This window comes from Ceratotherium simum, chromosome X, assembly GCF_057802395.1.
Source record: "Ceratotherium simum simum isolate JZ-2026a chromosome X, ASM5780239v1, whole genome shotgun sequence".
Taxonomy (NCBI): Eukaryota; Metazoa; Chordata; class Mammalia; order Perissodactyla; family Rhinocerotidae; genus Ceratotherium; species Ceratotherium simum.
Window position 1 is genome coordinate 91,755,063 of NC_141940.1, and position 144,179 is coordinate 91,899,241.

General features: G+C 39.3%; 1 long non-coding RNA gene across 12 annotated transcripts; it reads left to right on the forward strand.

The window, feature by feature from the left end:
• Window positions 1-14,238: 14,238 nt before the first annotated feature.
• LOC147911942 (uncharacterized) lies at window positions 14,239-111,001 on the forward strand. Of its 12 annotated transcripts, none has more exons than XR_015550745.1 (7): window positions 14,240-14,446; window positions 15,198-15,299; window positions 16,486-16,587; window positions 60,107-60,253; window positions 71,628-71,746; window positions 74,120-74,192; window positions 74,442-85,902. It is a non-coding gene; the product is annotated as an uncharacterized LOC147911942 (long non-coding RNA). The 12 variants fall into 12 exon arrangements; XR_015550734.1 differs by lacking the exons at window positions 74,120-74,192; window positions 74,442-85,902 and adding exons at window positions 88,613-88,779; window positions 110,943-111,001 and having other exon boundaries at window positions 14,242-14,446; XR_015550740.1 differs by lacking the exons at window positions 14,240-14,446; window positions 74,120-74,192; window positions 74,442-85,902 and adding exons at window positions 14,461-14,881; window positions 88,613-88,779; window positions 110,943-111,001.
• The last annotated feature ends 33,178 nt before the right edge of the window (window positions 111,002-144,179 follow it).

Here is a 144,179-nt window from a genome sequence, read left to right on the forward strand (position 1 = left end):
TAATCAGACCAGAATGTGGGGAAGCATGTACAGAGTGGATTCATGAGTTAAATTTTTGGCTTTCTTTTAGTCTTGAATTCAGAAGCCCTCTCCCCTCCCTTCACCCCGACCCAGGACTTACAGGGACAAAAGGAACTTAGGAAAAAATCTGTACATCTGTAATAGGGGAAGAAGGACTTTTCTACCCTCAGGAGCTACCCGTATAAAAAGCACACAGCACCTGTAGGTTTGACCTGATTACAGCAATGTGTCCTAACAGATTTCCTTTGAAAGAAGCTCAGAATTTTATTTTTTTTATTTTATTTACTTTTTTAAAATTTATTTATTTCTTTTTCCCCAAAGCCCCAGTAGATAGTTGTATGTCGTAGTTGCACGTCCTTCTAGTTGCTGTATGTGGGACGCGGCCTCAGCATGGCCAGAGAAGCGGTGCGTCGGTGCGTGCCCGGGATCCGAACCCGGGCTGCCAGCAGCGGAGCATGCGCACTTAACCGCTAAGCCACGGGGCCGGCCCGAAGCTCAGAATTTTAAGGGGAAATGGATATTAAAAGCCCGTCTAAATCATTGACAGTTGTACTGCAGTTATGTAAGAAAATGTCCTTCTTTTTGGAAATACGCTGTGAAGAATTGAAGTAAAGGGACATGATATCATCAACTTACTCTAAAATGGTTCAGAAAAAAAAATACACACACACAGAGATGATGATAAAGCAAATGGGGCAAAATGTAGACTATTAGTGAATCTGGGCAAAGGGTATAAAAGACATCCTTAAGTTTGAAATTATATCAAAATTTAAAAATTCCAAAAAAAATGTCTGTCTAAACCATATACCTTTCACAGTCACTGGTGTAAGTTACCTGTGAAAATCACCTTTTAGTGGTTTCTAACCTGAACTGGAACTGTACACATAAGGTTTCAAGTAATTTTTCTAATATAGGACCACCATCTATTGTGTCTTCACAAAGAGCCTGTTTACTCACTGAAGCTCCAAGCAAAGTTCATCTCCTTAATTAAGCAAAGTTAAACAAACATTTTATGGGAAATAATTTTGGAGTTGCCTGTCGATATGGCCAAATGTCCCCAGGACAAATGATTGCTTCTCTAAGCTAGAAAGGAATGAGAAGAATGGATGGAGAAGAGCATTCTTGTTTAAATAAGTGTTGTTAGAGGGTGAATCTTTAATTTTATAAATATTTGAAAGGTGATAAAGCAGAAGAGGGAGGTCTAAGAAGGGTCACAGTAAAGGCTGGAAGATGAGAACATATGGAAATAATAATAATGAAAAAAAACCATCCTTGTGAGCCAGCCCTGAGTCTTAGGTTCCAGATTGGAGAGTAAAAATTGTTTTTTCCCCTTTGGTGTAGCAAATGAAGGAAGTGGTACTCAATTCTTGTTACATAAAAATGGCGAAACACAGGGTGAAAAAAAGCATATGTTCAAACCTGGTGAGAAAATGAGCCCAAAGACTGGTACAACAGTGGGGCCAGCCCCGTGGCGTAGTGGTTAAGTGCACACGCTCCACTGCTGGTGGCCCGGGTTCGGATCCTGGGCGCACCGCTTGTCAGGCCACGCTGTGGTGGCGCCCCATATAAAGTGGAGGAAGATGGGCACGGATGTTAGCCCAGGGCCAGTCTTCCTCAGCAAAAAGAGGAGGATTGGCATGGATGTTAGCTCAGGGCTGATCTTCCTCACAAAAAAAAAAAAAAAGACTGATACAATGGCTTTAAAAAAAAAAAAGCAGAGGAAAATTGCCCATAATTGGCTTGAGTTGGAATCTTAAATTCAGTGCAGCTTAATTTCTTTGTTTGATGAAATGTGTTTATTCTTGCTGGTATTTTCTTCAAAAGATGTGATCATTTATCAAATTATAGTTCCACAGAGTGAAAAAGGACATAAGAATAGTCACATTTCTCACTGGAAACTGCATGGCTTTCTGTGACTTGGCCTCAAACAACATATGCCAACGTTTTCTCACTGTATTGGTGGAAGCAGTCCCAAAGGGAACCCAGATTCAAGGGTAGGGGACATAGGCCCTACCAATTGAAGGGAGATTAGTCAGAAAATTAGTGACCATTTTTTACAATTGCCCCACTGCATGATTGATACTTGTGCCTCAGTGCTTTCTTGGGCCTTCTGCAGTCTCCACCCATTCAGATTTCCACAAATCTGAACAATGCGTTCATTGTCATTTACCATGGATGTTCCTAAGTCAGCCATTGTACTAGTTTCAAACTTAGTGGCTTCAAACAATACAAACTTATTCTCTTACAATTCTGGAGGTCAGAAGTCCAAAATGGGTCTTATAGAGCTAAAATTAAGGCATCCATCCACAGAGCTGCTTTCTTTCTGGAGTCTCCAGGGGAAAACACATTTCCTTGTGATTTCCAGTTTCTAGTGGTCACCTGTATTCCTTGTTTTGTGACTCCTTCCTCCATCTTCAAAGTCAGCATCGTTTCATCTTCAAGTCTCTCTCTCTCTCTGACCTCTGCTTTTGTTATCATATCTCCTAACTCTGACCCTCTTGCCTCCCTCTTATAAGAACCCTTGTGATTACATTAAGGCCACCTGGATAATCCAGGATAATCTCCCCATCTCAAGATCCTTAATTTATTTGCATCTAAAAAGTCCCCTTTGCCATGTAAAGTAATACATTCACTGGTTCTGGGGATTAGAACGTGAACATCTTTGGAGGGCAGTAGTTATTCTGCCTACCACAGCCATGTTGCAGGAAGCTGTGGTTACCTTTGTAACGTGGATATTATGATTTGCTGGCCAAACAGAAATATTAAAAATACCAGATGCAATATCTGTTTCTTTTAGGTTCTGAAATTGTTATTAAAAGTTGGATGTTATTATCCATGCCATGACTATCAGCTTAATCTTGCCTTTAGGGTAGCTTGGAACAACTTTTAATTGTCAGGCTTTTGTGAAAGATTCCTGATCTGATTTTCTAATTCTTCAGAGCAAAATTCTATGACAATTATCCTTCCCAGACTTTAGCCCAGTGCCTGCCACAGAGTAAATTTTCAAATAATGTGTGCTGAATGTATTGAATCTCTGTACTGCTGCTGAAAATACTGGGTATGAATTCTCTCTTTATCAGGTGGTGTCTGTAAGCTACAAATAATAATCCATAAAACATTTTCTTGACACTGTGTTTGCTTTCTGAACACAATCATTTGGTTAGCTAAATTGTTGGATGGTGTTTGTTATGCTGGCAAGTGTTAAAATAAAAGAGTTTTCTAGACAACTGGCAGCAATCTGACACTGACCTCCTTCTGCTGAAGTAAGACTTTCTACACTTCTGTATCACAAATGATAAAATTCACCATATATAAAAGGACTTTTCCCAATAGTGTGTTTATTAAAGGAAAAGAGATGTAAATATCTCAGCTAAGTACAGTAGAGTTCTGATGTTTACTTTCAATTTCTTCTCACTAAAACCCTTGGCCAGGTCTGGCTAAAGTAAATGCCCCTATTATGATTTTGTCTGTATCTTCTTCCCACTGATTGAATATGGTGGGCAATTCCTGTCTCAACCCATCCTGAGCCATGTTGCACTGCTCACTTGTTCATGTTAGGAGTGATAGGTGAATTGCAGGGAATTTTCATTTTCTATCTGCCAGTACTGAGTGAATAAAGAATTCGTATCACAATGTCTACATCATTGATGGTTCTATAGCTATTTCTACTTGCTAATGGAGAGACACATGCGAAAAGGGAAACTTAAGGAGGACGACTCTACATTTATTTTCCCTTTGGAAAAATTATACCCATTCCATGCCTGCACAGAAGGGTTTCATACACCAACCTCATATTTAGCAGAAACAAACAAATAACTTTTAGCCTGCGTTCTTTCTGATAAATGACCCTCTCAAAGTTAGGAATCTTCATAATTTATGCATATACCCCATGTCAAAGTCACCATCTTATGTTGGTCTATGAGTGGCTATAAAAGCTACTTTTCCTTGAACACTGGATTTCCAACTGGTCGGGCAACTGGCAATGGCCAGTGGCATTCCACAGAGCTGAAGCAACAGTGGGAAGTTTCTTATCGGAAACTTCAGGAGATGCAAAAATGGGAGTCTTTAACAGAGAGCCAAGAACCTGCTAGAAAGCTAAAGTCTAAGAAACCAGAAAGATCCAAAGGGTGTCCTGAACGTCAGAGCTAGAGGCACGTATAAGTACAGAGCCACGAACCTAACAAACAGAGAGATAGGAAGAAATAGAAATAGATAGCAAGTAGTAAATGGAGAGTATTCTGGAGGAAAGACTTAGAACAGGAGCTACCGGCCATAGTTTGCTTTTACATGCTGTTAAGTGCCATGCTTGGCATGGACTTTGGGGAGTTGTTCAGTGTTCAGGTTACTCCCCATTTGCCCTTCCATATTCATTCTCCAGCTTTCTCTGCCCTGATTGGAATCCCTTTTTAGATTGCACTACCCAGGTTCCCTTACTGTCTGACTTCTGGTTGGGTTTGGACAATGGAAGGCACCAGCAAGAGATCTGAGAGCAGGGGGAGAGACAGATCAGAGTATTTCTTTGTCCTGACTCCCACCCTGCCAAGTTGCAGATTGGTAGTTCTACTGGAGTCCTTGGCTCTTGCCTAGTGGCTCTTTCCAACAGCTACAGGTGTCACTGGGTTCCTACAATATCTCTCTCCCACATTCCCCCTCAGACCCAAGGATAACAGTAGTTTCCCACCCTTACTAGCTCCAAGGTGCTTCACCATCCATTGCTGGTTCTCATTTCCCTGCCTTCACCTTTGTAAATACTACCTTTACTAAACTTTCTTCAGAATTCCATTTGGGTGTGCCTTCTGTTTCCTGTTGCTGAAACTATTCAACTGATAGTCAGTGAAATGGATATTTACTAGAGTTGGTAAAAATTCTAAACATTTCTGAATGGTGTTGCTATCTGTTATACAAGCATGTATTCTGTGCTGTAAGTCACCCTTTTGTGTGACTTGTGATTCAGGGAAAAAATGCTTTGTTCCTGCCTTTTAGTGGCTTATGGTCTGCTAAGAAGACAAGACTGAGCACACAAAATATTATAACACCATGAAGGAATTGTTATCGTGCTGGTAAATATAATGGAAGAATGAAAGAATTACCCAAGTTCACTTGGGGTTTTCAGGAAAATTCTCTGTTGGCAACATGAAGAAGAAATCACTGCTGGATTGATGATCTATTATCTTCCCTTGACTTTGTAAAGACAGAGATCTCCTTTTCTCCTTGGCAGACATCTAAGCAAAGACCCACCTTGCCTGTGAGTGTTTGTTATATCTTTATCATATAAGCCCTTCCTGAATCAAGGCTATTTTGGGTCAGGTTCCCCAGAGCAGAGACTGAGATGAGGATTCAGGTAGAAGGTACTTATGAAGGAAGTGCTCTTAGGAGAAACCAGTAAGGGAGTGTGGTAAGCAAGAGAAGGAAGGGGGAAGAGGCCAAGGGTGTGAGTTCAGGTGATGTCCTGGCCTCATCCTAATCCTACAGGGTGCTCAGAAGTGTACATTACACCTCAGAGTTTGTTTCCCTTGTAACAAGGGAAGGAGGAGCTTTCATATTTCTGTACCAGTTAGTTATTGCTTATGGGCTGCCCAGAGTAGGGGGGGTGGGGTAGGGAGGAACATAAGCCTCCCAGGCTCCCAGCAGGTCCAGCAAATGGATCCAGTAGCCCAAGGGTAGGTCTCTGAAGAGAGTTGCAGGTGTGAGCAGTTAGGAGCAAAGCATGCAGAAGGTAGGAGATGGATACATAAAACCCACAAAGCAGAGTCTAGCATATCTGACCAGAGCACCAGTAGCATCAGAGGCACATCTGCAACTGGTTAACACACAGTTAAGCAAAATCCTAGGGAAAACAAACAAGCACAACTTTCTTCATATGCACATTTTTAGGTTCTGGAGGCTTTGGAAGAGATTACAGGTGACATCCTATATCTAAGGTGACCAATACTATCCCAAGATGTGGGATTTTCAGTGCTAAAACCAAGACAGTCCTGTGTAACCTGGGACAGTTGGTCACCCTACCTGTATCTAAAATGCCACCCAATGAATAACTCTCAGGTTGTCTCACAGAAAATCTAACCCAAGCAGAGTCAGTTGTGAGTGTAGGAAGGTTGCAAACCTCCCCTGATGTAGCACTTGGTGGTTTCCAGAGCTGCACTGAGAGCAGGAGTCTGGAAATCCGGAAATAAATTGAGTTTCAACAAGGGGTATGGAGACTGCAGAAGAGGATGTGGGAGGGCTTCAACTTTGGATTGCCTTTCAGGTACAGCAATGGCCTTTCTAACTCAGGGCAGCAGGGAGTGCCCTTCTCAAGATGTACTTCTGAGGAAGACCTTACAGGATAGGAGAGGGTGCAAATATTCTCCAGAGAGGCTCACAGTAGTGGGACTAGCTCGGGATCAGGGACTCTCCACGGACCTTTTCTGGGAGGTTTTTCCCAAATAAAATTCCCAGAATAGTGATTTCGTGTTCCTTATTCTCCAGGGAGGAGGTGAGGGAAAAGATGTTTGACGAGAGTTTGATTTTTTTAAAGTGTCACTGTGATTTCTATTGATGTGATGATAAATTTCCATTTAGCAATATTCTTGTTTAGCTTTGTTTCAAGTCTAATGTGAATGATGATGAGTAATAACACTTCAAATTATATCAATTTTCTATATGAGAAAATATGCCATTTTTATGACATTTTTGTTTTTTAAAAAGGGAATCAAAAGGTGATTCATAACTACAGCTTTTAACTTATGTATGGGCTGAAAATTTTTCTAAAGAATGTTGTCATGATGATTTCACCCTGGATAAGCTGAAAATGTTTCAGTGAGGGTTTTGAGTTATTGAATTAGAGATAAGTTTGCATGCAGGTGTCAATTCTAATTGTAAGAATCTTTTGGATTTAGTGATTCCCAGAGCTAGAATGAGGGTTCTTAATCCTAACTGCATATGAGAAATATTTAGGGAGCTTTAAAATAATTCCCATAACCGGACACCACTCAAGACCAATGAAATCTGAATTTCTGGGAGTGAAGTCCGGGCAGGCGGGCTTCGTGGGCCCATGATATGTGCAGTTCCACGGGACCCTGCACTTACAAGGGCTCTGCTTTGCATTTAATAGTCTGCCATCTTGAAATTCTTAGTAATTTTTGAAGAAGGGACCCTGCAAATTGAGCAGGCCCTGGGTCGGGGCATTAGTATTTTTTTTAAAGCTTTCCAGGTGATTTCAATGTAAGAAGCACTGAATAAAGTGCACTAATAAAGAAGCCTTGGATCAGCTTGCCAGTAAACAGTGAACTCTGCTGATGAAAGAACCAGGAGCCAAAGCCTCTCAAAAAGACTGGCAGTTGCCTTGCCCCAGGGCTGCTGTGCTTGGCCTTTCCAGAGGGTCCTGACCCCGCCCACTTGCCTTGTCTCAATGGAGACTTGCAAGAGGCCAAGCAGTGTGAGCCTTGAGGGAAGCATTTATCACCACATCCAGCCCTAGGGCCCAAGGTTAGACAAACAGAGATGGGCCCTGCCTTTTCTTGGTCCACTGCTCTTCAAATAAACAGGCTAAGAGGTTGGTTTACTTTGGGCCCTCTGTGTAGGTTAGGTAGGGAGAGCAACCCATTAGATTTTCCTTTGAGCCAGGTACCCAGTGAGGCTTTGAAACTGTGAGACACTTCTCAAGTCATCTACTGGTAGAAGTCTCTGACCCCTAGACACCAAAAGGAGTGACCTGATACTTGCAGGACAGAGACCGGAGAGAAAAGTAGGCAGAAAACCCAAAGTCCTAAGTGCTTTTCCTTATTGTCCTCACGCTCCAGAGGGGACCTTGGCTGAATCTTGCGTTCTCTGAGTCAGACTCCCTTCCTCACCTCTGTTGTTGGAACACTGGGGCTACTGCAAAGAAACAAAGGGAAGACCAAATTATGCAAAAGAAAGGTCTTGGATGGACAAGTCTCACAATTCAAAAATGATCAGGTAGATCTATGTTAATTTATTCAGAAAGAAAAATTGAGCTGATGAAGAGAAAGAGAACACAAAGCGCTCATCATGAATGTTCTTGTTTACACTGTACACCATCTTTCATTATTAGCCAAGTCTTTGCTTTAAGAAGTCAAAAAATAAACTGGTTTTCCTATCAATAAATAGGTGAATTCTTTAAACATTCTTCAGTTCTATTCAGTGAAATATATAAAGTTATAACGTTTGCATCAATCACTCTTTCAACAAATATTTATCGAGCACCTACAAGATGCCAGACATTGTCGGAGGTGCTGGGCCACAGCAGTAAACACGATGGACAAAACTCCCTGCCCTCAAGGAAGTTATCTTCTAGTGCAGAGAAGTGGACAATCAAAATAAGTGAGTAAGATATAAGTCATGTTTGATGGGAACAGACGCTACAGAGAAATCTAAAGCAGAAAATGGAGTTGCTGGAGGTTGGGGGTTAGTGGGGGTTGGGGGTTCAGGGACTATCTAAATGATCACTTTGGCCTTGGGCACTGGGGAGGTTTTGTCCTCACTCCTGGCTGGGATTGGCTGCCACTACCCTCGGAGGCCAGAGAAGGTTTGGTGCCCTGGGACCCAACTGCTGGGTGGCATTTCTACAGATGGAGTCAGCCACCCTATTTATACCATCAAGTAGCTTTAGGAGTTGATAGAGGTCATGTGCACTATAAAGAAGAGCGACCCTTCACTGAGGAAATCCTAACAAAAATATCACGAGTAGACCACTAACATTTTGGATTGTTAATTTTTCTTCATTGACCCAATTAAAAAAAATCTAGTATAAAATTTGTTTTCATTCTATTGTAACACTTTGATTCAATTTGTGGGCTGTAGTTGAACTACTCCTGCACATTTTCATGAGCGAATAAATCCAGTGAGGCTTCAAGCAGCTCCTGACTGTTTCAAACACTTTCAAAAGTCTTTATAGAGTCTAGGCATCGCGATCCAACAATAGACACACAGAGTATTATTCCAGCTTTCCTTTCTTCAGAGAATTGACACTTCCCTTTTTATTTCTCCTGGCACTTCTGGCTAAAGAACCACTCTATTCATCTTCAAGTGGTGCAGACTTCTTTCAAAAGTATTTGGTTCTCTTTTTATGGATAATATACGAAGAGGGAGGATTTCTGATATTGATTGTGGATTTATATTGGGGTCCATACCAGGCATACATTTCAAAATGAGTTCCTCACTAGCAGCGGCAGCTTCAGCATTTCTATTAAGGAAGGACATAGGGACTGCATCTAATTGGAATTTGGATGTGGGGGCAGGGATAGGGAGTCATGCTGGGACTTGCTTGAAGTTGCATTTGCACACCAAATACATTATTTTTATTCAGCTTAGATATTTTAGGGGGATGGCTGGAGAGGGGCTGAGAGCTGGTGGAGGTTGTTAGAGAGGGTGAAAGCCCCCGCCCCACCTCCCCACCACCCTTTAGGGCCACAAATGCTTATTGGCCTGAGAGGAGTAAATAAAATAAAGCTCCCAGCTGACCTTTCATGCACTCCTATGTTACAGTCCCATGTCACAATCAGAGTCAGGTCTAGGACTTCTCCTACATAGAGCTCTGAGAGTAAGTTTGTCTTGTGCTCTCCTTTTCCTCTTTGCCTCTCCTCTACCCACCCTACCTAATCCTTCGTCTAGTTCCTGCTAATCTCTGCTTCTCAGTTCAATTTGGCAAATATTTATGGAGGATACTCTACGAGCTCAGCATTCCACTAGGCAATGGGGGAATATTAATGATGAACTGATAAGCATTCAAGTTGGGAACTGACATGAGTTCAGGCTGGGAAGTCTTCCAGACTCATTTACATTTTAATTTGGGACTACTGAAGACCAAAAGCTTTAAGACAAAGGGAGGAAGCTATTATAACCCAACAACTGGAGGTGGAATTGAATCAGTGGGGCATGTGGGGTGTTGGGAGGTGCAATGTGTGCAGAGGACCCCATCTTGAACCTTTTAAAGTCATACCACTTAGGTATCACATAATCTCAAAGGAAAAGAAAAATCTCTAAGATTCTTTGAACATGTTAAGATTCTGTGACTATGATTCTCAGTTGTAGCTGAGTCCCATCTTGGAGGAGCCATTAGATTAGGTACATTCTCAAGATTCGTTTCAATACATGGATGATTCTACCCTGCTGTTGTCCTTCATGTACAGAGATGACTCTGCCTATCATTCTTAAACATTCTACACTTGAACATTTACTCTGTGCTGAGTACAGAAGATGATGGGCTGGCATCACCAGGAGTTGATGATTCTGTGGTAAATTGATTTCTTAGGGCTGCAGTAACAAAGTACCACAAACTGGATGGCTGAAAACAATAGAGATTTATTGTTTCACAGTTCCGGAGGCTAGAAGTCCAAAATCAAGGTGTTGGCAGGGCCTCTAGGGGAAGATCCTTTCCCGCCTCTTCCAGCTTCTGGTAGTCCCAGGCATTCCTTGGCTCACGGCAGCATAACTCCAATCTCTGCCTTCATCTTCACATGGCTAGGACTTCCCTCTGTGTCTGTGTCTCTTCCTCTCTTCCAGCAAAAACACCAGTCAAATTGGATTAAGGGCCCACCCTATTCCAGTATGACTTCATCTTAATTTATATCTTCATGTTAGGACTTCAACACATCGTTTGGGGGAACACAATTCTACCCACGATATCTGGTGACCAATAATGTTTATCTACGTCTAGGAATAGGCTTTGACTCGCAGCCATGAAACAGACCAAAACAACATGGTCCACGGGGGAGGAATCCATGATCTGACTAACCTGATGTGCTTATCAGTTGTGCTAACTAGTCATACATGTATTCACCCTATCACATTGGCTTCTTTCTTTCTCTCTCTCTCTCTTTCTTCCTTTCTTTTATCATGGAATGATATGATTAAATATTTGGTGCTGGGAAATTTATGGAAAGATCTGGATCAGAAAAAGGTACTTTCCTGTGAGTAAGGTAAATATTTAAATATTGAAGTATTCATCAATTTTTCACATCCCCAAAAACCATAAGAGAGAGATTACCAAGGGTTTTGTAACTGAAGGATCTATTACAGGTATTCACGTTTATATTTAGCTTTGAATTATACATATACACACCCACATACACACACATATTTTTAAGTAACTTAGCTTAGTGCATCAACATTTCAATCTGAGCATTATATGGGTGGTATTATCTCTATCGTCATTGTCTCGTGAGATTACTGGTGACATATTTCCCTAGCACAAAGAGACCAGTTAAAGTAATTGGCATTCTGCAAATTTGAATCAATGATGTTGCTCGCTACTCCCAAGCAACCAAAGTGAAGAAACTTAGTTCATGCTTTTCTTAGAGCCAGAAGAGAAAACCCTGGCGAAAGAGCTGTCCCATCATCTCCTCTTCCCCCGTAAACCATCTCCAGGTCTGCAATTCTCAGTTATCATAGGAAAGAAAGGAGAGAAGACGATGCATTATGTTCAGGCTCACTGTGAGTTATAACATAGCCCAAAGAGTAAATGAAACAAAAATTATTAAAATAGTTATCAAGAGAAAATTTCTTAAGAGGGGAAAGTTACTGTGTTATAAAACTCTTTGTGCTGGGGTGAGGAAGAGAAGGGGAGATGCCTTTAGGATTAAGCTGTTACAACAGACTCACGTTTTGTTTTAACCTCACTGTTTTGAATTGGGACTGGTCATTGGAACTCCCTTTTCAAGGGTCTACATGGGGTGTTCAGATCTGTCCTTATCAATGTTACGGACATTTGAAAAACACTTTTGAAAACAAATGGAGGGGGACACAGGAGTCCCTGGAGACAGCAGGAGTGTCCAGTTGCACTTTCTTATTTAAGATCAGTGAAAAATTCTCAGTAGCACAGGAACTAAAAGGGACAGGTGAAATGTAACAGTGTTTGGTCAGTGGAGCAAGGGATTTGTAGTGGTGAAAGAAAATACAGATGAAGTTATTTGGATTGTGCTTTTTATATATCTCTTAGCTTAGTTTGGGTTTAGAAAGGATCTCAATTGTAATTTTGTTGGCTTAGTTTTGACCTGAACAAAATGGATTTGCTAGTTTTGTTTGTTTTTTTTATTCAAATGGGACACACCCTCCTGGTTTTGAGAAATCTGATTGGTATCTCTTAGTTAGAACCATGCCTGACAAACAACTCTTTCCAATTTGGGATGTTTAATCATACTGAAGTCTTACCAAAGACCTCAAGTGAGATTTAACTTGAAGGATAAAGATGATTGTCAAGTGAGTTATGGATTAGTCTGACTCTTTGGTGGAAGTTCAACGAAAATAGTTTAGGCAAAGGTAGATTCAATAAGGCAGACAAAAAAATAAAATACGCTTCTGGGGAATAAGCAAGGCAAAGCAAACACACTGGAACTCATTAAAAAAGCAGCCAACGAGCAATTCATAACCAATATCTGATATATAATTTAAGACCCAAAGGTCACTTAATACCAACTCTATTGCAACACACATGCACCGAAAGAATCTGGTTGGCAATTGTTCTTGAGCTTGCCTTAGCTGTTTTTATTTCATGCAAGTGTTTCTCTGGAGGCATAAAAAGATGTAAGAGTAAAATCGGATTTATCGGAGGCATTTACTTGGATTAATTAGGTAATAAAAGCATTTTCAAATTGCTAATTTACTAAGCAATGTCACCGGAATGCTGAATTACTTTACTTTTATGATGATGATCAAAAGAGATAAATGCAGGCCCAGCCACAAAACCAAAGCAGAGAGAAGAGAGGCAGCAGTCATTCTTTGCATAATTACTGGAATTTGTCATCCTTGCCTTGAAAAGGGGATCATCAGTTTTTCTAAAGACTGTTTTCTTTGCTTCAGAGCCTCTTCTTCAGAATGCTGTTTGTCATTCACATTGTCCTCATTTATCCAGCAACAAATACACTATGAATATGCTTTTCATTAGTCAATTTAATGAATTTAATTTTGGTTCAAAATGTTAATTAAAAAGTGTACATTTCATTCTTATAAGGATGGAACTTAAAAAGCTCTTGGTTCTTGAGTGTTAGGTTAAATTACTAAAAGCCGAGTTGAAAAACAGGGTTAATCAGTGTGAAATTTAGTATCATGAGCCTGGGGTTGATTTTGATAATCAGTTATAATTAATTTTCCTATCTTTTTAAGAAAACAAAGGCTCAAAAATCATGTCATTTATAGCTTTATTTATATTGAGGGAGAAAATTTTGAAGAAAACAAATGTATGAGGAAACAGAAAGGAAGTTTGCCTCAAAGAGAAAAAAACACTAAAGGAAAAGCTGCTAGACCAGATATTCCATCACTAGAAAATGAATCAGAATTTTATTATTTCTTGGCTTTTAAAAAAATCTGTCCTTTGCCAAATCTAAGAATGTCGCCAAGCTGGAAGAAAAAGGATCCATTTTTCTACATAACCACATTTAATAATTTCCATGAAATTGACATTTTAGAACTATGGCAAAAAGCCAAATTAAAATTTATGGATTCCTAGTCCCTAAATTCCCAGCCTGTTTTCTTAAGAAATACCTAAAATACATTTTAAAACGAACCCAATTAATATAATTACAGAGGGTTTAAATAACACATACACACTGGATCTGTTTCCGTAAAACACGGCTGTTCTGTTATTTATATTTTGCTTTTTTTAAAATTAGAAATGTGGCCATATATACAAAGTAACTTTTTAAAAAGAGTTAATCTGTTGTCTTCTGCATCATTAAATTTAAAAAATGCCCCTACAACCAACTAGCTTGGAAATCTTATATTCATGCCTCTGAATATTGCTGTGGTTGTAACAAGGAAAGCAGCACATACAGGTATTTAATGTAACAGAAACAAGGCACAGGCAGCAACTTGTATCCCCTGGCAGTTGACTTGCTAATTTCTTCGCCTCCTCTCTTTTGCTCACTCCACCCCGCCTCACCAACCCCCTTCCACTCAAGACACGAGGCACCCTCTGGGCCATGGAAGGTGCCTTGCGGGGAGTAAAGAGACGCCGGAAGAGCTAGGGCAGAGCGCGCGGTGCCCACACCCTTGGCCGCGGGGTAAGTGCAGGCGGCCACCGCTGGCCGGGGGAGAGGGGAGCGGGTTAGGAGCGCGGGGTCGAAGCGGAACCCCTCCACCCGCCTCCGCCCAGGACTGGGGATCTGCCGCAAGAGGCGGGGGCCCAAAGCCCCCGGCTAGGCCCGGGCAAGGATGGGCGGGCGGGAGGCGGAGCGCAGCGCGGCGCTGCGCGGGGCGGCGGGAAAGGGGCGGGGAGGACAGCTCAGGCTCAAGCGGGCAGAGAGACGGTGGCAGAACCTGCGGGCTAGGTGGGAGGCTCACCCGCAGGGAGGAAGGGAAGCGAGGACCGCTGCTGCCGGGGAGCGAGGAGACGCTTGGAGTCCAGGGGTCGGGCCGCCGCTACCTCCTCCTGCAGCGGAGATAGCGCAGCCAGCGGGCGCACTGGCCGCAACGGCAACCCTGCGCGCAGGTGGGCACCCCCGAGCGCGGCGCTCTGCCGTCTCCCGGGCCGCCGCGGGCCGGATGCCCTCCTTTCCAGGACACTGAGCTCGGGGACGAGGGCTGGGCAGGTCCGGGGGCAGGAGGAAGGTGCACGGCCCCTTGGTGTGCACGCTGGTGCGCGCGCGCTGTGCTAGGTCGGGAAGAGGTGCGGAAAAGCTGCCTCCGTCGGGATTTACTCCCTCGGGTCTCACTGTCCCCACCCCCACTCCCTTCTGACCAGCTGAGCACTCAAGCGGCTTGGGAGAACTGCGACCCCCTCCCCCCGCCCGCAATCTCGGTGGTGTGTGCAGTTCGCCCCCCCTTCACAATCCACACCCAGCAACCATCAGGACGCCCCCTTCTCTGGGCCCGCGGGACTGTAGGAACCTTGGGAGAAGAGAGAGTGGTGGCAGGACCAGCCGGGGTGTGTTCGGGGAAGGCAGGAGTTGCTGGAGTATTGTCTGCCGGGGACGGTGCCTGAGCCCGCGCGCTCCCTCGCGCTTTCAGGGCCAGAGTTGGGGGGGGAGGGATGGGTTTGCTGAACTTATCTCCGAAGGCTGACGGTGCACATGCACTTGGCGTCTTGTGCAGGTTTGGACGAGGGCTTAATGGAGGCACGTGGGAGCAGGATTGGTCGCTGGCGGGCCCCCAAAGAGCCTCTTGGCTCTTGGGATGGCCCAGCGCGTGTTCTGGGTTGGGAAGGAAGGGAGAGTGTGAGTGTGTGTGAATGTCCGTCCTAGGGAGGAGAAGGAGGAGAGTGGCTCGAGGAGACTTGATTTTCTTGGATTTGCTGCCAGTCCTTAAACCAAATCAGGCATTCGGGGCGTTAAAGTAAATTACCGGTAAGTGGGTACGGATCTCTGGTGGGGATAAAAAGGCCCCTGGGTTTGCTGGGGTTGCGGGCTCGGCGGGCATGCTCACTGGGTCGCTTCTGGCGCTATCTCGCCTAGGTGGTGGGGGTGGGAGTTTGCATGTGTCTGGCTTAAGGTGGTGGAGCTGGGGCTCTTGTCCCGGGTAGACTGTGGCACTCGGAGGAGGTAAAAGGCTGTGCGGCATGGTTATTCTCAATCAACTCTAGAATCTCAGTCTGCTTCTTTATGTCTCTGTCTCTCTGTTCTCTCCGTCTCTCTCTCTCACACACACACACACACACACACACTCTCACACACTCTGGCTTGGTCTGCCTGTCTCTCTTACACACGCCCACACACCACGCACACACACACCCTGGTTTGGTCTGTTATTCTAAATTAACTCCAGAATCTCAGTGTCTGTCTGTCTGTCTCTCTTTCTCTCTCTCAACACACACACATCCCTCTCATTTCATGGCTGCTTTGACTCACTGATAGTTGCTCATGGATTTTTATTCATTGCTTGTTCTGCTCCTGGATTTTTATTCACCTGACTTTTTTTTTTTTAAGAAAAAAAAAAGGTCTACCTGTATTAAATCTGTGGGGAGTCAGAAAGACCTTTCGGCACTCTTGATTTATATTCAAATCAGGAACAGGGCATTATGATGAAAATATCCCACCTAACTGCTGTTTAGATAGGACAAAGCTCTAGTTCATGTTAGAATTAATATTGTTATTTTAAATAGACATTTTGCAACCATGGGACATAGTAACCTTTGCCTGGATCTCTCCCTCTCTCTTTTCTTTGTGGTAATTTACAGAATTTTTAATTACCTGATTAACAAAGTGGTCAAGTTGTCTCCTAATTTTAAACGACAGGTCTTGAAACGGTTGTAGGTTGGCATGTGGATGGGTTCTGTGACTCCATTTCTTTCTTTAATGAGCTGATCAGAGTGGTGTTGATCTGAGACTTATGTATGTTTCGATTTCTAAGTAATTTATCAAACCACTGGGGGAGAGGGACTCCTTAGAAATTTTCCACGGAGAGGAGAAAGAACACTTCTATCTCTTGGAGCAAATATTTTGCCACTTTTCTCCCAATTGTCCCTGTTAGATGCCTAGAAAAGATGCGTGGTTGATGAATAATATGTGGTTTATTTCTCTTTTATGTCTACAGGTGGCAGTGTAGAAGCCAAAACGGGAGCTTCTAGAAGTGGTTTCTGAAAAATAAGAGTGAATATACACGAGTAAGCAAGCACAGGAATCTGAAAAACCGCAGGTATGTAGAACAATTAATCTACCTATCCGGCTTTATAATTATTGCATTCCAGTATCTTGACATTTATATAGACTTTTATGAAGTGAAATGTATTTTGAGGCATTCTCAAAGGAGAAAACAAGTGTATTCTATTTCAGGCAATGTACTTAAATAAAAATACTGTATGTCATCATATTGCATTACTTTTTACTGTTCTAAAAGAGAAGCATTGTTTATCCATTGTGACCATGTGGCTTTGCATTTAACCAGTTGTTGCTGGATACTTGCTCTTAAAAACACTTTTTCTGAAACTGTATAAAACTACCAATTGTTCTGAGTAATTTCGTTTGGGACACTGTTAACAAAGTCACCCTGTTGAGCCAATATAGCAGTATCTGCTTTTTGCAAAAACTACATCTCACTGTTGTCTTGACATCTCACTTACCAGAATACCCATGCATTGGGTGACTTCTTTTAAACCAGCCCTTCTGGTTTTTTGGGGGGTGAGGAAGATTGGCCTTGAGCTGACATCTGTGCCCATCTTCCTCTATTTTGTATATGGGACGCCACCACAGCATGGCTTGATGAGCGGTGTGTAGGTCTGCACCCAGGATTCGAACCTGCAAACCCAGGGCTGCTGAAGCAGAGCAAGTGTACTTAACCACTACGTTACCGGGCTGACCCCCCAGCCCTTCTGTTTTTAACCATCTCGTCATTTTTCTCCTCCTATCTTGCTGCTTCTCCAAGCCCAACATATAAGAGGTACCTTCATAATTCACCCACTTGACTGAACTAATAACACGTTTAATATGGGATCAAAGAAAATCAAGTTTGTAAAGTTTTTCACTGTGACACAATTCAAAAGATTTTGACTTTGATTATCATTAAAATATAGTTTTTCATATTAAGGCCCTTTTTCAACAACTGGGTAACATACTGTTATGAATGGTAGAAAAAGCCAGAGGGAGAAAAAAATTCATTTTTTGGATTTTTATTTTCTTTCCTTAGAATGGTAGGCCATGGCCAATGGTGCTCTCACAGGGAAGCTCAAGTCGTTATTATGTTGGCTGTATAAGGGTCAGGCAGCAAAATGGCTGTTAAAGAGAATGAAGCTTTCTCTTTCCTTGGAGGTGTATGTGTTCATCACAGTACTGGATTGTGGTGATATCTTGTGATTTTTGACATTCTGCCCTAACAGCTGAGGAGGGATTTGTTTAGCCCCTGCCAATGAGGGTGTAAAACAAAGTCAGATGCTGTTCTTGAAGCTTAAAAGATCAAATTGGACACTTACAAGTAGAAAGCAAATTGGGAGCTCTAACTCAGAAAATATAGACTAAGCTAAAGACTGAAAGATTCTTACTGTAAAGACCCCATGGATATAGAGTGTCAGGAAAGCTCTTGGGCATTTAGGACCACGTAAGTTTGCACTGCGTGGGACTTAGATTCATTATCTGACTCAAGAAACTGGGAAGTAACTAATCATCCCTCAATGTGTCTAGGAGGAATAGGGTCTAATCTTCTAAGTAAGAAAAGAAAAGAGCAAAGTTGAGATTATAATCCTTTTTTTGAATTATAGCATTCACATTATAGAGACATTACGTGCTTTAGAGATATTTTATTTTTGAGGTATAACATATATGCAATAAAGTGTGTAAAATACATTAATCTAAAGTGTACTGCTCAGTGAACTTTTACATGTGTGTATACCCATGTGACCACCACCCAGGTCAAGATATAGAACATGTCCAGCACCCCAGAAGATTTCCTCCTCTTTCCCCTTCTGGTCAGTTTCATCCCCCTTCCAGCCTGAAGGTAACCACATTATGATTTTTTTAAAACTCCATCCACTAGTTGTTTTTTGTTTTTTTTTTGAGAAAGATTAACCCTGGGGTAACATCTGTTGCCGATCCTCCTCTTTTTTGCTGAGGAGGATTGGCCCTGGGCTAACATCTGTGCCTGTCTTCCTCTACTTTGTATGGGACGCAACCACAGCATGGCTTCATAAGCAGTGCGTAGGTCTGGGCCCGGGATCTGAACCCGCAAACCCTGGGCTGCTGAAGTGGAGCACGTGAACTTAACCGCTACGCCACCAGGGCGGCCCCACCATCCGCTAGTTTTGTCCGCTGTTAAGCTCCATATAAATAGTATCATATAGAAGGGACTTTTGTGTATGTCTTCTTTGACATAATGTCTTTGAGATTTATCCATGTTGTTGTGTGTATTAGTAGTTTATTCTAGTCTATTATTGAGTAGTAATTCCATTGTATGGATATACCACAATTTGTTTATCCGTTCTCCTGTTGGATCTTTGGATTATTTCTGTTGTGTGGTTAATATGAATTAAGCACTGTGAGCATTCTTGCTTATGTTTTTTGGTGCACATGCCCACTCATTTCTCTTGAGCATTTACCTAGGAATGGAATTGTGGGGTCATAGAGTAGGCTTATATTTAGCTTTAGTAGATTTTGCCAAACAGTGTTCCAAAGTAGTTGTACCAATTTAAATTCCTTCAGTAGTGTGCAAGAGTTCCAGTTGCTCTACATTTTCACTAACACTTGGTTTTGTTGGTCTTTTTAATTTTAGCTATTTTGGTGGGGGCATAGTGATATCTCCTTGTGGGTTTTTAAAATTTATAAAAAATTTCAGTTGTGGTAAAATATACATAACATAAAATTTACCATTGTAACCATTTTTAAGTGTACAGTTAGTAGTGTTAAGTACATTTACATTGTTGTGTAACCATCACCACGATGCATCTCCACAATTCTTTTTTATCTTGCAAAACTGAAACTGTACCCATTAAACAATAAATCCCCATTCTCTCTTCCCCTAGCCCCTGGCAACCACCATTCTACTTTCTGTCTGTATGAATTTGACTACTTTAAGTACCTCATGCAAGTAGAATCACAGAATATTGGTTTTGTAACTGGCTCATTTCACTTAGCATAATGTCCTTAAGATTCATCCATGTTATAGCATGTGTCAGCATTTCCTTCCTTTTTAAGGCTGAATAATACTCCATTGTATGCATATACTACATTTTGTTTATCCATTTGTCAATTGGTGGACACTTGGGTTGCTGCCACCCTTTGGCTATTGTGAATAATGCTGCTATGAACATGGGTATACAAATATTTCTTCAAGACCCTGTTTTCAGTTTTTTTGGGTACATACCCAGAAGTGGAATTGCTAGACCATATGGTAATTCTGTTTTAATTTTTTGAGGAACCACCATACTGTTTTCCATAGTGGCTGCACCATTTTACATTCCCAGTAGTGTACAAGGGTTTTCAATTTCTCCACATCCTCACAAACACTTCTTACTTTCTGTTTTTTTTTTTTTTTTGGTGAGGAAGATTGGCCCTGAGCTAACATCTATTGCCAATCGTCCTCTTTTTGCTTGAGGAAGATCGTCCCTGAGCTAACACCTGTGCCAGTCTTCCTCTATTTTGATTTTATTTATTTATTTATCCCCCAAAGCCCCAGTAGATAGTTGTGTGTCATAGTTGCACATCCTTCTAGTTGCTGTATGTGGGACACGGCCTCAGCATGGCCGGAGAAGCGGTGCGTCGGTGCACGCCCGGGATCCGAACCCGGGCCACCAGCAGCGGAGCGTGCACACTTAACCACCAAGCCATGGGGCCGGCCCAGTCTTCCTCTATTTTGTTTGTGGGTCCCTGCCACATCATGGCTTGAGGAGCGGTGTGTAGGTCCACGCCCGGGATCCGAACCCGCAAACCCACGGCTGCTGAAGGAAAGCATGCAAACTTAACCACTACGCCACTGGCCTGGCTCTATTTTTTTTTTTTTTATTTTTTTATTTTTTTTATTTTTTTGGATAGTAGCTATCCTAGTGGATGTGAGGCGGTCCTTATGGTTTTAATTTGTGTGTTGTTAAATGCCGTTTCATATACTTACTGGCATTTGGATATCTTTTTATGAAATTCCTGTTAAAATCTTTTGCCCATTTTTGAATTGGATTGTTTTTTTTTTAATTTCTGTGTCAGAGTTCTTTTATGTTCTATGTATGAGTCCTTTGTCAAATATATGTACAGTCATGTGCTGCATAATGACATTTCAGTCAATGATCGACCACATATATGACGGTGGTCCCATAAGATTAGTACCACATAGCCTAGGTGTGTAGTAGGCTATACCCTCTAGGTTTGTGTAAGTACACTCTACAATGTTTGCACAGTGACGAAATCGCCTAACGACGCATGACTGTATTACAAATATTTTCTCCTAGTCTGTGGCTTGCCTTTTCACTGTCTTCATGGTATCTTTTGATGATTTTTAATGGAGTCTAGTTATCAATTTTTTTCTTATGGCTATTGCTTTTTGTGTTCTATTTATGAAATCTTTGGCTACTTTGGGATTGTGTTTTAAAACTTGCTTTTTAATTACTGAAAATATAAAAAGGCAGTCTGTTTGGAAGATGTAGTAAATTACCTATAAGCATATTTTCAAATAAGTGCCCTAAGAATGAAAGTTGATGATGTTCTTTGCTGTAGCAGGTGCCAGAGAAGGAGTTTGAAAAAGCATGTTTTTCAATAAGATACATGGACATAGATGCTGTTACTCAGTGGTTCCTGTTGCTGTCTCCCTCTGACACTGATTATGTCCTCAGGGCCCCTCTAGAGTGGGAGGAACCCTAGGGAAGAGCCTGGTGATGACTTGGCTAGAGGAAAGAATGTGGCAAAATGGGTGGGTATCCACTTTTCCTTAGTTTGTAACCCATAATTGCTGAATGATCCTTCCCCTCCCCTCTTCCATCCCCAAGGAGGGTTGCTGCTATTTGGTGCTACTTCTTTTCTTTGCCTTTGAAACATCAATGTCCTTCAGGATTCTGCCATTCATTAGCTTTTTCTCTTCTCCATCTACTTCTTTTCCCTGAATGCCCTGCGTTCGCATTCACTTTCATGTCTTGAGCTGTCCCTCTCCCGCGGCCCTGTGTCCTAAAGATTCCCTAGGTCTTTATTTTTGGCTTGTACCACCTGTCCCTCAACATAAGGTCCAGATCTGTATCCTTATCTGCCTCCTGGACATCTCCCACTGGATATCCCACAGGTGCCTTTATAAAATCACGTTTTCTTCCTCTCCAGTCTGCCCTTCTACTTTTCTGCCTTAATTAATATCTTTGCCATTAATCTAGGATCCCAAAGTAGAAATCTTGGCACTGTCTTCGATCCTCCCACACAACTTATATCACCCCCACAGCCCATATTTAGTTGGTTGTCAAGGCTGCTGGGTTTTTCTCCTGTCTCTGAAACATCTTTCACAGGCGTCTTCTCTTCCCTGTGTTTGCTACCTTGTGATTCAGGTCCCGTTTAGAATTGTCGTAATAGCCTCCCTGATTCTTACTCTTGCTGCTAATCCTCCACTTGTCATCAGCTTTCTTTTTCTAAAACACAGATTTAATCATGTCATTTCCTACTTAAAAATGATTTGTAGCTCTCTATGGCCTACAAGAGGCATTCAAATCCGTTAACATGATTTACAGTATGACACCTTCATTATTTGCCTTCAACCTGCTTTTCCTGCTCCATCATCTGCCATTTCCTCCCCACACTCCATCTGTCCTAAACTATTTTCCACTCTTAGAACATTCCTTGAGTTCTTTCCTGCATCTGTGCTTTTGCACATGCTGTTTCTTCTACTTCTGATGTCCATTCCTGTCCACTGGTGACATATTATTTTTTCTATAAAAAACCAGCTCAAACGTGATCTCTTCTTTGAACGAGTCTGCCTATCCTCTAAGTAGACCTTGTTATTCGTACTTCTTTTAATGTAGTTAGAGGAGATGATTCCATAATTGCAGGCACTATTGCATATTAATCTTTGTACCCCCAGTAACTACTGAGAGCACTACTTCAAATATAGAAGGCATTTAGTAGATATTTACTGAATGAATAATTCATGAAGAATCTATTCCTTGCTATATCAGTTTTTGCTGCTTAACAAACCACCACGATATCAGTTTGGTTAGTGGTTTAAAACAACCAGCGTTTAGTTAGCTCTTGAATCTGTGGGTTGGCGACTTGGGCAGGACTCAGCTGGGCGGTTCTTTGGATCTGGGCAGGTTTTCTGCTGGGTGGGTTGTGGGCTGGCTCTTCTAGGATGCCCTCAGCTCCTCTCCACATGGTTCTAATCTTTAACCGGGCTAGCCTGGGCTTGTTCACACTGTGGGTGGCAGAGTTCTAAGAGAGAGTGCGGAGGCATGCAAGGCCTCTTGAGGCCTAGGCTTGCAACTGGGACAAGGTTACTTCCTCTGAATTCTGTTAGCCAAAACAAGGCACAAAGCCAGCCCTGATTCAGGAGGTGGGGAAATAGATTACATGTCTTGAAGTGAGGAGCTGCAGTCATGTGGCAAGGAGCGCAGATAAAGGAGAATAATTGCAGCCATTTTTACAGGTAATCTACTGCACTTACCTAGGAGCAGGAATATAAGATTAGACCAGGCTTAGTGGAGAGGGTTGATTCCATTTAGGTCACCAGCAGGGAGGACCGTTTTGACCCTGACTAATTGTGTCTAATTACATCTAAGATGAGCCCAACCAAGATGGCCCCGTGGTTCCTAGCATCCTCCTTTGGCCCTCCCCTCAAGTCCTCTGTCCTTATCCCCTTATTTAAGACAGCCCCAGTTTCCTTTTGGCCTTGATGAAGTACCCTTGGTGCTGTGGGTTGGGAAAGTTGCTCTTAAGTACTGGAAAAAGGAGAAATAGCTCTCTTTCCTCTTCTTCATTCTGGAAGCAGCTTCTCATTATGGAGCACCTTTGAGTATTTGCATTGATTTGTCTCTAGCATCTGATTTAAAAGGCATTGTGGGGAAGGGCAAATGTCAGGACATGAAAAGAGATCTGATTGTTTGGGGCTGTTCACCTGTTTTCTTCCTCACCATGTGTGAAACTTGAAGGTGTCCTCCTGAGAAACCAGTAGTAGTTTATCCAGTCTTAATGTTTGTGCGCTTTTCCAGCTGTTACAAACTATTCAAAGTGGAAACATGAATTTAAATGTTTCTGATTTACTACTTATTAAAGAATCCTTTTTAAGGACTAGAGTACATTAGGAGGAAGTATAGTTACAATATACATGAAGGAGCGTTGTTGAAATATACATGAAGTGTATATTAATAAATATACTTAGTAAAACATACATGAAGTGACTCCAACTTTCCAGAGATAGTATAGTAACCATAGATAGGTTTGAGTTTTTCCAGAACTTTAGTTTTGTACACGTCTGTATGTTTTAATAGAGCTGTTAGAAGTAGTTAAAGAAAACAGATACAAATTTTACCTCATGCAAGTCCATTTCTACTAATCCCAGAGATACAGATGATCTGTGAAGTGACCAAAAAGCATAACAGAATAGGAGGCACTTAAAGGGCCTTAAGACCCCTTATGACCTCTCCCGTGTTTTCCTCCTGCCTGTGCCACTCCTAGATTGGCCACCGACACCGTTAGAGGTATGAAAAATCCACACCCCGAGTAATCCTCTGTCAAAATAACAGATGTGCTACTATTTTTGGGTGAAAATCGAACTTTCACTTATGTTAAAAAGTATCTTCTTGAAATTTATTCTTATGGCGTGCTTTTTCTTTTATTTGTCAGAAAACAAAAGATTTAGTTCATATCTCACTATACCCTATTTATAGATCAGTTTCTTATTGAATCTCTGTATTGCATTTGTTGTTTATTTAAAATGACAACAAATTCAGATGGCCATAGTTCCATATTTTTAGAAGACCATGACAATTTTGAGTTAGAAAATCAGTATTTTTATCAATTAATAATTTATTAAATCAAGGAATTTTAATGGGTTGAAATAGAATACTAATTGAGATAGCATTTACAGGTACTCATGCTTTGTTTTTCTAAAAGAACTAGTTTTATATCGTAGACAATAGTGTAAAATATTTTATATACTCTATTCCCAACTTGTTGCATAATGTGAATTCTCCTTCCTAAGTTATATTTACTGATGTATAAATACATAGTATATATGAACTACAGTTGTCCCTCCATATTATAGTCTATATGTACTAGAGTTGACCCTCTGTATCCGAGGATGAGAAACCCACGGATATGGAGGATTGACTGTATTCATTGTACTATGCCATTTTATAATAAGGGACTTGAGCATCCACGGAGTTTGGTATCCGAGGGGGTTCCTGGAACCAATCTGCCATAGACACCTAGGGACGACAACATACTCTGGAGAGAGAAAGAGAGAACCCATATATCCTCCAGCGTAAGGTTAAAATACTAGCAAAAGCTGTGTGAAAATCATGAGTAAGTGTAGAGCAGATGTTTATTGAAACAGCCACTTAGGACAGTGACCTGAGTTCTATCAAGGATTACTATTTAAGAAGTATTTACATTGAGGAAGGTTGTGATAGTGAAACGACTAATGAATTCAAGATGGTAGTTTTAGAAGGAGCCTCAGGTGCCACACTGGATAGTGTTAATGGGCACACTGTTGGCTTTTAAACGGGGATTTAAAAATATACACATTTAAGATGGACTAGATGGTAATCGGTCACTCTCCTATCTTTTGAATACTAATCCCCATGTTGGAGAATATTTAAAATGATTTGCCTGTTTTATAAATATTATGGTTTTGTTCCTGATTGATGATGATAGCAAAATTTTCTTATTGTCGTGCCATTGTCAGTATTTATGTTTTCTGCAAGGACACTTGGGCACAGAGTTTGGCATCTGGGCCTGCAGAGGCTGCTCTGCCAGTCCACTAGCCCAGCTGTGTGTGTAGGAGCATCTTGGACTGTGTTTTGACAGTGAAAACAAAAACAAAACATGGCAGGTATTCGATTAGGAAAATATAATGGAGGGAAACAATGGAGTCTTAATGAATTTCCTAAAGAGGAAGAAGTATGGCTATTTTAGCTAATCATGACACCTTAGATTTCTGCAGGAGAAAGAACAGATGACATTTTTCCTTAAAAGAGCTGTGGGAAGTAAAAAACTATGCGCACTGAGGGGATACCTTGTCCTCTGATGATCAAGAATCTATGCAGAAGATCAGCTATTGTCTTTTCTTTACCTCCAGAGATGGCAATGTGGGATCTTTTCCCTTAGTCACCATCGTGTGTGATGATACTATGTATGTTCTCACCCATGTTATGGAAAAAGACCTTGAGACTCACAGAAATAACTTGACTGCTGGGGCTTAAGTGACAGTCCCTGGCCACACCTTTCTCTACCTCTTTGACACATGTGTATCCGCTCTGCCTGTGAACATCAAGTGTAGTCATAGAGTGAGTGTGTGTGTGTGAGTGTGTGTGTGTAGGGGCTCTTCCCAGTGATGATGCTGGATTTCCATATCTACATGGACAGAGTGAACGAGTACCTACCTCGTGTGTTGTATTTTGAATCACTAGCAGTGATTTTCCATCACTATCAGTGAAAATATACATTCATAAAAATCAAAACATTTCACCAAGAGCTTTCACCTTAGATTGGATTTGACCTTGGACTGCCCTGGTGCTGGAATCAGAAGGCTGGACCAGAAGTCAGGAAGCTGCTGTTCTGGTTCCCAGGTGGCTTCTAAATAGCTGTGGGGGCTGGGCACATCATTCTTATTGTTCTGGGCTTTAGTTTTGTCATCTCTAAGACAAGGGTTGGACTATTTATCTCAAGCCTCATCTTATTCTGATACTGCATCAGTCTTAATACCATGGTTGTGGTTTTGTTTTTTGAGGAAGCTTGGCCCTGAGCTAACATCTGTTGCCAGTCTTCCTCCTTTTTTCCCCTTTTCTCCCCAAGGCCCCAGTAGATAGTTGCATGTCATAGTTGTACATCCTTCTGGTTGCTCTATGTGGGACACTGCCTCAGCATGGCTTGATGAGCAGTGTGTAGGTCTGCACACAGGATCTGAACCGGCGAACCCCGGGCCGCTGAAGCGGAGCATGCGAACTTAACTGCTACACCACTGGGCTGGCCCCACCATGGTTGTGTTTTTTTCCCCTGATTTTAGTAAACTCTACCATAAAACTATTATTTGGATTTAAATTTTTTTTTTTTTGGTGAGGAGGATTGGCCCTGAGCTAACTAACATCTGTTGCCCATCTTCCTCTTTTTGCTGAGGAAGATTGGCCCTGAGCTAACATCCGTGCCCATCCTCCTCTATTTTGTATGTGGGTCGCCACCGCAGTATGGCTTGATGAGCGGTGCATATGACCACGCCCAGGATCCAAACCTGTGAACCCTGGGCTGCGGAAGCGGAGTGTGTGAACTTAACTGCTATGCCACCAGGCCGCCCCCTCGTGTTTCTTGTGATCTGGTTTTTTTTTTCCTTTCCCTTTTTTTGGGGGGTTTTAATATGGGTGTTTTCCATTAACGTTTATCTTCAGGTTTACTAATCCTATCTTTTGCTATGTCTAGTCTTCTATTGAATCCATCTAATGAGTTAATTTTAGATATTGTATTTTTCTTAATTTCAGATATTTTTCTAGAATATCCATTTAATTTTTTATATACATTCTAGTTATTTTTTGAAATTCTCCATCTTTTCATTCATTTTCTCCTTTTTTCTTTAACCAATTAATCAGTTATTTTAAAAGTCTACTGAATCCAATAATGTGGATCATCTGTGAGTGCATCCATTCTTTTTTTTCTCTTGAATATTAGTTACCTTTTCTTGAAGTTTTTCTCATGTCTAATAATTTTTTATTTGATACCAGACATTGTGTATGAAAGAATCTTACTGCTTCTAGATTACACCTTCTTCCAGAGAGGATTTCCTTTGTTAGGTAAATGTAGTGAGGAGCTGGTCACCTTCACTCCATCGGGAATTGAATTAAGTCAAGGCCAGGTTGCAGTTTAGGAAGACTCAATCCAGCTAAGATTGTCCATGCTCCTCAGACATGGCTCTCCTGGGCTTTTGATTGAAACCCTGGAGGTTCTTTGTCTTCTTAACTCTGAAAAACTGTGGGAGACTAAATTTTGCCCTTTGGAGGGCAGGAGTTTAGCCTCTTGTCGCCTTAATTTCAAATTCTTGCAGCTGTCTTGAGAAACCTCGTTATGGTATTTGAGGCAGCACTCCTACTTTAGTAAAAACTTCGTCTCTAAAACACTGTAACTGGAGCCTTCATTCTGCCTTTTAGAAGCCTTCAGCCTATCTCAGTCTCCCTCTCACAGTTCCAGAACTGAACAAATGGGAGTATTTCCCAGCTGTCACATTAGCCTTTGCGAGTTCACCAAAAAGCTTTGCTGGTTGCTTTTCCTCACTAGAAATACTTTCTCATGGCAAGTCTCATCAGTATGAGCCCAAAGTTCCCAAGTGCCCTGGGAGAAGAAAATCAGAGATTATCTGCTCACCTCAGAAGGGCTCCCCTCCTTTGAACTTATTGCCCTTGAGTTCCTTATAGTCTAATAGAAGCCTCAGACTTTTTTTTTTTCTGTGTAAAACATGAGATGGGATCTGCGATTTCATAACACATTATCTTCACGTCCTCATCTATTCTCATGGAGTCTTCTGTTTAAACATTAAACATTTTTCAGCTTCATGATACAAGTAATTTTGGTAGTAAGCACCTGTTGACTCATTATAATATTTCCAAAGGAGGAAGATGGGAATACTTAGACAATATGGTCCTCTTCAAAATATTTTCATTGCATTTTTTCGGTTTTTCAATTTTAATTTGTCTAGAAAACACTTCGTAGGTAGAAGATGGTAATGAAGCCAGTTTCAAGTGGTTTAAAACTCTCTCAGATGAATTCCTTATTGGACACATTTACTTCTCTTTTGTACTAAAATGAGGCATGACTGTCATTACAAACCTTCCCATTTGTGAGGAGAATTTGCTCCAGAGAATTCTAATACCATTAATAGGCAGCATCCATATGGTTTGCACATGTAAAAAGGAGAGAATGAGCCCCTCAAATTATTTAAATTGGAACCATTTCATTGTTAAGGAGCAATTCTGTTGTTAACTTTTCTTAGAAGCTGTGTAAGACCTGCCCAGTACTGAGAGCCCAGAGCTGGCAGGAGCCCTGAGTTTTAGTGTTGGCTCTGCTTCCCACAAGCCATTTGTCGCAGGAGAGGCCTCTGTTTTCCCAATCCTGAGAATGAGGACATTGAAATAGTTGAATCCTGGGGCTGGCCCCGTGGCTTAGCGGTTAAGTGCGTGTGCTCCGCCACTGGCTGCCTGGGTTCGGATCCTGGGGGCGCACCGACGCACCACTTGTCTGGCCGTGCTGAGGCGGCGTCCCACATACAGCAACTAGAAGGATGTGCAACTATGACATACAACTATCTACTGAGGCCTTGGGGAGAAAAAGGGGGAAAAAATGGAGGAGGATTGGCAATAGATGTTAGCTCAAAGCCGGTCTTCCTCAGCAAAAACAGGAGGATTCGCATGGATGTTAGCTCAGGGCTGATCTTCCTCACCAAAAAAAACAAAAACAAAGAAATAGTTGAATCCTAATCCTTTCCGTCTCTGCCCTTTGTATTCCAATTATTCATCACTTGGAAATTAAGGTTGTACTTGCATTTCAATAAATGATATTGCCAGAATCAATTAAAATAATAAAACTATGCAAATTTCTTTTGACTCAGACATTTTGTGACACCACATGGGAAATCTTACTTAGACACGGTGTGTCAGTGTCTAAAAATCATTAAAAAATAGTGTACTTGAGTCCTGAGTACCTGGATTTGTCTCAGGTTTGTCATTCATCTGCTTTGGGGCCTTGGGCATGTCATCAACCTCTGTAAGCCTCAGTTTCCTCAACTGGAAAATGGATAGAATAGTATAGTAGCCTTACCTATTTCATGGGGCTGCTGTGAGGATCAACTAAAACGTTTCATGTGTGAAGGCTCCTTATGAACAGTAAAGAGTTTTAAAAACATCAATTATCATTAGGACTGTAATGACACAGCCCTTGTCAGCAGTAACCATCTGTTTGTTGTGGCTGTCACTATCAAAAGTGAGATATGAAAACAGCCCAGGGGTATTTAAATTATATACACCTTGACTTTTGTTCCCACTTCACTTTTTTGTGGGGGGGGTCGGTAAGCTGACACCATGTTCAAGGTATAAGCTCTCTCCTTGAAGCCATTGAAATGTAGAGCTGGAAGGGAGAGCTGGATTATTTTAGCAAATCTCCCTCTTTTCAAGATGCAGTTTAGGAAGTTTAACTGACTTATCTAAGGTAACAGAGCTGCTTCAAGGTAAAACCACAACTAAGACCAGTAACTGTTCTCTGTTTAAACTCTGATTTGTGAAGTTAATTCTACAGTTTTGGTCAAGGACCAAAATTAATAGAGATTTCTTTTGTTTTCAAACATTATGATTCTCCATTTCTCTTCTCCTTAACCTCCTAACATCTTTCACTTCTCTCCTACTTCACAGCCCCCACTCCTATTCTGGTGGTGGTACCTCTTCCCACTCTAGAGAAGAGAGTCCTCCACCTCTCACCCCAGGCTGCCCCCCCACACGTGCTCTTGATTCTGACCCCGTTTGCCACCTACGGGATTTATTCCAGCACTTATCCTATCTGTGTCCTCTGTTATCTTTCCCTTTCATCGGGTTCTTCTCCTCGGCCTATGAAGGTGCCTAAGCTTGTGGTAGAATTTTTTTTTACTTCACCCTACATACTGCTTCTTTTCCATACTTGGCTACTGGAAAGAGACATTGGTAAGCAGAGTCACTGCTTTCTCAACTTCCATTTATTTCTTTTCTTTTTCTTCAAAATTTTTTTTGTGGTAAAATATAACAAAATTTGCCATCTTAACCATTTTTGCGTATCCAGTTCACTAGTATTAAATATATTCACAGTGTTGTGTAGCCATCACCACCATCTATCTCAGAACTCTTTTCATCTTGCAAAACTGAAATTCTGTCCCCATTAAACAACTCCTCATTTCCCCCTCCCCTAAGCCCCTGGCAACCACCATTCTACTTTCCGTCTAGATGTTTTTTCATGCATTTCTTATACAGTATTGTATAAGCACAGTGATGGTGCTTGGTGGTAGCCCAGAAAAGTTACCTCCCTTCCTCTCTCCTTCCCCTGCCTCGCTCTTGTCCCCTGCTCCACGCCCCCCTCCCCCAATTGTTGCAGTTTCTTTTCTGGCCTCTCTTGGGAACAACTTGCTGCCCAGCTTCTGGGCACTTTTTCTTCCTTCTTTGGCCTCTATGATCCCTTCTTCACAGGATCTAGGCTGGTTTCCTCCTCCCTTTCTAATTTTTTAAATGATGCTCTTCTGTAGTGGAATTCGGCAGCAACCCATAGTCACCTACCCACTCGGCCTCAATCTGTGCTCACCAGCTGTTTCCTCACACCCTTGACACACCATGCAGAGCCTCCATGTCTTCAGCCCCTTCTCTTTTCTTCCATCATCGTTCAGCCCAAATGCCTTGCTCAGTGAAGCCTTCACCAGCATCCTCAGTTGCAGCTCCACAGAACTTGGGAAGTCCCTCTTGTAGCCCTGATTTCAATGTTACTGGGATTCCACTTTGTCCCCCCACCCTCCCAGTCACTGAGTGCTTCGGGGGCAGGGACTGTGGCTGATTCTTCTCTATCAGACTTGGCCCTCACACTAGGCCCTCAGTCAGTGCTGAATAAATGAAGGAGAGCAATTATTCATTTAAGTACGCTTCCTATAGATAAGTGCTTCTCTGATTTAAGAGACTGAAGGTTGATCAACCACATGGAGCATCAAAGTATAAGATCAGAAGAGAGAGGTTCACATTGTACTTTGTTGTGAGAATCTATTATATCAGCCGGTTTATTAAATATTAAGTTATTTTACACAAAGTACCAGAGTGTGCTAGGTAGAATAATGGCCCTCCGAAGATGTCTATGTTCTAATCCTTGAAACCTGTTAATATGTAAAATGGCAAAGGGGAATTAAGGTTGCAGATGGAATTAAGATTGCTACTCAGCTGACTTTAAAATCAAGAGATTATCCTGGATTATCTGGGTGAGCCAAATGTAATCACAAGGGTCCTTAAAAATGGTGTGTGCTGTAGGATCTCCTTATAGCTAAATTCATGGACTGCTGAGGATGTTAAATTGCCTTGAATATTATCTTTGGTTAATGCTTCATTGATAAATTCCTTTCTATAACGGATATAATTATATCAGTTTTCTGTGATATTAGCTATAGCGAAAGAAAGGTGCTTTCGTTGAATGCTTATGTGAGTCAGGTGCTTTATATATAGTACCATATTTAATGTGCTAAATAACCCAAGAAGTAGATATTAAATCCTCTTATGGATGAAGAAACAGGCGTAGAGTGGTTAATTTACACAAGGTCACGCTGCTGGTAACTGGTGACCCTGAGGTTTTATTGCACATAAAGAGAAAAATTCTGAGATGTGACATTTTCACTTTTGCAAGGCATGCTCATGGTTTATAGTGTCTAATGCTATACTTTAAAACATCTTGCCTTGAAATTGGAAAGTTGAGATTAATTTTTATTTTATTGAAGCAATATGACACTGTAACAGACGTAGAAAATAGAGAACAAAAATTAACCATAAATCCAACAAAATCTTGATTATATTTTGGTATATTTTCCTTCAGTCCTTTTTTTCCTGTGCATAGGTATATTGCAGTTTCCCACGGCTGTAATCATAGTCATATTATACTTTTTAAAATTTTACATTATGTATTTTTTCATATCATGTGTCTTTATAATTATTATCTTTGGACAATAGGTTGTTTCCAATTTTTTTTGTTGTTGAAAGTAACGCTGAAAGAACAGTTACTATCTGGGACATGCTGTCCTCTTGGTGGAGGGCAGGAACACCATCCAAACCACTCGACGCTGTTAAAACCTCTTCTTGGAGGTGGTCAGTGTCATATCTGCTCACATTTCCATTGGTCAAAGTGTGTCATAGGGCCAAACCCAAAGTCAGCTAAGTGGGGACACATACTTCTCTCCCATGACGATTGACAGGATGAGTAATCCTATTATATAGAAAGGGAGAAATAATTGGGAATAATAATGCCATTTACCACCTGGGTGGGGAATGAGATGATTAGAGGTAGAACATACAAATAGAAATAAGTAAAAGTAGCAGATATAGACAGGCTGGTCAGTTTTGAATCCAGATTCTGACCTTGAGGAGAGGCTGTTTCTTAGGTGCCTCCCCTGTGAAATGGAAGGATTAAAAGAAATGATGTATCAAAAGCATGCTGCACTTTGCCTGACATGTAATAGGCTGCCAGCAAATGTTACTTTCCTTTAAAGATGTAGTTTTGCCATGGTACTGAATGTGCTATTTTAGTGTCGCTGTTTCGATAGAACTCTACTTTCTTGGGTTTTAACTCAAATATACACAGTGCTGTAGATTTTCTAGTCATTAAAGAAAAGATAGTCCTAATTTGTGAATTATTCACCTTGAGTCCCTTTAAAAAGTGCATAATCCCCTGAGGTGCTAATTTAAAATTCCTGGCCCCATTTCTAAAGCAGTGGGACTCAACATTTCCCAGGTGATTATGTGTTCTTTGTTACTTAAAGAGTGGTGCAAGGGCCATCAGCATCCGGATCACCTGGGAGCTTGTTAGAAAGGCAGCATCTTGGGCCCCGCCTCAGACCTATTGAATCAGACTCTGCATTTCAATAACATCTCCAGGGGCTTCGCATGTACATTAAAATCTGAAAAGCAGGGCCGGCCCTGTGGCTTGGTGGTTAAGTGCGCGCGCTGCGATGCTGGCAGCCCGGGTTCGGATCCCGGGTGCGCATTGAGGCACCACTTCTCCGTCCATCCTGGGGCCGAGTCCCACATACAGCAACTAGAAGGGTGTGCAGCTATGACATACAACTATCTACTGGGGCTTTGGGGGCAAAAAATAAAATAAATAAAATTTAAAAAAAAAAAAAATCTGAAAAGCAGTAATATACATGGTCCTTAGAAATGATGTTTTTTAAAAAGAAGTTATCTTTTTGAATTATTCTTTGCCTTTCAATCTGACCATAATGAATAATACATCAATAATATTTAGGTAGAATTTTTAAAAAATCCTTTTTTTTTCTTTTTGGTGTATAAAGTATTTAAAATAGGCATAGTTAAAATAGTAATAATTTAGAATTGTTTTTTCTTTTCCAACTTCTAAGAAAAACAGTTATTATACTGTCAGGGAAGAGAGAGAATCCCCCTTTGCCCTTTCCCTTAAGGTTCTTTTTTTTTTTTCTTAAAGATTTTATTTATTTATTTATTTTCCCCCCAAAGCCCCAGTAGATAGTTGTATGTCATAGCTGCACATCCTTCTAGTTGCTGTATGTGGGACACAGCCTCTGCATGGCCGGAGAAGCGGTGCGTTGGTGCGCACCCGGGATCCGAACCCTGGCCGCCAGGAGTGGAGCATGTGCATCTAATCGCTAAGCCATGGGGCTGGCCCCTCCCTTAAGTTTCTTATGGCTGGCCAAATAATTAACAAGACAGGTTAGCAGGAGAAAATAATACCAAGTTTAATAACATGTATACATGGGAGAAACCAGGGACACTGTGTTTCTCAACACAATAGTAGAAATTCTCGTCTTAAATAAATACCATCTTCAGCTAAAAGACAAAGGAGGATGTTGGAGGTGGGGGGTGTCAGTTACAGGAGATTACCACTAAAGCACTGTAAACAAGAGTAAGGTTATTATGCAGATTTAAGGCCTCACCTTCCACATTGATAAGTTTCTAGAAATGAGGTCATACCCCCTCTTCCCAATACAGAGAGGGAGATACCTTTACAAATTTAGATTTCCCTTATAAATGTAAATGTTTGTCTGGCAACTCCTCGCAGGGCCATCCAGAGAATGGCCAGAGAGACAGAACTTCCGATAAGATGGGCTTGTTGGTGCCTTTTCTATTGTAACATCTATTTTACATTATATTACAGCCATCAGATAGAAGATCTGTTCCAGGAAGGAGTTACTATGTCAAATTCTTCAGGCAATTAGTGGGGGAGGTCAAATGTCCGTCAGAGAAAATAATCAAGGTAAAGAGATATATTTCAGGGTGGCCAAATCTTGATCTCCCACAATACCTAGAAGGTTTAATCTTGATTACAAGCTGTTGGTCCATGACATTTTGTTTGGCTTATTTGAATTTCAAAAGTCTTACTTAGATTTTACAAGGTCAAACTCAAACGGTATTGCAAGTAATCTAACATGTTGCAAGTAATCTAACATGTAACATTTAAAGTCTTTGGTACAAAATGATAATTCTTGAACTAAAGGATCTTTTCTGCTACTTGTCCCGGTTCTTTGATAGTAATCTTGTTCTTGAGTTTATTTATGTGTAGATTGTATGTCAGAGGACCTAACTCACTGAGGAGGAGGGTGTGGGCACTGAATGAAGTGCTATTTAAAAATCCTTTACAAACTCTCAGATGCCCAACCAGTGTAAGGTTTTTGCCCGATTTTAGGACAACTACAGCCCGTGGGGCCAAATCTGCGCGTGTGTTTGTAAATGAAGTTTTATTGGAACACAGCTATGCCCACTTATTTACTTAATTGCCTATGGCTGATTCCACCATATGATGGCAGAGTGACAGAGATCACTGTACGGCCTGCAAAGCTTAAACTATTTACTATCTGGCCTATACAGAAAATGTTTGTCAACCCCTGGTACCAATAATGAAGGATGGCTTTTTGTATGTGTGTGAAATTCTTGAGAAAGGTGTCCGAAGAATCTTGATTTTTTTTCTTTAAATAAGAAAAAGGAGTCAATCTAATGTTTAATAAATTTTTATTTTTCTTCCAAATTATATGTTTATTTTGGGGCCCTGAGCACAGGTTAAATTAACTTTGCCACTTTGCCACTTTTTAGACCTAGTTTTGAGTCTTTCAACCAATCCTTGTCTAAGTACTGACAATAATACTCTCATCAGGTACTGACTTTACTACACAACTGTAGTAGTTCATCAGTGAACTGCGTGTATTTTTATATATTTCGTGGATGTATGCTACTTCCCTCATGCAGCCCAATGAATATGTTTCCTCCAAACCCTCCAGCCTTAGGTTCTTCCTTCCCTGGAGTGCCGCCTTGTGGTGGGCAGTGGGCCCTTCACTGACAAACTCCTGCATAGCTTAGTCATCGAGGAAAGTGAATCAGCCACAGGGTTGCTCATTGCAAACCCTGTTCAGAGTAAGAAACCCCATCATATGCCTAAGAGATGATGAATCATTAGAGTGGGACAACCTGCTGGTGGATACAATTTGGAAAAAATTCCCCATTCTATTTCTCAAATCTTTTTCCTCCCACTGTAAATGAGCTTAGAATAAACATTAAAAAAAGAATAAAGAAATTACTCATTAGGGCTTTTGGGAGGATTTAATATCAATTTACTTTTTAGTTAATTCAGTATTCTTCACACTTTGTTCTATATGGTTGTGTGTATATGTATATTAAAATAATATACATATATACATTTACATATATGTCCACGTATTTTGTTTGTGTGTGAGTGCATCTGTATAACTAATTTTCACTTCTGGTAAGCCTCGTTACTGAAAGAGTTTGAGAGAAGAGGCTGTGGTTGTGACCTTTACAGGCCCTTTCTGTATCTGGACCCTTGCCTAACTGTGATGAATTTTCCTCAGGTAGGTGTTAATACATCACTCATTTATTAGTCAACAAACAGGAGAACCTTTATGCAAAGAATGACATCCATTGTCTTACTTTCCATTAAGTTATTTCTAGCTAAAATATGTTGACAAAGCACAGCAGTCCACCAATATTCCATTGATTCAAATAGCTACCATAATAACTGCTAAGATCTTATCTAGAAACTAGAACATTCTCAAAATTTGGGTAAAGATTATACCATTTATTTGCAACTCATATCAGAAGAGAAAAATACATATGTACTCAGTAATCAATTGTTTAGCTATACATGCTGGGCATTAATGTCTTTAACTCCAACATATAGTAGTAATGAGCAAACTTGTGAACCAGCTTATTCTGCCATAGCTTTCACTAGTCCACCTGGACGAAGATAAAGAGAGATGTGTAACTCAGAAGAATTGACAGATCTGGGATAGATTCAGCACAAATAGCACTTTATAGAGACATTTGAAACTATGGTATTCAGCTAAATGTTCCCTTAGTTTAAAGATATATTCATTGCTGCATGTTGCCAAGGATCCGAGTGCTGTGAGCAACTTGCAACAGAGATTTGTGTGGTTGCTATGTGCAAAAGCCCTAGAATAAGCAAGTGGGAAATAACATCAGGGTGGATAAATAGTACTATAGTAATGACTTATTTTCTATAGGAGAAATTTGGAAAATAAAGCAAAAATCCCTGGAACTTGAGTAGAAATATATGTCACACAAAATGGGCAATACAGAAAAACAAAAGTTATGCTTCTGATACCACTTTTTATTGACAATACTTTTATTTATGATATGGACTAATTTAAAATGTTACATTTTGAGTAACTTTCTAATGCACTATTTACTTTGGATAAATTACGAGAGAAGGTGCAAAGCCCTGAGAGAAAGTAATATTCCATTTTTTTTTCTTAGCATGACAATATCAAAATATGCTCCTCACATGAAATACAGTGATCTTGAGGAGCTAATGGTATGTCTTCTTTAATTCCATTATATCAAATAACTCTTGATCATGAAATTCTTTGAATACAGCCTGGATCTCTTGGGTTGCTCTCTACCTGACTTATCTTTCATTTTTAGTAGGATAGAAAAAGGGCTACATAATTACTAAAGCCATTTTTTGATTATGAAGTACTGACAATTATGTTTCTTTGCCGTCTTTTTTACCACTGTGGTGATCTCAACCCTAGCTGCCTGGAGAAGTTTTTACAAAATATAGATGCCTGTGCTCCACCTCAAATTTCTGATTCAATTCTGATTCAGTTCAAGGTGGGGCGTGGGCATTTGCGTGTGTGTGTGTGTGTGTGTGTGTGTGTGTGTTTAAACTACCCATGTGATTGTAATGTGTAGCCAGGGTTGAGAATTACTGTTCTAGACCCTTAACAAATCCTTAACAGTTAACCACATTGTACTGATGATCTGTAAAATAATATAAAGAATGTAAGTTTAGGTAGATGCAGCAGGTTATCACTAGAGTGTCTGGTGGTCTCAGAGCTCTCTGCAGCTCTGAGTTTCTGGGATTCTGATCCAGGTACCACAAGAGATGTCTCATTAATAGCTATATTACCCAACTTGTTTGAGACACTTAGCAAGGAAGCACCTTTATGAGAAAGTAGGCCCAATCTGGTGGGGTGAAATACCTGATTAGCATTCATTTGGTCCTGTTCAAAATGTCCATAAGACATTTAGTCCATCAGACATTTGGTCCACATCAAAAGGTCCTTGATACCTGGTCATATTTGGTCCTGTCTAAAATGTCTTTGGAGACATTGGGTCCACACCAAAAGGTCCTTGATACCTGGTCATATTTGGTCCTGTCTAAAATGTCTTTGGAGACATTGGGTCCACACCAAAAGGTCCTTGATACCTGGTCATATTTGGTCCTGTCTAAAATGTCTTTGGAGACATTGGGCCCACACCAAAAGGTCCGTGATATTTGGTCCTGTCCAGAACCATTTGGCATGGATCAAATATGCTCTTGGATGTTTTGGACAGGACCAAACGTCAAGAATCTTTTGGACAGGACCAAATGTCCTGCAAGGGTGATATCTGAGTTAAGAGGTGGCTTCACTCAGCAGAATGATGGCCCCACCATTCTGCAGTGAAGAATTTCCATAAAACAATCCTGTGAGATTGGTTTTATTCCATTTGAACAACTCAGGACACTGAGGCTTGAAGAAGATACCTAATTAGGTGGCAGAGCCAGGATTTGCAAGCAGATCTGTCTGTCTCTTACATACATTCTTTTTGCATCTTCTCACACTGTTTCTCACACATTGAGTAGATCTTCCACGGCCTTGGTTGCTTGTGCTATGAATGCGTAGGAATAGGATGGACTGAGAGGATGAGAGAGCTCGTGGGGTAGCTCATGCTGCCATGGTGAATACCTGTATGTTTGAACATATTTGGACTAATGTGAATGAATGATCACTATTGATGGGTGACGTATATGTCCTTAATGTTCTCAGCCTATGGAGACTATTATTTTTATGTAAAAGTTATGCTGTGGTCATCTAACATATATATGTAAAAGGGGTTCTTATAATTCTTTTCAGAAAAGAACTATTGGAGTACCCTACTAAAGTCATTTATTGACTGTGTTAAATGTAATTTATTGAGAGTTCTGTAAAACTTGTCATCTAATAATGATTTCAAGTGAGGTAGTTCCTGGTGGTCAATTTTTATTAACTGAATGGCTGGTAATGCCTTTGCTTAGAACTTTATATGTCAGTTCAAGACTGTAAACTTATTAATAAAAATGGGAAAGTACCCACCTTCCAGTTGCAGCAAAGATAGTTACAAAAGCAATTTGCATTTACTGACCTTCTATTATGTGACAAGACACTGTAGACATATTCTCTCTAATCCTCATAAGTCGAGTGGAATTTTTATTTTGCAGTAGAGAAAACTAGACTTAGCTAAAAAACTTTCCCTGAACTGCAGTGGTAGTTAAGTGGTGGAGCTAAGGTTGAAACCCAAGTTATCTGACTCCAAAACCCATGCTTTTAGCCGTCTTGCTCTGTTTTTAAAAGAATACTGACATTTCACTAAATTTCTTCAAAGTGATTGTTCCAAATTAGTTATCCTTATGTCTTAAAGATCAATTTACCATATGGATTCCACCCACACCTCCCCCCACCACGGTTTTGTAGCTGCTGCTTTGGGGAGTTTTCAAAAACTTTTATTCATCTATGCACGTGTATGAAATACAATATACGTACAGAAATGTGGTATTAACAGTGGGTGGCTGAAAGAAATATTGTAAACGAGCACCCATCTAACCACGACCAAGGCCAAGAAATGGAATGGTGCCAGGACCCTAGAAGTCCTCTCTTTCCTCTTCTAATTATTGTTCTTTTCTCCCAGAGGTATCCTGACTTTATGAAAATCACTTCCGTTTTTTGCTTTTTAATTTTACTACCTAAATATTTCTCCCTAAGTTATGTAGCTTTGCCTATTTTTGAGCTTTATGTGAATGAATTAATACAATATGTACTCCTACATCTGGCTTTGTTTGCTCAACATATTTAGTAATGTTATTTTCTGCATAGCGATCTTGCACATATTTTGTTAGATTTATTCCCATGTACTTGTTATATTTTGATGTTATCAAATGACATATTTTTCAAAATTTTATTTCTAACAATTGCTGATATATAAAAATAAATTTTATTTTATTTTTTATTTTTTTGGTGAGGAGATCAGCCCTGTGCTAACATCTGCCAATCCTCCTCTTTTTTTGCTGAGGAAGACTGGCCCTGGGCTAACATCCATGCCCATCTTCCTCTACTTTATATGGGACACCGCCACAGCATGGCTTGCCAAGCAGTGCGTCGGTGCGTGCCCGGGATCTGAACTGGTGAACCCCGGGCCGCTGCAGCAGCAGAGTGCGCGCACTTAACCGCTTGCGCCACTGGGCCGGCCCATAAATTTTATTTTTGAGCTTTGATGTTATATTCAGCAATCTTGCTAAAAACTCTTTAAAATTGTAATATTAGTGATTCCTTTGATTTTTCTATGAACATAATCTTCTTATCTGTAAATAATATTTTTTCTTCCTTTTTAATGTTTCTATCTTTTTCTTGCCTTATTGCCATGGCCAAGACCTCTAGTGCAGTGTTGAGTAGAAGAGATGATGGTGGGCATCTAGTCTCATTCTCTTTTCTAAAAGGGAGTGCTTTTGATGTTTCACCATTAAGTATTATGTTTATTATAGGTTTTTGATATGTATCTTTTTTTAGAATAGAAATTTCCCTTCTGTTGCTTAAGTTCTTTTCTGAAATCATCAATAGATGTTGCTTTTTTTTACATCTATTGAGATGAGAATATATTTCTTCTTTAATCTGTTAATATGGTCAGTTATATTGATTGATGTTTTAAAAAATTTTTTAAACTGTGTGGATTCCTGATTTAATAAATTCAGTTTGATCACAGTGTATTATCCTTTTAAAATAATGTAGATTTGATGTGCTAATATTTTCTTTAAGATTTTTACATCTATGCTTATGAATAAGATTGACCTATAGTTTTCAGTTTTTGTATAGTTCTAGTTGTGTTTTTGTATTTGGCTCAATCTAAACTCCAAGCTGTGGAAAGTACCCTTTGCTCCTGTTCTATGGCAGGGTTTGTATAATTTATCCTTAAATCTTTGTATTAAGTGTTATTGCTTTCTTAAATTTTTGGTGGAACCTCCTGGTCAAGCCATCTGGGCATGCAGTTTATTTTTTTACTATGGGAAGGATTTTAATTACTGATTCAGTTTTGTAAAGCACTGTTCAGGTTTTATATTTCTTGTGATGGTTTTGATAAGGTGTATTTTTTTTTTTTGCTGGGAAAGATTTGCCCTGAACTAACATCTGTTGCCAATCCTCCTCTCTCTCTTTTTCTTTCCTCTCCAAAGCCCCAGTATGTAGTTGTAGGTCCTTCTAGTTCTTTTATGTGAACCGCCACTACAGCATGGCTACTCACAGATGAGTGGTGTGGTTCTGCGCCTGGGAACTGAACCCCAGCCGTTGAAGTGGAGCGCACCGAACTTGAACCACTAGGCCATCAGGGCTGGCTTGATAAGTTGTATTTTTTGAGAATTTTTCCAAAAATTTAAGCTGTTTGGAATAAAGTTGATTGACATATGCTCTTTAATTATCTTTATTATCTGCAGTTATGTCTCTTCCTGTTTTATTCATCAGTCTTCATCAAAGGTTTGTCATGTTTATTAATCTTCTCAAATGGCCAACTTATGCATTTGTTGATCATCGCTATTTTATGCTTTTTTTCTATTTCATTTCTGATCTTATTAATATTTCTTTCCTTGTGCTTTCTTTGGGTTTATTTTGTCCTTAATGTCTTGAGGTACATACTTAGCTTTGTAATTTTTAACTGTTCTTATTTTCTAACATATATATTTCTTATTCTAAGTAGGCTTCATCCCACGAGTTTTTTTTTTTTTTAAAGATTTTATTTATTTATTTTTTCCCCCCAAAGCCCCAGTAGATAGCTGTATGTCATAGCTGCACATCCTTCTAGCTGCTGCATGTGGGACACGGCCCCAGCATGGCCGGAGAAGCGGTGCGTCGGTGTGCGCCTGGGATCCGAACCCGGGCCGCCAGCAGTGGAGCGCGCGCACTCAACCGCTAAGCCACGGGGCCAGCCCATCCCACAAGTTTAATATGTAGTAAATTTGTTATTCAGTTTGAAATATTTTCAAATTTGTATTGGTTTCTTCTTTGACCCATGAGTTACTTAAATATGTTAGTTAATTTTTAAATACATTGGGGCATATTTAGTTCTGCTGGACAAGCATATTTCTGTTTCCTTTAGTGTAGTTCTGCTAGTGATAATTTTTTTCAGTTTTTCTTATTGTGAAAGTGTCTTTCTCACCTTCAGTCTTGATGGATATGTTCACTGGTTATAGAATTCTAGGTTGGAACTATTCTATTGAGATAGTTTCTTTTGTATGTGTGGAAAGTCAGCTGTTAGTCTAATTGTTGCTTCTTTGAATGTAATTTGCCGTTTTTCTCTGGCTACTTTTAAAATTTTATCTGCATCTTTAGTTTTTTGCATTTTTACTATGATGTGCATACATATAGATTTATTTTCATTTATCCGTTGTGGGGTTATTAGGGTTTCTTGAATCTGAGAATGATATCTTTAGTCAATTTTGGAAAGTTCTCAGCCATTATCTTTCTATATTGTTTCTAGCCTTTTTTCTCATTCCTCTATCTCCAGTGAAATATATGTTAAATATTCTTAGTGTATCCTTCATATGTCCTTCTGTTTTAGTTATCTATTACTGCACACAAACCACTCCAAAAATTAGTGGCGTAAAATAGCAATCATTTCATTATTTCTCAAGATTCTGTGGACAGACTAGGGCTCAGTTGGATGATTCTTCTGCTAGTCTTGCTTGAGATCTGTCATGAGGCTGCAGTCAGAAAGTATCTGGGGCTTAAACATTGAAAGTGCTTCACTTATGTGTCTGTTGCCCTTGACAGGGACAGCTGGAAGGCTGGTCTCAACAGGAATGAGAGGACATGTTAGTCTCAGGATTATGTCTTCCATTGGCCTCTCATCATGGCCTCTCCAGCTGGTCTCTCCAGCAGGGCAGCTGGGCTTCTTACATGGTGATTCAGGGTTCCCAAAAGGGCTTCCAGAAAAGTGGAAGCTGCCAGGCTTTCTTAAGACATAAGCCCAGAACTGGCATAGTATCACTTTTGCTCTGTTCCTGTAGTTAAAGTTAACAAAAGTTTTAGTTAGAGCTAACCCAGATTTAATGTGGGAGAGGACTACACAAGTTCATGAATTCTGGGAAATGTGGTTCATTGTGGCCTGTCTTTGAGACTTGCTACCATACCTCTTATCCCTGCACTTTTGTCCATCCTTATGGCTCTCTGTCATTCATTCTGAAAGCCTTTTTTCCCCCGACTTATCTTTCAGTTCACTACTTCTTTCTTCATTCATTGAGTTTCTAATTTTTTAAAAACTGTATTTTCAGGTCTAGAATTGATATTTTCTTCTTTTTCAAATCTATGTCCTTAAAAAAAGTTTCCAGTTCACTACTGAAATTTTTAAGTCTGGCTTTTAGCTCCTTGAATATATTAGGCATAATTATTTTACAGTCCAATTTTGACAATTCTCATATTTGGAGTTCTGGGGATTTTTTTCTCTGTTGTGTCTCATTTCTTCTTTTTCTTGCTCATTTTTTTTTTTTTGTATAAATAGTTATCTTTGATTGTGCCTGGATATTTTGTTTGAAAAGCTAAGATGTCATGCCTGTAGAGAATGTTTTTGTTTTCTTCTGTCAGATGGCTGAAGGTACTAACTTTCTGAAATCATCTTAATGTAACTCATCTGAGCCATCCAGATGACTTGAAGCTTGGCTGCAAGTCCATATGAGGACTAGTTACTTTCTGTTCACTTTATTTTTTATACCAAAATGAGGTGACTTACTCTTGGTGGGTCCCAGATTCTGTTTTTTTCCCCAGAGCCATCAGAAATAACCTTAATCCTCTCGTGTTCCTAGAGTATCCCCAAACATCCCCCTGGCAAAAACAGCCCCATGTATATTCTCCCATCCACTTTCAGACTTGGTACTCAGTTGTTCCTCACCATCTTAACAGCTCTTTGATACCTTTTAAGATGTTTTTTTCTACTTTGCTCAGCTTCTTTAGTTATATTCAGTGGAGGTGTTTGCCCCAGTTATCTGGTCTATTGTTACTGAAAGTAAAAGATGCCATAATTTTTAGTATTGATTTACCTTTCAGTCTTTATTCCTTAGGTTTTATATGCATTCTTTATACATAAAGGTAATACATATTAATGCTGATCTTGGAGAACCAACAACTGGTCATACCCCTAGTTTAATCTCTGTTCTGGTCAGGATTCGCTTCCTGTGTCTTGCCTCTTCTTTAAACTATTTTACAATCGTAGACCATTAGAACATCCTAGGGACTATCTAAGCCATTGCTTTTCAATATGTGGCTCATGCTCCTCCTGTGAAAGAATAATCTGGGGGAATTTATTAAGAAAAATCTAGTCTACTTACTGTATTTTTCTTATGAAACAGGATGAGAATGGTTAAATATGTTGAATTTAAAGTTGTGACTTAATTTGTTGAGATACAGTTACATTAGGTATGTATAATGTATAAATGCCTATCTATATATCTGTCTGTGCTACGGTATTGTAACTTATTTGGAAATGGGGGCTCACACCTTGAGCAAATGATCTGAATTATGTGTGATAGCACTCTTGGTGACCTTTGCTTAGGCATGTTAACTGAGCTTTACTTTTTTTCTCTATTAGCTTTCAAATTCTTAGTAAGTTGTCCATTTGGATTTTTTTTTTAATAATTTTATTTATTTATTTTTCCCCCCAAAGCCCCAGTAGATAGTTGTATGTCATAACTGCACATCCTTCTAGCTGCCGTACGTGGGACGCAGCCTCAGCATGGCCAGAGAAGCGGTGCGTCGGTGCGCGCCCAGGATCCCAACCCAGGCCGCCAGCGGCGGAGCTCACGCACTTAACCGCTAAGCCACGGGCCGGCCCGTCCATTTGGATTTGAAAGAGGAAATGTGTTCCTTGCTATGAAACTAACCTTGTCATGTTGCTGGGAAATAAAAAAAATTGAAACAAAAGTGAAAACATACATCTCAGTAGTGAGGTGATGATTTGGCAGCTCTACTTGTGAAAAACCACTCTTAGGAATGCTATATCTCTTTCAAGCCTTTTTACCATTTGGCCACCTCCAGAGACCCAAACCACCTATTCTGACAGCATCCCTTTCTGGTATTTAGGCTGTGGATGGAATGTCTTGAGAATGGAGTTGGCTTCATACTAGAATTACCTGAAAACTCCACAAACCAGTGGGTAATAGTCTATTAGAGTTTATGGATTGCTTCTTCCTCACTCCAGTTGTTTTCCATTTTAACATTACTAGAAACATACTTAAGTTTGTTACTATTTTATTTTATTGTAACTGTTTTAATTTAATGTTCATTACACTTCCCTCCCCTTTGTTTTTACCATTATGGTGACCTGCAGTATTATTCTTTTAGTAGAGGTGGAGAGGTGGCTAAAAAAGCATCAAGTGACCAGAGTTCTCACCTCTTTCTAACCTTTGGGAACTTAGTTTATATTTAGGAGCCTTGAGTTCTTCGCTTATAAAATGAGGGATTGGACTAGGTGATTGTTATACTTGAGTCATCCATTAACAAAATTCTTATACCTGTTATACATCTGCTATGAACTGAATGTTTGTGTCTAGCTCCCCAAGTTCGTTTGTTAAAATCCTGACTCCCAATGTGATGATATTAGGAGGTGGGGCCTTTGGGAGGTGATTTGCCCTCATAAATGGGATTAGTGCCTTTATAAAAGAGACCCCAGAGAGCTCCCTTGCCCCCTTCCACCAAGTGAGGTTACAGTGAAAAGATGGTTGCCAGTGAGGAAACAGGCCCTCACCAGACACCGAATCTGTCAGCACCGTGATCTTGCACTTCCCAGCCTCCAGAACTGTGAGAAATAATTTTTTGTTGTTTATAAGCCATCCAGTTTATGGTATTCTGTTATAGCAGCCCAAACAGACTAAGACAACTTCCAAGTGGCGATATTGCCTACTCAGTTGGATAGCTGAGTATTTTTCAGCTTAGCCGTCCAGGCTGAAGCTAGACATTTGGGAGCCATCAGTGCATAGATGGCATTCAAAATCATGAGCTCAAATGAGGCCACCAAGGGAGGAAGTTGTAGAAGGGAAGAGGAGCCAGCTGAGCACTCAGCCCTGGGACACCCTACTGTTGATAGTAAAGGAGGATAGAAGGATCCAATAAAAGACTAAGCAGCTGTAGCCAGGAAGGTAGGAAGAAAACCAATAAAACCGAGTGTCTTGGGAATCAGGTATGAAAAGTGTTTCAAGTAGAAAAGAGTATTCAGTTGCATCAAATGCGGCTGATAGTTTGGGTAAGATAAGGACTGAAAATTTGCCATTGGCTGTAGCAATGGGGAGGTCATGGCAGACCTTGACAAGCATTGTTTTGGTGAATGAATGGTGGGGAGGTGAGACAGTTTACTGGAATGAATTTGAGAGAGTGTGGGGAGAAGGGAATTCGAGCTAGTATAGCAACTCTCTGAGAGTTGCTATAAATGGGAACAGAGAAATGGGGCTATAGCTGGAAGGGAACATGAGGTCAAGGTTCTCATTTTTGTTTTTAAGGTGGGAGAAAATGAGTAATTGTAATGATGTTTATATACTGATGCGAATGATCCAGTAAAGAGAGAAACATTTATGAGACAAGAGATAGTGGGGACAGTTGCAGAACTGATGTCTTTGAGGAGGCAAGAAAGATCTAGTACATGAGTGGGTTGGCCTTACCTAGGAGTTCAGTATATTTATAGGAGAGAGGGTAGAGTAGGTGGGCACATTGGAAGTCATTAGCACTAATGTCAAATATGTTCCACTCTCTCCCTTATGGCTTGGTGAGATCATGTAACTGGTTGTGGCTAGTGGATTATGTTAAGCAGCACACATCATTTCTGTGCTATAGCATTTAATTGTTAGCATGAAAATCTTCAAAAGTTATTTTCCCCTCTGCCACATTGACCAGTAATGTTCCAGAAACTGGCTGCTCATCAACCTGCATCCCTGAGTAAGGACAACATAGAGAAGAGCTCCTAGCTGATCATTATGGGCATCTAGTGTCGTTTGTTGTTTTAAGTTGTTCTTATCGCATAAGTTAGCCTATCCTGAGTGATATGGGCACAGATGTAGATAGGAGGACAGATGTGATGGTGGGGGCTTCTAGAAAGTCTGTTATGATTGTATCTGGTGTTTCAGTGAAATAGGAAGCTGGGAGTGAGGATTGGTGAGGCATCATTGAAGATATGAAGAGAGAGCAAAGGGGATGAAGTAGTCATTTGGGAGAATCTGAGAGTAACTGGACCAGCAAAATGTATCATGATTATCAGACTACACTCAGGGCCTACTTGCGGTTGGTGGCCATGATTAAAGTTAGTGTCAGTGTGCGTATGTTTTTCTGTCGTCGCTGTTGACTGAATGGGCACAGACATGGTGTAGACAAAGAATTGGATTTAAGGAGGGATTGGGTATTGCCAGGTGAGGATGACAAAGGGAGGGAGTGGTAAGGGAGTTGAAGAAACATACAAGAGAGTGATTATTTACCATATTCTTTTAGGCCTTTTAATTAGTCTCAGACATATTCTTAGGGTAGTTAACATTGAGGACTGAGAGACATAGTAAAAGTCAAATTCGTGCCACGTAGAGGTTGGTTTAACGTTTATAAAGCACTTTTGCACATGGAAGAATGTGAGAAAGGGTAGATGATACCATGGGGTTGGCCACAGGATAGTCCAGCTCTTCTTTTTTGGGGGGATAAACAGAAGGCCTCTTATATGCCCGTGTTTATCCCCTGTGCCTCATGAAGTCCCTGCCATGGTGGGGGGGCCTCTTCCTTTTCTTTTATTCCCTCCCTTCTTTCTTTTTTTTCCCCCTCTGTCTTTCTCTTTAAAATATCTGCACCTGTCATCTGTGATTTATGCTTGCATGTTATCCCTTCTCCTTCTTTTGTCTTGGCTTCTTTTCCCTTTGTTTCTTTGTGGGGTTTGGCTCTCTCATGGGCAGATGGGGTGGCTTCCCACAATTCAGAATTAGACCCAAGGGTTGGATCTGTAAGCCTGAATTACCTACCATTAGAAGTATGTCATCCCCCTAGGTAACCTATGAATTCTCTAAGTTATAAGTGAGGAAATTGAAGCCTGGGGTTACTTGTATTATTTACACAGTAATGGGCAATTGTTATTACCTTTGCACGCCCTACCCTGTTTTTTTTTTGATTTGCGACTTTTTTCCCCTTGTATAGAGAGTGTTGACTATTAATGGTAGGAATTGTCCCTAATTCTTCCAGTTGGTTTTGTGCGCAGTGTGTGCCTCCCCAGACCACTTAGATCTAAATAATGTCCCAAAGGACACTCAATCAAAGCTTCTGTTCTCTTTGCAGCTTCTAGGTGCAGAGGCTGATTCTAATTCTGGAATTGTTTATAAGGATGCCTTGTATTTGTGTCGGGTCACTAGAAAGCCAGAGGGGCCAGATAGTTCTAAGAGTGCTTAAATGTGTATCTTGTGTTTCTTTCTTTAGACAGGGACGGGAGAGGGCTGGTTTGAGGAGACCCTGCTGTCTGCTTTGGTGCTGAGCTTGAAGCTTGGGCTGAGGATCCCAGGTGCCTGTTCTCATTGCCATTTGATTCACCCTGCATGATTTGAGGGGGAGGAGGAAGCTCACTGGGGGGAGGGGGACGGTGCAGTACCAGAGAGAAGCAATTTACACATGTTGATTGTGCCACTGGTGCATCAGGGCTGGTGTCAGGAGCCTGGTGCTGCCCATGAGTGGGAAGGGACAGGTGTGGCCACTGGGAGAAGTCATCTCTGGCCTCCCGGAGTCCCCAGTGCTCTTGTTAGCACTTTCTTCTTGCTATCTCGAAGATCTTTGATACTTCCTGTTAAAACATGGACCTCTTAGAGAGGGTGAGAACTTCAGCCCCCCCTTTAACAAGTACCATGTAAAGCGTCATTTATTAGCAGCTCCTATGGCTAGACTTGGGGAAGATGGACGGTGAGGGATGATGGGAGAAGGTGAAGGGCAGGGCCAGGCCTTGCATACTTCTTAGTTTAAGTCCCTGTCTGCTCAACAACATGTGAATTTGGGGACTTTGGAGAGTCTCCTCTCTCCTTTGTTCCTCAGATCCCCTCCAGAATGTACCTGGGTATGTACCTCCTTCAACTTTTCTTAGACCAGTATCCCCACTGAGAGCTCACCTAGGATAAAGCCTCACAAGTTTGCTCCTCTCTGGTTTTTGATCTTCTTTACCTTTGGGACAGTGCTCCATGTTGGTCGTAGTGGCACCAGGTACAAATTAATTGAGATGGGGTAAAGTAAGCTAGTTTTGGAAACGAGCTTTTATTTTATTTTAATAGACTACAGTTTGTGGAGGAGCATGCAGATCACCTAGAAACTATGCAATATATTTCCTATCTTGTTTGTGATTTCATATACCTCTGGTAAAATTCAAAGGGAGACTGTTCTTCTGAATCATCGATCCCAAAAGTCAAGGAGTCGTGAGCTATTGGGAAATTGTCTGTTATATAATACCTGTTTTTTAATCTCTAAGGCCAAGATATAGACATGTTCGTTACATTTCTATTACAGAGGAAATAGTCTCGGACATTCCAATCCATTCCCTTATGTAATCATTCTTACAGTGTAAAGTTGAAATCACGAGCTTTAGAAAATGTGCAGTTTCCTTTTCTGAAAGGAAGGTTGGGTGAATAAAAGTTTGCCCTGCCCTTTTGCTCTGTCAACCTAAGAGTTGTTGGTCTTACAAATGTTGTCTCCTTAGAGTAACTTTTACATTTCAGAGGAACGCATGATGGATCAGTGTTTAGGGTAATGAGGAAGTAAAGAGAGGTTTGGTAGAGGGGGAGCCCGTGCAGGAACCATTCATGAAGTCGCAGTTGCTCATAATGCTTTTACACTCCCTCTACGTATGAATTATTCATTTCGCTGTCTTTGTTATAATAGCCACAGTGTTCCGTCTCTAAGACTGTCTTGTGATATATTCTTCATTTGGTAAAAGGCTACATATCAGCAGCCTCATTTGATTTAGAAGCCAATTCAGCATGCCCCGCATACCATTCAAGAAGAATGTTGGGATCTTTCCTGCTATGAAAATGTCATACATGCTTAAAATGGCAAAGTTTGTCACAAGCAGTGGTTTCAAGTGCTTTTTCATTATAGGTCTTGAATCTTCAAAGCAGCTTAATTTGAGGGTTTTCATTTTCAATAAGAAAAATCACTCAAATAATTGTTTTGTTTTTTGTTGTCAAAATGTTAAATTGGAGATCTAGACTATCCAAAACATAGAGGGAAGGCAGTGTATGTTTTTTTTTAATTGTGGTAAAAAACACATAACATAAAATTTACCATTTAAACCATTTTTAAATGTACAGTACAATAGTGTTAACTATATTCACATTGTTGTGCAACAGATCTGTAGAACTTTTTCATCTTGCAAAATTGAAAGTCTATACCCATTAAACAACATCCCTCCTTTTCCCCTCCCCCCAGTCCATAGCAACAACCATTCTACTTCCTGTTTCTAAAGAGTTTGACTACTTTAGATGCCTTGTATAAATGGAATCATGCAGTATTTGTCTTTTTGTGACTGGCTTATCTCACTTAGCATAATGCCTTCAAGGTTCATCCATTTTGTAGCATATGACAGGATTTCCTTCTTTTTTAAGGCTGAATAATATTCCATTGAATATATATACCACATTTTCTTTATCTATTCATCTGTGAAGGTAGTGTGTGTTTTTGTGAAGTGTTCTTTTTTTTTTTTTTAAAGATTTTATTTATTCAGTTTTTTCCCCCCAAAGACCCAGTAGATAGTTGTACGTCATAGGTTCACATCCTTCTAGTTGCTGTACGTGGGACTCGGCCTCGCGTTGGATGGAGAAGTGTTGCCTCGGGGCGCTCCCGGGATCCGAACCCGGGCCGCCAGCATCAGAGCGCGCGCACTTAACCGCTAAGCCACGGGGCCGGCCCTGTGAAGTGTTCTTATGAAAGCTTTTCTTGGGAGTTAAAGCAACCAAACCACAGAGAACACAGAAATAAAATCTGTCATTTATGCTAAGAAATAGAATTTTTATTTGTGGTATTTAATATCATACTTTCAAACTTGTAAAACTTGGAATTTCCTCAACTGAAATTCTAGTATAAGTGGTTTACATTCACACGAGACCCCTGCCCTTGGTCCTCACACACACTCTTCTTAGAATTACAGTCCCTCACGCTGTCCCCTTGGAGGACAGTGTACCAGGAGGCAGGACACTGGAGCCGCTGGAGCTGGGAGCCCTGTGGTCCCGCCTGCACAGACTAAGGCATGTGCTCAAGTGCTTGCTAGAGAGCGTGATAATCGGTGGCATTTTCTCCTCAAGTTGTCTGTGCTTCACTCAAATGTCTAGAAGGAAGAGATTAGTGAAAAGGGGCAGGGCATGAAGGGAGCTGTTGTAGCAGTGAAAGAATGGATGACCTATGAGATCACTAGCGTTAGTAATGGGTTTTCTCATTGGACTCTGGGTTTTTCTCACAGATCAGCCTCTGTGGATTCCAGCCCCAACTCAGAGTAGAAGCAGCTCTGGCTAAAGCAAAACCACACAAGCAACACACTCTGTGGTCTGGCTTTAGTCTAAATGTTGCCAGAGAACCAAAAGACAAAGGTTTGACTTGAAGGAACAACAAGTTTTTTGGGAGACTGACTCAAGTAGTGTTACTTTCACTTTTTTTAAATTTTGATTCTTCCTATGAGCAAAATGATGAGGCAGATGGGGAGGCCTGATTTGGATAGGGGCTGGGGTCCCTGTCCTCCCAGATGCTGCACTATTAGCAGTTTCCTGTCTTTGGCAGGTACGAGCTGTGACGATGAGCCGTTTCCCCTCCCTGTCCCTTTTATTATTCTTGGATAAGGGTGAGGAGCAGCAGAGGGTGGGAGCCCCTCTTGTTCTTTTCCCTGCAGGTTGCTGGACCTGCGCGTAGAGCGTGTGGTCTCCACTCTGTCATTGAAAATGTCCCCGTTCTGCCTGGGCTCAGGGGACTGCGGGGGTGCCTTGCCTTTTTTGACTTCTTTGATTTCCTCCTAGGAAAGCCAGGCAGGGTGCTGCTGGGTGGGGGAGAGGAGGAGAAAAGCAAGGGGAAATTCCCAGTGGCTTACCGAGAAACCTAAGATATCCGGGGAAATGCTTATGTGCTTGAATGTGGCCCCCTGGAGACCCCAGACCCTCAGGCACTTCAGTGACTGAGTCTGAGACTGGGGTGCACAGGGAGGGCTATGGACCAGGTGTGCAGCTCTGCAGCAGTGACAGCTGGTTCTGTCCTGCCTCCCGCAACAGAATGCTGGGGAGGAGGTGCACATTTAAGCCCTGCCAAGGAGCAGGGCCGTCAGCTGATTCTCAGGCATGAGTCAGGTGAGGGCCCTGACAAATCTGTCCCCCACAGTAAGGGATCTGCTTGAGGAGGCAGATGGAAGCCAAGGACTTTCTACTTTGTGGATGCCAATTTGGAGGCAAGAAAAAATATTTTAAAAGATTTTTAGTAAGTTGTTTTGTGTGTGTGTGTGTGTGTGTGTGTGTGTGTGTGTGTGTGTGTGTGTGTATGGCTTAAAAAGATAAGTTTACACTGTTGATTTTGTTCCCTAACATTTTTAATGAAAATCTCCAAGTCTACAGCCAAGTTGAAAGAATTTTATAGTGAACACACATATGCCTGTCACCTAGATTACTAGCATTTTAAGATACTTGCTTTATCAGCTATCTAGCCATCTAGTTGTTTGTCCAGCCACCCATTGACCCATCTTATTTTCTGGTGCATTAAATAAAAAAAAACAATCCCCCCTAAATGCTTATGCATTATAAGTTCAATATTTTTCTTTTTTCTTTTTTTTTTTTGTGAGGAAGATCAGCCCTGAGCTAACATCTGATACCAATCCTCCTCTTTTTGCTAAGGAAGATTGGCCCTGAGCTAACATCCGTGCCCATCTTCCTCTACTTTATTTAGGATGCCACCACAGCATAGCTTGACGAGCACTGTGTCAGTGCGCGCCCGGGATCCGAACCAGTGAACTCCGGGGCCGCCGCAGCAGAGCGTGCACACTTAACTGCTTGCCCCACCAGGCAGGCCCCTCAATTTTTTTTCTTTTGAGGTAAAATTTACATACAATGAAATGCACAAATCTTAAGTGTAGAGTGCTGTGTTTTCTATCATTTTGTCAGATTTTTACAAAATCACACTTTTTTCTTTTTTGCAAAACCTAATTTCTGGCTAGTCACAGAATTTCTATAAATTATTTAAGAAGTGCAGTTTTGAAAGTAGTTGAGAATGATAGCATATGATGAGCATATTGGAAAGATTGTGTTCACTGTAACATGAAGTTTGTTCCTTTAACACCTCTGGCCCTTCTCTTGGTTCTCTTCCCCTCCTCCCCTTCCCCACACACATAGAAGAGAGAAAAAAGTAAAGCAATTGATTGGTAAAGACTTTTTTAAGATCCAGAAGTGAAAGGCTACCTAAAAAGTGACTTCTAGCTTTTGCCATTTGTGTGTTGGCAACCACTTTCTTCCACTTTAACTTTTTTAAAGAAATCAAGGAGAAACATTCTATTTACAATATTTTATAATAAACAAAAACCCTCCCTCAATTCAGTACAGCCATTCTATCAAGTCCGATTAGACAATTCCATGGCAATTCATGAAGGTTGTGTGTCCATGTGGAATTAAAGATTCCTATGAAGTGGAAGATTACTTGAGTATTATAAAGGGCACATTTGTCATGTTCATTAGGAAAATGGGGAGATGCAGATGTTGATTTTTATTTATTATTGGTTCACTGGGGAATCCTTACTTGCATTATTTGTTTTAATTGTCTGTATACCACTGCTCTGTCAAGCCGCTTGAATGATGGAAAAGAAACCTCAAACTTGGGTAGGACAAGAATTTGCTCTGCGTCTATTGATGTCCTGCCTTTTATATAGGGGAGAAATGGAGGAGATTTGGTTTTGTAAATATTTAGTGTGTACATCCAAATGCCAGGTGCTATAGGTAAAACAGAGAACCTTAAGGATAGAATCTCTAGAAGGAGTGTACTGTTTGCTTGGGAAGAGAAGATGTAGGTATGTGATAGGTCAGGAAGGATCAGGATGGTAAGTGTAGTATAAGTCCGGGGAGCAGGCAGTGGCTGGCAGCTGCAGTGGTTGGGGAAGGAACATCTTTGAGGTGGTTGGGTGTAGATGGAGAGAGGAAGGGGAGAGGGTTTCAAGGTCCCTGTGGATTACTCACAGCAGAGATGCTTTTTCCTTCAATCCAGCTCGCGTTGATGGCAGATTTGGGAAAGTCTTGGAAGATAAGGTTGAAAAGATGAGTTGGGACAATTATGTCAGGCCTTAACTGACAGATAATTTTAAAAGGTCAGCACAGTTCATACTTTCCTGGATTATTTTCCAGTCCTCTCCTGTGATTAACAGAAATCATGCTAGACTAGGGCCTTTTTGTCAAAAAAAAAGAATGGTATCCATTTACCAATTTATTGTTTGAATAAAGAATTTGTGTGAGCTATTTCTAAATAAGTTTATGAGAAATGATGATCAAACAACATAAGTGGAATAAATTTTTAATCCAAAGGTTTAAACACAGATGTTGTCACCTTTTCACGAGAAGAATGTGACCATGAAGAGTTGTAGTCCTTTTATTAATGGGGATATGGTCACTGTTTAAACCACAAACAAACAGAAAAGGCCCAGCAGCGTTTCTTGTGTATGTTACTCATCTTAAATGTTGCAAAATACCAAAGGGAAAGGAAAAGTAGAAAAGGTGGTGGGGGGAGTTGGTGGTTTAAAAAATATAGTGACTAACTGACTTGTGCTGACTAATACCAGTGAACTCATAATGAGTAACAATAGTGAATTTAGAAGGGATATAAGTAGAAGGAGAGCTATTTAAAGGTTGCTATAATACAAAAGGCAGCTGAATTGGTCACAAGTAAGGATTCCCCCTGGGAAACTTGGAAGTCGTTCAGTTCACCCTCACAAAGTTCTGTTTCTCCTTTATCTAAAGGCTTCATCTTGGGAAAGTTAGGTCGAGTTCTTTCAAGTATGGCTTCTTTTCCACTTGCTTCCTGGGGGGAATTCTTGGCAGATGATCTTGCTTGTGGTTTTGCATTGAAGAAATGCCAATAGGTGTTCAGTGGTAAGCAAGAACAACCAATTGACTAAAAAAAGGTTGGTGGTGATGTCTGTGAACTGGAAACACAAACGGTTTATTTATTTTCTTAGTTTTCGTTTCTAATCATGGTGTAAAAGTATAAAAATTGACCAACCATCCTTTTCATAAACATAGATTCTGTCTTTTTTAAAATGAAAAATTATAGCATGTCTCTCTTATGTAGAATCACTGATTCCAGTTCATTCTGAGATACTATAAGTTCTTATTCTCTAAAATTCAGAGACTGAATGTTTTCCAATCTTATCTATGTTTAGAACTTTGGAAATAAGTTAGCACGACTCTATTTTGATTTTGACATATAAGCACCCCAAAATGGGTTTAATCCTTTTAAAAAAAAATTCACATTAGCGATGTTTTAAATATCTTTCCTAAAGTGAAACTTCAGAATGGAATGGAACTCAGTGTCTTGGGTTAATTAGAGCTTCTCAGCAGAGAGCAGTGGCAAGTCGAGGAGCATGGATGACAGGAATGTTTCACAAGGGGGTTATTGAATGGACCAGGAAATGCTGCAGATAAATAAGATTGGAGTGCAGAAGCCAAACCGTACCGGAACTAGTAGTCTCTTAGTTTTAACTTAAAAAGGAACCTAGGTTTTTAGCTTTGACATAAAAAAACAAAAAGGAATCTAGAAGTTAATGAATAGCTAACCCTTCATTTGAAGAGTAAAGATCAATGAGATCTTGAGCATCGGAGTCATGAAAACACAGTAGAAAGCATTTGTTCACTCCTTGCTCAAAGTTGCTCTCTGGATCTTATGCAGTTTTTCACGTGTTCAGGAGGATGGGAAGTTTTTAATGTTGGTCACCACTAAAGAGAATGAGTTGCCTCAGATTGTAGAGATGATGTGACACAAAGTAAGGGCTCAATAAATGTGGTGAATGACTGAATTCATAAACATTATCTTAAAATTCTGGAATGATAATGAAGCTTGAATCTTAGAAGGAGACATTTCAAGCAAATAAAGCAGATACTGTTTTATGTAGTGAGAGGCAAATCATAGAATCTATTATACAAAGAGATGGTACATATTGGAGCTATAAAATAGGCTCAAGAAAAATTATATCAGGTGATGGATGATAGATATGTGAAAAGATGTGTCTCTGGTCACCGAAGAAAATAGGGTGCCATCTAGTGGAATCATTTTACTAGTGGAATCAAATCATATGTATTGCATTAAATACTATTTTAGAAGATTTAAATTTTTAATAAAATATATAACAATGAATTTTCTTTCTCAAGGATTTTTAAAAATTTTTTATTTTAAGCTAATTTTACATTTGCAGAAGAGTTGCAAAAATACTACCAGAGAGTTCTCATATACTCATCACCTAGCTTCCTCAATCTTTCATTAACCGTGGTACACCTATCAAGACCAGGAAATTAACATTGGTACAAAACTACTACCTCAACTCCAGACTTTATTGGGATTTCACCAGTTTTTCCACTTATGTTCTTTTTCTGTTGCAGGATCTCATCCAGGATCCCACAGTGCTTTTAGTCATCATGCCTCCTTTAGTCTCCAATCTGAGACAGTTCCTCAGTTTGAAGAGTGTTTATTTAAAATATTTCTCTAGGGATTGTGGTTGTTGTAAAATACATTTGATAATGTAGGAGACTTAAAAAATTAAAAGGTAGCTATAAGAATTTTGATCTAGAAATATTTGTTCTGCTTATACATTTCATTTCCCCCTCAAATCTTTTAAAATGTTTTTTTATATTTGCAAAGTGCTTTGTAAGTTTTCCTTGTTTTGAAAAGTAGTGAGAGGCAGGAACTAATCTTTGACAATTTTCTCATTTTACTTAAAAGGAAATTGAACCATAGGGGAGTTTCATATTTTGCCTTAACTTGAACAGCAGTCTCATGCACTCTGGCAGGTAGAAAAAAGGACGAGAAATTACACAGCAATCGAAAAGTAAATCTCATTTGCCAACATTTTTTATTATGACAGTAACTGAAATTTTAAAATGAAAGACAAATCTTCTAAAATTATACTGTCTAATAAATCAAATGTTTTATTCTTTAAAAGTTGATATCTTAAATGCTTTCAAATGCTCTCAAAATATTTGTCACGTTTGAACATCATACATATTTATCTAGTTTTTTTAAATTAATAGTCTCTAAGAGTTCTAAACTAACTTTTTGCTACTTTGTATATTGAGACAAATACTTCTATTACAAGTTAGTTTTAAAAATACAAATGATTTTGGTCCTTAAACAGCATCAATTTTTTGCCCCCAATTAATATAATGGTTTGAAGAATCATGGTTAAATTTAGAAGATGCTATATATGAATGATGAGAATAACAAATTGGAGAGACAGAGTCGGAGGCTTATTTTATTGGTTTATGGCTTCATTACCCAGAATATTGCCTTGTGCACTGTGTAAGTATCCCCTAAATCTGATAACCACAGTGAACTCTGGTCTACCTGAAAGCAGTGGAAAGGCCTGGAATTTCCACAGAGGATATAACATTTTCCTTTAGTGTTGCTCCACACCCACCTTTCCCAAATCAACTCCAGTGTGGTGATGCTATATGAAATGAAACTGCTTTCCAAACAAAGAGGAACGACACAGCGACACAGCTCTCAGCCAACAGAGACACCCTATTCGGAAAACTCAATCATCAGGTTGATGTTGGCGTGAGGGAAGGATGGATGTGCTGTGGTTCCAAGATGCCAACAGTCTTTTGAGCTGTGATCTGCCCATGAAGTAGCCAAGCTACAGAGGCTGTGGGGCTTTGGGAAGTCAGCATGTCTCCTTTCCCAGAATGCTTCTCTTGACTGAGAGATACAAATGTGTTGCTTTTTCATGAATTGTGTGACTGGGCCTTCTACATTTTTTTTCTCAGTACATTTTAATTTCGGTCTTTACCTATGTGCGCAGGCAAAATTATTTGAGAGTTAAAACAAACGCGAAATAGAATTGTTTGCCTTTAAGGCAACCTAGGGAAGTAGAAAAATCAGTCTTTCAGGTTTCTCACCTGCTATTAGGAATCCTCCTCCACTCCGTCCTTTCATTTCCTGGACCCCAGGCAACCCAACTGGGCCACTGCAGGGGGAGAGGGAGGAAGACACTTGAAGTTTTCTCTCAGCTGGTGCCCTCTTTGCTGACAGAAATAAATTAGCATGTAGTATTTATTCATGTATTTGTGGCTGCTAGCTATTATTCCTTTCGTGTATAATGCAGGAAACTTAACGAAAGCCTTGGAAAACTAATAACTGAAGGTCGAGGACTTCTCATTTTAGGCTTGTGAGCATTTGAGCAAGTGAGCATTTTGCTGCTGCTCAATTGCTACCCACACTGGAGGTGGCCCTGCCAGTGTCTAATCACATGGGAAGCACACAAAGTAAGTCTTATACAAACTACTAATTATAAATATGGTCTCCTCTGGAACACAGGAAGCAAGCATTTTTCAGGCCTATGAATGAAAGGAGGCTTTTTAAATGAATCCATTTACACAATGTACTAGATCTTATTGCATCTTACGAATTGAACTTCTTAAGAGCTATGTGAACACATTCTGAGTGAAATGCGAGAAATAAAGAATTTACCTGTTAAGCTATTGACTTGTAGAAATTTTTATATCTATATGTTCGTTTGAGACTTGAACCTTAAGAAATAATTTTTACATTAAGAGATAATTTTTACAGTACTGTTTAGCAGGGTTGTGATTATTTTTCATGAACCTCTTTTATTTTGACAACTTGAGTTTATCATTAAGCATTTTTAATAACATTTTGGCTCCTTTTGCATATTTCTTTTATAGTAAGTGGAAAAAATTTGTTGATTCTTTTTCTTGCAGTTGTTTGTAATTAAAAATTTCTTTGTGCTTTTTAGGAGAACCCCTTCAAAATTGCAGAAGTTGGGCATTTTATGCATAGCATTAAGGCCCAAAGAAATGAGTAGGAGCGAGAAGAGGGGTTCATGCTCCCCTTAAGTACTGAGAGATGAAATTTCACTTTGCAGACACTTTGTACCTTAGTTTGTACAAATCCACTTATTCCTAATTAATTTTCTTTTATTGGCTCTCAACATTGGTGCTTCGTTAACCTCTGGCTACAGTAATAGTTCTCCAGTTTTTAAAAATGGACTTTGATCATTGCAAACCAAGAACACTTCAAGTGGTTATAGAACAAGGCTGTTGTGATGAATGGAACTGTTAAACTGTTCCCTAGGTTGGTCATTGTTATGTGCTTTTGAATCCTTACGTTCTGAGAGTGATCTCTCTGTTTATGTACTCTGTACAGCTCTTAGTGCTTAATAAATGTTGAATATTCTATAGCTACATTGGCTTCCCAGAGCATGTACTATTATCAGATTTAAGGCCTATGAAAGAGTCTGTGCAGTGTTTAGTGAACACTAAGGTTTTCTCTGTATTGGAATTTATGAAAAATTTATTTTTCTCCATGTACTCTAAATATCTTATGCTTTTAAAATAGGCTGGTCTTGGCTACACTTTGTTTTCATGACTTTTCCTCCATTATTATTTGAGAATGTCACAAAACGAGGCCTTTGCTGGTATGTTAACTTGATTATAATTTTATGTATCACAGAAATATATGTGATTCTCCTATCATCAATAGTAAATCAGAGCACTCTTTTAAGCCTTGAATTTTCTTTGTCTACATCTTGCACTCCTAGCTATCGGCTAAGCAAGGGTGTTGAGATTAGCGTGCAGCACTGGGCCCCAGGTAAGCTATTGATTCAATACTGTGCTCATCTTAAGTGATTATAACAACCGCATACTTAGCAAGAGAGTTCCCAGCCTATAAATAGATTTAATCTATCTTAAGATGGGCCTTGGCTAATATGAGAGAGGTTTATGGCATCTGGGAGATGGAGTTATGGAAATTAGATTAAAAGAAAAGTGGGAGGGAATGTGGTTTTTCCTGTTTTGGGGTGAACAAGGTATCTAGGAAATTTTCCTTTAAGCCTGCATTAACTCATTATGTTATTTTTTAATCTTGATCCCTCTTACTCGTCTCAGGAACCACATATTAAAAGATATGCATATTTGGTAATAAAATACCTGGCCTAGAAGGAAGTAACAATGATTGCTATTTTCAAAAGAGAAGCATAGTGTTTTAGAGTTAGCTAGATCCATTCCTCCCTGCTTTTTTAAAACAGATGGAGAAACTGAGTCCCAAAAGGTTGCAACATCCTTGAAGTTATACAAAGAACTAAAGTGGCATATGGCTTATCTAGGAGGTAAAGACGAGAATAGCTTCTACTTGATTGGTGCCCTCTTGAAGAGAAATACTTTTGGTCAGCTTGGTGAGTATTGACCTTCTGATTACATCACTTATGGGTTTTTAAAAAACGTTCAACTTACATTGAAAACTTACATATGTTGCTTTTAAAATGGAAGCTTTTAGCAGCATTTAGATCTATCCATATGTTATGGTTTAGGCCAAATTAACCAGCCAATTTCAGATCTGCTTTTTGGAAAGCTTAGGTATACGTTCACTCAAAGTTTCTGTCAAATCACAGCTTGTAGAAGCCCGTTTCCAAATGGCCTGTTATTTACTGGTTAAATTAAGGACGCTTCTCTGAGGAAGAGGTCATGTGCTCCTAATTGGGGCCCTCCATCCTTCCCCTATGCTCCCTGTGCTGTGCCTGCCTTTTACCCACCTCTGAAGCATCATGCTCTCTGTGTCCTGACTGCTTGCTTTTTGGTGCCCCTCTGTTCCCAAGTACCTGGGCTCCTGGAGGACACAGGACCTGGGGGCTTAGGGCCAGGTAGAGGACCCCACCAGGCAGCTCTGGAGAGTAACAGTGAGCAGGTCGCCTGGCTAGAAAGCTCCCTTTGGGTTCCGATCTGCAGCCAGGGCAGAGAATTCTTGCCATGATGAGTGAAGGACTTGTTTCTTTGGAAGGAAACTCAGAAAGTGACATGGATGATATATACAAACATCTACACAGGATCCATGTTTGAGGTCAAAGGAGAATATGGGAGGTTTTCTCATACTCTCTCGTGGCCACATTTAATCCTTACTGTGACACTGTGAGGAAGAGGTTATTAGCCCTATTTTAGTTATGAGGCCATAAGATACTTGAGAGAGGCATTCAAGTCATTTGCCCAAGATCACATAACTAGTAAACAATAGAGGATCTGCATTATCCTCACTTTTCTGATTTCACGATACCATACAAAGAAAAAAAAATAACGAAATGGATGTTTGGTTTGATATTTCCTTTCTTACTTGTGTATCAGTATGAATAACAAAATACTGATTTTTCAAGGCATATCTTTTTAGTTTTGCAGAAATTTGTCTAATAATGACATTGTGTATTTATTCAAAAATCATTTTTTGAAGTCCCACTATATGCCAGATTCTGTACTAGGAGCTCTGGATACAGCAGTGAATGTATGTAAAAATAAGTGTTATTTTTATCAAGTCCTGAGATAAAACTGGAAGCTTTTTCTGTACGTATTTCATCTTGTCCTTTCTTAACTACCAAGGCATTGAAACATAGAGCCCAAGATTAATGGTTGTCATTTTTCCATTGATTCACAGAATTACTGAACTAACAGGGTACTTCTGAGGTTACTTAGCCAGCTCCTGAGGGTCTGGGGGAAATGTGAACTAAACCATTCTATTATTAATAATTTTCAAGGAGAGAGAGTCCATTAAGCCTTTGTGGTAGCTGCTGCTTTAGACTCTTACAGCCTGTTGTAATGATGATAAATTATTTCTGCCCCATCAGAGTTGGCTGGTATAAATGTGAGTTGTAAGCTAAAGACATTAAAATTTTTTTTAAAATCTTAATTTATGTAAATTTAATCAAAATAAGCACCTTCAGAGGTTTTGAAATGACAAGCAGAGAGCCCAGGCAGGTGGTCAGACACCTGTTTGGTATTGGTGTGGCCTGAACCCTACCCACAGTGGTGACAATCACTGACAGTTACTCCTACTTTTCTGTCCCAAACTATTTGCTCAGTTTACCCCACTTTGCAATGTGCTTTAGAAGCTTCTGGGAACATCTCTTTTAGTAGTTATCTCAGCCACCTTGTAGGTGACTTGACTTTGTTGTTTCTTCTAGAAGTCTCTATGCTTCATATAGAATTGCATACGTATTTTTTGTTCTTCTGTTGATTCTTATGGTTAAGAGACCCTGACCTCTTATTAAAATAGAATAATCAGTTTATGGGCTAGTTTTATTAAACTCTCCCATGTGGTAATTTGCCATCTGCAAAGGCTAAATCATGGCCACTTTCACCTCAAGTGTCAGATTCCATGATTGTGTTTATCCCTTGAAACTATAGGGGAAAATCAGAGACACTTGAAATGCTTCCATTATGAGAGTGCCAGTTGTGGGGGAAACAACTCCCAAAAGAATAAGTTGTCAAAGTTTCATAGAAGTTTCCCTTTGACAGTGTTATATTTTCAGATTCTGAGATAAAACTGTAAGCTTTGTCTGCCCATGTGTCGTCATGTCCTTTCTTCACTATCGAGGTGCTGGAACAGAGAATCCTAGCTTCATTCATTCTTGGCTCTGCAGAACTACCTGGTTTACTCAGCAGAAAGCTCCTGCTCTCTGGAATGTGTCATGCTGGTTGCTGGAGCCTGTTTCAGGGCTTTCGTGGCTCCAGGGCCACCTCTCCTGCCGCATCTGGGTTACGCTTGGCTTTGGTCACCTCACAATGGCTCCTTTATCTTGGTCCAAGAAAGGGCCCATGGCTAGGATCATTACTTCTTTCAACGTCCGTCTTTTTGTCTAGCTCCTTAGTATACTAATATGACATTCTCCTCCATGTACCTGTCTAAAATGGTGCTGCAGATGTAGGACAAAAGCACTCTCTAGGTTGCAGACTTAAACAACATGAAATTTCACTTGATCACCGAAAGATCACATGATAATTCCCCAATTTTCCAAGGTGAAACTTTTCCACAGGGATCACTATGACTGTGGTGCTGGGTTGTGTCTTGGGAAGATTTTTTAAGGCAATGTGTTTATACTCCTTGCATTTCTCCTTAGTAACTTGACACTCATTTCCATTATAGTTCTCTGTGTAATTGTTTAATGTCTATATTCCCCACTGGAGTTTGAATTCCATGATGACAGAACTGTCATCACATTGCCTCACATATATAGTAGCTGTCCAATCCATACTTATTTTTATGTGTAGTGTAAAGAGCACTGTGCAGGGACCCTGGAACTTGGGCTCCAATCCCATTATTGCCTCAACAAGGTATGCGACCTTGGGCCAGTCACTTCCCAAATCTAGACCACAGTCTCCTCATCTGTGAAGTAAGGGCATGGGCACGGAGATTCATGAGGTTGCTTTCAGCTTTTTCAGCTTTATGAGTCTCAGTTTGTGTGTGACTAAATGGAGGAAGAATTGCAGCCAGTCAGTTGGATGCCACGACTTTGTTTCCAAACCCAGGCTGACTCCATTGAAGTGCCCTGCCTTGGGCTGGAAATGGCTGGCCCAATGCTTTCCCAAGGAGCCCATGCCAGAATTCGAGTCACCTCCTTTGGGACATCTGAGGGCAGTGTTTTCCGAAATTTTTTCTGTAGCAGCTGAATTCTCTTCAAAATAATAAAAGAATTAAAAAGACTGCTCGTTATGTGTGGGCAGAAGCCATGTCAGCATTTAACTTGTGTCTGGGTATTTGTCGCATGTAAGATGGAGGAATCTCAGAGGGTGGTTCAGAGGGCAGTTGCTCTGGTGGGAGACGGGGTGGGGACCCCGTGGTCTTCCCTAAACAGCTTTGCACTTAGACCTGATCCCACCCTCTACACCTACCTCCCACCCTCCGGCCCCACAATTCCCAACTACTTCATAGAACAACATTTCAAATCCTCTGCCCTGACCAGGTAATAGGGATTTGGATGACTGCAGTAACTACAGTGGTGTGTGACAGGCCAATCTCAGAAGCTAGGAGCCTGAAATTTACTCTATCAACACGCCCCCCTGACCCCCTGTAACTACCTCTCCCCCACCCCCACTATCTGATTACTGCCAAGAAGAAACTGACAGTCTGGAGAATCCTGGATCAAATGGTCTCTTCTCTAATCGAGGGGGGATCAAACTTGAAAATTCAACAAGAACTTCTCAGACCAATTTCTGAAAAAACTACGACCTACCAAAACTCACCTGAGATGAAATCGATAACCTAAGTAGTCCTATAATCATTAATAAAACTGGATTCGTAGTTAAAAACCTACTGAAAAAGAAATCTCCAGACCCAGCCAGTTTTGCTGGTAATTTTAACAAACATTTAAGGAAAAAATAACACCAATTTTAGACAGTCTCTTTCAGAAGAAGAGGGAAAACTTCCAACTTATTTTATGAGGCCAGCATTACTCTTGATACCCAAGATGGTAAAAAAAACAAACAAACAAAACCAAACAACAACTACAGACCCAAGATCCTTCGTGAACATAGATTTTAAAAATTCATCAGAAAATATTAGCAATATTAGTTGTCAAATTTATGTGTGTGGAGTTCATAATATTCCCTTATTATCCTTTTAATGTCAGAAGGATCTGTAAGTGACATCTCCTCTTTCATTCCTGTTATTAGTAGGTTGTGTTTTCTCTGTTTCTCTTTTTTTTCCCTTTGTCAGTCTCGCTAGAGGCTTAACAATTTTGCTGGTATTTTCAAAAAACTAGCTTTTGTTTTCATTGATTTTTTTTTTTTTCTTCTTGCTTTCAATTTCATTTATTTCTGCTCTTATCTTTGTTAGTTCCTTCCGTCTTGATTTGGGTGTATTTTGCTCTTCATTTTCTAGTTTCTGCAGGTAGAAGCTTAGATTATTGATTAAAGACCTTTTCTTTTTTCTAATATAAATATTTAACATTACAAATTTCCCTATAAGCACCATTTTAACTGCATCACACACATTTTGATATGTTGTATTTTTATTTTGTGCAATTTGAAGTTTTTTTTCACTTGAGACTTAATCTTTGACCCATACGTAATTTAGAAGTATGTTGTATAATTTCCAAGTATTTGAAAATTTTCCTTTTGTCGTTGATTTCTAGTTTAAACATTGTGATCAGAAGACATACTTTATGTTATTTCAATTCTTCTAAATTTGTTCAAGTTTTATACTTCAGGGTATGGTCTGTCTTGGTGAATGTTTTTATTTATTTATTTATTTTTTTCCCCAAAGCCCCAGTAGATAGTTGTATGTCATAGCTGCACATCCTTCTAGTTGCTGTATGTGGGACGCGGCCTCAGCATGGCCGGAGAAGCGGTGCGTCAGTGCGCGCCCGGGATCCGAACCCGGGCTGCCAGCAGTGGAGCGCACGCACTTAACCGCTAAGCCACGGGGCCGGCCCTTGGTGAATGTTTTATGTGTGCTTTAAAAGAATGCACATTCTGCTTTCGTTGGTTAGAATGTTTTGTAAATATGAGATTCACTTGGTTGGTGGTATTTTCTGTCTGCTATTTTTATATATTACTGAGAGAGGAATGTTGAAGCTTCCAACTTTTACTTTAGAAAGATTTACTTGTTTCTCCCTTGAGTTCTGTCAGTTTTTGTTACATGTATCTTGAAGGTCTGTTGTTGAGTACAAATACATTTAGGATTGTCATGTCTTCTTGGCAAATTGACCCTTTTATCTTTATGTAATGTCATTCTTTGTCCTTGGCAACTGTCTTTGTTTTGAAGTCTGCTTTGTCTGATATAAATATAGCCACTCCAGCTTTCTTCTGGACAGTGTTTGCATGGTATACCTTTTTCCATCCTTTTACTTTTAACCTACCTACTGATATTATTATATTTCAGGTGAGTTTTTGTTAGCATATAGTTGGTTCATATATATTTTTTTAATAATTTTATTTATTTATTTATTTTTCCCCCCAAAGCCCCACTAGATAGTTGTATGTCATAGCTGCACATCCTTCTAGTTGCTGTATGTGGGATGCGGCCTCAGCATGGCCGGAGAAGCGGTACGTCAGTGCGCGCCCAGGATCCGAACCCGGGCCGTCAGCAGCAGAGCACGCGCGCTTAACCACTAAGCCACGGGGCTGGCCCTGGTTCATATTTTTTAATTCATTCTCACAGTCTCTGTCTTTTAATTCATATGTTTAGACCGTTTAACATAATAATTGATATGCTTGAATTTATGCCTGTCATTTTATTATTGTTTTTTGTTTATTCCCTCTATTTTCATTCCTGTTTCCCATATTCTGCCTTCTTTTGAGTTATTTGAATATTTCTTAGTGTCTTATTTTAGTTGATCTCTTATATATCTCTTTGTATCTTTTTGTTTTGTTTTGTTTTTCTAGAATCACAGGAAAGGAATATGTGCTGGTCTTTTTTTTTTTTTTTTTTTTTAGTGCCTGCTCTAGGAGGTTACAATATACGTATTTCACAGTCAATTTAGAATCAATGTTTTACCACTTTAATTGGACTGTAGAAACCTTACCACCATATAGGTCCCTTTGTCTTCCCTTCTTTGTTACATTTATCTTATATGTTACATGTGCATACATTGAAAACCCCGTAGACAATGATATAATTTTTGCCTTCAACAAGAGCTCTAGAGCAGAAGTATAGTGTTTTATGTTTACCCAGATGCTTACCATTTCTGTTACTCTTTCTTCATTCCTGATATTCCTAGTTTCCTTGTGGTATCATTTCCCTTTTGTCTAAAGAGCTTTCTTTAGCTATTATCTTGAGGAAGTCAGCTGCCAATGAATGATCTTACTTTTCCTTCATCTGAGGATATCTGTATTTGACCTTCGCTCCTGAAGGATATCTTCACTGGATATAGAATTCTGTGTTGACAGTTCTTTTCCTTAAGTGCTTTAAAAATGTTGTGCCACTTCCTTCTCTCCTCCATGGTATCTAATGAGAAGTCCGTAGCCGTTTTGAGTTTTTGTGCTTTATAGGTAGTGTCATTTTTCTCTCACTGCTTTCAAGATTGTTTTCTTTGTCTCTAGTTTTCAGCACATTTTTCTTTGTGTTTATCCTAGATGAGGTTCACTCTGCTCTTTGAATGTGTAGATTTATGTCTCTTGAGAAATTTAGGAAATTTTCACCTATTATTTTGTTAGATTTTTTCCTGCACTATACTCTTTCTCCTCTCTTTCTGGGACTTCCATGACACAAAGGGCAGACCTTCTGTTATTGTCTCCCAAATCCATGGGGCTCTGTTTTATTTTTAACTGGTTTTTCTCTTTGTTGTTCAGATTGGCTTATTTCTATGGATTTATCTTCAAATGCACTGATTCTTATCTCCATGCTGTGTTGAGCCCATTCAGTGAGTTTTTATTTCAGTTATTTTATTTTTCAGTGCTAAAATTTTCAGCAGTTCTTCTTTATAGCTTTTGTATCTTTGCTCAGACTCTCTGTTGTTCCCTAGGTTTTGAGATTGCTCATGATTGGTTGCTGGGGGCATTTCTATAATAGCTGCTTTAAAGTCTTTGTCAGATAGTTCAAACATCTGTGTCGTCTTCGCATTGGCATCTGTTGATTGTCTTTTCTCATGCTGAATAATTTTGAATTTTATCCAGGACATTTTGAGTATTATGTTATGAGACTCTGGATCTTGTTTAAATCCCATGGAGAACATTGATATTTTTGTTTTAGCAGGCACTTGACTTGGTTAGGTTCAGAGAGCAAGTTCTAACCCACCTTCTGTGAGCTGTGGTTTCAATGTCAGTTCAGTTCTCCAAGTCTTGACAGCACTATTTGGATGTTTCTGGTGTGTGCGCCCCCCAGTGATCAGTCTGGGACATAGGCAGTTTAGTTCTCAAAGTCTTCGGTAGGCTGTTCAGGATGAGATCCACACATGCAGAGCTTGCGGGTGAGGCCAGGAGTTCATAAACAATTTATGGGGTCTCTTTCCTGAACTTCTCTCTCTCCATGATCTCTCCAGTAATTTCCAATTCCGTGAGGCTTCTGTTTTTTTGGTCATTTAGCCAGACAGCTTGAGATTTCATTACTTTGCTCTGCTGTGTCCTTCCACAACTGTGCCCACGTCCCTGGGGCCAAGCGACTGGAGGACAGAGAGACTGAAAATGGTGGAGTTTGGCCCTCTTTTCTTGGAACCGCGGCTCTGCTGAATCCAGAAGAAGGTTCTCCTCCCTCAGAGTTCTGGTTCTGTAGGCTTCTGTTGCCACAGGCTGCCATCACCATTTGGGGGCTGTGGCGTGAGAGAACCGGGAGAAGGAAAAAAATGGAGAATTTCTCCTTCTCTTTGAGTATCAGGAGTTCTGTTTCCTGCTCCCTGAGCCAGAGCTACAGGGCATCTCCTGGCTCTCTCTGTCAGCACCCAGTGCCTGCTGGTAGTGTGTTAAGTTCAAGCTTGGGGCATATTGGAGGAAAAAGTAATGGTAAACTCACTGGCAGTTTGATGGTGTTTCAAATTCTGGTCTTTCCTAATCTGTTTGCTACTGTTTACTTTTCAGAGTCCTCAAATAGCTGCTCTGGGCAGTCTTTCCAGGTTTTATAGTTGTGTTCGCTGGGAAAGACAGGGTGGAGTGTGCTCACTCCATCTTATGCAGAACTGGATCCTCTATATGTTTTTGAATATGTAGAATAGTAGGTATGAGTCTAAACAACGGATGCCCCCATAGTGTTACTCTACCCAGCTTTACATCTTTGCTTGAAAAACCATCCTTAGGACCCACATGCACGTTTTAGGATTTTCAGAGGAAGGTGGGATTAATACTGCCAATCAATAGCATTATTTCCATCATCTGATGAAACAAAGAATTACTTCTTTCTTGATTCCACAACTAAAACTAAAGGGGGAGTATTTTTCTCATTAACCTATTGATTAAAATGAAAGTTCTTCAAAGACAAGAGTTATACATACAAGTCAAAGATTTCTGAAATCCTTTTAGTCCAACTAAAAAAGGACCATGAAGATAATGCTTGTGTAAATCTGAATCCAACAGGCACCCTCTCTACTAAATGAAGAAGTACTTCTTTAGTGAAGAGAGCTTTGTTGTGCAAATTTTTCAGTGCCCAGTTTTAGACTCTGAATGTTGTACGTGCTTATAATTCCTGAAGAAATGATTATGGTGGTAATAGTTAAAATAGTTTAGTTAAAATCAGAGAAAAAGCTTCTATGAAAATCCAAAATGAAGTTGTAAATACCTCCCTTAATAGCTAAATGGTTAAAGGTGTTACCAGGGTGGTGAATGATATTCAAAGACCTGTTGTTCAGGAGGGGTGGGGAGCAGGAAGCTCTGTTGGTGTTAGAGGAGAATGGAATGTTTTAGGGAGTGGGGGTTTGTCATTTCCAGGAGCAGGGCTGGCAGCATGGTGGGAAGGTCTGGCTCCAGCTTGAGCCCACTCACAGGATGTCAGGGGGAAGTGTGACTAAGGTCACGGCCACGCCACGTGGTGGGCCAGCTGGAGCCAGAGCAGGGGCCGCTGTGGCCACACATCCTGAGTTTCCATGGTCTAATGCAGTGGGCTTGAAAGAAAGGGTGGATGCAGGATGCTGGCTGGTGTGCGGAGTGCGTGGGCTGTATGTCTTAAGTGACAGTGGGTGGAGATTACAGCATTTCATCTGCTTTTCCTTTGACACCTTTTAAAGATACAACCCACGGTTTTCAAGAGTTTATGCCTACGTCTGCTGGAGGGATCCTAAACTCGTGAGCATTCTTAGGAGCACAAGGAAAATTTTTATTTGAGTACCATTTACAGCAAGTATGGAAATTTAAAATTAGATTGAGAATTTGAAATACTATTCATATTAAGCAGTTTATTAGAAGGTTATTTTGAAATCTTTCTTACGTAATTTTAAGACATTTCCACATCTGAAAATGATACATACGTTTAGCTTTTCTTTGGAGAAGGGCTGTTCAGGATGTTTAGCAGGTTGGGTTTCAGAATTTCAGCAGCTTTATAGTGTTGTCATCCAGTTTGACAGATTGAATGTGCACTTAGAGGAAATGGAATGTATTTTTAATCGCTGGAATGTATTATACCTAAGGAACATGAGAGAATATATGTCAGATTTTAGCTGTGATTAATATTTTGCTGATGATCTTTCAGCTACGTGGCATGCTTCAACTCCACCTCTACTTGAACAATGTCTAGTATTTCTTGATTGTAAAAAAGTAAAAGAGTCTTAGAAAATTGATCTATAACTTTTATCCCCAGTCCATTAGGATTAGAGAAGGTCTCATGTCAAAATTTTTAATTTCTTAGTTTAGAAAAAAATTATTATTAAAAAGTATAAAATATTAATATCTTTTCCCTCCCCCAACAAATTATAAAAAATGCTTAAAAGATTGAGGAAAGAGATTTTCTTTAGATTAGTAGGTAGTTTGAATTCAAACCATTTTGAGTTCAAGTATCACCATAGAAACTTGGGTGGGAGGCTGTAAGTACTGTGGGCTCTTATTGTTAGACATCATTGTTGAAGGTGCTGTGTTTTTAAGACCATGGCTCCTGGCAGGAATTCATTGAAGTGTAAAAAGCATTTCCTTTAAAGTGGTAAGTATTTATTCAGTTCTCATGTTCTTCCTAAAAATTAAGTCTTGCATTCCTCTTATGGAAGAATCACAATCTTTAGTTATATTATTTTGAATGTAATCCCATGTTCAAAATAGGTGGAATATAAAATATTGGAATATAAGATACCTGGAAGGGACAAGTATCAGGCTTGGAAGCTACAAATTCCTTAACAGAAAGGGAGGAGGCAGGTCACCCATTCTGCTTATGGTTTCTTTTAATTTTTACAACTGTTCTTTGAAGTAAATTTATAGATTTGAAAGAAAATTAATGCATGGGTTGGTGAGTTTGGCTTTTGTTGGGTGAGGAATGATAAGAAGCAGGAGAGGCTGCACAGACAGGTGTATTTGGGGACTTAAAACAGTGGTTCTCAACTGAGGATGACTTTGCCCCTTAGGGGACATTTGGCGATGTCTGGAGCTGTTGTTGTGGTTGTCATCATTGGGGCGTGGAGATGCTATTGGCATCTAGTGGACAGAGACCAGAGATGCTGCAAAACATCCTATAATGCACAGGCCAGCCCTCCCCTCCAACAACAAATGCTCAGACCCCAAATGTCAACAGTGCTGATGCTGAGCAACCATGACTTAAAATGAACACAGTAAAGAAATTAAAACCAATGTACTCTCTGCCTCACTGAGATGTGTGGAAGAAATTTTAGCCTGAGTCACCCATCTTAGCAAATAGCTATGTCTAAATATTATTTCTAGACATCTTAAGGAGTAGCAACTATAGCTAGTAAGTAGTTATAGTTAGTAACTATAGTAGGTACAGTATATAGTTATATAGTAAGTAACTATAACAAAAAGGATTTACGTGTGATTTCTGGGGTCTGTTATTTTTTAGGATTTCACTTTCAGGATACACTTCTTTTTCTCCAGCCCAAATTTCTCACAGCATTGGCTTCTTTCACTTCCACTAGATCTTTCCATCATGGAAGTAATAGTTAGCTGGCGGCCATTCTGCGTGAAGTATTCTTTTGTCCAAGGTATTTAGAGGCTGCTTATGACATTGCCCCTGAGCTTTAGACACCATCAACCAGTAAGGAGTGCTACAGTGTATTAGCATTGTTTACCTTGTTACCGAGCATGAAAAATAGTAGGGTCGCAAAGTCGGAATATAATGTACCATGAGGATACAGCTTTGTTAGCATCAAGTGGCATTAATATGTGGTTCTTGTTAATAAAACACAAGTTCTATTTTTAAATGTTTAGCTTGTTCCTGGCGACAGAAATTGAGTTGCAAGACCTCAGAAGTTTGTCCTGTGTTCCCATCTGCCCTCCAAACGGGGTTCTCTTCTTCAGCATTCTAAGTGGTCATAGATTTGTAAAAGGTAATGTACCCATAGTATCAGTCACAATACATAATTCTTAGAAATTTTGGAACACTTAGCACTATTTTAAGTGTCAGAATGTGAAAATCAATGAAGAGGTGAAATGGAGCTGGGACAAGAGAAGAAAGCTGGAAAGCTGAGAAAGGTAAGGTTTGTGAAGAATGGGAAGAGCGTCAGATAAAGCAACAGTGATTTATTCTGCGTATCAGAAATATTTTTGAGCACCTAGCAAGTGTGAGTTCTTTAGGCCCCGGGGTTGCAGTAGAGAGAGAGAAGGGAGGGGATTTAACCAAAACTGAAAGGGCAGATGGAAGGAACAGCAAATACAACAATCTAGGCTACCGATTTTATAAAATAAAACATTTTATCATAGTCTTGGGAGAAGACCAGCTGTGTGTTTCTCAGTTTTAATTAGGAAGTATGCTTTTAGTTACCTGGAAAAGAAATGATCTCTGCCCTCTTAAAATTATATTTTAAAAAGATGCCACCACTATCTCCACCGAAAAAAAAAAGGTATATATGAGTATAAAATAACACAAAAATGGAACTACCTTCTTAATTATAGACATTGGATTTTAATTTAAAAAAATAAAGATTTTTTTCCCCATACTACTTTTTTTAAAAATATTCAACATGAGCATACAGGTTTTTGTTGTCATGGTTCATTGAATATTAAACTTTCATCTGCTACAATTTAAATTCCACAGAAAAATACAAAACAACCTAGCCATTTAAAATAATACTTTAAAAATATATCTCTTGGCCTGAAAAGATTTACATATTATATCGCTTATGTTTTCCTACTGATCTTTTTAACTTCCTGAGGTGAGAGAATCTACTGAAGAGGGTGGTAAGTGACTTTCACTCTGGGTCTATCTGTTTTATTTTGTTTTCCCTCAGTTTTAATCTCTCAAAAGAACCTTTTACAATTTTTTTTAACTTGGTCTGAGTTATAATCTGATATCTCCTTCTAACGGTGTCTCTGAGAGAGGCTCTTGCCCTCTCATACCAATTTTATTAACCTTTAAAATGAGGGAGGAAAAACAGTGGTGAAGGGGATAGATGAAACAAGATTGGCAAAAATAATCTTTGAAGCCAGTTAAAGATATGTGGGGTTCATTATCCTATTCTCTCTACATTTGTACCTGTTCTTTTTTTTTTGGTGAGTAAGATCAGCCCTGAACTAACATCCATGCCAGTCCTCCTCTTTTTGCTGAGGAAGACTGGCCCTGGGCTAACATCCGTGCCCATCTTCCTCCACTTTATGTGGTATGCCACCACAGCATGGCCTGACAAGCGGTGTGTCGGTGTGCCCCGGGGATCTGAACCCGCCAGCAGCGGAGCGTGCGCACTTAACCACTAAGCCGCCGGGCCAGCCGCTGTACCTGTTCGTAAGAATTTACATAATAAAATATTTTTAAAAGAGGCAGCAGAAGTAGATAAAACAAAATCTTGTTCCAGGACTAACACTGGTGTTCTTAGAAGGTCAGGGGGAAGATCTGAATATCACTAGAGGCCAAGTGCAAAGGCAGGCATTGTATGGGATCAGCTCAAGCCCTGTCTGGGGTGAGGGGAAGACAAGGGAGTAGATGTGAGTGAGTGAGGAGGGCTGCAGATAGAAATTCCTTAGCTGTGACTAGTGAGTCTTGACCCACCTAGACCTGGCTCTCATAAACCCTCTGGTAGAGGGGCTTTTCCATTGAAGCCTGTCCTCTGCTAATCCCCTTCAGCCCCGTTTTTTTTCCTTTCCTCTAAAAATTGGCCCAAACCTTCCATTACCCTGAACAATGGTATATGTTCATATGCTGGATATGGTACCATCTCCAAAGTCTTACATGCTCTCAGCAAGATGATCAGGAATTTCTTCAGTCCTGGCCATTCTAGGATCTGCTCATTTCTGGGGCATTTTGCTCTTTGCCCTGAAGCTCTGATGAAGTGTCCCACTTCAGTGGTTGGGTTTCTGGAGCCATCTCCTTATTACCTTGTAAGAGTTTTTTCCTTCTGATGTACAGCATACACCTTAGGTAGAACTTCCACCACGTCTGCCTTGGAAGTCACTGATCCCTCAAACCTCACACTTGACTTTCTATAAAGTCCAACCAGAGCTACCAAGAGCAGAGACTTGGGATACATCTCAAAAACCCCAGAAATAGATTTGGATGTAAAAGCTCCGAAGATGTTCCTAGCAACTCCATAAGTATGCACATAACCCTTCTAGTTCTCTGGCAAGGACCAAGGCTCTGAAGGGCAGAGACTCACAGCCCAGGTCTTAGCTCCTTTCCGAGGAGATAGATGTAGCGCCACCTGCCACCCTGATGTGGAACTGCACATACACTCCCCATTTACTTAGTGATTTTGATTTTTTTGTCTCAGTCAAACCCTGAGTGAAATCTTTGAAGAGGATGAGAAGGGAAAAGAGGAAGTGAAGGATTAGATTGAGATTGAGGTAAGCATAACAGCATAACAAAAGAGCTTAAAGAATTGAGGTGTGGAGGGCAAATACAGTAACCTTGGCACTGTTAATAGACAGTGACTTGGTGAGTAACTTATACCTAGATTTCCCTTTCCTTAGAACCTGCTACCCCATTTACTTCCCCTGAGCTGCAATGTTTCTCTAATGGAGGAGAGACAAAAGAAGTTGGCTTGCAATTTGCTGCCTAATCTAATATTTGGTTCTCATGTACTCACTTAACAGATGTGATTGAACACGTGAACGTTAGACCCTGGGCAAGATGCTGGGGCCAGTGTAGTAGGCAAGACAGACTCAGAGCCCTCTTCTAATGTAGGAATGCACACTGGCCTGTAGGTATGTTCTCTTTGGCCCCACAGTGCTATAAATGCTGCAATCCTTCTTCTTCCTGAAAAACTGGGATATTTGGCTCCCTGGACCTACATCTCTACAAGATGAAAGTCAGGGAAGTGTGGGGAGGTGTTGAGAAATGCCTGTCATGGTAAGCAGAGGCACATGTTCTACAACCTGCCCTGGCCTCCCTCTCTCATTTGTATTCGATATTTTAGGGGCCATCTTGGTTGGGATTCCTCATCTTCATGTGCCTCCCTTCTGGGGGTCACCCTGTGGGATGAGGAACCTTGAGTGAGAGCCGGGACTTCCCATCCCCAGTTGGGATGGGAAGTGTGGCTCCCTGCTGCTCCCCCTGCCAGTGGGCAATGCTCTTGAGCTACGCCCTTCATTCAGCCCTTCCCAGGCCACCGCTGCACAGCTCACCAGCTGCACAGCTGCTGCATGCTCTTCAGGATTTGAGTTTAAGTCAAAAAGGGGAAATCGTGCCACCAGCTTTTTCTAACCCTCTCACCCATGAAGCCTCCATTCCTAACAGTTTTGCTCTTTTTTGTCCCCTAAATACACCTGGGGCATTGTTTCTGCCTCCATACCTGCATCTTTGCAGTTCTTCCTAGCCCCTGGGCCCTTTTCTACCTGCTCATTGGTGCTGCTCAGCTTTGAAAGCACACCCCGCCGCTCCTTCTCCAGTGCTCTGATGGCTGGGTGCTGGTGAGGTTCAAGGCTGGGGGCAGGCAGCAGAGAACAGAGCTGCCTACAGGGGCTCTTCCAGCTTCTACCAGATCACTTGCTTTGATCTGTTTTACGTATTGGGCTTTCTCATAAATTTCCTTTGAAGAAAGGGTTCCAAAGCTTAAGGTACTGTCTGTTTCATTAATTTAGAGCCCACATGTTGTCTTATTTTATTCGTTATCATTCCTAGTCCTCGTACCTGTTCTCTACAATTGCATCTTGAATTCTGGAGGGCAAGATCTCTGTCCTGTGTGTTCCTACTGTCCCAGAGCCCAGCCTGGGACTGCACATAGTAAGGTAAAAAATAAGTCTTTGTTGCACAAGCAAGTCAACATTTCATTTACTGATTGTCAGAGCACTGAGTTTGTAGGTGATATAGATTTAATTAACTTTAATACCCTGAGACCCCTCTCCTTCTTAAGGCACACCCGTTCCTTACTCCTCTTAAAATGTGCATAGTTTTGAAAATGGAAACTATCCATATTATCATCTCTTTATTTCCCTCATCCGTCCGGTTTTGTCTCTTTAAGTCTGGGGCTAATAGTAAGGGACAGGTGGTGACAGGCCTGGCTGGAACAGCCCTTGGAGCCTCAAGCCACCTGATGTAGGGGAGGCAGGGAGAGATGGGCACTTTGACAGCGTTCAGGGTGGAGACCACAGTCATCTCAGAAATACCCTGGGGATTCCCAGTCTCTCCCACTAAGAAACACTGTACTTACAACATAGCGTCTCTCATTGGGTAACTAAGTACCCTTTAAGGGAGGCTCCACATCCCAGGGCAAGGTGGAAGGATGATTGAACTGGCAGTTGGGAGCCCTAGTTTACTTGCTAACCCCACCACTTGCTATTTTTTTAACCTTCAGCAGTCGCTGAACATTTCTAGGTCTGTTTCATCTAATTTGAGGGATTAAATATAGGGGAGCCCTCACAGCACGATTTCCCGATAGGTTGTAGATCTCCTCTCTGACTCTGCAGGCAATGCTTTATGCCAGTGTTCCCCTTAAGTTTCAGAAGAGGACACTAAACCTCAGAAAGTGTGAGGATGAAAGGCCCTGAGGCAAGCATGTATACAATTTATTTCAAGTCTCTGCCTTATCCTAAAAATGTGAATTTTGTATTCTGATCTTCACTAGATGTCTATGTTTTCACATTAAAACAATTTAAAAATTATTTTTGCAAAGTACATTATTTATTGTCCTCAAATTTTGGGGTATGATGCCCCAAGGGTATGTAACATGCTAAGTCCCTGGTTTTGCAAATTCCCAAGAGGGTCCTCATGCTTCTTCTATCTAATTTTTTTGTGGTCAGTTTTAAATTCCAAGATGGAGATTATGACTTTATAATAATTATTGCATATAGCAATTCACTTTGCCCTCCCCGTAACCCTATGAAATAGATATTATTGGTTACCTTCATTTTACAGATGAGAAAACAGGCACCGAGATGTTCAGTTAGTTGCCCAAAGATACACAGTTCATAAATGGTGGAGCTGGGATTTGACCCTAATCCCACTTAACCTCACTCAGCTTTCTGCCTCTAGAGTAAACTAATTCAGGTAAACCAATTGATTTTTTTTTTTTTTTTTGGTCATTGATAACGAGTCTAAGAATTTTGGAGCTGCTTTTCACAGCCACTGACACGCAGCATTTTGCAATAAATTTTAATGTCATTTGCAGGTACCTAATGTGTCTAGAGCTCAAGAAGCTCAGTGATGGGGTTTAATGTCCTCAGTTACCAAGCATTTGATCAGCCTCAGTTCTGTGTCCACAGATAGACTATCTGATGACTACCAACTGTCAGCTTCTGAGAGACGCCACACAAGGAGTGCCTCTGACTGGGGTGATCAGTGTCCTACTAGAGAGACACTCAATCCGAACTTTGTCTCATGAGTCCAGATGATGGATCTGCATAAGCCACGTAGTTGAATGTTTTCAAACAATGTGACTAAGATGCAGAAGATACTGATATTACAGTTGGTATAGTAGCTTTGCAGTATTATTTGGTACTGATGCACTTTGCTTAGAGTTCATTGTGTTTCTTAGCTGTGTAAACAAAATGCAAATGCTATTTATTAATCACAGCTCTGTTTAATGCTTGTGGTTTAACGTTTGCCAGATATTTCAGTATATAGCCACAGATTACTCTGGGTGACATCAGCAACAACAAAGTCTTTCTGTTTCTTTCTTCTTTTTTTTAATCTGTTTCTCTAGTTACTTTTTTAAAAATTTGGATTGGGGCTGTGGGCTTACCATATCCATTGTGGCGACAGCAACAACAAAAAGTCACAGAAGAGAACAAATTAATCCATATCTAAAGAGAAGGTCTTAGACGTATGACACCGAGAAATTAGAAATTAGACCTTCCACGCATTCCTACCTCTGGACCTACTGGCCTACCTCCATGGGGACTCATGGAGTTGTTTTTGTGTACTGCCTCACCAAAGGCCAACCTCTCCGTGGCACACTGGGTCCCGTCATCTGTCTCCTAATCAAGGCTCCTGCAGTTCTCCATGTGTTCCCCAGTGTCATCCATTTCTCCCACCCATATCCCCTTCCAGCGACTGTGTCATTTCTCTTTGAAACTGTTGTCGCTATTTACTGCTGTCGCTATTTACTGCCTTGAATACCTCTCCTCCCATGCTCCACTGTCTTCATTCCAGTTAGGCTTCGTGCCCGCCCCCCCCACTCCCTGCCAAAAAAAATGACTCCTGTCAAGAGCGCCCAGGACCTCCAGGTTTCAAATCCAGTGATGAGTCCCCAGTCCTTATTCAGCCTGTCAGCAAGATTTGACCCAGCTGCCCCTGCCCTCTTCCTTGAAATCATTTTCTTCACTTGGCTTCCTTGATGCCATACTTGGTGCTCTGCTTACCCGGAGAGTGTTCCTTGCCAGTCTTCTTCACTGATTCCCTACTGGCATTGCCCCAACCTCTTCATATTCAAGTGCCTCGGTCCTCCTACCACTTCTCTATCTGTCCACACTCCCAAAGTAAAATTAATCTCTTGGCTTTAAATACCACTTAAACACTGATGATTTCATTTCGGAGCTCTCTGCTCAATTTCAACTTCATCACTGCTTGGATGTCCAATTGGCATCTCAAACCTAGCATGTCTAAAACCCAACTCTTCATTCCCCTCTACACACCTCCCCACCCCTGACATACCCAGCCTCCCCATCTGGGGAAATGGCAGCTCCATTCTTTCAGTTGCCTGGGCCAGAAACCCTGGAGTTGCCATCAACTCCTCTATTTAGCTTACACCCCATGTCAGTAAATCCTATCTGCTCTTCCTTTAAAATATATCCAGAATCTGATCACTCACCGTTATCTCCACTGATACCACATAGGCCAGGCCACTGTCATCTCATCTGGATTAATCAGCTAGGCGCTCTGTCCCACCCTTGCCTTAGGAGTTACCCTTTGAGATTGTTCCACTCTCCTGACCAAAAGCCTCATATGGTTTTCTATTTCTCTCAGAGTAAAGACCATAGCTCTTGAAAGACAATGGCCTAGAAAGCCCTGTGTGATCTGCTCTCCACATCCCTGCCCAACCTAATCAATGTTATCTCCCTCTTCTTTCTCCCTTGCCCATTCTGCTGTAGTGACACTGGCCTCCTTGCTGTCCCTGTAACTGACCAGGTATACTCCTACCTCAGTGCCCCTGCACAAGTTCTTTCCTTTGCCTTACCTCCTCACTTGTTGCCTAGATCTCCATGCTACCTGCTTCCTCCCTTCCTTCAGAACTTTATTCGAATGCCTGCTTGAATAAGAGAGGACTGCCTTCACTGATAACCCTAAACAAAATAACAGCCACCCCTACTGTTACCCCCACCCTTATCCCAGGATTGCTTGCCTTCTCTATCTTGCCAGAGATCTCATCACCAGCTAGCATAGTTTGCATTTATTTGATTGTATGTCCTTCCGCTCTGGAAGAGAAACTCCATGAGGTCAGACACTTTGTCTCTTGTTAATTGCTGTATCCCCTGAACCTGGCCCAGTACCTGGGAGTTAGTAGTACTCAATAAAAATCTTTTGAATGAATGAGTGAATTACCTGGACAAGGTGGTGAGAAACAGGCTATGGGAAATGAGGATTTGCCCAGGCTGGAAGAGGACCTATAGCATCTACAATATTTCCTGTATTCTAAGACACCCCCTCTATCCACCTCCCATATTTGACCATTTCTAAAAGTGGGATGCGTATTAGAATGGACACCCTCTCTCAATCACCTACCAGGCAGTGGTCATGATGCAGTTGCTGTTGCCCATGCATTACAGTTTCATGAGTTGTATTGTTCCTTCTATGTATGGCTGAGTGTACCTGCCATTTGATATGCTCTGAAAAACGTTACACTTATTGAAATAAAATTTTACTGGCGTCGAAACAAAATGTTATTGTGTACACAGAAAGAAAGGCATGAGAACAGCAGGGAGTAAATTTGATATCAGTGAAGCAACTGTTCATCGTTGGAGAAATGACTGAAATCCCATATTTCCTTTCGAAGCAACAACTAGGAAAATACAAGTAGTTGAAGCTGTTGTTTGTTGCTGAGATACATGCAGAAGCACTGCCAGTCACATGCCAAGCAGTGCAACTGAAGGCAGGAGAAATTGCCAAATCTCCCAGAGCAAAGCAATGAGAAGCTAGTTTGAGTGTCATTCAGGACTGTCTTTAAGGCGTTGTGTCGTAGTTAATTGGCAAAGTTTCTTTCTTTCCTAATGGTACATAAAAGAATGGAGTGTCTTACAATCAGTGACATTTCAGTTTGGATGAAATAGAGTGGGTTTCTTTTCTAGGTCTTAGAATTATAAAACTAATTTATAAATCTTAATTTTGTCATTCATAGTTACTAGTTTACATTTTAGTTTTTAAGATACCAAGTGTTACTCTTGCATATACATTAAACAAAAAGGGACAGGCTTAGCCAGGTACCCGGGTTATGGTTTCTTGGTTTTCCTACTGAATGTCTTTCTCTAGCATTAAGTAGAAAGCTAGCATCATTGGGACTAATTATCCAAAAATGAGTTTTGACTTTGGTTTGTTATAATTAGTTTGAAGATAAATTTTTCAGACAGCTACATGTTTTGTTTTTCACCTTTTTCTTTTGAAATAATTACAGGTGCCTAAGAAGTTACAAAAAGTAGTGCAGAGAGGGCTCGTGTATCCATCACCCAGCTTTCCCCCATGGTGACATCTCACAGAACTAGAGTCTAGCTGCAGTTTTTAATGGATCATCTTGTTCACTTCCCATGACCTGTTGGGGTAGGACTAGACAGGAATAGTAGTTTTGTCATACTGTACAACCAGCCACCTCACTTTTGGCGGGTTCCTGGTCACAGGAGGTGAGACCAGAGGCAGCAATGTTCTAGAGGGATTCATACACTGATTGTCACCTCATAGAGGAAATAATCAGGTTAAATTAATTTGTGACCTAAAACTCTCCAACAGAGGAAATCTTCATCGATTTGTTTTTGCTTCAGCACAAGCTTTCTTTTAAATAAATTGTTTTAGAGCAATTTAAAATGCTCTGCAAAGGTCTTGAAATAGAGCAACTTGGAGTTCTAGAATCACGGAGTCGGAAGGGACTCAAGGTCAACTACACATTGAATAGGGTGACTTCCCCTTTAACACCCCTGCCAGGGTCCTATTCCAGCTCTTCTTAAGGCCCTCCTCTGCTTAGGGCCTCAGTCCAGTTTCCACATGATAGGACTTTTCCTATACACACATCAGACAACAGACAGGTACCGCTCTGCTTTCTCTGCCCGCTTCTGCTTAAATACATCTAGATACTTTAATCCTACCATAGTTGCCTGCTGCTTCTCCACAGGCTGCAGTTTTTCCATAGTTAGCCACATCCTGGAGAGAGGATAATGATGGATCAGAAAATTAGGAAGTGAGCTGAGAGATACACTGTAGGAAAGATATGAAAAAGAGGACTTGGTACAAGATTGGAAAAAAAAGCTCACTATTAAAATTGTATTTTTCAAATGACATGGTGCCCTTCTTTTCTTGTTTCTCTTTTCCATTTCTATTATTTATTCCCTTTCACAAGCCAGACTTTTAGAGTGTGGTCTGCATTGTGAGGGGCCCCGATACTCCCATCTCCCCAGCCCAAGCTTCTCCTCATATCTTGTTTTCTGCCTCACTGACTCCTTTACCTCATCACTTCCCAGCCAAGACCACCGCTACCACCTTCACATCCACCTCCACCAGTGGCCTTGCCTGGATGCCTGGCCTCCAAGTTGTCTTGCTGCAGTTTTTTATTCTTTTCCTCTATTGCTAGATGAGAACCAGGTCACCTCAGCATAGTTAGTGAATGATTTGTAAAGTCTTAAATTCATTTACACTTAGCATCAATTATGCCTTTGAAAATTCGGATTCTCCCATGTAAAACACCAGGGAACGGTAAGCACCCCACCCCCAACCCCAGCACCAGACATTTGGTATATTTGGGAGCAGAAAAAACCCATGCAGAGTACCCCAAGGACTCTTCTTTTCAGAGGACTTGAACTCTGAAAATTGATAAGACCTATTTTTCAGTGTCTTCCCCTGCAATTACTATTTAGAATATTTAAAAAGAGAGAAAGAACTAAAATATGACTTGAAAATTTCTGCACACTTTTCCTAGTCACTTGTAATAGACTCAGGTCAGGATGTGACAAAATTGGGTTAGGGAATATTATTTCTACTACATAAGAAACTGGAGATTCTAAGTAGGGAGAGTACAGACTTGAAAGGTAGAAAGTCAAATACTACAATATCATTAACTTGGCTGGGGTTGGGTGGCAGGGAGCTTGAGGGCTGGAGGTAAAGATGGAATCCAAGTCACCTAGTCTGAAAAGGCCTGGCTCACTTTATACGTATAAACCCAATATTGATGTGTCTTTGTAGGTTATGTAAGTATATCTTGACTAGAATCGCCAAAATGTTAATGTTATATAGTATATAGGCAGATTTGGAGATATATAAACCTGGGCATACAAATTGTCATCCCTAAAGAGCACATCATTACAGATTAAAATTTTCAAGTTGAGGAACACATAAACATGGAAAAGTTAAAAGCTTTTGCTTACTCAGAGTGGTCTTGAAATAATTTATTTGGAGACCCCAGTAAAGGTTGTGCTGGTGCGAAAAACCATATCCCATAAATGAAAATGAACTTTGGAAAACCTGACGATGTGATAAAGACGCTATTCTCCTTTAGCTCCTGTGGGTGAAATATTCTGTAAGGATCCTAAATTCATAGGGAGCATTTACCTATCTGCAGAATGTCCATACCCATGTTTAAAAGAAAAAAAACACCTTGGGTAGATAACCAAAGGGACAATGCATTTTAGTTCGTTGGTGTAGTAAAAAATGTAAATGTGTCAGTATTGTTCAAAATATGCCCTCTTGACTCCCTAACGCGTAGACTTGGGAGAGTAGAAAATAATTGGTCTTTTGAGCCTTTCTCTTTAGATAGCCAGTGTTTTCCCCCTGGTGATATTTATATTCCGCAAATTACTAAATAGATTGGGTTGAAAAATATGGCAGAAAAGGAAGTGCTTTTCCATAAGTCTGGTTAATTACACACCCTGACTATAAATAGCTGAGCTATGTTCTTATTCTGTATAAGTTACAAAAAACTGACTTTATATGTTTTGATCCATCTTTTTCTCCACATTACTCCTAATAAATTCTTAAAGTGATGAGGATCCACTTATTTCAGCATAAAGCAGGTCAAAACTTTTGTATGACAACTTTATTCTCATCAAAAACTATTATGAAAGGAATGCCCACTTCTTCCCGAGGGTTTGTGGTTGCATGCAGCTTTCCCGTTGGAATGCTCTTGAGAGGTTAAACTCATTTCTGAGCAATTGTTTTCATAAACTCAGTATTTTGCTTCCAGCACTCATGGCTAGATAGTGTGTAACCTGGTCTCTATCCCATATTAGCCACGTTGTTTTCACACTTATCTCCAAGGGCCAAAGATTATCTTACAGAAGCTCTGAAATAATTCCTGTTTCTGAAATTCATGTGTAAAAGGAAATTTTTAAAGGGAAGAGGGTGAGAATCAAGTTCAAACTCTTAAGAATTTTTGTAAAGGATTATATTGATTCACAAAAGCTCTCCGGCATCTTCTGGCAGAGATGTGAGAGAAGGCAGTGATTATAATTAATTTTTAGTGAGTGCCACATATTTGATAATTGCTCTGATTCATGCTATTATATTCCTCTTCCTTCACCCACAGCAAAACAAGCTTAATTTGATTCATACCCTTAGGAAGAAAAAAAAAAAGCCTAAGATTACTCACATGGCTGTGATTCAGCTTTTGGCTCCCACCACCTCCTCCTCCTCCTCATCCTCCCTTTCTCCCACCCTGCCCACTCCCATATTCACTCCCACCCAGTGGCGTTGCCATCAAAAAACTGAGTCAGTTCGTTCTTTAAAATGGGTGGGGAAAGAAGACAACTAATAAAAACTTTTCTGTGTGAGGTATACTGCTTAGATATGAAATCGTTGCAGGAAGACGGGCCAAGTGGCTGCTTATATAACATGAAAAGCGTGGAACAGAGGCAAGCTCTCATAAAGAAATGTTCGGATTGTCTTACATAAGTCTAGACATAGTTTGTGTGCATGTCTGTAGAGGCATACACATAGCCATGTAGGCAGGTTTCTATGGAAATTTTCTAACATTGGGAATCTTACATGTACTGTTAACGAAACACATCTGATCTCAAAGTAGGATACTTTGCTGTAATCAAAAAGTGAATCTAGCAGCTATCCAAAGATTTTTGATTATTGTAAAACACAGACGATAAAGTCACTTTGTCAGCCTTCAAATGACCAATGTGACTTGGAAGCCTAAGATTTTTTTCCCCCCTGAGGAGTTGGAAGATTGATCCTGGGGGTGACAGCTCACCCTTGGTGAGCTGATGGTGGTGGCAAACATTATTGAAGCAGCGATTTCTGTTCCTTCTTTGTGTTTTCTCATTTATTCCCATTCTCCAGATGAAACAAAAGCCTTGGTGAAGTGAAGTGACTTTCCCAAGTCTCCACAGGTAATAGTCCCAGAGCTATTATTGGAACCCAGGCTGTCTGTCTGCATCCTGACCTATAGTTCTGGTTTGTGGGAACCCGACACAGTTGGATCATTTGGTATTTTAGAGATTGCCTGGGGACGGCAGTGGCAGCCGAGAGGGAACTGGATGCTGGAGCTCCAAACCTGCCTTTAACTGAACTGTTCAATCAGGTCTCTATGCATCTTCGAACCGAGCTCCCACATGGAGGGGAACGGAATCAAGCCTTCCCCCAAACACTCATTTGTAATCCTAACCACCACCTCTCCATTTTGCTGGCTTTCCCCCCATTATGTTACCATCTGTCTCAGAAACATTGCCTGGATAAAGACAAATTGGAGCAGTTGCTCGCCCTCAAACAAAACATAGAATGACTTCTCTTATCCCCCAGAGCAGTGCCGAGCACCATATTTGAGGAGTTCCATATTTATAAAGCTTGCCTGCACCTCGGAGATGTCTGGTTGCTGTCCTTTTTATCATTCTTCAAATATATGCTGGCTGGAAACGATTAGCTTTTGTTACAAAAGGGTTTGTGAGATGCTTGAATTTCTTCATATAGTTTTCAGATGGAAATCCATATAGTTTTCTCCTTTAAGAAATGAAATTTCTTACTGAAAGACAGCATAGAAGAGAATGCATGCTGAGGGTGCTTTTTGTGTCCCCCACACACCCTCCCCTCCATGATTTTCCCTTAGGGTAACTATGGGAGGGTTTTAAGTGATGACCCTGTAGAGAGAATGAACAGCAGATGTCAGGTACTTGTTTCTGGGTCTGAAACCATCTCCTCGAACCTCTGTTGGGGGTCCCTTGTTGATGTCAAGGGCAGTGCTCTGCCCCAGACAGGGCTGTAGTGTTTCTCCCTGTCTTTGACTCATTCACCTTCCTTCCTGGCTGATGACTTTCCATGTCTTTACCCATCTGAGCCGACTGGAATGGAAGTTCTTCTTGAATGTCCTCCCTGGCTGGCCTGGCCCAGTTCTGCCCTAGTTTTTGGAAACTCTGAGAAGTTTGGACAGAAAGGCCCAAACAGATGTCAAATGTAAAACCAGACGAGTATTTAAACCACTTTGGGAGGAAAATATGGATTGGTGAAACAGTTACAAGTGATTCTTTTTTAAAAAGTTACGGAATTATATTTTTCTCATGCAGAAATGTTATTTAGGGAATGACTAAGGTATGTGTTACTCTAAAACGATGGTGCAAAGAGCAGTTAAAGGGTAGAGGTTGGATGATAATGAAGAGAGAACAGACAACCCTTACGTAGTGCTTACTATCTGTCAGGCAGACACTGTCCTCAGCACTTACATGTATCACATTTGTAACCCAGGTACCACAGCTCAGAATGGTAGAGCCGGGATTCAAACCTGAGCAAATCTGGCTCCGGGACTTCAAAATATGTTATAAATTCTTTTAGATGCCAAAAGTTTTAGGTGTTTGATTTTATTAACATTCTGTTTTCATAGTCTGTGTTTATTTCCATTGAAAGCTATGTAATTACAGATTTTATGTTCTCTGTGTATCATAGAAAGGTAACTTTCTTTAAGCCAATAAAATTTTACTCAAAAAAACAGTAAGTGGCTAGATTAATACATCCTTGTTGAAGTGTGAATAAGTTTTAATAACTGAATGAAAAATATGTGCACATAGTTAAAATACAGAGACTTCAAAAGTGTAATTTGGAAATGCACTTCTAAATTGTACTGTGTGAATTTAATTTCTGAAAGTCAATTCTATATGTAAATTTAGTGTAGGGTTTATCCAGTAAAACCCTAAAGGGAATCCTTTTGTAAAGTGGATAGTCAATTCCTGAATTTACTATTTTCCACTGTTCCAGTTTGTATACCTTTTCTCTGCCCTTCTCTACCAATTTGAAAATAAGATATTTCAACATTTTTACATATTAAAGAAATAGAACGTATTTTCTATATTCTAACAAAATTAGTTATCCATCAAGGCATAATCAACGATAAATGTCAAGCCTAGGTCCGAGCAGTTGCTGACTTCGCTCAAGGTTAAAGGAAGTATGGTGAAAAGAGGTAACTATAGTTAAACTGCTCAGACAGAGCCGTCCAGATTTTTTGTGTGGGGAATTGCACGTCCTATTACTGCATTCCTCCTGTCTGCGTAATACCTGGGAACAATTTATTCCATGTAATGCCACCTCCATCTTGGTAGTGAACTTTTTGCTGAAGAGGAAGACTTTTAGGCATACCTATTTATTTAATAGGAATTTTCACAGCTGACATTTGATGATTTGTAAGTTTCCATTTTGCAGCTTTTAGTCAGGTTGAGATTAAAGGACTGTACCGATTTTTTGTGTGTGATGTGATTGTATTGCATGTGTGCTTGTGTGTGAGTAGCTCAGGTTAGAATGTGAATTGCAGTAAATGCAAAAGTGAAAGCTTCAACATGGCTCTCAGGCTCCCGACCACTTCCTGAAGAACCTGCCACGTGGGCCCCAGACTTAGAGACTTAAACTTGGGTCCTCAGGATGGAAAGAATCCAAGTCTCCCATGGTAAAAGCCTCCAGTAGACCTAAATGTATAAAGCCTGTTTACTGCTGTCACGTGAACTCAAACATTTGGTTGCCTCAGTTGTAAAGTTTTCAGTGAATAATTATGAAGTTTTCAATATTTGGGAATACAACCAGAGCCTTGCCGTACCTTAAAAATAATCTTGCAACTTTCTCGTTTACATGATCCAATTCTTTGAAACCATTTAGAACGTGCATTCTGATCCTGAAATGTACAAGTTATAAAAGTAAAATGTGAGCATGTCAGATTAACTACAATCACCAGTCTAATAAAACTGAGTCACATCCAAATGGGCTGCACTTACGCTACCCTCCCATTCTAGGCAAAACGTGGCTGGGGGAGGCAGTCTGAGTCATCACCTGGTTTGTTTGACATACGCTTCCTTCCATAAATTGGGAATGGCAAGCGGCACAGTGTTCCGGGCTTGCCTCAGAGAAGGAGCTGTTGCAGGCTTGCACGACAAAATAGGGCCTTTAGGTTTGAGGGATGAAGCTGAGCCCATATTCTGGCTTCAGATGGCTGGGGGAGGGGGAGAACCCGACAGACCCAAACAAAGAACATTTGTAAGTACCATTTCGGGGGGGCCAAAGAAATGGTGGGGTGTTCACAGTTGAATTTTTCCTGGGACATAAAAAATATTTGAGAAATAAATTGGAGATGTTAAAATGTAAATAAATTGGTAGCTAGTGCACTAAGGGGGGGCTCATTTACTTAACAAGAATGTTCTTGATGTGAACAGTCCAAAATGATTACATGAGAGAGAAAGAGAGGGAGAGAAACGGGGAGAGACATACGATTTGGTAGTTACCGTACAAATTTGTCCTGGCAGTGTTTAATTTTGCCTGATTTATCCAACCATTTTGAAAGAAACGTATTTCATTGAAGAAACTTTTTCATGGCAAACTGAATTTCCTTTAGGGGTATTTGGAGGGGGTGAGAAAAGAGGGGGCTCGTGTGTGTCACCAGTGTTCCTACAGCGACTTTGCAGAGGCTCACTGGAGCTTTTTAAAATAAAGAAGTTTAGAATATAAAATTGTTGGGGAGACTGTAGAGGAAGGAGAAGGAAGAGTAGATTTATAGTTGAAGTGGGTTTGTAAACTCAGCCTCTGCTTTGGGATTGTGTTTTAATATGTGCCAGGCATTCCTCTGATTTCCATCCTGGCTTGGTTGTGGCTCTTTCTCTGTCTGTGTGAGGCTCGGGTGTTCCCTGTTTTAAAGCCGGAGTTGTCACAGCCAGGGCGTTTTCTGTTTCGGCTTATGGCTTTTTTTTTCTCTTTTCCTGAATGAGTGTCCTTTGTGTAACCCCAGTAATTCAGAAATCCTGCAGTGATAGGGACTGCCCTGTCATGTGACTTAGGTACTAGGTGCTGCTTGCGATTGGTCAGCAGCTAATTGGCGGGTCCCTATAAGAGGTCCCACTTCAAGCGTCCAGCCACTCTCCTGCCTGGACTGCTGCTCAACAGGGGCAGCCGGGGGTAGGGGGGGCGGCGGGTGTCCAGTGATTCAGCCACATGTGATAGATGACCAAGTGACTGCTTCCTTGGGGTCTGCACATCAGTGGAAGACACCCAAACTGATTGTGGCTGACTTGATCAAACTCTGACTTCCTGAACTGGTAACTGTCACTTTAATATAGCTTACTGATTAAACTCAGAAAAATGCAGCTACAAATCTTTGCCAGGAACTTGTGTGGACTTAACTCCCTGTTCTCCGCCCCCCCCCTTGTTCTTATTCGTTTTGTCACAGGAATGAAAAGCAGATAACTCTTTAGAAAACTTTCGTAGGAAAAGCGCCTCGTGTGATCTGGAACAAAGACATTTTATAATCAGATTTATCAAGCTGTGAAGAGGGAGTTTTAGCGAACGGAAGCAGCAGCATTCTGTCACCAAGAAATACTGCTTTATCCAGAATTGGTAAGTGAAAAGTGGCATTGCTTCCTAATAGATATCATATGGTGTGTGTGGGAATTGTAAAATTGTTCACAGACCTCTAACAACTGTGTTGAACCAGAGAACACATAAACAGAGTGAGGAATTCTGAAAAGGAGCAGCCCAAGAATATACCCTAAAGGCTGAGAAGAAGCCAGGTAATTTACAAAGATGAGCTGAGCGTTACCATTTTAGTCAAATATGTGTAATACAACTAGTTTGGCTTTTTTTCCCCCTTTTCCTTTTTAATGGGAGGAAACAAAATCAAAATGTGTTGTTTGGTGGTGTTGCAGCATTAACTTTCCATGGATATAGGTTTCCATTTAGTCTGAATAGTATTTATGATATTTGAAGGGATGCTTTCAGAATTAGTCAACTTGCCTCCTTTTCTTCCATCTACCCAAGGATGTCAAGTATTTAGTTAGAACTCTACAAAATGAAAGTTTAAGTAATGCGTTAGAAACATTTCCTACTCATTGTGAAGGGCAGATTAAGATGGCAATAGATTTTTTAACATTTGTGTCATGAATTTTAATATTGTTCTATTTGATTATATTAGTACGGCAAAGGCGTGGTTATTTCTATATGATCCATTATGTTTTGAGAGATTGTGATTAGCAGTTCTGATGGATTTGCATGTATCTGTCTGTCTTTCTCTGAAAGCTTAAATTCAGTTTTCTAATCTTGACTCTGAACTAGCCCTATGTTTAAAATTTCCAGAAAAATATAATAAATCTTTGAATACCTGTATTATATACAATGGATTCTTGTTCATGAACTGTAAGGAAACACAATTTTATATTAGGCACAAATGTCTGATTTCTTGATTTGGTTTCTTAAGACTGATTGTGCCGGAAAAGTTGAATCGAGTAAGAAAAGAAAATTAGAATGGTGGGTGGCTACCTGATTTTACCAGTTTCTTATTGGTCAATAGAAGCAATCATGTGATGTCTACTTATATAAAATCAGATGGGAAAAATATTTTGTTCTTTAACTGCTAGCAATTATATAGGTAATTTTGGTGATCTTCCTTTATGAATGTGAATATATGTAATTAAAACTGTTATTGACAGCGTTGTAAGTTTTGGGTTATATAAGATATAATATTATTTATTTCTTTTTAAGTACCTTAGGTCAAATTTTGAACGTTGAATCTGCATTTCTGACTTTTAGTTCCCATTCCATTGCTTTCGAAATCTTAAAATCTTTAACTCAAAAGGGAAAAATGTATAATAAAAAACAGGATAGCAATGCTGCAGTTTCTCTCTGTTGGAGCTAGAGAGAGATGAAGGTGGCAGGGAGGGAGGTGAATCTTGTGGGATCTACTAATTGGTGTTTTTTTTTGCTTTTTATATACTTTGAGAACTTTTAAGATCATTTTTCTCAGACTCATAGCTCTCAAGACTTCTGTATAAGTATTTTTCAAAGAAATAGATAAAAAGCAAGGTTAGCATGGCTGTTAAGGGCAGGTCCTCCAGTAAGTCGGATTGGTGATTCAAACTTGTGAATATTACAAGTTATTTGACTTAAGGTGTGGCTGAGGGTATGGAAAAATGCTTCTCATTTCTCTGAAGCACATGAATTTATAGGTTTTAGAGTCTTGAAGACAGAAAAATGGTGACAAAGCATTAAGATATTTACAGGTAATTTATATCTGACTGCTAGCTTGTGTTCAGTGATTCACAATTATTTTCAGCTCTGTATTTCACGTAAATACTTGGGCGAAACATGATGATTTAATAATCTGGCTAAACACTGCCATGCTTAATGGAAAAAAAGCCTTTATATAATTTTTAGGTTTTACTTATCCATTTAGAGGCTATTGTTTTGAATGACAAAAATATGATAGAAGCGTGTTGAAACAATAAATGCTAGAAAGTATATTCCAGAAGAATTCCTTTAGATCTTCATGTTTTCAATTCTGTTTGCTCTTCTGTTATTAATTTTTAAAAATACATGTAAAATAAATAACATAGCATTGCCCTGAATTCTCTGCTGGGGTTATTGAGAGTATTAATATTTTTATATACTCTGTTCAAAGATATTAACAGTACACACATGTCTTTGTGAGTATGTAAAGCTACAGACTGAAAGGAATCAGGTCAAGTAACAGACCTCACAATAATTTCTCTCAAATAGTATTTGATATTTGCGTATTCAGGAATATAAACACTTTCTCTTTGGGCTTGTTTCTTAAAATTTTGGTGTGGTATACAGTTTTGCCCAATTAAATTTTTTTGAGGTTTGTATATGTATGTGTGTATATATTTGGTTGGAAGGGGGAGCTTTAATTGCTAGTGAAACAAGTGGCTGTTTGTTAGAACCTAGATAAGCCTCATAGTGTTGTTCCTATGACAACTGAGGGGGTTGGGTGTTGAAATGTAGCTTTAAGTTCTCAGTTTGGAAATGTCATTCAGACCTCCCACTACAGTCTCATTGAGTAGGAGGATAATGAGAAGGGGAAAAAACCATGCAGCGACAGAAGTGTCTCCGTTCGTTTCATGTCTTCCTGATTTGCCTTTGTGTACAGATCGCCATGGGAGTGGTAAACATAGGTCTTGAACAAAGCAATACTTCAGTATAAAATAAATGAAAAGGGGTTTAAAAAGTTGGGGAAGATAAATAACAACGTATGGGGGTAATAAAGAGACGGGAGAAGTCGACTTCCATGGGTTTGTGCAAATCCTTTATCCAGTGCTGACCAGCAGTGAGAACATCTTGAACCAGTTATTGTATAGCTCTTCAAGAGCTGCAAATATTTCCCTAAAATGCAATGTGGAGAAAATTCCTTTGGTAGCAGGATAGTTTACCACTTTGGTGTAACATTTATTCATCTCTCTAGGCTGACTCCAGAGAGTCCTGTATTCTTTTAAGGTACATGTTTTTTAAGTCAGTTATTTGTCATTTAATAGCTTGTCTTTTTTTCTCTGAGAAAGATAAGGTTGTGCTATTAAAATAGTGGTAAAACTTAAGTATTTTACCCTATATTCAAAAATTAATTTAAAAAACCCCTAAAGATTGTTTGAGACCTGTTTTGTGTGGAAATGAATTGGTTGACTGAGAATCTAATGGCACACTGTATTTGGGGGGAGGGATTGTTTAGATAATATTTGACATAGATTAATTATGCAGTTGTGGATTTTCCATGCCTGAAGGGCTTCCTATTTTCTACTCCTAAATGCTTTTGACTATTCATTTGGTCATTAGCACATCCAGAAGTTAGAAAGGAAAACTTTAATGAGTTTTGCGCCTTCCTTAATGTATAGGTCCACCATCTCTTCTGAAATCTAAAAAGCTCTGAAAACCAAAAGATTTTGATGTAAAAAATTTGGCAGCAAATCCTGACCTGAACTGATGTGAGGAGATTTATATTCTTGATTTATCCCACTTAGTATGAATGTTTGTACGTTTTACTCTAGAAATATTGATGTGTTTGATCATGGAGTGCTGTATCAGACCCCCCTGGAGTTTTATGTAGATAGAATAGTCACCCTATTACATTTATAAATCATCATCATCGTAATCAATCTGAGTGTCAGCTAACGGTTTGTGGACTTCTAATTACTGATATACATTGAGCTCGAATTATGTGCCAGGCACTGCTCTGAATGAATCACTGGCATCTAGAACAGTGCCTGGCACATAGGAGATACTCAGTAGATGTGTTTGGGTATAAAATGCTTTACCTATATTAACTTATTTAATCCTCACAAAGACTGTATATGACCAATATGATTGTTATCCCTATTTTATATGGGGAGACTAATGCACAGAGAGGTGAAACAACTTGCCCAAGTAACACAGCCAGGAAGTAGTAGAGCCAAGATTTGAAAGCAAGCAGTCTAGCTGCAGTCTGCTCTTAATGAGTCCACTTCACGTATGAGAGAGGCCTGGAAATGGGCACTGGAACTCTTGACCGAGTCAGAGGGGCGTTTCATCTGTTTACTTTATTCCTAGTCACCCTGTTTCTGGTGTCATCAAAAGCTGATGACATCGCCACCATGGTCATTACCAGGGGTCTGCTGTAGAATGCTTACAACAGGTTCCCCTGGGTGGGAGTGTGGGAATTCCAGGGGTGTGAGCTGCTCTTAATCTCTTCACAGGCTTCCCTGCATTGATCTTCATCAGCAGTCAGCCTGACTTCTTTATCTTGAAAAATTAAGACACATGAAATAACTCTTTCCTTAGCCCCAAGGGAATTATCTTGAATAGTGGAAAAAGTCTTTTTCGCAGACATTTTCTGGGCCATTAACCCAGCAGGAGGCCTGGGCTCTGAGGAGGGCATGGGTCACCTTGGAGGGAGTGAACTCCCTGGCGTGGGAGCCACAGTGGGACAAAGCAAGGGCCCCTTGGGCAAATGAGGCAGCCTGTGGAACTTGAGCTGCATGACTGTCTGAATTCACAGAAGGATACTTTTAACAGTTCTTCTCAAAAAAGTATCTAAGGTGTCTCTCCAGTACCTATATATTTCTAGGGATAAATTCATTCCAAGCTGATAGCAGCCTCCCCATTCTACTTCCCAAATTTCTTATCCTTCCACCCTGCTTAATTTTTTTTTAGAATTTATCTCTGTGTGACATATTGTATGTTTTACTTATTTATTCATTTGGCATTTCAGTCAAACACTAGCAGGAATGTTATCTTTGAACAAATTTAAAGGCCTAGATTTATTTCTCTTTGACCTCTGTCTTCAAACTCATTCCCTCCTATCAATCTCAGACTGCTATAAATAATGAAATTTTTTCTGCCCATTGGATTTTTCTTACTATTAGTTATCATGTTTATATTCACAGCCACGAGAATTTTTTTTCTTAAACTGTTTTGATTGTGCAATCAGAATTTGGAGAACTGATGTCTTCATTCAGGAGAGGAAACTGAGCCAAATTTTAATATAATCATTGAATATTTTTAAAATCAAAAAGATTTTAAATTATTAAGGAGAACATACAAAGTAAAATACTTTTATATTTTATGAACTACCTTCAATTTAGATAAGGAGCTGGGGAACTATACCTAGCATTTATTCCAGCGAAAACATCTTAAACGCACCTACTTGCTACCGTTTTCCTTTGAAAAATTTAAAAAATCAATATAAAACAATTGTTCTATATATTATATTAAAGAATGTAAGTGATTTAATCTTGGACATTTCCTGGCTCAAGTTCTTAAATTCTCAACTGTAACCTATTGTCTTTCAATCCTGTATTTATTCTAGTTTATATAGTCCAAAGTATTTAGGATAATCTAAAATATAAAATAAAAAAATACGTACGTATTATTAACTGTAAATAATGTGGTCATGTAAATACATAGTTAGAGCATTTATGTACTTGATTTTCTTTCTTTAATTCTTAAAGGAACAGATTAGATGCATGTAAAGGTTGAATATAATATGCTTTTGTAAGTCAATATAATAATTGAGACTGTTTTTCTTAGCCATATTTTAATAGGAAAATAGTTTCTAGTTGCTTTCTTCTAAATGGTCAATCTAATAAAGTAATAACTTGCTTAAAAACAAAGTGTAACTGGTTGCTTTAAGGTAGGAGATGGAGTCATTGATTATGAAAAGCAAGCTAAAGTTTTATTTTAAAGGATCTTCCCTTTCTGCTTAGCAAGAGTTTAATTCTCCTAAAGCACCTATTCTATTGAATGCCCATTGGTGGTGGTATTGGAAAAAAGCTTAGTTTTCCCACCTTTCTTTCCTAAAAGCAGATGGATAAAAACTTTTAAAATGAAAACCCATTGATTCTGTCATTTAGCATTTGTGTGATATATATAAAGTGAGACTAGAGTTCTTAAAAATGGGAGAAACTGAGTGAACTTGTACAGGCCCAGCAAAACATTGCAGGGTGCTTTCAAAGTTCTGATTACCTGAAAAAACCTCCAGACATCTTCCAGTGAGTATCAGGTATGTGACAGTGGTTACCATGACCCCAAGAAGGTCCTATTCACAGCATCCATTGAAGTGTTTGCTCCTTCTCATGAGAGACCTGGGCTTTGGAAACAAGTAGACTTGTGCTTAAATTTGCCCCTTGCTGGCTGAGTAAGCTACTCCATTTATTTCCCTAAGCCCCAGAGAGTGGAGCATCAGTACTAGCTCACAGGGCTGTTGCATGAAATGAGATAACACGTGTAAAGCATATGCTGTGGTCCCTGGAGTAATAGTGGTGCTTAACACACTTGAGTTCCCTTCCCAAATCCTTTCAGCAACAGACTTCAGTTTAGTTTGAAAGCCTGTGGATCCATTTTAAATTATATGTCTTTTTCCACATCAGATTAAGCAAAACAGTGATGACGATGGTGGCTGCTATTTATTGCACACTTACCATGTTCTAGATAGACACTGTTGTAAGTATTCTACCCACATTGACTTGTTTAATCCTCTTGACAACCCATTGGTGCAATTATCATGCCCATTTCATAGATGAGGACACTGACGCACAGAGAGGTAAAGGAACGTGCTTCTGGGCACTCAGCTGATAAGTTGTGGAACCAGAATCTAAATCCAAATAGGTTGTTGCCAGTACACATGGTAAGTACTTCTGGCAGAAAAGCAGAATAAAAGTTGACTGAACCCGAAAGTCTCAGAAATGGTCTTCTCATTTCTATTCTGCAAAGTGTCACTTCTTTCAGGCCTGGCCCTCAATATTGAAATACATAATTGACTTTTTCTGCTTCTTATTTCACAAATCAATGGGAGCAGTTTTAGTCATTTGTGTTTTATGAGTTTTAATTAGGCCACTGAAGTCCAGGAGGGGAATTCCTTGTTTTCAGTTGATCTCATGCACTGACAAATTTACTCATGTAACTTCCCCTATTTTTTCCTCTAATGTTTTCACTTGAAAGTGGGGGTGGAAGGGAGAAATATGTGAGCATTTGGGACCCAGGGATGCACTTTCATCAACCTTTCTGGAGATTCTTCTATCCAATATAGAGTTAATCCATAGAAAAGTAAAATGAGTAAGAATCTGTAATTACTAATGTTTTTCTCCTTTATCTCCATCTAGTTCTGGGTGCTATCTAGAGGGGCAAACCTTCTAAGTAAAGAATTACAAGAAGCCATCCATGCGTATAAAACCTTATGTTTGCGTGAGGAGTTAATTTTCAAAATATGGGAAAAGTGGTTTCACATTGAGAATTTCCTCCTCTTTCAAATGTAGGTTGAGAATTTGGCTTGGAGGATGAGAGCAGGCTACCCTAGCCCATGGGTTCAGAGTGCTTGGAAATCTCTTTTAAAAATCAAATACTGTATGATTTCCTTCATTAAGTAGTAGATAATAACAACAATAAACAAACACATAGAGACAGAGATTGGATTGGTGGTTACCAGAGGGGAAGAGGGGAGGGTGGAGGGTGGAGGGCAAAGGGGATAATTTGGCACGTGTGTGGTGATGGGTTGTAATTAGTATTTGGGTGGTGAACATGATGTAATCTATGCAGAAATAGAAGTATAATGATGTACACCTGAAATTTATACAATGTTATAAACCAATGTTACTGCAATAAACAAAAAATTAAAAGAAAAATAAATAAAAAATAAAAATAAATAAATATATAAAAATCTCCTGTTCTTGGACTGAGCCTGCCCATAGGAGGATATACTAATTATGCCTGCCTTCATTCTTTATTTGTTCATTCAGTCATTCATTTATCCATATTGTCATGTAACTCATTCAGTGTCTACCTGCAGGCAGATGGAAGAAAGGACAAGGTGAGGGTCCCTTAGGGGAAGGAAGAGGAGTAATTACAAACTCGCTCTTTGTTCCTTTCACCTCAAGGACTACATCTTTTATTTGATCCTTTGCCACTTTTGAGACAAGGCACATTTCACCGACTGACATTCGTAAAAGTCTTTGAGCATCTTCCTTTGGCAGCCAGGCTTCTTTTTTAAAGTAAGGGAAAGAAAAGGCTTTTGACAGGAAAATAATGCAAAGAAATGTGTTTTCTTTCTTTTTTTTTTAGTGGTGGTAGAAGAAGGGTTCACAGTAGAGAATGTGTCAGTAAATACAATCTAAGAACTCCCCTAAGCTTTCAACTCATTGCCCTGTTTAAAGAACATTAAGAGACAACAGAGACTTCCACAATGATGTCTTGGAAAATAATTTTTAAATAAAATTTAAACCAATTTGGAGGTAAAAGTCCTGCTCTGCTCTCAATTAAATTTATTATGAGGTTTTGAAAATATCTCTAAGTAAAGATGTGAAAAATGAGGGATACCCTCTCTTTTGGGGAGATGAGGATAGGGAGGAGGGTTTATACTACTAACACTTCAAAAAGTGGTACTTGTCACCATGCTGTAGTTAGGAATACTCTTCCTTAAGGCAGATAGAGTTGTTATCTTTACTTGTGATTTAATAGTGATTTAAACCTGGGTGTCATTTCCCATGGTTTTTGAAAAACACATAACTAACCATTCAAGTTCTTTGTAATGGCACAAACTTTGTGTGTTTTCTGATACAGGTTTAACCACAGCAGCAAAGGCAATGAAAATGCTTTATTTCTTTCAGCATGAAATGTGAAGTCTACATCAATAGTAGGTATATATGGCCCCATGGGAAGAAATGTTAATGTAGCCTTAAAAACAAAATCACTCACAATCTAAAAGGATGGCTCATTATGTCAGGGCTCTTCTTTCTGAACAAGATGAAATAAGGACTGTTTGGGACAAGTTAGGTTGGTAGGGACAGTAAATTTCTACCTTTTTTTCTATTCTGTTTGATATCTTTACTCCAAAAGACCCTCTCTTATCTTCTACCCATGGATAGCAGGGAGAGCATACAGAAATTGTTCTTCTTCCCCCACCCCTGCACAATTTCTCTTAATGCTAGGGAAACGGTCACCCTCCTACAGCTCCTCTCCACCTGGCCCATGAAGTATGAGGTGTTTTGTAAGGTGTTAACGAAAATTGTCCCAGGTGTCAACTAGACCTCCTAAGCTTATAGTAGAACAATTGACAAAGACATCATATGGGAAATGTTCATTTTACAAAACTGTATTGTGCACTACCACGTGCCAGATGGTGTTCTTGGTCTGGGAATACAGCAGAGAACAGGGTTCCTACTCCCATGGAGCGGGGAGACTGACAGTGATAGGACAAATAAGTATATGCCAGGCGTTAGTAGGTGCTATGGAGAAAAATAAAACCAGGTCAGACGGGCCTGGGGAAGAGTTGCTTTATGCGGGGCTGATGGGAAAGGCCTCTTTGATGTTGTGATATTTGTGCAGAGACTTACCCGTAGGAAGTAAGGAGCCAGCCATGAGGGTATCTCGAGGAAGAGGATTCCAGGCAGAGTAAACAAAACCACTGCAGTGGAGGTGGGAGCAAGCTTGGTGTGTCCAAGGGACAGAAAAGAGGCTGGTGTGGAACAGTGAGCAAGAGGGAAAGTAGTAGATGAGGTCTGGGAGGTAGTGAAGAGCAGATCACAGAGGGCCCTGTTGGCCATAGTAAGAAGCTATTAGAAGGTAAGAGATGATAACTAAAGAGAAGGAGGATGGTTTTCCTAGAGTACGAGTGATTTATGTAGGGATCCTGGAGAGTCCAGCCCATTGGCCTCATAACCAGAGTGTGTAGGGCTCTCTTGGTAAAATGCTACTTTTGTAATTTACATTGTCAGGATATGAAAACCTTGGTAAAGAAAGTTCAGGTATCAACTCCTTGTCAGCTAAGGAGCAAAAAGTGGGTAATTCTGTCACATCTATTCCTCAGAGAGGTGTGGGGTGCTCAAGTATCTAGCAGTGGGATGTTTAGATTCCATTTATACTTAGCAAAACTCACTTTCCACGGGGCTTGTCTTTGCTGATTTTACACTCAGCGATAGATAGTTTATAATTTTGAACTGCGTGGTTTTTAAGTAACTATGTTAAAAATGTTTTCTTTATTGTAGCCCTTAGTTTTATGTTCAGTCCATTGATAGGTTCCCTCCTATAATTCTGTATGAAAATTTACTGTTTGATGCAGGTTAAACAGTTGTGTTACATGGTACTTGTTTTTACAATTGGAGGCAGTAAGGGAGCATGGGAAAATAAAAGCAGTTTACCAGTTGGGAGGAGTGGGATTGTATCTACTTTTTCTCTTTTAAATTTGTGTTAAAAACACTTTTACAATTTTTTAAAGATAGAGTTGGTTGCTGTAAATGGATTGTAGCTCCTTATTATTCTTTTACTGTCATAATCTGATACTAAAAGTCCTACCTTTGTGTAAGGTATATACAGTTTCTGTCATCTGGGAGTTGACATGTTAAGAGTCATGGCATCAGTGAGAACAGACATAAAATGTATATACAGGTCATTTTATCGATATTGGACCATGTGACCAGGCCTGGCAACCTACAGGGCTTAGCAGGGGCTTGATAGCTATTTGTAGGTATTGTCTGGGTTTATCTTATTTCACAGCACCTGAGACTTTATACCTAATTTGTGTCCCCTAGCCTGACTTTCCACTAGTTAGTTATGCATTTGGGTTAACACTCATATTCTTTTAGCCAGGGCCCCACCTGCAGAAAAGAGTTAATTGGTTTTGTCATTTATAGTTTAGTTCAGCTGGACCGGATTTCCTCACCACCTCTGGCTGAAACTGACTGAGAGAATGTGAGTTTCACTTGTGGGGAGGAGAAATTAGTAATTTGGGAACATAGAGTGTTTTGTGGAGGAGGGCCCAGTTTGCTCCTTTCCATCCTGCCCTAAGATAGGAACTCTGCACTGAGAGAGGGAGTGAGAATTGGCACATCACGAGGAAGCTGACTCCCTTGGATGAGCCACATTGGGAGCTGAGAGAGAGAGATGTAGAAATGGATAAGGAAGGATGTAGTGGAGCCCCAAGGTATTAGCAAATTTCTGATCCTAAGCCTAGGTGTCCTTGGGCCCTTGCCTCACTTCTTTCTGGCATCCCTGACAGAATGTCCATTCTTGCTTATCTCCTGGGAGACGAGGGGCATGCTCCTGACTTACTGAGCAAGGAATTCAGGAATGGGTGTTCAAGACACCATCTTTCCCAAATCCTCCTGCATACATCTCTCGACTGAATCTACTTTCGAGGTGTAATATAGAGAGCTAGACATTAAGGTACCTTTTCACCAGCTTCTACCTTCTAGCTTTGAGGGAAACACATGTGTTGCCCATGAAGTGGTGTGTTTTGTTTGGTCCTTCCTCTAAGGCCAGTCATGTCTGATGGTATCCTGGGGCTTGAGCCGTTTTGCCCCATGCGCCCTGGGATTTCCCCCTTTTCTTCCCCCATATAAATAGACAATTTGCTGCCTGTGTTCTAAGACCTTGATATTTCTGCCTTTGACTGGAGTCTATTCTGGAACGATTGTGTGGTGGCTGGGCACTGCAAAATGAGTCAGTTCCTGCAGTTTGGTTACAAGTTCTCAAAAAGTATTTCAGAATGTGGATGTGGTCAGCAGAGTCATTTTCCAGGCATCTAAAAGGAAACCCACATCAACTGTAACAATTGAGCTGCGAACCGATGGCCCTGCACAGCAGAATCGGGCCTGCTTTTCCTCAAAGGAAAGCCTGTAGCTGCCCTCGAATCTAGCCTACTCTACAGATCTTAAAGGAGAATTCACCTTCGTGCTTGCAAATCACATTTTAGCCGTTACTGTTTGTACAAACAATGCGGTAAAGGTTTTGGTCTTTATCACTTTTTGAATGTGGGCACAAGTTTGACATAATAAATTATTTTTGGAAAATGAAATCTCATGGGATTAGAGTACAATTAGTACAAAGTGTGAAATGTGGCTTAGGGACCGAAACTTTGGTGATTTTAGCTAATGCACTGAGGAATAACTCAGATGGGTTTAGATACCACTAGAGTACATGGAAATATGATTATTTTCTTTACTAATTAAGTTCTGAACCTATGTAGACTTAGCAGCAATACTGATAAAAATAATTAAACCCTTTGTAAGCTTTAAAAGTATTTCAAGTGTGTCATACACTTAGAGAATATTTTAGTTCACCATAGATTTTAGAAAACAGTCGCTATGAATTTTTTATCCTCTTATGTACTCAGGAATTATGTAGAAGTTTGATTGAGTTCTTAGTTATCAGTCTTGCACCACTCATTAAAACTGGTGGAGTTCTCAGTAATAAGAAAACAAATAACATAGAAAAATAGGCAAATGGTTTGAACAGACACTTCATCAAAGAAGATCTACAAGTGACAAATAGGTACATGGAAAGATATTCAACATGATTAATCATTAGGGAAATGCAAATCAAAATGACAGTGAGATACCACTACATACCTAATGGAATGGCTACAATTTAAAAAGACCAACCTTATCAAGTGTTGGCAAGTTTGTGGAGGATCTAGAACTCTCATAATACATTTAGGTACAAAAGTAAAATGGTACAAACATTTTGGAAGACAGTTGGGCAGTTTCTTAAAATGTTAAACATCCACCCACCATATGATCCAGATATTCCACTTCTAGAGAAAAGAAAGCATATGTCTATACGGGACTTGTACATGTATGTGCACAGAAGTTTTATAAGTAATAGCTAAAAACTGGAAACAACCCTAGTGTCCATCAGTAAGTGAATGGATCAGCAAATTGTGGTGTATCCATACGATGTACTACTCAGTAATGAGAAGGAATGAGCTATTGATATAGTCAACAACATGGATGACCCTGCACAAAGTGAAAGAAGTCAGAAAAAAAAGAAAGAGTATGTACTGTATGACTCCATTTATATAAAATTCTAGAAAATGCAAAGAAAACTATAATGACAGGCAGCCGATCAGTGGTTGCTTGGGGTGGAGGAGGTAGGGGTGGCAAGTGGGAGGGATTACAAAAGGGCACAGAGAATCTTTGGGGCTGGTGGATAATTTCACTATCTTGATTGTGGTGATGATTTCACGGGTGTATACATATGTCAAAACTTATGAAATTGTACACTTTAAATATGTGCAGTTTATTGTGTTAGTTATTCCTCAATTTAAAAAAAAATAAACGAGCAATCACTGTTAGAGTAGATGGAGGGTTTAAAAATGCCCTTATTTGGCAAATAAAAACTTAGCATCTCTTAGGAAAAAAAAAACCCGAGGAAGTTTTAATGGTTTGGGGATAGAAATATAACCTTCTAGTACAGATGAGAAACCAAAGTTAAACTGTGTACATAATAAATGTGATAGCTTTGGTTCCTGCTGTTTACAAGGCACTGAAACAAGTGGTTCAGGAAGTATCTTGTCCAGCACTGTGGGGCCAGCTGCCTGCCTGGTTTATAAGCATTTGCGCTTAAACACAACAGCTGTAGCACTCACTGTACAATGAGGGTTAAAGAGTCTGAAGCGGGGTTCAGATTGCAAAGATAAGACATAAAAATACCACCTTCAGATTCTACCAGTGTTAGAGAAATAAATCTCTTCTGTTTGCAGAATGCATGAAAATAGATAAAGTCCTTTCATAAACCTCATTTTGTGTGACCATCTCAATGAGCCCATTATAGGCAGGATCAGCATTATCCTCATTTGCTTGGGGAGCAAACAATGACCCAGCGAAGCCAAGCTGTTTGCCTGGATCACAGAGCCCTCGTCTTCTTGGGCAGAGATCACCATTCTCCCTACTATACCTTACTGCTTCCCCAAACTCATGTCATTGAGTATCTGGCCAGGACTCTTTGCTCCTCAATTTGTCAGGCAGTTACTAGAGTCCCTTCTATTTGTATATGAGATGTTCATGGCAATGATCCCCACTAATCCTGTTTCCACATCTGTAAATGGATAATAACACAACCACAGGCTTCACAAGGTTGTTGTAAGGGTAAAGACTCATATATGAAGGAGCCATGGTAGGTGGACAGCACTGTATACACAGCGGGTGTTGATATTTACTATGTAATTGTCCTCATCGGGCCTGATTACTAATGGCACAGTACTGAGTGAGTGGCTTTGTAAAACTAACAGGGAAACATGAGAGCTTAATTCCATTAGTTGCACCGTGGCTTCCATCAAGATTGGAAAGTTTTATAGTAAATGATATCTTGTGCACTGGATTATTTTAAATTCTTCTTTAAAAGATACTAAACAGTCATTAGTTGGGTCCCCGTGACTGAAACTGGTGGCTTTAGAAGGAGACAAAACAGAGTGAAAAGCAGGTGATGTTAAGGTTTACTTAGCCGAGAAGATTGGCCCATGTCCGACACCCTCTCCTCCTTCCCCGTGTTGACTGACATCTCTCCTTGTTCTTTGTCACTTTCAGTGGCCCTTTCTCTTCAGTATCCCTCTTCCCTTTTACATTCCTGGTTTGAGGCAACTGCCTTGGGAGAATTCTTGGTGGGTCTGTTGCCACCCAAACTTCTCCCCGGCGTATGTGATAAATGCGTGGGAACCAGTTACAGCCTTTAGTACTCTTTAGGATGGCAGTTCACAAAACACGTTTTCAGGAGACGGGAAAAAAATTCTGTGGTCAAATAATTTCAGAAAAAGCTGAGTTGAATAACGTTAAGTAGGTTTCTTTCCTGCAGGACTTCTTAGAACCTTTTATATTTGTATTGAAACTTCAAGAAGAGCATATGGTACATCTACAACATTTCCCAAATTTAATGGATTCAAAGAACTGGTTTTTTGTGAATCATCTCTCGGTTCTAATACTCCAAAGAACATACTTTGAGAAATGCTGTTTTGTCATCGTTATTTGACGTATTGGTAAAATGACAATGTCTGTCCATACTGGTGCATCTAAAACAAAACATGACTTGTTTTCCTGATTGGGTCTTGGGAGTTCCAGTCTCTAAACTTTTTAGTCATGATTTTAAAATTCATTCAGGTTTATATTAACCTTAGAAAAGCAGGGGTTATAATAATATGAGAGCACAAAGATTGTGAGGTTTTGTCTAAGGATGAAACTCAATTGAGGGAATCTCTATTTTTTTGTTTTGTTTTATCTTGTTTTGTTTTGTTTCACCAAATCCTCTAGGTTCTGCCCGTTTTATTCCGTTCCCTAATTCCGTGGCCCATCCTGGCTTCCACAGGGGCAGATATGAAAGAAAAGTGATGTACACAACAGCTCTCCTCTGTCAGCATAGGTTTTGGGTTAACTATTGGTGATCCCAGTAGGAGGATGAGTTGGACCTCTTAGCATGAAAAGAATTTATCATCGTTTAGATGGTTTTTTTTTTTTACAGTTCATTCCTCAGACTACGGAAAGTTTAATAATCGGGGTAAGACTTATAGGAGAGGTAATGCCAGAATGAATAGTAATTGTCACTGAGAAATTTGAACAGTTTTGATGCCATTGCTTACCAGCTAGGAGTGGGAGGCAGGAAAATGAACATGGGGTTAGGGACATTGAGTCGGGAAGGGGACCAGGCAATTCTGGACTTAGGTGAATTGAGACCATTCCTGGCTTGTCGTATTGGGTTGCTCATCAGGCTGTGTGGTTCACAGCTCTTCCAGCATTGCCAATTTACATCTAGTGTGTTCTCATTAGAAGTTGAGGGTTACCCTTCATTTTTGAGCTCCTTATGCCCTGCCGTTTTCTCTAAATGAGAGGATTTTGCTATACTTTTCTGACTGAAAATGACTCCTACAGCACGTTGCCATTCACACCTCCCACATACACACACATATACACATTCTCTTGTCCTCTTTGAGCCAGTCCTTGCAAGGTTATACTATTCTTTAGTGTCAAGTACCTCTCCTGACCTCTTTCTCCACTCATAGAAAGAGGAACCAGATTTCTCCTGTGTTACTTACCATCAATATAAACAGCAGTTTTGTTTCTGTTATTTCCCCTTTCAACCTAGCAATAAAATTTGCCGCTGCTTCTCCCCCAACCCCACACAGGAAGAAAGACTTCCTTCCTTCATCTCTTGACTTTGCCCAGGCCTATGAATAATCTTCCCTTTCTCTTGGACTCCCAGATGCTCACCTTTTCTACCTTTTTTTTTTAAACTCCTGAGAGTCAGTTCTCCTGTATCCTTCCCCTCCAACCTTCTGGTTTTCTCCATCTGATAAACTTTCCCTTCTACCTAGTTAATAGAGGATGCCCATGAAGCTGTTGCCTCATTTCTGAGTGCTTCGGTGTTGTGGCTGGGTGTTGGACTTCTCTTGTACCCCTTTTCTCCTTGCCTGTATTGACCAACATCTCTCCTCCTTGCTCTTTGTCATTTTCAATGGCCCTCCCTCTTCAGCATCCCTTTTCTTTTTACATTCCAGACTACTTTTGTAGACCATCTCAAAAATCCATCTCCAGTTGTAAGCTGAGAGCTTGATGTTTTGACGTTTTTTTGAATCTGACTTTTAATTAGATCCATAGTTTCTCTAAACACTTATATTTACTCAACAGAACCATCGATACACTGTCAAAAACCCTCCACTGTGAGCATAGACATAGTCCAGCATCAAGTAATAAGGAGAGAAGAAGGGAGAGAAAAATGTTGTAATCAAGACTTTTTATGGCCCTTGGTTTGTACTGAGTTGTTACCACCAAAACACTTTTGGTTTCCTTACGACCAGCTGAGGAACTGGTCACGCATCCACTGGGTGGTGACCACTCTGGGAGCAAATACTTGATGTGTAGGTTAGGACTTTATACTGCTTTCTTTCATTCTCTAGAAGTTAAAAAGTATCCAATTCCCCCTTTTTTCTTCATTTAGCACATATCAGAACAGTCTTTCTTTATAAATCTCAATTAACTTTTCCATTTTATCCTGGTTATATAAGTAGAATCCACATTTTAATCCTGCTCCTCTTTGCTGGATTTTATGTGGGTGTTGTAGCCACTAGGTCATCAAATAGTATCAGTAAGTGTGATATGTACACTTAGCCCTCCGTCATTTTCAAATCATTTTTATTAGCCCCTCCAAATTTTCACTCTTCGTCTGTTAGCTATCTCCCCTTCTCTTCCTTTGTGGTATGAGCCATTTACACAAGTCACATAATTTTAAAAATCAACATACCACCATAGACTTTAAAATAATTGATTCCCAATGTTAGCTTCTGGTGGAAGTCTATGGTTTTTAGAAGAGGCTTCATTTGATTACAATGTAATTCACTTTATAACCAGGGTAAGCAAAAGAAATTGCGACATATGGATGTTCCCTTTGTTCTTTTCTTTTTTCTAGTCTCCTCTCCTCCTCCCCCACCATTACCTGTTTAATTGTATTGATGTTTTTCATTTCACCAGAGTAGATCTTGTTTACTTAACATATGAAATGACAAAGGCAGTTAGGATAGCCTTCCTGAGCCCCAAGGATTCTTCTATGCTACAAGACTGGGATTGCGTAGAAGCGTTAACTTTAAGACAGTGCATTCACTAGCCCACACTTCTGTTGGGAAAATATACTCTTCTGCAAATAGCTTGATCCTATAAACACCCACAAATCTTATAGAAAGTTACCATAAAACTAAGATGGGAAGCAAGTAATGTTTAAAGGATAAGGAAATATAAGAATTTTCCTGAAATTGAGAAACTCTCCCACTGTGTTTTGGTTGTTTTTTGAAGTGTATCAGTACAGGTGTCAGGCACTTCACTCAGATTTCTTTATTTGACAAATATTTACTAAAAGATTACTATGATCCAGTGTACAGTGCTAGTACCTGGGGAATCTTGAGAGAAAGACTCAGTTCTTACCTCAGAGATCTCACGTTCTTATAGGGAGACACATTTCTAAACAATTAAAGAGTAATTTGGCTTATGTTTCTGGCCAAGACACAGACTGAGTGATCAGGGAGCTAGCCCTGAGTAGCTCGCAGGTAACTTTCCGGAGGACTCAAGGAAGGCCCTTTAGAATTCTAGAAGAGTCTCTGAGCTGGACCCAGCAGAGGCAGAAGAGGAGCTGGGTGAGCAGTGTGCAGAGGCCAAATGTTTGCTCCTCCTTCACTTCGTTTGAGCTGAGTGAAACTTGATGGTAAGAGTCAGGGAAGACCAAACAAAGAATATCGTACCATGAGCACATTCAATGACAAAAGGAGTTTTGTACAGTGGCACAACAGAGGCTAGAAGGAGATTTGATTATAAATGAAACCTGCAATATTAGGTGTATGTGATGTTGATGCCTTTAGAAAATAGCACAAGGCTTAGAAATGAGACCAAATTTAGGATGACCCAGTCATAGCATAGAATAATAATGGCTTAATTGTGATTAAATAAAAGTCTAAGTTAGGAATTCTTGGGGGAACTGACTGGTTTTTCTATCATTTCCAGGGTCAGAGTGACAGAGAGAGAGATTTGTATGTAGATTTAGTACAATTAATTTCTGCAACTTGTCCATAAAAAGGCTATTACTTAGGTAAAAACTATCCTTTTTCTCTGAGTGTTTTTAATGAGTAAGGTGATTCCTGTTTTCATCCAATGATTGTTTTAAAAAATTTTATTCTTGTTGAGAAGGATTAAAGGCATATGCCTAATTGCTAAATATTATTTTTTAAAAACTAGTCTGAGTCTGTCTTTATGGGCTGTGAGCGGTTTCGCCTTTAGAAGTTTGTTTTAGGATCTTGTGCCAACCCCATCCCTTCCCAGGCCTGTTCAGACTAGAATTATCTGGCACGGAATGTCTTTTAAGAAAAATATCTTGAGCAAGAACGTCTCAGAAAATGTTCACCTCAATCTTCAAGTTGACTTGCAGAGCAATTTACTAAATAGGGTTATGTGAGAATCAGGTGACCATCAGCTGGTACAAATGTTTTTGGTCAGTGTAGTCACAGGATCTCAGGTATGCAAGAGCTGGATGGGCTGCAACCACGTGCTGGTTATGGTGAGACCCTGGCTCAAATACTCTAATGTAACACAAAAGGAATCCAAGTTCACAAGAATGTACTTTAATTAGACACCTGTATTTAAAAGGTTGGTTTTTCCTCTGGCATAATTTCACCCCACGGCACACTGTGTGCATTTCTTTCCTGGGCTATAATTAGAGTTAATTAGACTTTTTGTTCTTAACCACGTGGGAGGCAGATTGTTTGTTTGTTTGTTTTTTAGAAGCAACTTTATTGAGGTATAATTGATATACAAAGAAGTGTACATATTTAATGTATACAATTTGATGAGTTTGGATATATGCAAATACCCATTGATACTATCACCACAATCAAGATAATAGACATATCCAACACCTCCCAGAGTTTGCCTTTTTGTGTGTGTGTGGTAAGAACACTTAACATGAGGTCTACCCCATGGCAGGCAGTTTTTGTTTGTTTCTAAAGTAAACTCTGACTTTGTTACCATAAATATATTTTAGAAGTTGACTGTATTCCTATTTACAGAAGGCTGCTGGCATATTACTAAACTATATGAAATCTCATGGGTAGGGGTTGAAGGGGGACACCTAGAGCCAAACTTGATGATTTGGACTTGGTAAAGTTAACGTTCTGGCCATGCTATGAAATTGTTCATCCCTCTTCATTTATTTCCACATATAGTGTTTGGGGTCAAAATTTCTTTCCAAAAACTACGATTTCTAAAGTTTGGGATACTTTTGGGGGGCAAAATAGAATTATCAGTATAATCCCTTAAAAAGACAGGGTAAGTCTACTCTTCCTTTAGTTGAATGACCCATGAAGCAGCGTTTCTTTCATTTCTAGTGAAACTGATGAGAATGTCATGTTATATCTGTCATCTTGGCTTTAAACGTCAGTGAGTTTCTTTACTTCTTGGTTTGGTTTATAGGTCACCCCTGTTCTAATTCTGGAGGGTAAGCTCTTCAAATTCTAGGTTAACGTTTCAAGACATCGTCTTTATCCCAGTTCCAAGCAGGCTTTCCAACAGCAGGTGGCAGGCTTAACTTTTAATCAGTCTTTTCCTCCTTTTAAACTCTGTTGCAATATGAGTACCTCAAATAAGTGGTCTTTAGCCAGAATGAATGGAGTTTTTTTTATTATTGTCTTTGTTTTGTTTGTTTGCACTGTGAATAGGTCTTGAGTAGCGAGTTCCTTGGTTATAGTTCTATCAACTATCTCTGGGGCCTAGTTATCATCTTAATTGATAGATAATAGAATTATATAATGTGATATTTTTAGTTAGACCCTTTTTCTTTACTTTGACTTTTATTCATAAACTTGGAAAATGTATTATTGATTAATAGTCTATGCTGTAGTATATTCCTTCTATATTCTATTCTGTATATTTTAATAAGCCTTAAAAATGTGTATTATTGGTTAGTGGTCGACACTAATCTATAGAGTAGCCTTTAATAAAATTTTAGTTACAGTTTTTCATTTTTGTATTCCCTACATAAATTTAAAAGTAGAGGCAAAAGACCATCTTAACTTTATAGTTCTTTGATTTAGGAAGATTTGGAGGATAGATAGGGCAAGCTTTGAGAATTAAAAATACCATTCTTCTAATCTAAATATAGACCAAAATTTACAGAAGATAATCCTTTGGATTTTGGCTAAACCCTTGCCCCACTTTGTTAGTCTTATTCACAGAAGTAGAGTTATGAACATTTAGTTTTAGTGGTTTATGAAATGTAAATTTATGTGTTCTATAAATGCTTTATTTTACATTGAAGGTAAGATTCAGCCAAACCTGTACAAGCAGACTTTTTTCCCACTTGGTATGTATGCCCTGCCTTTTAGGCAATGCCAAAATATACTTCATAGATGGAGTTGGTTTTAATTTACTTAAAAAGTAAAAAAAAAAAGCAATCAAACAAAAACCTGCTTCACCTTATAAATTCCACCCTTCTCCTCCCCTAAGAACTAACCACCTGGTGAAACACTATTATTATAACTTGGCAAATGGGTTCCTCTTAAAATTAGACGTCTGTGATTAAATAGTTAAATCATTCCCTTAAAATTTATATATTTAGAGCTCTCAGAAAGCTGGTCATCTTTTCTTATAGCAACCCATTTTTTTTTCCAAAAAGCCACTTTCTTGGCAATAAATATTTGAATTTCATTCTGTGGTCCAGCTGCATGACCAGTCAAATTGTACTAATTTAAAGTTCTAAATACAGCCTTTATTCCAATTGTTGATAACTTTCCTAAATCTTTTTAAAGTGATAGCCAAAGCATTTTAAATTCATAAGAAGGCAGGATTCTAAAACGTGTACTTGGAGCAAAGTTGCATAGTTATTTACATTCTAGAATAATCCTAAAAGTCAAAAACAATAATTGGCCACAGTGGTCATGTGCTAATATAAGAATGCCTTCTCCGAGACACCAGGCTTTTTTCTGCTTTGGGGCCTTTGTTCTGACTCTTGCCTCTCTCTGTGGTGTTCTTTCTCACTCCAGGTGTGTGCACCATTCTCTTCCTCTTCCTTCAGGGATCTGCTCAAATGTCACACCCACAATGAGGCTTTCCCTGACTACCTTATAGAAAATAGCATTCCTCTTCATTGCTTTATGCTCTGAAATGACCATACATATCTGTTGAGTTTCTGTTTTGTCTTTCTTGCACCTTAAATTTTAGACTCCCAGTTCCGTGAGTGCAGGGGCTTTGTTCAGTGTCACATCCCCGGTGCCTTGCGTTAAGTATGGAGAATGCACTTAGTAGGCATTGCTGGGGTGAATAAATGAATGAATGAATCAATGGGGAGGACACATCCTCTAACATTTTTTATATGTACATTGTATTGTGGAAGGAAAGCTTGGAACTGACATTGGTGAGCTGCTGCTTTGAATACTTTGTAGCATGTTTTTGCAGTTTTCTTTGGTGTTTTAGACATTTGGTGGAAATAACTATATCATCCTCAATTTATAACAGGAAACAATATTTTTTTACTGCAATTTATTTTACATATGTGCATCATTGCTAGATTATCCAAGTTACTGTGGCATAAAGCAAACAAAAATGCTCCAAGGCCACAATAAAATGATGGATTGGGGTTTTTTGTTTGCTTACTTATTTGTTTTTCATATATATATATATATGAAATATATATACATTACATTTTAATGCAAAAACATGTCAAATAATCAATTGTAGATTTTCTCACAAACAATCACGAACATTCCAGAAGGGCAAGGATTTTCATCTTTTTTGTCTGCTACTGGATCTCTAGCACCTGAGAGAGTATCTGACAGTTTATTCAATATCACTCAATCAATATATGTTGAGTAAGTAAAGAAATCTAGAGGCTGTTTTAAACTGCATACATGGGATTATTGTCAGAATGTCAATCAAGAAAATATACAATTGAAATCTCTTGATACCATTTCCACATAAGTTTCCAGTATTGATGTCTTCTCTTTCCTTCCACAGAGCCCTTCCCCAGAAGGCTGCGGATCATCTAGCTGCTGGAAAGTGTAGGTACCCTCAATGGCTCAGTAGCCAGTGTAGATCCTGTCTTTTGTAATCAGCAGCTACATCTGGCTACTGGGTCTCTGATGGCATCTTCTAGCTTCTGTTACAGTGTCCTGAGCGAGATTATTGGGAAGTCCTTAATAATGAAAGCTTTACCTTGGTGTACACACGCATACACACACAGAGAATTAAGTTCTGGGGTGGTAAGTCTTCCACTATTAGCTAGAGTATGGGAACTATCAAGGTTTTATGAATGATGAGGTATATTTGATTTCAACACCACAAGGGGGAGGAATGTGGATATTTTATCCATGAGTTTATTCCTTTTTTTCTCTCTTCTCCCTGTGGAAGGTGTCATTTGGTCACAAAACCATCTATCTGTCTACCTACCCACTCATCTATTTATCTATCTATAAATCAATCACTTGGTCACAAAATTATCTACATCTATCTACCTACCTACCTATCTACTTATCTATTTTATTTAATCTGTCTCATCTGTCCATCTATCCATCCATCGATCAATCCATCCATCCATCCATCTCTTTTCATCTCTTGAATTTTAGATGGCATTCTCAAAATAACATGGTGATTAAGTAATGACAACTTGTTGGTATGACAGTTTGAGGAAATTCACTTGTAGTGGATAAGTCCCAGCTGTGCGTTCTGACTTGTGGTTGTCTTTTCCTGTGGTAGAGAAGATAAATACCAGAAACCTTGAATGCAGCAGGCAATTGTGTTGAAATCATGTGTGGGGAGGACTTGCAGGCCCAACATCCAGGTCTGGGGCATGAACCTGGCATACAATGTAGATTTCTGTGTTTGTTGGGCAACAGCTACATTGTCTGCTGGGTTTCAGGCTACCTGGAAACACATTCTCCGTGGCTGTCTCATCAGTGCTTTACCTGTACTGTTTTGGAATAACTGTTTTCCAGGAGGCATAAACCAGTGGGCTCTATCATTGGAGAGTGCAGAGAAAGAACCCCATAAGAGCTGGTCACCTTAGCAAAGAATGATTTTGTTATGATTTCACCCAAGATGGTCTCACACATCAGCCTAAGAAACTGAAAACTAGAGAGAAGGTGTAGTGCCATCCTTCCTTCTTTGCCTCAGCTTTCAAAGATTGATCACCTACATGCTATTCTTAAATATGATGTGGTTTCTATGCATAATTACTATCAGAAGGCATAGCACCTATGGGCCTAATCACACTGCCCTGCTACCTCACCATTCCTCCTCATTTTGACTTCTCGCCCACTTGCAGGAACCCAGTTTGTTTTTATTCTCCCTTTACCACAGCCCCGTAACTTTTGTGAATGATTCTCAGTCTCACCAGAATCCGTATCTCTCACTCTGCCCCCACATCCCACCCCATCATTTGCTCTCTGAAGTGAACTCTGGAGTTTAGGTAAACTGGATTTTTGGCCACTGTTCACCATCTCTTATGAAACCGGAAGAAGAGCAGCTTTCTTATGGAATCACAGAGAACTTGTAAAGATAAAACACCAGTTTGAAGGATAAAGGGAAGAAGAGACTGGAAATAGCTTCTGGAAAGCTATTTTTATCTTATGTTTTATTTGTCTGTTCCTGGTAAATAAACTTAATCCTTTAAAAATTAAAAAAAGCCTAGCAATTTAAACCATTGAATTCTCCATAATAACTTTTTAAGGAGAAGTTATAAACCCATGGTTATATGAACTGGAGATTTTTAGTAAGAAATCATGTATTTAAAATTAATAGAAATTAACCAGATATAAAGTAGAAAATGAATATAAGGAATGCAAGGATAAATGTATGCATGTAATAGTTGATTGTAATGATATAATGCATTTTTGTCACCCCATGCTGCATTCAGTAAAAATAAAGCTAATGACTTGGAGCTTTTAAAAGATTGTGCTTTTTTTGTGTGTGTGTCTTTTGGCGTCTTATCCACCAATCAGTTCCATCATCTATTTTGTACCTAAGCCACTGGCTCTGGGAAGAGAAAGTCATCCCACTTGAGGTATTTGACAGCCTTTGAAGAGTGATAAAGGCCCCTGGGCAGCATGGTTATGTTTAATAAATCATAATTATCAAAGGGACAGTTTTCTCCCATCTCCACTCCTATACTTGTGATGTTCTTTGATTCCTTTTGAGTGTTGTTAAACAAGATGCTGTCCACAGTGGGGCCTGGGGTGAAGAACTCCTTAGTTACATGGTCAGGTTTTCATTTCCCTCTCAAGTCTGATGTACCAGTATTGAATTGATCCCCAAAGCAAGATTGAAGGTGCAAATGAGCAGGGGCTTGTTTTCTCACTTTTTCTCAATTTTTTCTCTCACTTTATGGGACCCAGGAAGGGATGGACATTGGTGTATTGGCTCTTCCTCGAACAGGCATAGCAACCTGGCTGTATTCTTTGTTTTTAATTTTCCATTTTAAAGATTTTATTTTATTTATTTTTCCCCCCGCAAAGCCCCAGTAGATAGTTGTATGTCATAGCTGCACATCCTTCTAGTTGCTGTACGTGGGACGTGGCTTCAGCATGGCCGGAGAAGCGGTGCGTCGGTGCGCACCCGGGATCCGAACCCGGGCCGCCAGCAGCGGAGCGCGCGCACTTAACCGCTAAGCCATGGGGCCGGCCCGTAATTTTCCATTTGAAAACAATTTCAGACTTTAAAAAAATTACAAAAATAATATAAAGGCAGTGCTGGTAGGAGTGTAAAATGGGGCAGCTGTTTTGGAAGTTTGGCAGTTCCTCTAAAAGTTAAACAGTTACCATATGACCGAGCACTTCCACTCCTAGGTATATACCCAAAAGAATTGAAAACAAGTACTTAAACAAATACACGTCCACACGTGTTCACAGCAGCACGATTCCTATTCATAGTAGCCAAAAGGTGGAAACAACCCAAATGCCCATCAATTGATGAATGGATAAACAAGAAATGGTATATCCGTACAATGGAATATTATTCAGCCATAAAAAGAGATGAAGTACTGATACATGCTACAATGTTGGATGAGCCTTGAAAACATTACACTAAGTGAAAGAAACCAGACACAACGGACCACGTATTGTATGATTCCATTTGTATGAAATGTCCAGAATAGGCAAGTCTGGAGAGAGAGATAGTAGATGAATAGTTGCCAGGGGCTGGGGGAAGGAGGGAGTGGGGAGTGACTGCTAATGGGTATAGAGTTTCTCTTTGGGGTGATGAAAGTATTCTGGAAATTAGTGTTCCAGTGATGTTTGTATAACTTAGTGAATATGCTAAAGACCACTTAATGTATGCTTTAAAAGGGTGAATTTTATGGCCTGTGAATTATGTCTCAAAAATAATATTGAGAGTACTCACATACTCTGTCAATTTCCCATATATCATCTTACATAACTACAGTTATAAACATCAGGAAATTAACATTGATATGATACTATAATCTAGACACCTAATTCATATTTCACCACTTGTCTCACTATTGTCCTGTTTCTAGTTCAAGATCCAATCTAAGACCCATGTTTAGTTGTCATGTCTCTAGTCTCCTTTAATCCAGAACAGTTCCACAGTCTCCCTTTGTCTTTCCTGACTTGGACACTTTTGAAGAGTACAAGCCAGTTAGAACGACCTTCAGTTTGGGTTTCTCTGATGGTTCCTTCTGCTTACGTTCGGTTTGCACATGTTTAGCATGAAAACCACACAAGTGACGTTGTGTTCTTCTTAGTGCATCATATAAGGATGCACATTATGTCGGTTTGTCCCACTACTGGTGATGTTAACTTTGATCATTTGATTAAGTTAGTGTTTCATCCTAGCTATTTATTTTTTTCTTGCTTGCTTTTAAAAAAATTTTCTGGGGCTGGCCTGGTGGTGCAAGCAGTTAAGTGCACGCACTCCGCTTCGGTGGCCCAGGGTTCGCAGGTTTGGATCCCGGGCGCACACTGACGCACCGCTTGGTAAGCCATGCTGTGGCAGCATCCCATATAAAGTAGAGGAAGATGGGCACGGATGTTAGCTCAGGGCCAGTCTTCCTCAAGAAAAAAGGGGAGGATTGGCATCGGATGTTAGCTCAGGGCTAGTCCTCCTCACAAAAAAAAAAAAAAAAAAATTTGATCACTATCCTTTACTCCCATTTTCCCTTCCCACCCAAAATTAACTATGTTCAATATATATCATTTAATTTTTATATGTTCTTGAGAAATAGGTCTTGTTTTGGCGTTCAGGTATTTTTAAGGTACATGAGTAGTATTGGGTTATATCTCATTCTGTTTCTTACTTTTTTTTGAATAAAGCACTATGTTTTTAAGGATAATCCATGCTGCTGTCTAATTTGTTGCTTCTAATTCTGCATAGTACTCCATGGAGTGCACCTACCACATTTCATCTATGCCATTTTCAGTGGTTCCCAAACGGGAACCAATTCCTTGCCACCACAAATAACATTGTAGTAAACATTCTAATACATATCTCCTTCTGGATCTGTGCAAGAAATTATTTAGAATATATAACAAGGAGTGAAGTTGTTGGGTCATAGGAGATACACACACACAACATACCCCTAAGAATGGCCTGATCAGTCTATGCTCCCAACATCAGTGAATGAGACTTCCTATGTACATCCCTGCCAATAATTGATACAATGAAGCTGTTTTTGCCAGTCTAAAAGGTGTAAAGTGATATCTTATTGTTTTAATTTGCATTTCTCTGGTTACTAATGATTATGAACATCTTTTCATATGCATTTGAGTCTTGGGGGTTTTCTGTAACTTTCCTGTTCTTTTCCATTTTTTTAACTTTTAAAATTATGAAATATGTATATGGGGAAATGCACATAAAATAAATGAACAACTCACTGAATAGGTTTATGTAACCACCACCCAGGTCAAGAAATGGGGGCTTGCCCCGTGGCTTATCGGTTAAGTGGGCACACTCCGCTACTGGCGGCCGGGGTTTGGATCCCAGGCGCGCACCCATGCACTGCTTGTCCGGCCATGCTGAGGCAGCGTCCCACATACAGCAGCTAGAAGGATGTGCAACTATGACATACAACTATCTACTGGGGCTTTGGGGAGAAAAAGAAAAAAAGGAGGAGGATTGGCAATAGATGTTAGCTCAGAGCCGGTCTTCCTCAGCCAAAAGAGGAGGATTGACATGGATGTTAGCTCAGGGCTGATCTTCCTCACAAAAAAAAAAAAAAGTGGAATACTGCTGATACCTCAGAAACCCTACCCCTATGTGTCCATCCCAGTCACTATCCTTCTGCTTCCCAAAGGTAACTCCTATTCTGAATTCTAAAATTATAGCTTACTTTTCCTTGTTAATGAAGTTTCTATAAATGAAGTTATATAGCGCATAATCTTTTGTGTTTGACTTATTTTGCTCAAAAAATGTGAGATTTATCCATGTTATATGTAGGTATAGTTTGTTCATTTTCGTTGCTGCATTTTAATCTGTGATAGTAAACATTTGGATGTTTCCAGTTGTATGCTTTTGTGAGTAATCTTGCTATGAATGTTCTTTCACTTGTAGCCTGATGGCACATGTGCACTCATTCTGTTGGAGTATACCTAGGAGTAGAGGTGTTAGGTCATAGGTCATGGATAAGACAGCTTCAGTCGGTAATGCCAATGTTACATGGGTGATTGTTAAACTTTATACTTCCACCAGTCGTGTCCGAGAATTTTTGTTGCTTCACGTCCTCACCAATACAGTATTGTAAGTCTTCCTAGTTTTAATCACTCTGCTAGGTATGTAGTGATATCTTATGGTGCCTTTAATTTGATGACTAATGAGATTGAACACCTTTTTATATGTTTATTGGCCATTTAGATATCTACTTTGGTGAAGTACCTGTTCAGATATCTTCCTTATTTTTCCATCGGGTTGGGTTACTTGTTGACTTGTAGGAATTCTTCATATATCCTGGATGTAAGCCTTTTGTTATTTTATTGCAAATATCTTTTACTCTGATTTCCTTTTCATTTTCTCGATGGTTTCGATGAACAAAAAATTTTAACGTAATCCAATCTATCAATCTTTTCTTTCATAATAAGTGCTATTTTTTGTATATCCTGTTAAATTCTCCCTACTCCAAAAGTTTTGTTGTTTTGCCTTTCACATTTAAATCTACAATTCTCCTGAAATTGAATTTTGTAAATTGGGTACATTAGATATCAAATTTCATTTGTTAATATATAAGGCTATACAATTTACTCAACATTGTTTGTTGAAAAGATTTTCCCCACTGCTCTGCAGTGCCACTTTTGTTGTAAGTCAAATGTCCATATATGTATGTGTCTAGATATCTATGCTAATTTATTGGTCTATTTGAGTATTCTTGTGCCAATACCACATTGTCTTTATTACTATAGCTATATAGGTTTTGATATTCACTAGAGTTGTTCTTTGATATTGCTTGGTATGTTTTAGGCACTTTGTGTTATAAGTCTCAGAATTCATTGTCAATTTTGACAAAAAAACTTAGAATTTTAATTGGAATAGTGGTTAATTTTGGGAGAATTGACATTTATACTTTATTGAGTCTTCTGGTGAATATTGGGATCTCTCTGTTGGTTTAGGTATTCTTTATTTCCTGATAATAGTTTCCTTACAATAGTTCCTACATAGTTTTTCATGTAGAGGTCTCACATGTTATACATTAGATTTATTCCTAGATATCTGATCTTTTGTGATCTTATTATAAATGCTATCTTCTTAAAATTTTACTTTGTAATGGATTGTTGCTGGTGTATAAAAATGCAGTTGTTTTTTTTTACTTTGTTTCCAGCAACTGTGCTAAACTTATTTGTTCATTGTAAGATTAGCTATAGATTCTTTTGGACTTTTCTATGTATACAAATATATCTGTGAATAAGTTTTCTTTCTTTCTAATCTTCATACTCCTTATTTATTTTTGTTTACTAATTGTAGTGGCTAGGACATGTAGTACAGTGTTGAATAGAAGAGTAGATAGAGGACATCCTTGTCTTATTCTCAGTCTCAAAGGGAAAGCTTTCAACATTTCACTAGTAAGTATGATGTTTACTCTAGTTTCTCTGTAGAGTGGACACCTTTTAAGGCAGTTTACCCCTTTTCCAAGATTGTTAAGAGTTTTTATCATGAGTAGATAGTGAATTTTATCAGATGCTTTTTCCACATTTATTAAGATGATCATCTAATTTTTGTCTCATTTGTTAATGTGGTTAATTACATTGACTTTTTTTAAAAATCCACTTTAATGAGGTATAATTTACATATATTAAACCATTTTTTTTTGTGTGAGGAAGATCAGCCCTGAGCTAACATCCATGCCAATCCTCCTCTTTTTGCTGAGGAAGACTGGCCCTGGGCTAACATCCGTGCTCATTTTCCTCCACTTTATATGGGACGCCACCATAGCATGGCCTGACAAGCGGTGCGTCAGTGCACGCCCGGGATCTGAACCCGGGCTGCCAGTGGCGGAGTGCGTGCACTTAAAACCGCTACACCATGGGGCTGGCCCCTGAAATGAAACCATTTTAAGTATATAGTTTGAAGAGTTTTGATAAATGTATATACCCATTAACAATCATTATAAACAAGATATAAAGCATTATATTACCCCCCAAATCTCCCTGATGCTTCTTTTAAGTCAATTCCTGTCCCTGCCACACACACAAGGCATGCACTGATCTGCTTTCTATCACTGTAGATTGGGTTGCCTGTTCCAGAGTTATGTAAATGGAATTATACAATATGTAGCCTTTTGAGTTAAGCTTATTTTGCTTGGCATGATGTTTTTGAGATTCATCTATGTTGCATATATTGGTAATTTGTTCCTTGTTATTGCTGAGCAGTATTCTATTATATGGATATAACACAATTTGTTTATCCATTCATCTGTGGATGGACATTTGGGTTCTTATCAGTTTTTGACTATTACGAATAAAACTTTTATGAGTATTCAATCTTTGTATGGACATATATTTCCTTTTCTCTTGGGAAAATACCTACAAGTGATAGGTAGTTGTATTGTTAATTTAATAAGAAACCGCTAAACTGTTTTCCAAAGTGATGGTATCATTTCTGTTGTCGCCTACGATTTATGAGAGTTCCATTAACTCTACATCTTCACTAACCCTTTGCATTGGCAGTTCTTTTTAATTTTAGCTACACTTACGGGTGTGAGTAGTATTTCATTATGGTTTTAAGTTGCACTTTCCTAATGACTAAAGATGTTGACTTTTCATGTGTTTGTCTGCTGATCATATATCTTCTTTGGTTAAATGTTACTTTATCTTTTGCTCATTTTTAATTGGATTGTTTGTCTTCTCATTATTGAGTTTTAAGAATTCTTTATAAATTCTGGATATAGATCTTTTATTAGGTACCCGTTTTGCTAATATTTTTCCCAGTCTGTTGCATGCCTTTTCATAAAAGTATTGTTCAAAGAACAAAAGTTTTTAATTTTGACATCCAATTTATGCATTTTTCTTTTAAGATTATCATGCTTTTTATGTCCTATTGAAGAAATCTTTGCCTACCCCACAGTCAGGAAGATTTTTCTTGTGTTTCCTTACAGAATATTCATAATTTTCGCTTTTATGTTTAGATTTATGATCGATTTCTAATTAATTTTTGTGTATAGTGTGAAGTAAGGGTCAAAGTTCTTTTTTTCATGTAGATTTCTAAGTATTTTTTAGCACTATTTGCTGAAAAGACTATCCTATTCCTACTTAGTCACCTTGTCCTCTTTTTAAAAAATCAATTAACCATATATGTGTGGGTCTATTTCTATATTTTCTATTTGGTTCTGTTGATAGGTATATCTATCTTCATGTCAGTAACACAGTGTCTTGATTACTGAAGCTTTATTATAAGACTTGAAGTCAGTAGTGTATGTCCATCAACTTTATTCTTCTTTTTCAAAACTTATTTGGTTATTTTAGATCCCTTGTATTTCCATATAAGTTTTGGAATCATCTTTTTTTTTCTTTTTTGTGAGGAAGATCAGCCCTGAGCTAACATCCATGCTAATCCTCCTCTTTTTGCTGAGGAAGACCGGCTCTGAGCTAACATCTATTGCCAATCCTTCTCCTTTTTTTCCCCCCCCCAAAGCCCCAGTAGATAGCTGTATGTCATAGCTGCACGTCCTTCTAGTTGCTGTACGTGGGATGCGGCCTCAGCATGGCCGGAGAAGCAGTGCGTCGGTGCACGCCTGGGATCCAAACCCGGGCCGCCAGTAGCGGAGCGCGCTCACCCAACCGCCAAGCCACGGGGCCAGCCCTGGAATCGTCTTTTTAATTTCTACAAAACAACTTAATGGGATTTTGATTGAGATTACATAGAATCTGTAGATATATTTGGGGAGAATTGTTATATTAACAATATTGAGTCTTTCAATCCATGAACATGGGATGTATATTTATTTAGGGCCTTTTAAATTTTTCTCAGCAATGGCTTACATTTTACAGAGTAGTGATCTTGTCTATATTTCATTAAGTTTATTCCTAAATATTTTGTTTTTTCAGTGCTACTGCAACTGGTCTTTCTTATATCAGTTTCCAATTCTACATTGCTAATATATAGAAATACAATTGACTTTTGTATATTGACTTTGTATCTTGTGACATTGCTAAACTTACATATTTGTCTTAGTCCATTTAGGTTGCTATAACAGAATACCATAGACTGGGTGGTTTATAAGCAACAGAAATTTATTTCTTATACTTCTAGAGGCTGGGAAATTCAAGATCAGGGCATTGGCAGATTTGGTGTCTGGTGAGGGTTCGCTCCCTTGTTCACTGTGTCCTCACATGGCAGAAGGGGATGAGGGAGCTCTCTAGGGCCTCTTTTACAAGAACATTAATACCATTAGTGTTCTATGGTATTAGTGGGCCCCCCCACTAATGTGGGCTCCACCCACATGACCTAATCACCTCCTAATACCATCACTTTGGGTGTTAAAATTTCAACATGAATTTTTTTGTGTGAGGTGGAGGGGACACAAGCATTCAGTCCATTGCAGTATTCTTGTAGCTTTTAGTGATACCTCAGGATTTTTTTTTTCATGTATTAAGATGATCATATGGCATATATGTTTTAATTGATAATTGAATGATTTTTCAAATGTTAAACCAACTTTACATTACTAGAATATACTCTACTTAGTCAAAGTGTATAATCCTTTTTATGTATTGCTAGACATGACTTGCTAATATTTTGTTGACAATATCTGCAGCTATGTACATGAGGGATATTGATCGATAGTTTTCTTCTCTTGTAATGATTTTTTTCTGGTTTTAGGTCCAAGTTATGATGGCCTCATAAAACGAGTTGGGAAGTATTCCTTCCTCCTTTAATTTCAGAAAGAGTTTGTATCAGATTAGTAATATTTCTTCTTTTAAGTGTTTGATAAAATTCCCTAGTAAAGTAATCTGAGCCTGGAGTTTTCTTTATGGGAAGATTTTTAATTAAGAATTCAATTTCTTTAATAGATACCTGTCTTGAGATTTTCTATTTCTTCTTGAGTCAGTTTTCATATTTATGTCTTTCAAGGAATTTGTGTCTTTTTACTTTCATTCATCAATGTTTTCAACACTTTTTGTTCAGTAACTGATAGAAGAAGAAGACAGAAAAATCAATGAGGATACAGAAAACTTGGATAACACTATCAACCATCTTAACCTAACTGACATTTATAGAACATTTATTCCACTCAACAAAAGCATGATATGCATTCTTTCCAAGTGCACGTGGAACATTCACCAAGATAAACCATATTCTGGGCCATAAAACATGTTTGTATATATTTTAAAGGATTAAAAGCATATAGGGTATGTTTTCTGATATAACAAAATTAAATTGGAAATAAACAACAGATATTTGGAAAAGCTCCAAATATTTGGAAATTAAACAACACTCATCTAAGTAATCCAGGGATAAAAAGGGAAATTAGAAAATATTTTGAACTGGATAAAAATAAAAATATAGCATATCAAAGTTTGTGGAATACAGTTAAAAGCAATGCTTAGATGGAAATGTATAGCTTTAAATATTTATATTAGAAAAAAATGAATGTTCCAAAGTCAGTTATCTAAAATTCTACCTAAGAAGCTAGAAAAAGAAGGGCAAAGTAAACTCATAGTAAGTAAAAGGAAAGTAATTTTTTTTAAAAACGTAGAAATGGAATAAAATAGAAAATGGACACCAATAGAAAAAAATTAAGCCAAAACCTGGCTTTTGAAAAGATCAATAAAATTGAAAATCCTCCAGCTAGATTGATTAAGCATAAAAAAAAGAAGCCACAAATTATATGACAAATGAAAGGAGACATCACTGCAAATCCTATAAATGTTAAGATCTTGCTGTTGAGTAGGATGCATCAATAAACTTTTCTTTTTTGAGGTTGACTTAGCTCCTTATGACCTTTATTTTCTGTATAAATGTTAGAGTAAATATATTGCATTTCTATAAAAAAAATCCACCTTGGATTTTGATTGGAATTGCATTGAATTTATAAATGAATTTAGATTAAATTGAGCTCTTTATAATATTAAGTCTTCCCATCAAAGAAAATGAAATTTCTCCCCTTTTATACATATCATCTTTTACAGTCATTAGTAAAATTTTCAAGATTTCTCCATAGAAGTATTGAAGAATATATTCTTGGATAAAATAATTCCTAGATAAATTATGTTTTTTTAAAACTTTATCAATGGTATAATTTATTTCTGATATAGAGGGATGCATTGACTTTTGTAGGTTGTTCTTGTATCTGGCAACTTTGCTCAACTTGCTCATTAGATTTAATAGTTTATATTTTGTTGGCTTTTCTAGGGAAATGAACTTACCTGAAAATAATGACAGTTTCATATATTTCCTTCTAATACTTAACTTCTTATTGCTTTTTCTTTTCTTATGCCTCTGGCTAGCATTTCCAGTACCATATTAATTTGTGGCAGTTTTAGTGGACATCTTTGTCTTATTCCAGATCTTAAGGGGAATGCATTTAAATTTTTTATCATAAATATAATGTTGGTGGTAAGTTTTATTAAGTACAAGAAGTGACTTCTATTCCTAGATTGCTAAGTTTATCTTAAAAAATATTGAACTATATAAAATTATTTTTCTACATCAATTGAGATAATATATGATTTCTCTCCTTTAGTGTGTTGTAAACCATCCTTTAATTCCTGGTGTAAACATGATCTGTTTTTGTTGTTACATTTTTGTATTAATTTGGCTAATATTTTCTTTAGGAATTTTGCATCTATATTCAAAAGTGGTAGGGGCCTAAATTTTTCTTATATGTATATTATACTTCAATATGAAGCTTACATAATTTTTAAAAGCCCAAGGACCTGAGTGAAGAAAATAGGATAAAGTGACTTCTGAGCTCTTTGAGATTTCACAAAACAGCTGATTTCTCATCAACCATGGGAACAAGTGACCTCCTAGTGAGGCAGCCTCATAGCCCAGCTCATTCCCTGTTCATCTGACTTCCTTCACCAGGTTTCAGTTTAAGGGTCCAGTGTTGAGCTACTGTTTGAATGTGCATATTTAAAGTTACTCAGTGGGATTCCTTAAGTGAATAATAATACATCCATGTAGCTGTTCAAAAGAATGAGGTAGATCTAAGTGCACTAATATGAAAGAGCACCCAAGACCTATTACTGTGTGAGAAGAGCTTGGTATAGGGTTATGTGTGTAATAGGATCTCATTTTCTATTTGTATGTATGCATGAAAATTATCTGGAAACATACCCAACAAAATGTTAAAGTGGTTACCTCTGGGAAGTGGGCTGAGGAGGGAGGAGGATGACTTGCTTTTCATATTCTACCCTCTTGTCATGTTTGAAATTTTTTAATCCTGTGGTTATATTACATTTAAATAAATCAAATGAAAAATAAACTTCTCAGATATATGTGTATCTCAGATATACCAACCTATCATCCTCCTAATATTTGAGAGTTCTTTTTTTATGGTAGGAAAGAGAGTAATGATGCTGCATCCAGAGTTGGGCACTGCATTTATCAGGACAGATTTACATGGATGAAATCTATAAGGTCAAGACCCATTGAAAGTCAGTCATAATCTCACAACGACAATACCTATCCCAGGATTGCAAACTGCAGCTCTGACACTGAGCACCCTCTCCATGGTGGTGTGGGTGGTCTGTGGTGGATGAGCTGGTTTGTTCAGACCCATCACCCCTATCAAGAAACCCTGATTTGAAAGCGCCTGACTGATGATGGATTCCTTATCAAGTTTACATGGACAGGACAGCTCATACAAATACTTCATTACCCCTTGTTTGGCATTTATTTTTTAGGCTATTTTCATTTAGTTTGAATTTGGTTTCATTGAAGTAATGTAAAAATTTTCGCAGATCATAATCCCAGTAAAAGGAAAGTTTTTTTCTCCCTGGTCATAAAAGTAATAACATTCACCGTAGGAAAAGCACAAAAAAGAAATTAAAATTCAACCACTAACTACAGTTTGATACATATCTTCCCACTCTCTTTAGCTATGAATATATATTTTCATATTTTACATATTGGTTTGTGTCCATATTTGCCTTCAGTCTCTCACAAACCTTTTCCCATGACATTCAATATTCTTCTAAAACATGATATTTGGCTATTTAATATGGTTACCCTATTATTTATGTAACCAATCTGCTATTATTAGACATTATATAATCAATTTTCAGTACTATAAATTACTCTATACAAACAGTCTTATACATAAAAATAATTTATCTTGCTTTTATTTAGGATTTTTAGAGATATGATTGTGAGTTCAAAGGATATGGACATTTCTAATCTTTTAATACAAATTGCTCTCTGGGAAAATTGTACCAATTAACAGTCTTACAAGCCCTATAAGCTCCAATTTCCTTTCTACGTTATCACTGTAATAACATTTTTTATATCTTTATCAATTTGGCCGGTAGAAATGGTATCTTGGTTCAATTTGGATTTTGATTACTAGGGAGGCTGAACTTATTTTGAGGTACATGAGCTACTACCTTGTCTTTGTATTCCTGAGCACGTGATAATGTGGTAGATACTCTCTGAATAGCTCAAAAAGTGCTGGTTGATGAACTGACTGTACTACTGAAATTTCTTTTTTAAAAAAATTCTTAGACATTTAGATTTAAAATGTACTCTATTGCTGTAAATTTTTCTGTCTCAGAACTCTGCCTCTTTTTTTCCTGCTCTAATAAAGATGTTCTAGATAAATGAAAACATTAGCTCTTTTAGTAAGAGTTTTAAAGGCACAGTTGTGTAGAAGCTCCACATGTAATGATGACAATCTTAATTTAAGTTCACATGATTCTGTCTTCCAAAACATTCCCAAGGACACACATTTTAACAGAGTAACCTCTTTGTTATGTACAAATTGTAGAAATTGAGATTGAGTTAGGTAGCAAGGGCACAAGATTTTGGGGCAGATGCAGTATATTTTTGTCTCCTGGGAATCTTCTGTTTTACTTGATGACATTTAGCTTAACTGCCTTCCACAAGCAAATCTGATAAATAGTAGTTTACATACAATTTCAGATTTTAACACAAATGCACTTAAGTAACCCAGAACATATATAAGAACTGGAATTAGAGATCCTACATAAAATATGCTTGACTCCTGAAATAATTCATCGTGTTTGTGACTAGTTATTGCCAAATTACCAGGAATGTGCTGTTAAAAAGAGGTTATTCATTGATAACCATCATCTGTTAACTGTTAATAGAGACTGTAAGTTGTAATTAATCCATAATGATTAGGAAAGGATTATTTTGGTTAATCGAATTGTATATTCACCCCAATTGGGGCATGGGTTTTCAAAGTTTTAAAATTCAGCAAAATGTATTTATCACTAAATTTAAATTATTTCCATTTTTAATTTAGATGACATCAGGATTATGAAGTTCCTTAGTAATGTATATGATCATTAACCTTCATTGTATAGTGTTTTAGAAGGATTAGATTCAATGTTTTAGTAATCCTCTTCTCTCTTGAAATCAGCTTGTTGTCATTTGTTGAGACAGATTTTTTTCAGTTATTTTTTCATAGTTTGTATTCTAGAAAGCCAGTTTACTGTATATTTCTGTTAACCTCACACAAATTTTGAAGTTAAGGATAAGTTGTTTTTAATAGTTTACTTCTGTCGGGTCTTATTAATCTTAAACTAACCTCTCATTTAGAAAGTTGATCTAGTGGACAAATAACCAAAAAATGTAATCTTATTTAGTCTAGCGTGCTGCGATTCCCATATACTCTTCAGCTGTGGCATTTTTGTCATCTAATTTGCACACATACTACTCAATAACCTGTGTTAATTTTGTAGAAGGAAATTGAAGTACCTTAAGTCATTTGCTGAGGTTTTCTTATAAATTCTTAAGTTTTGCAAATTGTTCCTTTTTAAAAAGTTTTAGTTGTTTTTTCTTATTTATGGTTTAATTTTCTAAAAGTTGTGGGCAAATATACCTAGTTGAAGAGGCAAATAGGTCTATAAGACCTTTAGAGAAGAACAACAGCCATCCCTGACCTCTCTCCCTTGACTCTACCCTCCCCCAGCATTTCCCACTCCCTGGAGACGACCGCCTTCAACTCCTTTCCTTCTTTCTTTTGGTATTTGCCTCTGTATTTCTAAATAAAATCCTTGCACTGCTACTTCTTGATTTTTCAGTGCTAAAAGTTGTCCCCCTACTATCCCATACAAGTACAGTTTTCATCCCCTCTTCTCCCAATGTAGCCATATAGAAATCTTAATTGGAACAATATTCAGTGTTTAATTATTATGGCTGTGTAATAAAAGCCAGTCACAGCCAAGCTGTGAAGTATATTATGACTACTTTTTCTGTACTGAATAACTTTTTGTCTTCCCTGGAATAAATAATTTTCTTGTTTCTTTTGCTTGTTTAGTTTTCTATGTACCTATAAATACTTCACCCCCAGACTCTTCTCCATTCTTCCTCTCAATAAGTTTGGATATTAGATATTCCATCAGTTTCTTCTTTTTTCAGAGAAATCTCTCCCAAGACTTCTGATCTGCTTAAATATGAACAGCTTGCTCCCTAGGTCTGCCAAACACTGTCATGCTAGACTCTCCCCTCACTACCATCTTAGGTATTCTTTTTTGCCTTCTTCTAGACTTGGTTCTCCTATTGCCTTTTCTTGTATCTTCCTCTTTTGTGGTTTACTGTCTTTTTTGGTGAGCACATCCTCCAGTAGTTTCCCAAGAAAGAGGACATGGGAGGTAAAATTTTTGAGACTATGGGTGTTTTATTTTGCCCTCATACTTAATTCATAGTTTCACTGGATGTAGAATTCTAGGTTGAAAATTATTTTTCCTTCAAGTTTTGATGGCATTGTTCCATTGTTTTCTAGCTTCAAGCATTGCTGTGGGAAAATAAAATGCCATAAAGATTCATGATTCTTTATATGAAAGCTAGTGTTTTTTAAATCTCTTTCTCTCTGGAAAGATCTTTGTCCCAAGTGATTTAAAATTTTGCCTTCATGTGGATCTATTTTTTTCCCTCGGGATGAGCTCTTTCAAACTGGAAATTCAAGTCTTTTGATTTGGAGAAATTTTCTGGAATTATTTTGTTGATAATGTCTTCTCTTCTTGTTTTCTCTGCCCTGTGTTTGTGCAACACAGGAATGGGAAAGAGGGATGGCTGTGGCTCTTCTTTATAAGTCTTATATACCTATTTGCCTCTTAAACTATATACATCCCCCCTACAACTTTCAGAAACCTTAGCTATAAATAAGAAAAGCAACTAAAACTTTTCAAAAGGAACAATTTGTAAAACTTAAGAATTCATAAGACTACCTCAGCAAATGATTTAAGGTACTTCAATTTTCTTCTACAAAATTAACTCTGGTTATTCAAATTTGGATCTTCCGAATCGGTCCTTTACTTGTCTTTTTTCTTCTATTTTTAATCTCATACTTTTTGCTCTATTTTCTGAGAGATTTTCTCAGCTTTATCTTACTAATCTTTTATTGAATTTTTATTTTATTTCCAACAGCTCTTCAACTCCTTATATATTCTGAATGTTCTTTTCTCATACCATCTTGTTCTTGTCTCATAGATATAATATCTTATCTCTCTGAGGATATAAATAATCCTTTTTTAAAAAAAGGTTTTCTTCTCTCTGCAAAGTTTGTTTCCTGCTTTTTTTCTGTGTGGTTGTTTTGTTTACTTTGTTTCATATTTCTTGTATCTGGTGACCCTTGACTGTCTAAATACTTGTAAAGCTTTGTGCACATGAGTAGGTTTTTCAACTGTGGGAAGCACTATATGGTGATATGCCTGATCTATTTCATTAGGAAATCCCCAATGATAATGTATTTTTCCCCTTGAACTGGTCAGATTCCCAAGAGAGGACCTTTATCATCCCCTGCCTGCATTTGGGAAGCTGACTGGGAAAAGAAAGTTGACCATGTCAACATTTAGTATGTAAAATGTCCCTTATTCTCCTTATGCCCATTATAGTATCTCTATCATCCTCTGTACCTGGTGTCCCCTAGTCTGGAGAATTGCTGTGCTTCTCATTCGCTACAATGAATAAAACTTCAGTCCTCTGCTAGGGTGAGATAGGCTCTGTGTCTTGGCTGTTTGGAGTGGAAGAGACACTTTGAGACCTAACTTCTTATACAGATTTTCAACGAAACCTTCTGTTTTCAGCCTTACCTTAATTGCCATTTCCATAGCTGCCACCAATCCCTGAGATTTTAGGAAATTCTGAAGTGCAAAATGGGTTGTTTCTTGGCTTTCCTGCTGCTGGCTTAGAATTCAGCGGAGTCTAGCTTCTTAAGTCAATTACCATTTATCCATCTGTTTTCTGGCTTCCATAATTTTATTGCTGTTGTCATCTCTCTCTTCTCTTTGTTCTTGTGCCTCTATGGCAGATGTAATGTGTGTGTTCAGATGGTCATGATTATCCAGAACGGTGCCCTCCTTTTAAATTCATGATAATATTCTTGTGATTTTCTGATACATTTATTTCCTCCCATTGCTCCCACCGTCCCTTTCTCCCCTCAATTTAGCCATATGTTCAAATGTTAAATCTCATTCCTAATACACACATAAGGTTCTGAATGACAGTGGCAGATTTCAGTGCAACTGTTGGAAGAAATCATATGTGTATGAGTGTGCATGCGTGCATACACACGCACACACACAATATGATCAGATTAAATATGTAGTTTATTTAGGAAAGAGCATAGAATCATCTTGGAAGCAAGGTGGCCAAACAGAACAAGGGTAGGTTCAGCACATCTCGTGAAGCTATTTTTCCAGCCTCTGCCCCAGCATCCCTTGGAAGCTGCAGGTGACACTGAACATGCAAAGTTGAGGTGTTTAGTTTGTTTTTTGATCTGAGAAACTCATTTTTTAACCATACCACAGTACCATCGAGGAAGAATTTACACAAATAATATATGCCCTTAGAGGGAAATATTTAGAGGTATCCTAGAACATTAGAGGCAAGCTGGAGGGCAGATGGACAAGTAATTCTTGAGCTAAACTCAGCATCAGCAAGACCCCATGCTCATTTAAAGGAAAAATCAGAGTGAGTGTGCAGGTGTCCCTGGACATTCTCTGCATTCCATCACAGTGTCCTGGAATGCCTGTTTCCCTGTAGTCTGTCCACAGGCTTCAATAGAATACCCTTTTTGCTGGAGTGGCTCTGATCCGATGTTTGGTCAAAAGGTCGTCTAGCATTAAATTTTAAAACAATCTCCCAAATGTTTGACTTTAGTGTTGATGGAATATGGCAATGTTGATGTCCAAATGAGTCTTGTTATAGAAGCCATAGATTACTCTTGCAATCATTAATATTATTTTTGACATCACACTTTTTTAGTTCTAAGCAATTACTGACTCATGTAAGTGATACAGAAACTTGCAGTTTTAGAGTTTGCCTTCTCACTTTGCATATGTAATACATTTTGTTTTTTTGTAGTAGAGCACAGTAAAACTGTGTTTAGTATGGATTGGTTTAGTTCTAGAAACTTCAAAGAGTGTTATAAGGTGCTCAAGACCTTCATGCAGCCTTAGGGTGGGTACTACAAGGACCATAGTGTTTGGTGCAAGTCTATTTGCAGAGAACACTTTTTTAGTATCTAAATGGCAAACATAAGTGAGCTTAAAAAGACCAATAATTGGAAACAGAGTGAGAGTGTGTCACCAAGGTATAAATAGCTAAATAATTCATTTTCATTCATAAAGTAATATAATGTGTGGCCAAAAGGAGTAAGCTGAATATTTTCTATTTTTTAAAATTGCCACTGCAAATTGCTGTTTAAACAAAGACTATTTTTTTTTTTTTTGATACAGAGGTGATAAACCCGGGAATTTTTACCCCAGCAGAGCTTGGTGAGCCGTAGCCATTATGAAAGCAGCTATCAAAGAGGATTTCGCCCATAAGGCAAGGAAGGCTGAGCTCACATGCCCTGAATTTTTTTCCTTGCCCTGAAACTTCTTTTAGCGAGTTTAAGTGTCCTGCATGTTTGGCAGTTGAGTCAAAAGTTAAATAATCAACAGTGTTATGAGTACTTGAGATATTTAGTCCTTTTGGCAAATTGGATTTTTCTCATTTGGACTCAGCCCAAATGCAAGGAGTTTGGTCTAAATCTGAGCTCTCATATTAAGGAGTTAGCAAAGTCAGTTTCCATTTTGTTCTTTCCTACAGAGTGGCTGTTGTTAAATTAATATAATTCTTTCTTTAGCAACTAGTATTATATGTTTTAGGACTCTGAATCAGAAGTGTAAGAAAATACCCGCAAATTCATGTTTTTCGGACTTTTTAAGGAGAACACAGACTCAAATTTCAAGATGACATTTTTGAACGAACTGCACAAACTACATTTTCTGCTGCTTTGCAGTGTAAGACGATTTTTTTTTTTTTTGTAACTTCTTAGGTCTGTTATGTGGCTCACATGGCCTCTGGTCAAAGTTACCATTCGGGCTTATGTTTCATCTCTTGGAGAAATGTCCTTCTCTTCCTTTTCAGTGACTAAATCTACACACAGCCCATGGTTCATCAGTATTCACATTTTAATTAGTTCCAAGACTAAACATAGAATTGAAGAAAATTTTTAACCTGCAACATATATATTTCAGTTGATGGTATGCATTTCCAAAGCTGTATGTTACATTAAGAAAACACTTGAATGAAGGGGCAAATATGGAGTGTTTTTTAATGTAAATCCTGATGCCGTTTGCTGGAAGATTTATAGCTAAAAAAAATCCCTCTACAGGAATTTGACAATCAACTTGCCCTCTGTTCTGCATTGTGCATGCTTAAGATATGTTTCAAGTCTTTGGGCTACTTTCCAGTATTACAAGGACCCAGTTTTGTAGGTTTCTCTGTTTATTTTAAGGTCTCATTTTCAAAACAACCTCATAGCTGGGAAGAAACTAAAAAATTAGAAAATTAACTCTAGAGTATATTTTATAAGTTCCTTTTTAAAAATATTCTCTTTTTAAACTCCTTTAGATCCAGTGATGCCAACAATTTACAGATAGATCATCACCCTCATTTTACAGATGAAAGTACTGAGACCTAGCTAGTAAGCCAAGATATGTGGCTGCTTTTGGCAAAATAACCTTAAAGAATAGTAATCATGAGCATGAATGTATCAAATTGATATGGCTATATATCTTTAATTTTGAATATTTGTTAGCACACAGTAAATGTGAAGAAAAGAAAAAATACTATATTTTATATTTTATCTATATTTATATATAGATAGATAGCAGAAGAGGCTAATTTGACTATTTGGACTCTGAACATTCCTTGTCTGCATTCTTAAGAATAACACCAAAAAATGGATATGAAGCTTGAACACTATGCAAATTTTATAAAACATTAACTTTGAGAATTCGATTCTGCAGACATTTATTGATGCCTGCCATGTGCAAGGCACTGTGCCAGATGCTAAGGAGGTATTGAATTTCCTTTAACAAGCAATCCTCAAATCTCAGTAACTAAACACTCAAGTCACAGCCTGATGTAGTCAGCAAGTGTCGGCAGGATGGTGGGGTGATCTAGGCTTTATCTGGTCTGTGGCTCCATGTGACAGACTGGTTAGATTCTCACCAAACCCAGCCTGTGTTGAAGATGGCAAGTAAATCAGTCAGGGTATGTTATGCACAGTAGTGTGCAGAGTTAGTTCATACAGGCTCATAAGAGCCAATGGTTAGCACCTCTTCCCAACTCTATGTTCAGTGACGTCACTTTGGTGGCTTGAAATCGGCCATGGTGGGAGTATTTATACCATGGAAATCAGCAAACTCTACAATCAGGGTTTTGTTTTGTTTTGTTTTATTTTGTGTCATTTGGAGATCCGGTTGCTAAACATTTACCAGCACACAACTGGTTATATGAGCTACTCTTACAAACAATCCCAGGATCTCAATGACTTGATGCAATAAATTTTTATTTCTTGCTCACATCACTGTGTAATACCAGCTGACAGGGGACTCCATTCCAGGCAATAACCCAGAGATCTGACTCCTTTCGTTGTGGGGCTCCACTGTCTTCACATGGCTTCATAGTTATCCTGGGACATCCGCTTACAGACAGGGGGTGGGTGGAGAGAACACAGAGAAGGCCCACCACCTCTTAATGTTTCAACCCAGAAGTGACACTTCACTTCCGGGCACTTCCAGTAATGAGAACTAATCACAAGGCCCCACCTAGATGCAAGAGAGCAAATGCTTGACAGTGGAGGGTAGCAGAGGAAGTGACACCTTAGAAAGATCGAAGAGCTGAGCACATGGTTTTTATTCTGGATTCAGGAAGACCTGGATTTAGGAAGTACTCATTACGTTGAACAAGCCCTGCTCATGCAATGTGAATTTGACCATTCTTTTGATCAAAACAAATCACAAAATCAGCCTATATTCAAGAGGAGGAGAAAGAAAAGTCACCTCTAGATGGGAAAAGTGGCAAAGTCACATTGCAAAGGGGCTTGCACATAGGAAGGCGTGATTTTTAATTATCTGCCACAACACCGTACCAACGGGGTCCCAGCAACCCAGCCTGCCCTCTGTTCTTTTGTGACTTTGGCTATCTGTGATGGTGGCCCTCGAGTTCACTTTAAAGTAATTTGCCTGGTGCCTGTAAGACATGGAAAGAGTCCAAAATTCTTCCCCAGCTTAAATCTGCAGACCCAGTCTTAGGTCTCAACTTTTATTCTGTTTTGTGTTCCAGCCATTTGTCTACTGGTCCTTTCCTCTTTAACAGGCTACTGACTTCTTGAAAGCAAGGCCTGGGTCTTACCCGCCTGTATATCTCCAACAGTGGCAAGCACAGCTTTGCACATACAGGTTTCAATAAATGTTGATTCATATTGACCATCCTAATTTTGATCAACCTCTTCTGCATGATCTGCCTTGATAGAGAATTATTTCTGATGATCATTCAAGAAAAGAAAGCAAATAAAACAATACTCAGGTCTCCTAGAGAATTCCTAAAAACTGTCCTTTGTTTCTAGCCACACTGTTTCTCACAGGCAAATACCATCCTTGATCTGGTATCTATGCCTGTGGTCAGGCTTCTAAGAGCAGCCTAAGGAAGGCCAAATAGTTAGTGGGTACTGGATAGAGCAACAGAAAGAATCAGAGTCAAAACTTTCCACAACTGGTTTTTCAAAAAACACAAAGGAATGGAGTCTCAATATTGTAAAGTGCTATGAGCCCTGTGTGGGAAAACACCGTACAAAAACAATGAAAGAAAAAATAGCTTGTGTAGCATTGCCCAACCACACATACCTCTGTCCCCCTACCCCAACCTGAAGTGACCGTAGATTATGGCAAGGCTGTTAGGAAAATTATAGTAATTCAAATTATGTTCTACTTGATTCCAGTGCTGCCTCATGACCCCATCGGCCAAAAAAATGTGTGTCAATATACTCACCTCTAATTCTAATGCAGTCTTTGTCCTTTAGATGTATTTATAGACACCCCCCCCCCAACTCTGGTGAGCGCCTGCTCATTCCAAGACAAGGCAGGCACATTCAAATGAGTTCGAGTACTTCACCCACCAAATTAAATTGGGTATTCATGCAGTTTTAATTTCTCCCTTTTTCCAACCCTACTTGTGATTTGGGGAATTAGCCAGGCTTCTCAATCTGCTTGTCTATAAAGTTGGGCTATCCATTTCACTCTGTGAAAAACACTGAGATATTTTTTTTTCAGAGATGATCCAGCTTGAGTCAGATTTTAGGCCTCGCCCATTCCCGTGAGCTGAGAGTTGCTCGTGGATGGGTAGCTCTCTTCACCCCCAGGTTCTCTCTGGGACAGAAACGGCTCCCCTTCCATCCTCCTTCCAGCTTATTCTTGTCTCACTGCCCATGTTTTACTTTGCTGTGTAATTTTTTGTTTTTCTTTTTTGTTAGCAGTTGGATGCTTAATTTTTTTAATGTAGTGAGTTATTTGCATTTGAATTAAAAACCTTTAAAATCAATGAATAAATGACCATCTATGTGAACTGTTTATCATAAATCATTGATTCAAAGCAAAACAGAAAAGAATTATCTGTAGAAACTCCATACTTCTACCATATAATTGCTATATTTTTAATAGCTTTATTGAGGTATAATTTGCATAAAATATGCTGCATGTATTTAAAATATACAATTTGATAAGTTTTCACATATGTATATACCTGTGAAACAATCCTCACAAGCAAGGTAATAAATGTATCCATCACCTCCAGAAGTTTCCTCATGACCTTTTATAATCTCTCCCTCCCACTCCTTGTAGCCCCACCCCCCCACATCCATTCCCAGACTGGTAGCAACAGTTACTATTCACTATTCCTGGCTCTGTGTGAGCCCTGGACACTGTTTCTTCTAAACCTTTGGGTGGTTCTTTCCCCAGCCTCATGTAGTTTCCTCACATGCACGTGCTAATCAGTACTCTGCGGAATACTCAAGGGGGACCCTCTGCAACTCTACTGAATTTTCTCTCTGTACAGCTCTCTTCTCTCTACACTGAGCTCTAGTTGCCTTGATATCTCCAGACTCTCGGCTCCATTTCTTCAACTTAAGGAGTCTTCCGCCCCCTCCCTGAGTTCCCCCTCCCTGCACTGTGACCTGGACACCTTCTCCAGGCAGTAAGAGGAGGTGATCGTAGGGCTCACCTCCTTCATTTCCTGCCTCTTAGAGATCACTGTCTTTATTTACCTGCAGTCTAATGTTTTGAAAACCATTGTTTCATATATTTTGTGCAATTCCTTAGTTGTTTAATGTGGGAGGATAAATCTTCTCCCTGTTATTCCATCTTGGCTAGAAAGAAGTTGCTCATAGTACTTTTGTTTGCTATAAAATTTTACAGAGCAATAAAATTTCCACTAATAAACTGTAGGAAAATGTTTTTCATAAATTCAGTAAGCAGATTTGGAAGGTAAATTTAATTTCCCAACTTCTTAAATATAAGGGTATGGGTCTATTAAGAAGATCGATATCCATTATAATTGTGTTTGAAGGAAAATGGATGAATTGAATAAAAGATTAGAAGTGAATGAATGAGGAGGCGTAATTTCCAATTTCTTTTCCTTTTCTCCATTTTCTTGCTGTACTTCTCTCCCATGTCTGCCCACTCTCCTAAATTTAAACTTTACCACTCAATCCATCCATCTGTCCACTAATCCATTTATCAATTGCTACTGAGTGCCAGGGGTAAAATGAATTATAAGACAGGGAATTTCCTGCAAGGTGCTCACGTATGGTGGATGAGAGTTCTGTTATTGTAGAGTTGTGAATAAAATGCTGAGGCAATGTGGAGGGTGGAGTCATTAACTTGGGGCGAGGCTGGGGACCATCAAGAAAGGCCTCTCCTGGGAGGACACATTTGAAATGGGTATTGAAGAATGAGTAGCTTTTGGCTAGGCCGAGTTGGGAGGGAGGAGACATTTGAGAGGAAGAGAATAAGCTAGGCCAAGGTGAGTGTGGGGAAAAAGGTCACTTCTATTTCTAGCGTGGTGAAAAGCTGACCATGGCTAGAGTCTAGGGGATGGGGATCGGGGAGGGTGTGACATGGCAGGAAATTAAGCTGCAGAGGTGATTGGGGCCAGGCTAAGAAGAACTGTGAGTGCCAAGTCAAGGAGTCTGGATTTTAATCTTCCAACAGTTTGAAGTTTCAGAGCAGGGAAGTGACATGATCAGATGTGGGTCCTGGACTCTCTAGGAGAGGAAGGTAGCAAGAGGGCTCTGCAGGAGGCTGATGAAGCCATCTAAGAAGGGGTATGAGTCCCTGAATGCAGACAGGGAGGATGTGGACTAACTGGAGAGACATTTCTACAAGAGAATCTGCAGCGTACAGTGACCAATTACATACTAAGAATGAATCAGAGAGAGACTTGAGGATAACGCCTCTAGGTTTTCCAATTTGAGAGAATTGGCCCATGTCATGTCATTAAATAAGATGGAGACAGAAGGCAGAACCGGTTTGAATTATCTTTTAGTCACACTGAGTTTGGAGTTTTTATGAACCATTTAGGTGGAGAGTTATATATAGCAGCCAGTTAGACCTCAAGAGAGGTTTGGGAGTCAATGGCATAACGTTGTAGTTAGGATGATCAAAATTGGTTTGATCATGGTACATAAAATGAGAAAAAAATAACATGGTGTTCTTGTTATCTGAAAAACTTTAATGAAGAATTTTGGACTTCAAATATCTATCAAGCAAAGATATTCACGCAGGGCAATTTCTAGGTATCCCAATGCAGGAGATAAAGTTCTGCCATAACATTCTCTCAGTGAGCAAAGGGGTTTAAGGTATTCTCATCAGCCCTCATGAATTCTAGAATTTTATGCGGCATAATGATATTCATCAGTGAAAGTGAAAATATCAGACACGAAGCATATATCGTCATAGACTTTCTAAGCAGTGACCACCGGAACAGAAAAGAAAGAAGGGTGGCTATAGGAGATTCTCAAGAGTCAGTGCTGAGCCCTTTTTCAAAGAATTGGTATTTTAAGGTCAGCTCTGATTTAAATATTCCTGGTACTGAATAAACAGGGGAACTTGGGTAAGCTTGAGTCAGCCTCACACCCTCATCTGACTTCATCAACCGAGACACATTCTAACTTGGCCATTTTATGAGCCTGTGAAAGTGAGATCTATTTGAGGAAGAAGTGATTTGGTTTGACCTTCAAGCGGTGGAAAAGAAAACACTTGCCATTTCAGGAGGACTTCCTCAGAGGAAGCTCTGCCTCAGACAGTAGAAACCCACTGGCATTTCCCAGGCTCCTGAAATGTCAGAAATATTGGCTACAACATTTGTATTCTTGAGGACTACATGTTTGAGCATTATGGATGGACAACTTTGTTAGTGCCAGTTAGTCTAAAGTTCTTACCAAGTTCTTTCCTTTCTTAACTCTCATGGTCCAAGGTGAGCAGTCATTGACATATATTGCGAGGAGGCTCCCAGAAACTCCCTTCTCCAAGGCTACAACATGTGGGAAGAGAGAATGAAGAATCCAGGTTTTCTAAATCCTAATCCAGTCCCCCAGACATGGCATGGCCCTATTCCTCCATTCCAGAGTCAAACATCCCATGCCATGATCACTCAGTTTTCAGAATGAGACAAGATTTGGTGGTTTTTATTTCTTTCAGGGAAGTAGACAACATCAAGAAACTTCTTGCTCTAGTGCCACATAGTATAAATGATTCTTAAATACACCAATAGATTACAAAATGGCCCGGATTTGCAATCACACACTTTAAAAGTTTTCTTCTTCATGTTGCTGGAAGTTATGTCAGTGAAAATAAGATATACAATAGTAAACTCTCTTCAGGAACCTCTAGACTTGCAAACACAAGCCTGAGAGGAGTGAATGATGTCACCCATTCCAGAATAATTGTAAGGTACTTGATAAGGTGGAAGTTGATCTTCAAAGAGCTTAGAAATTCTTGGTAAGTGGGGCCTGTCCTGGAATCTAGGGTTTTCCGGCTTCTGGGAAAAGAGTGCTTAAAAATGATGGGGGATGAGCAGCTATAGGCCACACCTATAGATGTCCAGTGCAAGTCTCCCACAATGAACTGTTTCACTGAAAGGCACAGGATGCTCAATGGAGAAAAAGCCTTGAGTCGTTTATATCCAAAATAAACTCTGGGTAGTGATGAGTCACCTTAAGGATGTAGTGCAAAAGGTTAGAGACAAGGAGTTTACACTCAAAAGACCACCACCCTTGTCCCAAACTGCTACTGATCCCTGAAATTCTACCACCAGTCACTCCCCATCCTTCATCCTTTTGGGATTTTTGGAAGAAAAACAAGTGCTACCACCAGAATGTGAATTAATTAACCAAACTGATTCCCTAGTTAGTATCTGGGCCATTGGTTGGGAAAGGAGAAGGTGAGGAGCCCCAAATAAAACTCTTTCTCCTCTACAGTTTTGCTTACTTATTATACGGATATTTTTGGAGATCTCTGATGAGAAATTACCTAAGAAGTGAGAATACCTTATAGCACGCTACTTTTTGTGACTATTTTATTAGGTATTTACTATGTGCCAGGTTTTGTGCTAAGCATTTTATGAACATGATTCTTAGAAAAGATCCTGAGAAGTGGGTAGTATGCCTATTTTACAGATAAGGAAACTAAGAGTCCCTGAGGTTAAGTGACTTAACCAAGGTTACTGAGACTCAGACCTAGGTCTATGTAACTACGCTGTCCTATTCTGCCTAGACTTTTGTTACATCTGTAGCCAGTCATAATGATATTTTCCTCCATACTTAAGTATAAAACCATGGCTCCTACTCAAATAACTTCTAAATTGGTTTCCACTAGTGTTTATGGGTTCACACTCATCCATTCTCACTGTTTAATTCGGTCTCCCTTGGGGCCAGCTTTTGCCCCCATTCACCTGGATATACCTCTTGCTCCAGACAAACTAAAATATTTCATGTTCTCACATACCCCCCACACTTTCTAATGTGTATTCTTTTGCAAGAGCAGAAAGATGTGGATGGTAGGTAGAAAGAACTGCATGGTGTCCATCTTCTGCTCAGTGTTGGGACAAGCAGAAGCTGAAGACATTGTTTTAAGGAGGGCTGTCAGACATGAGACATGCGATGTAGCTTCATGTCTATGTATATGACCCTGGAGGGCAAAAGGCTGTTCTCCCCATTTCTCCATAGAATTAATAAGGCTTCAATCCCAGGAGTCAGAAGGAACCGTGACGCCATCATGGCCTCCACTGTAGCAGCTTTGGGTGCACTAGAGATAAATACCTGGGCAGATAGACCATACTCACAGAGGGGGTGGTGGGCATGACTAGGGTGCTGCCCCTTCGAAAACATTGGATAAAGACTAAAATGGAAGAATAAGAGAGGACGGTGCATGAACACATGTAAAACACCCGTTAAGATCCTAGAAATAACTGAAATGACTTGGGAGGGGGACAGTTCTGAGGCTGAGGCCAAACATCATCCAGAGTTATCAAAGAAATATGAATTATCCCCATTCTGAGACCTCACCCTCATTCCTACCAGCCTGCTGATGGGGTTTGGACAAGATTGAGTTATAGTTCATTTATTTGGGAAACATGTATCAAATAGCTAATGTGTGCCAGACACTGTGCAAAGCCCTGAGAATCCAAAGACAAGACCCAGTCTCTGCCCTCTGAGGACTTACATCATGATAGCAAGTCTACTCCTTATCTCCACAAGAGGTTTTGTACTGGATATCTCTTAGACTTTTGCCCCAGAATTGCCACCATTGGCCACACAGATTGCATTCTGCACAGGGAATATGGTGTGAATGGCAAGCCCTTGAGTGGTGCATGGCACAACCTCCACATAGCAGCCCTGTTTGCTCACATATTCTCCACCTAAAATACCTGCCTCTGCAACTCTACCTTCCAACTCCTTCCAGATGCATCTCTGATCTGAACTCTTCTCTGAATCCTCACATTCTCTCCTGACCACAACCCCCAAGGTGTTCCTCTTTCCTCAGACCTCCTTTGACATATTCTTTTGCCTGTAATGGTAACCTGAAAATTAAACAGGGGCCTGCATGGTCCCTTTCTTGTTCAATGTTTTCTTTTACTATTCTTTTAGCCCTATGTTCTTATTTAGCTTTTGCCCAGCCTGCATCTTATCTCCTTGAATGGTTTTCAGCTGTAAGGGTAGGAACTGTGTCCTATCCATCTTTGTGTCTCCCTACAGGGCTTGCACATAATCGAAATTCAATAGGACAAAAGAAGAAAGTGCTATTTAAAATGAGAGACCTTTTAAAGAGTGAAAGATGTCAGTTGAAATGGAGTGTCTGTGACAAAAATCTTCAGTCAATACGTTTTTCAAATTCTTTCAGTTGTTGACTCTCAAATATTTATGCTAATGACAACCAGGAAAAGCACAGATGTTGGAAATGTACCAAACCCAAGACTGATTCTAGCCAACTAATTCTTTCACCAAACTTCCTTCAAGAGCATCTAACAAGAAGAGGCTCAGGCACTATTGACCCCTTACAATGCTCTCTTAAGGGAGTCAAGCTTGTTCTTTCTCAAGTTCAAACCATTAGTGGGAGATCCAAAGTATGGTGACCTTAGGATACAGGAGGAAAGGAGAAAGATGGGGAAGGAAAGGGAGAAAAGAAAGGATCTGAAAATTAAAGAAAACATATAATTAATTGCTGATATGGAGCTTGGATTTAGAACCTTAGAAGAGATTAGCTAAGGTCATTTCTAATTAATTACTTAAGTAATTTTATTCTTATAAAGAACAGCTGCTTTTTCCGTGGAAGGAAGAAAGGAAGGAAAAGAAAGAGAAGGAAAGAGAGAGAGAGAAAGAAAGAAAAGAGAGAAAGAAAAAAAGAAAGAGAAGGAAGGAAGGAAAAAAAGAAAGAGAGAGTGAGGGACAGAGAAAGAGAGAGAGAGGGAGCAAAATGGTAGGGGGAAAGGGAGAATCTACAAATGGACCACTGTTTGCTTTTTTGGTATTTTATTGAAGTTCAATATGCTTTAACTGACACAAGAGTCTGGAATGCTCTGAAACTCTGACTAAGGGGACGGCCTCCCTGGGTAATTTAAACTTCCTTTCTCATTCATAACCTCAACCACAAGGTTAAACTGGCACCCTGTTCTCTTTGAATTTCATGAGTAAAAAATGCACTGAAAACCATTACTCTATCCAGAATGATTGATATTTCCTCCAGATCTACTTTCTGACAAATAGTACATCCTAAACCAGGTAGCTGACTAAGTCCTTAGTCACAGAAACAGAAGTTTTTCATCTGAAGTCAGTCTTTTCCCCTCCAAGTTGGCCAGGCTGCCCCATCTGCTCTGGGACACTGGAGCCCCATGAGTAAATTAGAAACCTAACTTCAGGGGAGTGAGATTCTCAGAGAAAAACCCCAGCATCCTGTACACTCTGATTGTAGCACCACACAAGGACATTTAGGGAAGAAAATGCAAATAGTTTGACATAGACTAAGAATTAATAGCCTCTGTGGTATGATACTAGGGAGTCTGGGAAGACCCTAATGTCACCTCCCCCCATAGGGCTGTGGCCGTCTGAGATAAGGCTTTAATCTTTCCTCAAAGGTCAAGTGATTAAGGTCCCTACAATGTTGTTAGTCACATCTTCATGTGAATGCATAACCTGAAAGAAAGTTTGGAGAGAAGGAGGGGGAGAGCAAGAGGAACAATATAGGTTAGGGGGACATGTCAGATCCCAAATCAGAACCTTGGAGAGTTGGCTGCCTTTGGGAAAGTTATTTTACTTCTCTGAGCACCATTTGTGCTGGACAGTTGATCTAAGTCGATGATCTTAGCTCCTTCTCTCCTTCCTTCTTCCCTTTCTTCCATTCTCTTTCCCTTCCTTCTTTACTACGAGTACTTGCTGAGCCCCTACTATGGCTTTGTTCTAGGCATTGGGAATATAACTGTAAGTAAAATAGGCTAGGGGTCCATCCCATGTAGCTTACATTCTAGTGCGGGAAACATAACAAGAAAATAAGTAGGTAAATAATACAGATAGTCCTCACTTTGCATTGTTCCGATATACATGAATTTCAGTCACCATTGTTCAGTTACAAGAGTCTCCCAACAACACAGTTCAAATTTCAATTACCACCATATATTAATTATGAGTAGTTGCATAAAGTACAAATTTCACCACTAGCTCTCCAGTCCACAAATCTAAATGACAGACGCACGTCATGGTCAGTGACTAATCACATTCCTTCTTCTTCTTTTTTTTTTTTTGTGAGAAAGATTAGCCCTGAGCTAACATCCATGCTAATCCTCCTCTTTTTGCTGAGGAAGACCGGCTCTGAGCTAACATATATTGCCAATCCTCCTCCTTTTTTTTTCCCCCCAAAGTGCCAGTAGATAGTTGTATGTCACTTGCGCATCACATTCCTTCTTTTCAAAGTCAATCAGCGACTGGTCACTGCTCATCTGTTGTTCAGTTCACACAAGGGCAGCAAAGCATGTAGTTGTGTTGCCTCCTAATGTAATTTTTAAAGCGCTACTACTGTTAGCAAATGCTCCATGTTACCCGGATTCTCTTGAATGGAAATGTGAAAATTTGCTCTTTACCGCCAAACACAACTTCATTAGACCATCCAATGGACCATGGAGTTATTTCAATTTTTAAAGCCTATTAGATGGACTTTTCAGACAGGCTATTGGTGCTACAACTGGAGAGAGAGATACAATTTCATGCAATTTCTTTAGTTGAGTTTGGAGAGAAATATGACATAAGGCATGCAATTGAAAATATTCGAGCATACAGCAAGTAGTATGTGTGCAGCATGTCATGCACTTTTACTGCACATGTAAGCAACTTAACGGGTTTCTAATCCAAGGTAAATGGAGTATTAGAAGAAATAGGTGACTGTGGGAATGTGGACACACTGCTGCTGTTTGAGAGGCTCTAGATTTGCAGCCAGAGGAACTTAACAAAGGCAAATTTATGGGCATAAATGAAGAAAGTGATTATGACTTGTGATGCAAAGGATGAAATGTAGGCACACCAACGAAAAATTCACATTAAAGGAACTCGCAGAGATTTTTCATGACATAGAAAATACAAAGGACAAAATGTTGGAAGCTGATGCAGACTTAGAAAGCAGTATGACCGTTCACCAAGGAATATAAATAATGTTCTCTCCGTGTCCTAAGTTTTACAATGAGAAGAAAGAGGCAAGTACTGCTCAAACCACTCTTAAATTTTTTTTAATTGTGGCAAAATATACATAACATAAAATTTACCATTTTAAGCATTTTTAAGTGTACAGTTGTGTCATTAAGTATATTCACATTGTTGTGCAACCATCACCAGCATCCATCTCCAGAACTGTTTCATCATCCCAAACTGAAACTCTGTACTCATTAAACAATAACTCCTCATTCCCTCCCCCTGCCAGCCCCTGGTAACCTCTATTCTACTTTCTGTCTCTCTGAATTTGACTATTCTAGGTAACTCATATAAGTGGAATCATACAATATTTGTCCTTTTGTGTTTTGCTTATTTCACTTAGCATAATGTCTTTAAGGTTCATTCATGTTGCAGCATGTATCAGAATTTCATTCATTTTTAAGGCTGAATAATATTCCATTGTATGCATATACCATATTTTATTTATCCCATTTGAATTGTTTTGACCTTTTGGCTGTTATGAATAATGCTGCTATGAACATTGGTGTTCAAGTCCCTGCTTTTAATTCTCTTGGATATATATCTAGAAGTGGAAGTGGAATTTTTGGATCATAGGATAATTCTATGTTTAATTTTTTGAGGAACTGCCATTCTGTCTACCACAGTGGCTGCACCATTTTACATCTCACCAGCAATGCACAAGGGTTCCAATTTCTCCACATCCTTGGCAACACTTGTTATTTTCTGTTTTTTATTTTTTTATAATAACCATCCTAATGGATTCAAAGTGGTATCTCATTGTGTTTTCATTTGCATTTCCATAATTATTAGTGATGTTGAGCATCTTTTCATGTACCTTTTGGCAATTTGTATATCTTCTTGTGAGAATTGTTCATTCAACTGATAAGTTTTCTAAAAAGAAATAAAATATTTTAATTCTCAATATTCCTAATGTTTTAAATTACATTGTAGTAAATAAATATTCATTTTACAAGTTTTTTTTTATTTTCCTATACATTTATAACCAACAATAGGAGAGTTTTTAATGTTTGGACAAAAAATTTTAATGGCCGTTCATGGAGCAATCGTAATTTTCTTCGTTTATT